The 125,000-nt window shown below is 38.6% G+C and overlaps 1 protein-coding gene across 1 annotated transcript; it reads right to left on the bottom strand.

Moving 5' to 3' along the window:
- Positions 1-25,890: 25,890 nt before the first annotated feature.
- On the bottom strand, positions 25,891-93,023 carry LOC122798821 (uncharacterized protein DDB_G0292642-like). The gene is made up of 4 exons (XM_044067945.1): positions 92,845-93,023; positions 88,704-88,804; positions 75,360-75,533; positions 25,891-26,965 (listed from the first exon to the last, which is right to left on the bottom strand). The coding sequence occupies exons 1-4, from the start codon at positions 92,930-92,932 to the stop codon at positions 26,435-26,437; spliced, it is 894 nt and encodes a 297-aa protein (XP_043923880.1). The 5' UTR covers positions 92,933-93,023; the 3' UTR covers positions 25,891-26,434.
- Positions 93,024-125,000: the final 31,977 nt, after the last annotated feature.

Raw genomic sequence — 125,000 nt, 5'->3', positions numbered from 1 at the left:
TTTGCTGGCTTTATTTTCTCTTGTTGTACATATTGTATCATTCTCCAACTTTGCTTTCCAAAATGTTTCATTGCTTGTCTGCAAATCTTTTAAGTCAGGAACATTTTTGGCAGTACACTGATGTGACATGTAGAATATAGCCTCATCACATGAATTCTGCAACAGCCGCTGCTTCATCCTCCTCCACAAAAGGCAATTCACACCAGCGAGTTTATTCTGCTTTTACATTTTAGTAGTTCCTTTATTTTTACCTCAGTAACTTTTGTTAGCTTAACTACCTGCTGCCAAAACTCCTGTTTCTGATTAGCCCAGTTTTTTGACTACAGAGGGAAATCTAGGGATATTATCACGTTACCTTTTTTCTTTAGTGAGTTTATGGGTAGGGGTCTCTCCTTCACTGTCTCCACACATCCATCCATCATTACTTTACTTTACTTACTTATTTAGTTACTTATTAAATTATTATATTTGTTTACCAGGGTGGTACACTTGCAGGCACAGTCTGGGTTAATAGGATCACATAAGAAATGAAAAAAACATATTTACAGATACAGGAAAATGTTATGAACATATTTACATGTAGAAAAATGCAAAAATATGCTAAACCGTTTAGGATAATGTGCATAAAACTAGTCTACAAACAAAAATGGAAAATCTGTACCACAGTCTGTACTTTTGGGAATAAGTTATAGCCTGCGCAAATGAGAAGATAACCAAAAGTGGAACAACAATGTGTATATGAGAGAGCACAACAATCTTACTAAGAAAGGTAAGAGTATATACAGGTATATGAAAAGCTATAAAGGGAATGAAGAAAGAGACATAGATAAGTAAGAATGCAACAGGGAAAAAATAGAAAAGGGGGAATTGTGAGAGAACAGATGAGGGGTGGAAGGATGAAGCTGAAGTATAATGGTGGGAAGCTACTGGGAATGGTACACATCGTGCACTTTATATCTTCCCTTTAAGTTTTTGCATTGACTTCTTTTGTTATCTTAATAACTGATGTTTATTGGTAAGACTCATTAATAAGCTTTTATAGCACACAGGTTCTTCAAATCCTTCAGGAAAAGTCAGATTTTAGTTCCCTTTGAAGTTTCTATACATATCTGCTTCTCTTTGTAAAGTCTAAACATTTTTTCACAATGTGTCAGGCTGTTACTGAAGGCTTATCCTCATTTGCTAGAGTTATGAATAAACCACAGAGTATCTAACTACACTCCCCCCCACAATACTGTCCACAGTGCCTTGAAATGATACTGTGTGTTAAATTACTTACTAAAGCTTAGGAATGTTGTACTTAACCCAAGTTCTGAATTTGTATGTGTGCTATTGGTTACCCCTTCTTCTACCCACTGACACAAATTACATCTGCCTTTCTCTTACACATTTTCTGTTTGCAGACATAAGATTCCTTAATACATGTGGCCATACTCCCAGAATCTTTCATTCCTTCCCATTCACCAACATTGTACATGTAGCTAACTTAGTGGCACAGAGACAATATGCTGATTTTACTACCCTAGCAGTTATGTTATCACATTCCGGGTGGCATTTTCATTATCAGCTCATTGTTTACATACACACATACATACATACAAATATTTCAAGCACAGGCATTAATGTCTTTTCAGGCTTGTTGGCTGTTGGTGAAGCACCCACCAAGAGGAGAAAATGCTGAGAGAAGAAAGGAGCCACTTTTGAGATTTTAAGTATTAAATTTGATTTCTGCATTAGTAACTGTATTTAGAGCACAACCTAGAGCTGTTTACTGAATTTCCTGTTTGCACTTATTTTTAAAATCGTTTTTTTCTCAAAACTTGCATTTTATCTGTCTTTGGCCTAGCACTCTTATGTGGGGTCATTTACTGCACTGTTATAACTTGTTGATACTTGTGAACCACTGCTATCTCTGAAAAAAACAAAAAAGTCTTGCTTTTTTCCCACTTTTCTGAGATTTAAAAAAAGTTCAGTTACAGGCTTGCTGTTCTTGAACTGTTTGTAAGTTTCTGTGAGGCCATTTTTTGCTTGGGCTAAAGGGAAGTCTCTCTGTTGATCAGTGGCAGTGAAAAACATTGAGCAGCCTGCCTGCCCCTGTGGGAGTGGTTACTGACTTGAAACTGTAGTTTTATTGGCCATTTTGGGTCAATTCCAAAACTCCTTCATCTTCCTCTCTTAAAACCCTCTTTTGCGCGGTTTTGCGCGTTTTTGTGCATAGCGCAATAGGGGACAGCGCCGCCTAATTGGGTTTAAACTATTCCTGGCTCCACAAAGTCTGCTCTTCACTTTTTCCCTTAGAACTGCTCTATCTCTCAATTTAAACACCATATTCTCATTCTAAGGCCCTTCACTGGTCCAATTAAGTAATCCTACAAGTTAGCACTATTAAACCAGAAGCACTACGTACTCTTATACTCTCTACAATTACCCTGTCCTCTACTGGTCCGTCTTAAATTCAGTTTCCCTATTGCTCTAGCATGTCCAAAGGTCAGTCAATGGTTTCCTCTCCAGTCCAGCTGGTGAATCTGGGAATTTTGAGGCAATGTTACAACTGTCTCATGTACATGGACAACCCTCTCCTCCTCCAAACAGGTTCAAATATATGTGAGAGATGTAACTATTTAGCCAAACTGGAGGTTGAGCTCTCTCATCTCAAAACTGGTGTAAACAGTCAGGAGGAAAAGGTAACCTCACACAACACAATTCCAGTATCACATAGTCCCACCACATCAGCGAACCAAACACATAAATACACAAAAACATACTCAGAGGCTCTAAATAAAAATCTACCTAAGCAACAGAGACCTCCAAAGCAGACATCCAAGCAAATGCTACCTCAAAACAAAACACACACAACACATAACCCACAAAGTCAGTGTGCCAAGCAGCCACAGCCCTTAAGGCTGAATAACACACCTGATACTCTTGTTATAGGTGACTCTATTGTCAGACACACTGACATCCCGCTCACCAGGCTGAATAAAGAGAAGGTCACGGTGAGCTGCCTGTCAGGTGCTAGGATCCGACACATAACGCAAGCACTTAGGTCACTCCAAAGCAAATACAAATATGACTCAGTCATTATACATGCTGGTGTGAATGACCTGAGACATACCTCCCTGGACTACATGAAAAGAGACATAGAGGAGCTCTCTGATCATGTAGCCCAGGCTGGTATGACCCTGACCATGAGCAGCATCTTACCCTCATCTAGAATGATGCCACAGTACAAAGACAAAATGATCGATTTTAACAATTGGCTAAAATTTTGGTGTCATTCAAAGGGGATCCAGTGTCTGTCAGCCTGGGATGACATGCTCGACAAGCCACGTTACTTCGCTAGGGATGGCTTGCACCTGTCACCACTGGGCTTTCGGGTATTGGCAAAGGCTCTTGCCACCCCCATAGTGCCTTTTTTAGGCAAGGCTCAAAAGTCAAACCCACCCCCATAGACAGCACAAGGAACAAGAAACTAAGAGTAATGCTGCTAAATGCCAGAAGGCTTAACCTCAAGATGCACACACTCGAAGCTCTCCTCAGTATGGAGAACATCGATATCTGTGCAGTGACAGAAACCTGGTTCAAGGCTCCAGAGAGCACCCCAGCACTACCAGGCTATACCTCATATCATGCTTTTCGGCTTCAAAACCCAGACCGAACCACAAAAGGAGGGGGAGTTTCCATATTTATCAAGGATATCCACACCTCCAGGTTACTGGCATTGCACGAAGTATCGGAGACCATCCATGTGCAACTAACAGTAGGCAAGACTGCTTTTTAGTTTATAGCATCCTACAGACCACCCTCTCATAGTCAGGAATCCCACTTGGCTTTCCTGAAAACATTGGAGAACATGAAGATCTCTCCGAACACCATTATATTGGGTGACTTCAACTACCCAAACATTGACTGGGAGCACTACTCAAGCCCCAGCACCTTAGCCCAAAGATTCCTGGAAATTATAAACTCAAATGCTATGGAACTACTAGTCACCACTCCCACAAGAGGGGACAACATACTAGACCTGATCATTACCAACATGGGGACTCTATGCTCCACAACAGAAGTACATCCCTCATTGGTAAGATCAGACCATAAATTAATTTCACTGGATGTCCACGTCCCGACCCCACCCCCAGCCCAGAAAACCACAGTGAAAAACTTCTCAAAAGCGAACTTCTCACTTCTCAAAACTGAAGTGGAATTCTTCAAGGCCCCAGGCCCGTGGAAACTACAGCCCAAACTGCAGAATCCTATATAAATGCATTCTACGGACATCTCCAGGAATGCATGGATCATGCTATCCCAAACAAAACCAAGACCCAATCATCCAAAGGCAGGTGTCCGGTCTGGTGGACCCCTGCCATAAATAAACTGTACAACAGAAGGTGGAAGCTACTATATGATAGAGCAAAATCCCTAATAGGGAAGGCATCTCTGATCAGTACTAGCAAAAAATTACGATCCCTCATAAAATCCTCCAAGGGCAGCTTCGAGAGAAAAATTGCACAGGACACCAAAGACATTCATAAGGCTTTTTTCAGTTATGTTAGAAACCTGGGATGCAACTCCCAGACTTGTTCTGAGTTGATTCTAAATGACAAAAAATACACTGAACCCACAGACATCGCCAATATCCTGGCAGACAGGTTCAGTGCAAACTTCTCCACCCCCTCCCCCCAAAAGAGCAAGTATCTATCCCAGCAGAGGGCTGCCTCCCAAACATCTCAGATGCTCAGGTGAAGGCTGCCCTCTCCAAAGCAAAAAACACTGCTTCCATGGGACTAGATGGTGTCCCAGGTTGCGTCCTACATGAACTCCTAGAGGAACTAATCCCTCAAATAAAACAGCTATACAATCTCAGCCTCACTACAGGATATGTGCCCACAGAATGGCGTACGGCAACAGTGGTCCCACTCCACAAAGTTGGAGCCTCTACGGACCCTGGACACTATCACCCCATAAGCCTGACTAGCTTAGTCTGCAAGGCTATGGAGAGGATCATCATGGAGCTCATAAACAAAGACATTGGGGACCTACAGACACTAGATCCTACCCAGTTCGGCTTTGTCATGGGCAGATCCTGCCTTTTGAACCTGGTTGACTTCTTTGAAACAGTCACCAAAGCCATAGATGAAGGGAAGGTAGTCCACACAGCCTCTCTGGACCTTGCAAAGGCATTTGACACAATACCCCACTCGGGCATCATAGATAAGCTATCCAGCTTAAATATAAACCCCTATGTCACAAGATGGGTCACAAACTGGCTCAAAGACAGAACCCACAGAGTGAGAGTTGCTGGAGCCATGTCAGACTCGAAACTGGTCACAAGTGGCATCCCACAGGGTTCTGTCCTGGGACCACTCTTGTTCGGTATATACCTTTCCAAGGTACAGGCAAACGTGGGAGGACTATGGCTCACCAAGTTCACCGATGACTGCAAACTGGGCGCCATAATCAACTCTCCAGCTGACACAAACATCCTTCAAAAAGGTCTCACAGAGACAGATAACTGGTGCCAGCACCATGGTTTAAAGCTAAATGCCAAAAAATGTATAGTCATATCCTTTGGCAAAAACAATGTGCCCACAAATTACCACATAGGTGGAAACCCATTAAGTACAGAGAAAGTTATTAGGGACCTGGGGACCCAAGTTGATAGCAATCTCTCCTTTGAAAACCACATTGCCAAAGTGGTTAGAAAGACCTTCTACATAGCCAACCTCATCATGAAGGGTTTCACATCTAGATCAAGAGAGGTAATCGTGCCCCTTTATTCATCCCTCATCAGGCCCATCATAGAATACAATGCCCCTTTTGGGATGTACCTTACCCAACACCTGCAGCAATTAGAAAGACCCCAAAAGTATCTCACCAAGAGGATCAAAGGTCTCAAACAGATGCCATATGCTGCTCGGTTAAAAAAACTCCAGCTCTACTCAGTTGCATACCACCTACTTCAAGGCGATCTATGCCTGACATACAAAGCTATGTCAAATCCAGAATTAATGGACATGCTCCATCTCAGTAACTCTAAATCCTTTAGAGCCACACGCTCGAGGGACTTGAACCTCAGCACAGAAATAAATAGAACTTGCTGGAGGGACAGGTTCATAACCCAGAGGCTCCCTTTGCTCTGGAATATAATTCCAGTTCATGTGAGGCAGAGCACCTCACTGAATCTCTTCAAGAGGAATCTTGATAAGTGGATGGGGGATCATAGGTTTGTCCCAGGGATTACTCCCGTGTCACTATTAGACAGAGGCACAGTAAACTAAACCTTTAAAAGGGCACAGTATACTCAAATCAAGGGGTGGCGTAAGCCATACAGAATCGGGCTAGGCTTATAATTGCCCCAGGGCAGATAGCCTGGTATGTACCTATGAACCTATGAACCTATGCCCTTCTAGCTTGCCAATATACCAAACAGTTGTCCCCATAATATGTGTCCAGGCTGTTCTTAAAAATATCTAAACTGCTAGAATATCTAGGAATTCTTATATCTGAGAACATAGATACTACCATGACCTTAAATTATAATAAAATCCAAAATTTAATTCAAAAACAAGTTAATAGCTGGAATAAATTAATGTTAAACTTGGAAGATAGGTTACAGTTAATAAAAATGATATTACTACCACAAATAAACTATATAGCATTAGCAATCCCTATTTTACCAGATAAAAAAGTTATAAAGACAATACAGAAACTTTTAATGGATTTTCTTTGGTATCCAAAAAGAATAGAATTGCATTCTCACATCATATTAGACCCTGGGACTTGGGAGGAATTAAATTTCCAGACATAGAAATGTATATTAAAGCTTCCATCATTAAACTTATACTAAATTGGGTAAATCCAAATTATTCATCCGCATGGAAAATTTCACATTTAACTTTCTTCTTAAATGAAAACAAAATATTAAAAATATGGATTTGGAGAATTATAACAACATATTTTGGCATGTTCTATGTCATAGCTTACAAAATAAAACAACAAAGCCCACTAATTTATCATATCTGAATAATATTTATAATCTATTTAGAAAATTTATAATTACAAATCCAGATATAAAATTATGGTTCGATCTCTTAATACCATTTAAAACATCAAAGAATTTTAAAGAAAAAATCCAAGAAAAAATACTCATTAATTGGGAATCCAAAAACTTTATTTACTGGTTTCAATGCTCAAATAATCACAGTACTTTAACCACCCAACAAGTAATAAATGAGTTTAGTATATCTGAAATAGACAGAACAGAACTTCAAAAAATACTACAATATGCAAGTGATTTATGTAGAATTATTAATGGTTCAAGCTTTAATACTACACCTAAGTTCATAAAATATATGCAAGAATTGATTTATGGAAATCATAATAAGCTAATTTCTATATCTAAATTATACAAAATTTTAATAGTGTATAAAACCAAAATAGGTCAAAATGTTGTGAACATTTTAACAAAGGACTTGACAATGAATCTATCATCTGAAGGTATAAATTACCTTTTGTTGTCAGTTAAGCTAACATCAAACTTCCAGATATGGAAAATCTTCACATGGAAATTTTTACATAGAGCCTTTTATACACCATATATAATAGCCAAATTTGACCCTGCCCAAAAGCCCACATGCTGGAGATGTACTGTAAACTGTACGGCAGATTGGATACATATATTTTATTAATGCATTAAAAAATTCTGGGAAGATATTAATAGATTTCTTCAAGCCATTTATAATGATAAATTTGTTCTAACAAAATCTTTAATTTTTTTGAATGTAGATGACTCAGTAACTATGATTAAAAGTGATCAATATCTTTTATGGTCTATTCTGGCTGTAGCCAGAAAATGTATAACAAGAAAATGGAAATCCACTGTTCCTCCAAGTTATGAAGACTTCATGTCTCTATTAAAGGAATCTGCACAGAAAGAAATAAAAGTCAAAGAAGAAAGAATTTTTCCCAGATGTTGGACAGACAATCCTTGGAATAAAATCTTAATACTTATAGACACATTACAAAAGGACAGAATTTCTTCTACAGGAAATTGAAATGTCATAAACTAAGATGAACTTATGTGAATATATGCCAGTAAAGGTTATACTAGTTCTATGAGATTATTCCTCTTTATAACCTTATTGGTTAATCCTTTTCATTGGACCACCTGTAAATATTGTACATATTGTTATAGTTATTAACTATTTTCTTTTATTTTGAATTGTAATTTAAAATTTACTGTATCATAATTTGTCTACAAGCAAAAAAAATAAAAATTATTTAGCAAAAAAATATATCTAAACTAGCACTTGTTTTAATGTAATTTGGTAGTCTGTGCCATGCATCGGCTACTTTGTCAGAGAAACACCTAGTACATGTCTCATGCCTATAGAATCTTCTACACAGGTTGTCTGATGATTTTCTAGTACTTTTTGATAACCCCAAACATTCCCAGAAGTAGTTGTCTCTAAATGCCGTATATACCTGAAAAAGATCTCCTCTTAGATATCTGTAAGAGACACTGTACTGGTTGAGATATTTTAAGCTTTTCATAATAACCTAAATTTTCACATCGATGGATACCCTTGGTATATCTCCACTGTACTCTCCACAGTTTACTCATGCTTGTTTTCTTATAGGGATTCCATATTGTTATTCCATACTTAAGTTTGGGTCTAATGTAACTAACAAACAATGGCTTCATTATTTTTGATTTCCTAGACTTTATAAATCTTTTTATACAACATATAGTTCGATAGCTCTCATTAATCAATTGGTTGATATGATTAGAAAAACTCATAGCTGAATCTATCCAGATACACAGGTCCTTAAATGAGTCTACAGTTTCAATCACGGTGTGCTGTATTAAATATTCACCTTTCAGTTTATGTCTCCCAAATCTCACATGCTTAGTTTTTGATGTATTTATCAGCATGTTATTTTTCTGTGTCCAAATGGTCAATTTAGTCAAGTTTTTTTGCAGACATGCCTTATCTGTAACACATGTAATCAGTTTACCCATTTTCAGGTCATCTGCATATAGACTGTAGAACACCTCAGATGAAAAAAGTTAGGTCTGAAAGATACAATCTAAACAAGTAAGGTCCTAGGACACAGCCCTGTATGACACCCTGACTGTAACTAAGGATTTCACTTGTCAAGTTGCTGTATGATACTTGCCACATCCTATATGTAAGCTATACAGCTATCCATCTTATCAAGAGTACATCAATACCTAGTTGTACTAATTTATTGATCAGTGTTTTGTGTATGACCCTGTCAAATGCTGTAGTTAAATCTACATAAATTACATCACAGCACAATTACTCATTCATAACTCTTATTATTTTGTTGTAGAGCATCATGTTACACGTGGTAATAGATCTATTTTCAACATATGCATACTGATAACCTATCCAGTTCTGACAATAACTTATCCAGTATTAACTTTGCCATTATTTTTCCACAAGAAGAAAGTAGACTTAAGGATCTATATGACTCTATGTTTCTCCTACGCCCCTTACTCTTAAACACAGGTATAATAAGAACAACTCCAATCTTGAGGAATATCCCCATATTTATATGTCCTAGTGAATAATAGATATAATGGTACTGTAAGTTCTTGCTGAAGTGTTCATGTCATTGTTATGAATTCCATCTCCTTCCTGTGCTTTGTTTGGCTCCAGTTTGTGCAGTTCATTTTTAAGTATAACCTAATTTGATTCCAGTATCTGGGGGTTACCTGGATGTCACTAGGACAACTTATCACCCCTTTTGTGGAGCCAAACTCTTTTGCATACATTTTGTAAATGTATCTATAATATGTTGTGTCTAAGAATAAATTTTAGAATCTGCACACAGTTTATCAATATGTGTGTCTTTACTCCTTCCGCATCTTATGTATCTATACAAAGATTTACTATTATGCTCAATATCATTATATAAATTTTATTCAAATTTTTCTTGATCTTGTCTCATACTATGCTTAATCTATTTGTCCAACTTATTTTAGTTTTCAAAGTTGTAGTTCAATCTCTCTTCCTTTTCTTATATTTTTTTGTCTCTCACTTTAATCAGATATCGTGTTCTAATGGAAATATATCCCCCTGGTGTTGTATGCCTAGAGCCCGATGTTAAACATTTTTTGACTTTTTGCAGTGGGGAGGGTGACCTAATGGTTAAGGTGTTTGCCTTACAAACACAAGGTGCAGGATTTGAATCTCACAAGGGATAATTGGCTAGGCTTAAAATGACTCGTAAGGGCAGTTAGTTTAGTACTAATCTATGAATCTATGAACAATTTCTCTTTCAAAACTTTCCACATTTCATCTGCAGTTTTTCCACTAAACACCTCACTCCAGTTAGTTTTACATAGTAACTGCTTGATTGGTTAGAAACCACATTTTAATAGGCTTAGCATTTATATTTTAAATTAGTAGCATTTTGGTTAAAAAAATTATACTTTTGTTAATCCGCTATTCTTTAAATTCATTGTTTCACACAAGTTTCTGTTTTAAAGAGAATCAGCAAAATAAAACACAACTCCAATTTTAAAAAAATTTTCATTAATATCTCTGATTTTGAATCATATTTTGGTCTTTTTTGTAAAATATGTAGTCAGACAAATCAGAGGGGATTGAGCATGTCTCTCAACTGTCCAAATTTTGCAGAATGGCTAGATTTTTCCTTCATGTTGTTGATCTATTCTTCATACAATTTGTGGTTTTCTGGCAATTCATTGAGGATTACAATAACTACATACTAACAGACATTTGAGTTTCAGACTTCATATCCTTCAGGAAATGCATGCTAATGTTAAACCTGGTATAAACCAATTTGAAAAGATTTGCATTTGGCTTTAATAAATAAGAGAAAACTAAAATGTTAGACTATCCTGCAATTATCACCGGTTATAAATGTGGATAATTATATCAAACTTTTTCCAATATAATACTTATAATCCAACAGAGGTTACTTATATTAATGTAATTTTTAAATGTGTTAAAAATTTTATGTACAGACATTTACATCTGGATAAACTGATAATATATATATATATATATATATATATATATATATATATATATATATATATATATATATAATTTCATTTTTGTGCATTTAAAGGTTTAATAGAAGGAGCTACTGTAGCTTTAATGAATAAATGGAAAAGCAGAGGCCTTATTGAAGGATATGACTTTCTCAGTTTATGTTAAAAGATTCTATTCTAGAAAGGTTAGTCTAATAAGGCATGATAATTGGATAATAGTTCAAGATATTAAACATTTTTTTCAGTCAAAGCTAGATGCAGCACTCACAATCAACTGATCTACCTAAATTTCTACAATATTTATGCAAAGCTATTTATGATAATAATAATGTTAATAATTATATTTTATCAGACTTATATAATCTTCCTTGAATATAAAATTGATTTAAATGATTAATTTTGGAATGTTTTTATATCAAGAGGAATATGATGTATTGGATAATTTAAATAGAAATTTGACTCTTGGCTCTCTAGCCAAAACATCTAAATCACCTTTTTGAAAAAAAAATATTATACATGGAAAGCAAGTCATACAGCTTTTTTCATCAAATAAATTAAACAAAATATCAAAGATAATAAATTTAAATGCTGGCAATATAATTCAGAAGAGAAACTGAACTGGGAACATTATATTTTGTTGCTCAAAATGCTCTGATGTTTGGAAAAAATTGAAGGTTTTATTCAAAGTATATGGTTATATAATTTTCATCTTTCTAAAATATGGTTCTTTATAATAATTATATTCCTCTAATGATTAAAAATGTCAGTATCCATTATTAATGATTGTTTTAGCTTCTGCTAGAAAATCTGTTACTAAGAAATAGTCATCAGCAGATCCACCAACTCTAGCTGATTGTCTAACAATATTAAGAATAATTCAAAATAAGGAAATTAAGTGAATTGAAGACTAGGGATAATTTACCAAATTTTACATTTTGATCCAAAGAATCAGATATTTTAACTAAATTAAAATACTGACAAAACTAATCTTAAGTCATTATTTTAAATAAATGAATTGTTTTTAATTTATTGATTTCTTTATTTTTACACTTTTATCAGTTGCTCTAAATTATACTTTATTTTATAATTTTGACAACTGCAGTTAGTACGTTCAGCACACTTTGTACATAGTTTAAATATTTATTTCACTTAGACTATATATTTATTTCATCTTTTAAAAAGAAGGTATAAGTGAATTTTAATTTATTGTAATGTTGTATTTTCAAACTACATTATATGCTGATTATTTGCTTGTGATATTTATAATGTTATATTTTATTAATTGTTATTGTTATCATATATTGAGTAAAGGATATGGATTACTGCTAAATCTGCTCTTCTAGCAATTTGGGCATAAAAGCACTCAACTGTCCCTGATTTTGAACCAAATTTTCATCTCTCTCTCTCTCTCTCTTTGTAAAATATGTGGTTTGGTAAATCAGTGAAGATTACAGCATATCTCTGAACTGCCCAGAATTTTGCAGTAGGCCCACATTATTCATCTCACTTTTCTTCTATCTTCTACTTCTCCTTTTGGCTTTTCCCAGTTAGGGGTCACCACAGCGGATCATCAGTCCGCACACAGGATTGGCAGTGAAGTTTTACAGTGTCGAGTTGCCAGCCCGGCGCCCAACCTTCCATAGAAGGCACACACACACTCACACCTAGGGCCAATTTAGAGTGTCCAATCCACCTACTGCATGTCTTTGGGATGTGGGAGGAAACCGGAGCACCCGGAGAAAACCCACGCGACCACAGGGAGGACATGCAAACTCCGCACAGAAGGCACCCCAGCCGAGGATCGAACTGGAGAACCTCTTGCTGTGAGGCGACAACGCTAACCGCTGCACCACCGTGGCTGCCCATCTCACTTTTCTTCTATCTATTCCTCATAATTTTTTTTCTGACAAATTATTGAGGACTAAAATAATTAATTATGACAGACATTTGAATTTCAGAATTCATATCCATCAGAAAATGCATGCTAATGCTAAACCATATATTTTAACAACATTCCAGCTTCATAAAAAAATATTTAAGAACTGTTCCTGAATCTGTACCTTTGTTCCTGCATTATTATCAACTTTGTCTAGATTTTTGAGCGAAGAAGCAGAGGTATGGATTACTGTCATCACTAAATAATTAAAAATATTTTATTTTCAGACTTAACAGCCATTAGACAAAATCATGTTAATGCAAAGCGTGTTATACATACAAATGTGATATCCGTCCCTGATTAATGAATCAAGAAACATTTTTGTTAAATTATAACTTATGACACAGGCTGTCATGCATTAATATAAATGGAAACAAGCCATGCTGACATATTTTCAGCTGCAAAACATTATATATCATGTATAATCTATCTAGTCATTGTCAGTCTACATTACAAAGTTAATTCGATTTCTTCCTTCTCTTAAACCTCATTCCTTCTAAAAAAAAATGATTCTGAATGTATTGTTCCCACAATTCCATTTTTGCTATGTAATTTGCTTCTACCTTTTCTAAAGATCCCACTCCCAGTTGTTTTATCTCTGTTACTATATTCACTGTTTTTAGTACATTTGGTTCTGTGTCCCTCATTATTTTTTTAACTTTCTCCTTGATTCTTTGGATGACTGAGGTTGCAGTGAGTTGCACACTGTATTCTGACAGTAGCTAATTGAGAAAATAAATAATTTCATGGCAGTAATGTATGTATTTGTTCATTTATCTGATCCCAACCAAACTCCTGAGGTGTGTGTGTGTGTGTGTGTGTGTGTGTGTGTGTGTGTGTGTGTGTGTGTGTGTGTGTGTGTGTGTGTGTACATATTCATTTACACTTGGGGTGTGTGCACATACTGCATATCTGGTCATATCTATGTGATGGCATAGATATTGTACCTGATTTTGCAGTATGCCTTTGATATTTTGCATCATATTTTTGTCTGTTCCTTATAAAGTTTGTTGTTTTTCTTGACAAATCAATGGGTATTATAGACTTAACTGAGAGAATTAGACAATACCATAATTAATATAACTAATAAATGTTCTATTCTCATTATTATGGTGTTGCAGGATTACTGTGATGTGTGTGAAGCAAACTGGAATACCTTAATTTGTGTATAGCTCCTGCTTCCATGGAACAAAACTAAAAAGCAATACTCAGTCATTATTTTTTATTTTAGACCTCCAAAGGGCACACAGAAATAACTATTAATGGTAGGTGTTAGACTGAGCTGTCTTTTGAAAGTAAATGATGTTCTTGCTGTTTGCTTAGCTTAAGCAGTCTCTATCTGGCTTTGCAGGACTAGTGTGCATTTATGTGATGTAAGATGGACTACTTAAATGGACATGTAAGATATGCACAGATACAGTAACTATAATTGTTGCGGCTGCCTGTGGAAGAAAATGGCTAGCTGCCTGTCATTGCTTGTCATTATTCTGGTCATACATGCTAATATGATTTGTGTTAAACAAGGTGAAATACATTACACGGTCATTCTCTTGTATTATAGTCAGACTTCTGAACTGTACACATATGTGGCTACAATTATTTGGTGGGGTATTCTGGATGAAAGAAATTGACCATCTTGTTATTTGATTCTTTTAAATAGTCAACCTTTAAAGAAATAAAACATAAAATGCATCACCAAACAACCAGACCATCAGTGCTTCTGGGGATTCCCACACCGCAAGGCTGGATAAATGGGTTTTGACATAGGTATAGTGGTGGTCTTTGCCCCAAAACCCCAACCTAGTCTAAAATTGGTCCTGCTCAGTGGGGTGCTTGTAACTTGACTGCAGCTTGTGTGAAGGAGTGGGTTTGATGTCATTATTTCTTAAATTTTCTTCCCAAACTTCAGAAGTATGCACAGGTCACTATAGCTTGTATTGGGCTAGGAAAGTGTGGTCATTATTTTTTTAGCTTTCACCATAAATTGTAGAGTTACAGAAGAAGGCTGTATCACTATAGCTTGTACAGGAGAAGAATACTGCCTTGGAACAAGCTTGTACAGGAGAAGAATACTACCTTGAAACAAAAGTTGCAGACATTATTGTGATCATTATTTTTTTTTTCAATTTCCTCAAAATCCAACATCAGCTGTGTATATAGGTGGCTACATTTTGAGGAAGAGTAAGGAAGCATGTCTGCGAACAATAGGTTAAAATATATCACATCCTATTTTTTTCTTTTTTTTTCCAGTTTCATTCTAGTCTGACATTAAGTTGATACACAGATGATTGCTGTCTTTTGGGGGAAAAATTAAGAAGGCATGAAATAGATATATGGTTTGATCACTAAAGAACAGGGTTGGTGTTTAATATCAAACAGATAGCTGAATGCGCAAAATATCAAGGGACTGTTTGATCATGAAATGTGAGTGGGACTGAAGGGGGTGAGTTTGTCAGTGTGTGTAGTAGTCAGGTTTAGGGTTAGGATTAGGTGGGGATAGGTTTTTTATGTTTGTGCTTGAGTGTGTATATACTTTAGGGTTAGGTAAGGGGATTGCTGCAGTGTACTTAGTGTATGTTTGTATGCATTGTTATGCCTCATGTAATGGCAGTGTTATGAGAAGGTTTTTCTTAAGTTAAGGTGTAGGTTTAGTGTTGAGAAAGGGGCAGGTTTGGGGTTAGGGTTAGCACCAATTACTAAGGTGGTACAGGGGTCAGAGCCCTACAGCCCTGCAGACTTAATAAATTAAAGTGCTAAACAAAGATATCATGCTTAAATACAGCGTTTTTAAAAGTATATCAGCCAACAGAGGACCAACAAAAGATACATTATATATATTACACAGGAGTAGATTTATGGTGATGGCAAATAACAGTTGTATGTGCTTAGACAGAACAATTTTATCACTATGACCTAGGTTATAAAAACTGATAACTCCTTTGCCATGGAAACCTTTATATGTCTATGAGGGAAGCATTGGGCTATACCACTCAGTCTCCGAGACTAAAATTAAATTACCTCAGACAGTGATGGTACCACCACCACAGAAGTATCATTTCATAATCAAGGATTCTATTGTGAGTCCAGTATGCATCAAACAAATAACACAGTATAAAACATCATATCTTAAGTATTGTCCTGACATTTGCTACCAAAGATCTCCAATTCAGGATGGTGCTGGTAAGTTGACACACACTGGTGCAAAATAGTAAATCCCGCTATGCAGCTCTGGAATAAATCAATCCTTTCTTATTCAAAGGTTATCCAAACAATTGCCACGTTCAAGCATCCAAATATGAATAGTGGACAAAAGGTAGAACTAAAACCAAACTGGACCAAACAGGGCCAGAAATTTATTAAAACATTAAGCAACACGGTACAAAAATACTGCTTTTCATCCTTTCACCATATAAAGTCTTCTTCAGACAAATGGTTCTACACAAGAAACCAGCCTGTGTTATAAAGGCAATTTCAAATTCAAATTGTGCCCCTCCCCTGGTACAATCCGAATGACCTCATTTCCTGATCACAAAGCATTTGTCATTTCCTCTTCCTAGTTATACACCCATTCAGTAGTATACACAATTCACTTGCAAGAACAAGAATAAGGTTAAAACATTAAAATTGAATAAGTAAAAGTGCAATGGGTAAAAATACACAAAAGTAAAACTCCATTTCAAGTATAAACTCACTAAACAGGTATGAATGATATGAACTACAAGAATAACAAGTCCCAACATACACATTTAAGCATTTGAACATTATGTCATTATGCAATACGGACGGGGGGGGGAGGGGGGTGGAAGGGGGAAGAAGGGTGGAATATTTGCAACATAATGATGACATAATGATGAGTAACTCTGCTTTCTGTTGACTTCTAACAGAATTTAGTACTATGATGTATGAGAACCAGTCAATCATGAAACAATGAGAAGTAAAACTTAAAATAAACATTTTGTGACAAAATATGCTAAAAATAAAATGGTGAAGTAGTAATATAAATGTCACAAGTATATATTATGTATGTATGTTGAACATTGAAAATTAAGTGCATATTCAAACATTATATGCTCTACCAAGTCTGCATGTATCACAATAAGTGTCAGAAGTAAAATAGCCTATCTATTCAATGCTTTCAATTTCAAAATACTAGAAATAGAATATTGCTCATTAAGCCCTGGTACTGAGCAGGCTCTTGTACGAAGTTGCCACAACAATTCTAGTCTCTCTGGAAGCAGGGGGGTTGGTCCCCCTCTATCATTGTGGACACATTCACCTATTACTCTAAAGCCAAAGGTATGATTCGAAAATGTCGCTGTGTGTCTAGCTAAAGCATTGGTCATGTTTCCAGTTTGCATGCTGTATAGGTGTTCGTATACCCTTTCCCTCAGTCTCCTCTCAGTTTTACCAATATAGAATGAGGAGCATGCTTTGCAAATAGCCACATATACCACATTCTTTGAATTACAATTGAATTTACCTTGGCTGATGTATTGCCTATTTCTCAGTGTAAAATCTTTGCCTATGTCCATGTGAGTACAATACCTACACATATTGCATTTATTCATGCCTAACATAGATGGCCTACAATTATTCATTTTGCTTGTTTGCAAGATGCTCTTTATATTTTCTCCCTTCCTGTATACTATTTTAACTCTATTTGGTAGTGCACTTGGGAGTCTCTCTTCATCTAATAAGAATTTCCAATTCTTATTAATAATGTCTGAAATTTTGTAAGCGTCCAGACTAAATGTTGTAATAAAACAAAAACTATTAATATCAGCATGTTCCTCCCTATTAAGTGGTTCACTTAACGTGTCACCTCCGTTAGTTGTACTACTTAAATTTTCTCCCAAAAGTGGTATGTATATATTTTTCATGCGTTTCAGTGATACTTCCCTTATAAGTGCATCCACCAAGGTAGGAGGATATTTCCTCCTCAGGAACATACCAAATTTGCTACCAAAGAGTAAGAGCACTATAACTAACTACAGCAAAAGACTTTTAATAAAAACATTTTCCTGGAGGTAAAAATCGACCAGTACTTCCACATATGGGAGGTTGGCATAGCAGTTAAGGTGTTCATCTTACAGACACAAGGTACAGGGTTTGATTCTCACATGGGGCTATTAGCTAGTCTTAAAATGCCCCACAAGGGCATTTAACCTAGTACTAATCTATGAGTCTATGAACCTTCTTTGGTATTTAAGCCCACAGTGGCAGTTAACCCAGTACTAACCTTTGAACCTTCTTTGGTATTTAAGCCCCATGTTTGAGAAGGTTTCTGCTTGTTGGAACCCAGATGAACCGATGTGGGCTGCCAGCCACAACTCTGAGCTGAGATACCAGATGACTAGAGGTTTCTGAGCTTCGCAAACATAAGTTGTCCATGTTTGCTTGATTATACTATTCACTGCACTTTTTATTGTGTTCTGCTTATTTAAAACTGTACTGTAAACTAAACTGTACTGTTTCTACTGCATTTGTCTGCCTTACTCACTGTTTGCAAAGCTTTTTTGCTATTTTCACTATTTGCAAAGTAATTGTTGCTACTTTTCACTATTTGCAAAGCATCTGTTTTGTTTGTTCTGATTTCCCGCCAAGCAGTGTTTTAAATAATGGATTTGTTCATAGGTTGATACTAGGCTATCGGTCCTAGGGCCTATACAAGCCTAGTCATAACAATTCCCTGGCTATTTCTTCCCACAGTATTTATCCTTGCTACTTTTCTGCTGTTTAAAACATTTTTTAGTGTCTCACTGCTGTTCTTCTGCTGCTTAAAACATCTTTTGTTTCCTGCCTAAATTACTGTAGCTAGTATCTGTAGCATAGTCCAGATATAGGTTTGCTGCATATGAGTCTGTTTGTAGTGGCTATTGTATTCCAAGCATATTTTCTAAGCCATCTTTGGTTGGAAGGGGCCCTTCTGCACCCTTGTGAGAGAAGTGTGCTGACTGGAACCTGTCTGGTGAAGGGTGATTGGTCTAGGGCTTGGAGTTATGCCGACCAGGAAAAGAAAAGAAAATAAGCAAATGACCTTCCAATAACTAACAAAGAAAGAGACAGCAGCTATATAGGACTAGAAAACCTTAACAAAAACATGATCATTAGGCCAAAAACAAAGGCTTAAGGAAAAAAATCCCTAACAGCATGCATGACAAGTCCTACAAGGCTGAAAATGACAAAGAAAACAAGAAAGAAGGAATGGCAAAACGTCTGACAGAAAGAAGAAAGACAAAAAAGAAACAAGACACCAAACAGTACTACAGGACATTAAAACCTAACAAAGTGCAAAATCTTACTAATATACAAACACTTACCCTAAAGAAACCAAACGGATAAACGTAAGAAAGGTACACTAAATCAAATGCAAATCAAATGCAAATAGTCCTGTAACACTGTGAAAACAGAACAAAAAAAAATGGCTGCAAGGAGAATAAAATGCAGGGAAGCCCAAAACAAAAAGGGGAACAATAGCTGGTAGAATATAATTCATAAAAAGCAAAAGAGGAGAGATATACACCTAAAACACAAAAAGCACTGAAAAAAACATGAGTGCAACATACTCGTCAAAAAAGATAAATCTTCTGTTGTGCAAAAAAGAAGAAACAAGAATGAGTAAGCAAATTACTCAACCCCCCACCCTTTATGCCATAATTCACAACTGCTGCAACAAATTAAAGACTGAAACAATCTTCCCAGCAAGTACCTCACTACAATGGGCAGCCCAAAGAAGGTGTAAAGCTGACACCAAAAGAAAATATGCCCTAGCAACAGCTGGTGTCTAGGCACAATAGTCCCCATATAGACATTTCTCAATAGGGAGAGGAAACATGTGGCACTGAATAGTGATGCTGTACACCCTCTCAAAAAACAGCCACCATGGGACACTGAAGAATAACATGCTCTGCTGTCTGTAAAACCTGACACCCATCATGCAGACACAACTGCAACCCCACAGGGTGAAAAACATAAAAAGATCTAACAGGCAGCTTATAAAGAGAGCAAAGCCACAAAACTTCATGGTAATGAGGAAACAAAGAATAAAGCTGCCTACACTGATTCAAACCTAACAACCTCCCAGGGGAATAATGTTGATACCCATTAATGGCATAGAAAATGGCCAATGAGAAGAATACCATTCTTTCCTAGAGGAAGGGAGGGAGTCTAAAGATACATGTCAAGCAAGCAGCAAAAACTGCACTTCCTGCAGCTTCCATGAAGAGACTTCTCCATGCATGCTTCCCAGCCAAACATGGCTGCCAAAACTGACCATACAATGTTGGGAACAAGCGGCCAAGCAAAAAAGATCTGCAGTCTCTAAATGCTGCAATAAAGGAAAAAGAAACAAAGTGTACCAAAAAAGGACAGGTTGCAGTAAACTAACACCACCAGAAGTAGGAGAATAATACAAAATACCCCATTCAAACAGGTGAATAGGAAGTGCCACCCAAAAAATGAAAGACCTCAGACAACAAGTGGGTGGACCAGGAACGTGGAACTAAAAAGACAGAAAAAACATACCCTAAAGTGCTCAAAAAGGCATCATTTAACAAATAAACCTTTTTTTGGAAAGAGAAAGGAAAAGGACTCCAGAAAGTCAAGTGCTGAACAACTTTACCAAGAAGGGCTTCACAAGACGCAAAGACATAAGAAAGAAAACCAAAAGGCACACCCAAGATAGAGATACCAGTGCTAGCAAAAGAAATATCCCTAACACAGGGAACTGTACCAAAACCACAGGATTTAGCAAAATTAAGATAAAGGCCCACTAATGAAACAGATACTGCAAATAAAGCTAAAGAACAGGAGAAGACTCTGCAACAGTAGTAACATTGTCTGCATAAAACAGAAAATGAAACACCAAACCTCCTGAACATTAAAAAAAAAGAAAAAGGAGAGAAGGAAAAGTGTGCTCTCACTTTAAAAAATACAGCATCCACCACCACAGTAAAAAGATAACTGCTCGGGGAACAACCTTGACACACACAATTCTTCCTGGCAACTTCAGCTCCCATCCAGCCATTGACCACTTGAATAATAACAGAAGCTGAATAAATGGAAGCAATACACTGAAGAAAAAGAGGACCAACTCCATAGGATCATAGGTTCATACTAGGCTATCTGCCCTAGGGCATTTATAAGCCTAGCCAGAATGTGTTTGGCTTTTGCCACCCATTTTAAATCTATTTTGCTATGCCCTTTTTCGAGGTTAGTATACTGTGCCTCTGTCTAACAGTGACACAGAAGTGATACCCGGGGTAAACCTACGATCTCCCATCCACTCATCAAGATTCCTCTTGAAGAGAGTCAATGAGGGACTCTGCCTAACCTGGACTGGGATTTTATTCCAGAGTGAAGGGAGCCTCTGGGTTATGAATCTGTCTCTCCAACATGTCCTATTTATTTCAGTGCTGAGGTTCAAGTCTCTCGAGTGCGTAGCTCGATGGGATTTGGATTTTCTGAGGTGCAGCATGTCCATTAATTCCGGGTTGGACATGGCTTTATACGTCAGGCACAGATTGCCTCTGAACAGGTGGTATGCCACTGAGTAGAGCTGGAGTTTCTTTAACCGGGCAGCATATGGCATCTGTTTGAGCCCTTTGACCCTCTTGGTGAGGTACTTTGGGGTCTTTCCAGTTGCTGCAGGTGTCTGGTAAGGTACATCCCAAAAGGGGCATTGTACTCAATTATGGGCCTGATGAGGGATGAGTAAAGAGGCACGATGACCTCCCCTGATCTAGATGTGAATCCCTTCATGATTAGGTGGGCTATATAAAATGTTTTCCTAACCGCTTTGGTCACATGGTTGTCAAATGAGAGATTGCTATCAACTTGGGTCCCCAGGTCCCTAATTACTTCTTCTGTACTTAATGGATTACCACCTATGTGGTAATTTGTGGGCACTTTGTTTTTGCCAAAGGGGATGACTATACACTTTTTGGCATTTAGCTTGAGACCATGGCTCTAGCACCAGTTGTCTGTTTCTATAAGGCCCGTTTGGAGGATGCTTGTGTCGGCTGGAGAGTCGATTATGGCACCCAGTTTGCAGTCATCTGCAAACTTGGTCAGCCACAGTCCTTCCGTGTTGGCCTGCACCTCCGAGAAATATATACCGAACAAGAGAGGTCATTTGTCTCAATCTCCCCTGGACTATATCCCATTAACACCCATCTATTTTTTAACTACAAACTAAGGTCTACTTATAAACTCTCTAACCCCTCTCTAACCTCCAATATCTACACAAACCTGAAAATATACAATATACAAACAAGGCAATCCAAACATCTCATCAGCATAATCCAACACCTAACAACCATACTTCTGTCATAGGTTCATAGGTTCATAGGTTCATACTAGGCTATCTGCCCTTGGGCATTTATAAGCCTAGCCAGAATGTGTTTGGCTTTCGCCACCCATTTTAAATTTATTTTGCTATGCCCTTTTTCGAGGTTAGTATACTGTGCCTCTGTCTAGCAGTGACACAGAAGTGATACCCGGGGTAAACCTACGATCTCCCATCCACTCATCAAGATTCCTCTTGAAGAGAGTCAATGAGGGACTCTGCCTAACCTGGACTGGGATTTTATTCCAGAGTGAAGGGAGCCTCTGGGTTATGAATCTGTCCCTCCAGCATGTCCTATTTATTTCAGTTCTGAGGTTAAAGTCTCTCGAGCGTGTAGCTCGATGGGATTTGGATTTTCTGAGGTGCAGCATGTCCATTAATTCCGGGTTGGACATGGCTTTGTACGTCAGGCACAGATTGCCTCTGAACAGGCGGTATGCCACTGAGTAGAGCTGGAGTTTCTTTAACCGGGCAGCATATGGCATCTGTTTGAGCCCTTTGATCCTCTTGCTGAGGTACTTTTGGGGTCTGCAGGTGTCTGGTAAGGTACATCCCAAAAGGGGCATTGTACTCAATTATGGGCCTGATGAGGGATGAGTAAAGAGGCACGATGACGTCCCCTGATCTAGATGTGAATCCCTTCATGATTAGGTGGGCTATATAAAAAGTTTTTCTAACCACTTTGGCCACGTGGTTGTCAAATGAGAGATTGCTATCAACTTGGGTCCCCAGGTCCCTAATTACTTCTTCTGTACTTAATGGATTACCACCTATGTGGTAATTTGTGGGCACTTTGTTTTTGCCAAAGGGATGACTATACACTTTTTGGCATTTAGCTTGAGGCCATGGCTCTGGCACCAGTTGTCTGTTTCTATGAGGCCCTTTTGGAGGATGCTTGTGTCAGCGGGAGAGTCGATTATGGCCCAGTTTGCAGTCATCTGAACTTGGTCAGCCACAGTCCTTATGTGTTGGCCTGTACCTCCGAGAAATATATACCGAACAAGAGAGGTCCCAGGACTGAGCCTTGTGAGACACCACTTGTAACTGGTTTGGAGTCTGACATGGCTCCAGCAATTCTAACCATGTGGGTTCTGTCCTTGAGCCAGTTTGCAATCCATCTGGTGACATAGGGGTTTATATTTAAGCTGGTGAGCTTATCTATAATGCCCGAGTGGGGTATTGTATCGAAGGCTTTTGCGAGGTCCAGGTAGGCTGTGTGGACCACCTTCCCCTTGTCAATGGCCTTGGTGACTGTTTCAAAGAAATCAACCAGGTTTAAGAGGCAGGATGAAGGGTCAAATGGTAAGGTTGTCAATACTTATTAGTGATAACCAAGTCTTGAAACAAGAGTTATACATACTGATAGGGATGTTTCTTGACAGAGATTATCCCTTGAAAATGTTGACCAAAATACGTAATGAGGTATTGAATAATAGGGATATTACTTTTCTGCCTATACTTAAGAGGAACAATATAGAATGTATGAGAACAGTTAATAACCATAGTATTTTAGATTCAAGGGTTTTGGTATTTAAATATAATAACCAAATAAATGTGATAGTGGATTCCATACATACAGCATGGGATCTATGTTTTAACTGTGATTTGAAGGGTACTCTAGGTTGTTCCCCTAAAGTAGTTTTCTCTAGGCGGAGAAATATCAAAGGGTTTTTATAACAACACAAGCCCGGATACATTCTTTCCAAAATGACTAGATGTGGGAAGTGTAGGTCTTGCAGATTCATCAATGATGGACCCTACGTAAGTGCCCCGAGTTCCATGTCCAGGTAGAGTTAACTGTGATACCCAAAGGGTGGTGTATTTAGCTACATGTACCAACTGTAGCGCATTTTATGTAGGTAAAACTATCCATAGGTTGAGAGACCAGATAGGTGAACACCTTAGGGCCATTAGAAATCAAGACCCCCATAATGCCCTATATATGCATAGTACAGTTTGTAGTAGTTTTAAGAGCTTTTTATTCTTTGCAATAGATAGGGTGTTATATAATGAATTGGGTGGTGATGAAAAATTAAAAGTGAAACTTTTGGAATATAAATGGCAGGTTATATTGAATGCTACAATGTCACCTGGATTAAATGATTTCTTTTCTACAGGACCAATTTTGAAACATCGAGCAATTAAAATTTAGATAGTATTTTTATATATTTTTTATTTTTAAACAAGTTTAAACTAATTGTTAATATTCAAAATATTAGAGTTTTATAAGTGTTAATTAGATTTGTATTTGTGGGGTGTTACTGTATTCTGTAGAGCTTTTTATATAGAAGAGTATTTGTAAGTGTTTTAGCTTTAAGATGATTGAATCCAAATTTATTTTTAATAGAATGATTAATTAATTGATAGGTGTATATAAGGATTTGATGAATAGCTACCATTCACTCTGATGATGCCACTGACTTATGGTGGAAGCGCTTAGTGTGTGGAGCAGCATTAAAGGCTTTGGATTTATCCTGTTGTCCATGGTTCATTTTTTTGTTTTTAAACTGGGAAACCTATTCCTGCCCTAACTCACTTGTGCAAAAGTTCCTTGACTTTGTTCATTCAAATGCCCTGGAAAAAATTGTTCAAACCCCAACAAGAAGCACAAACATACTAGATATGGTTCTCAGTAACATGACAAACAGATGCACCTTTGCACCATCATGACTGTCGGACCCTCATTAGTTAAATATGACCAAATGTACCAATGAAGTGGTAAGGGATCTGGGATCACAAGTAGACTGCAACCTTAACTTTGACCACCATGTGTCTGCTGTAGTAAGGAAGGCTTTCTATGTAGCACACTTGATTAGCAAAGGCATCACCTATAGAGCAAAGGAGGTTATAAGCCCTCTATAGTCATCAGGCCCATAACTGAGTATAACATCCCTTTTGGCATGTACCAAACAAAGCACCTGCAGCAATTGGAGAGACCTTAGGGGGTTTTAACAAAGAAGATCAAGGGCCTCTAGCAGTTACCTTGCACAGACCAACTAAAGTCCCTGTCATTATACTCTGTATCATATAAACTTCTTACTGTAGAATTATGCCTGGTTTACACAGCAATCTCTGACCCAAACCTTATGAATTTGATGCACATTCATAAATCAAACAGGATGAGAGCTACCCATCCCAGGGACCTAAACATGGTCTGTGACATGAATAAGATGTGCTGGAGGAGCAGCTTCATCTCCAGGTGGCTGCTGCATCTTTGGAACAGGCTGCCAATTCGTGTGAAGCAGAGCACCTCTATGACACTGTTCGAAAGGAAACTGGATGAGTGGATGGGGCACCATAACTTCTTACTGGGGATAGTACCCACATCCTTCCTGGACATGGGCAGTCATTACAAAATACAGTCATGTGTATTGACTACAGTATCTCTGTTATTTCATTGGGATGAAATGGCTAGGCTTGAATTTACCTTTGGTTTGATAGCCTAGTAACCTCCTATGATCCTATGTTAGTCCATTGTAGAAAAGAGATCTTGTCACCTACGATCAAACAAAGATGCCAAAATGTAATAATAAAACAAAAAAAAGTTATGGTTTTATAGTAGCTAGTCAAAGATACTGGATAAATTTAATTGTTGCTATTCATTTTCCATTTTTACATGTCATGACAAAAGTATACTTTTTTTTTATTTCCTAGTGCTGACACAAGTATTCAGAGGAACTGAAAGATTTGAATATGTCCGTCAGGCAGCCTGACTAAATGATAGAGAAATTATCATAGCATGGTTCTCTTTTACCTGCATAATCTTATATTATAAAAGTCAGTAACTACCTTCTATGCATGTCCATTAGGGTGGTACAGTTATTCAGTAGTTAGCATTGTCATCTCACACCAACAGGTTTGCCTGTTTGACTCTAGGCTCAAGTGCCTTCTGTGCTGAGTCTGCATATTCTCCCTGTGGTCAAGTGGATTTCCTCTGGATGATCCGGTTTCCTCCTATATTCCAAAGACATGCAGTAGGTAGATTGGATACTCTAAATTGGCACTAGGTGTGAGTGTGTGTGTGCACGAGTGTGTGGTATACCATCTGAGGAGGGTTGAGGGCCTGGCTAGCAACCTGACCCTGTAAAAAACATAACCACTATTAAAACAACAAGCACGTGTTAGGGCTCCTTTCCCGATCTGCTGAATTGTGTGGGAATGTAACCAAGGGAGGTGCACGTCTATTCCATGTAGGAATGGACGTTTGTTTTGGGGCTACTGGTTTAGCACAAGTTGTGAAATAGGAATTGGGTCTTGTTGCTTGACAAGCCCGAGTAGGTTCCAAACATGCAAAACAAAATTCGTTTTGGCATCGACTGCAGCGAACATTTTTACAACCCGTTTGGTTGTGTTCTATTAGCTGCCCACAGATTGGACAAGCCCGGATTGATGGACAATTTGTCACTGTTGTTCCTGGTAATTCTATAACTATACAATTCTTTAGTGTCTCCAGGTCTCTATTCTTGCATTCAGTATTTTCACATCGATCTGCTCGTGGCGCTGAGCCCTTCCATTCTTTTAGACATTGCCAGCAAAACTCAAAGGGTCTTCCCAACTGAGCTGTGCAGATCAAGCAGCAGACATTTAAATTGGTCAGATCCTTTCGTTCAACATAGCTGTGGCAGCTTGGGCACTGAAAAAAATAGAAATCTACTATTAAATGTACATAAAAGACACAAACTAGAATTTTATTATACACATTGTTTCTAGGTGTAAATATACAGAGTATCCATATTGTATATATTATAATGGCATTATTATTACTTCATTAAATAGGATTATTCATTTATTTATTTAGCATGTGAATGAATTAGACTAGTTGTTGTTGTTACACTACAACTAAATAAAAATAAACAAAACTGAGTCAAAAAGTATTTGGAAAAAACTTAAGATATATTACCTGCAAGAAAATAATGTTATAGCACTTATAGGTAATTCCACCACAAATGACAAATATTAACAGTTAATACAAGATGTGATATATTATTTTCGGTTATTGTACCAAGACATTTCCATCCAGTGACTTCACTAAGGTGTTTTCTTTTGGCTACAGAGTCCATAACTCCCATATAGACCAAGGAAGGAGTTTCAAGTGAAAGCACCTGTGAATGAAAAAGTCTTGGATGACCAAACAAAGGAATGGTGATATACATGATTTGAAAGCCTGGTTCTGGTTTTGAAGAAAATGTGTTATGGTGGTAAACAGTTATCTAGATTCTGCAGTATGTTGTTGGTTATGGTGCCCAAGACATTATCATACATAGGGAAACCACCCTGACTTCTGAAAAAGTAGTGCAGTGATGTCATCTTCTTTGTATGCAGGTCATAAATTTATGTATTTTACTGATTGTTCTTCAGCCTTTGCAAGTTACAGATAGAAGCAGTAGGTATGATGGGACATAGGGACACCATTGTAGGAAGCAGTAGTTATGATGGGATGTAGGGACACCATTGTAGGAATCAGTAGGTATGATGGGACATAGGGACACCATTGCAGGAATCAGTAGGTATGATGGGATGTAGGGACACCATTGTAGGAATCAGTGGGTAGGTATGATGGGACATAAGGACACCATTGTAAAAATCAGTAGGTATGATGGAACATAGGGATACCATTGTAGGAATCAGTAGGTATGATGGGACGCAAGGACACCATTGTAGGAATCAGTAGGAATTATGGGATGCAGGGGCACCATTGTAGGGATCAATATGTATAATGGAGTGTAGGGGCACCACAGTAGGAATCAGTAGGTATAATGGGACATAGGGAAACCATTGTAGGGATCAGTAGGTATAATGGGGTGTAGGGGCACCACAGTAGGAATCAGTAGGTATGATGGGACATAGGGAAACCATTGTAGGGATCATTAGGTATAATGGGATGTAGGAACACCATTATAGGAATAAGTAGATATGATGGGATATAGGCATGATGGGAAGTAGGGACACCATTGTAGGAATCAGTAGATATGATGGGATGTAGGGACACCATTGTAGAAATCAGTAGGTATGGTGGGAAGTAGGGACACCACTACAGGAATCAGTAGGTATTATGAGATGTAGGGACACCATTGTAGGAATCAGTAGGTATGATGGGATGTAGGGGTACCATTGTAGGAATCAGTAAGTATGATGGGATGTAGGTATGCCAGTGCAGGAAACAATAGTTAAGATAGAAATCAGGGATGCTATTATAGGAAGCAGTAGTTATGATGGGAAGTAGGGACATCAGTGTAGGAAGCAATAGTTATGATGTGAAGTCGGCACACTAGAGTAGGAAGTGGTAGTTTAATGAGAAGTAGACATGCCACTGTACTAGGAAGCAGTACTTATGGTAGGAAATAGGCACTCCAGTTTAGGAAGCAGGATCCATGATGGAAAGTAGGGATGTCAGTGTAGGAAGCAGTAATCATGGGACACCAGTACAGGAAACAGTAGTTATGATAGAATGTAGGTATGCCAGTATAGGAAGCATACTTTCAATTGCATATTTAAAGTAGGAATAACACCAGAGCTGTGTCTCTTGTGAGTCATACAGAAATAAAATTTTGTCTTGCTTTCCCACCCTTTTGCATTTGTGTTTTTAAACTTAACCATCTCTCTAGTTGCCCGTCCCTTATGTTAATTTGACCACGTATTTCCTTCCATCTCCTCTTTCATTGGCTATTGTCAGTAAGCACAAAATTATCATTTTGCAAAGTCACTCCCCTTCAGCCATTTAAATTTAGTGAACCTTCCAATGTATTCCACAGAGCCAGAATACTAAGTGCCCACCTCCTTACAATCTATATTGCCCTTTTAAAATTAGTGGCTCTCCACTTAAATGGCTAAAGCATGTATGACGCCCTCTTTCATATCTAACTGCTTTGTGCACACTGCATCTCTTAGGATACTAACCCATTTTCCCATCTTACCTTTAAAATCTGCAACATCTGGTTCAAGATCACCAATTATTTGAGAGACCACATTCTGCCTCTCAGTAATTATCTTGGAATTAGTGTTTCTATTTTTCTTCTGGTGAGAGAAGAAACATTGGGGCATTATTTCCTGGATACTGCTGATCACTAGAAAACCTGTTAACTGTCTCCATAGGTACCAACTTGGAATTTCTCCTTATGTTTTGCTCCTGTTGAGAGAAGAGCAGAGGGCATTGATTCCTGATGTTTTCTGATTGGGCAGGGAGTATCTGTGTGGGATCTTCCTGACTGATTTAGTTGTTGTTCAAAGCATCTACTAGGAAAAGGCTACATCCCTGCATCATCTGGGATAAGACTGTTGATCAACAAAGAGTCTCGGCTTGCTTCTCTGCATGCTACTGTTTTCCTTCTGGTGAAAGTAAAAGCCAAGGGGTATTGTATCTCAGCAGAATGAAGCTGTGATGAGAACACTAGTAGTAGCTAGATAGCAACCAGTTAGGTGAAGCCTAGCTGTTTATCATTCTTTTTTTTTTTTAAACAAGTTTATTGTTTTTAACATACAAAATAAATATCATAACAATTTTATACAAGCAATTACAATAGAAATAGTTATAACATTCAATAAAATAACCAAAGTATTTACAAAGACATCCACTACAAATCAAATCAATTGATTAAACTATAATGTCATGCTATTGAAACTAAGATTTTTTAACAGGTTTTGTAAAGTATCCCATATAATATAATAAGATGTTTTTCTAGTAGTTCTTGATTTTATTGTCATCAATTCCATATGACACACTTCAGTCATAACATTTTTAAATTCATTAAATGAAGGAGTGGTATCTGAAATCCAATTTCTGGTTATTATTTTTCTAGCCACTGCTAGAATAGACCATAATAAGGGAAGTTTAACTTTTTTAACACTTTTAGGAACAGGTGTGTTAAATAATATAAGTGATTTAGAAACAATGAAATTATCTGTGAAAAGGGCCTGCAAAAATCATTGATTAACTTCCAATATTCCTTCAATTTTATACAGTCATAAAACATATGTGCCCAATCAGCATTTATTTCTACATTACATCTTTTACATAAGTTGTCTTTATTATTTATTTTATTCATCATTAAAGGTGTATAGAAGGATCTATGTAAAAATTTCCAAGTAAAAAGTCTCCAATTAATGGAAGAAGTAGTTTTATAAGCAGATTCCAATATATATTGTTTATCTTGTTGTTTTGGTGATTCACCATTAATGGAAATGAAATAATTCCAATAGGTATCTGAACTGTAATGAGTTTCTTCTCTGATAATTTTATGTATGTATGAGAGCTTACCTTTATCAGAAACTCTATGTTGTAAATTTAATATCAAGTAATCAATCAGTATTGGAACAGATTCTTTAACTGTTAAAGACATGAAATCAATTGTATTAATAAGATGTTGTCTAAAAGTCTGAATTTCTAACCAACATGTTTCTCTCAAATCAAATTATTACTTTAAGAAGTCTAAATTTTTTACTTTATTATCAGACAGCAACTGATACCAATACTTTAGATCATTCTCTGTGACTAAAAGAGTTCTTTCAGAGGTGGTTGACAAAAGCATACCTTGTGTATACATTATAGGGAATAGAATAAAATTCCATTCTTTATACTTAGGATGCATGAATATAAAATTATGATAACTGATAATAATGTTTCATGGGTAACTAACTATATATTTTGGTGTAATGGATGAAGTACAAAATTCTTTTAGTAACCATAACATGGGGTTATTTACAATAATATTTTTATGTATTAAAGAGATTTTCATGAAGTGAATGCTAATTAGTTCCCAGTAATCTTTCCATCTTGCAACATATGACTGATCTATTAATAAAGTAATAACTTTTATAATAGAAGAGATAGTATATAAATTAAAGTCTGGAAATGAAATGCCCCCTTGAGACCAGCTATTAGTATGTTTCTTTAATGCAATCCTAGGTCTATTAGGTGCCCATAAGAAATTTAACATTAATGAGTTCAATTTCTTAATAATTATTTTTGTAGGTGGGAGTATTATTGATTGTATTAAGTATAATATCTTAGGAAATACTATCATTTTAATAATTGTGAGTCTCTCTTCCATGGTAAAAAACATATTGTTCCAGCTATTGAAAAGATTTTGTATATTAAGAAGACAGGTACTATAATTATTATGCATAATAGATGTGATATCTTTAGTTAATATTATACCCAAGTAAGTTATCTGACCTGAGTTGGGTATATATTTGTTAAAATCATTAATGAGTACATTTTTTCGTGTGTATATTGGTAATATTTTAGTTTTTTCTTCATTGAATATTAAACCAGAGATATTTTTTAAAATCCATCATTTTATCAAATAAGGACTGCATAGAAGAGTTAGATCCTGCTGATGTAATTAGAACATCGTCTGCAAAAAGTTGAATTTTAGATATTGTATTTTCATCTATATCAAATCCTTCTATATCAGTACTGTTTCTGATCAAATTAGCCCAAGGCTCCATTATTAAAGTAAATAATAGTGGAGAGAGTGGACACCCTTGTTTTGTACCTTTTAAAATGGGTATTTTTTGTGAGACATATGTTCCTATCTTAATGTAAGCCAATGCTCCTTTATATAGATGTTCAATTAGATTTACAAATGCATCTGAGAAGTTTGTGCACTTCAGTAAGATAAACAAGTAGTCCCAACTTACTGAATCAAATGCTGAACTTATATCGAGACTAATAAGTGTTAAGTCTTTTCCTATTTGCAAAATCAATTAACGTTAAAGTTCTCCTTATATTATCAAAAGTATTTCTATTTACAATAAAGCCTGTCTGGTCTATATCTATAATGCCTGGGATGATTGTCTTTAATCTATCAGCAAAAATACTCTAAACATTTTATAGTCAACATTAAGTAATGAAATAGGTCTATATGAAGTGCATCTGGTTGGGTCTTTATTGGGTTTTAAAATTGGTGAAATAAATGTGTATTGCCAAGATGGGGGAGTTGTTAACTCATTTTGGGCCAAAATAAAAACCTTATGTATTAATGAGTAAGTGCTTTTGGGAAGAATTTTATAGATCTCTGGTATAATGCCATCATTACCTGGTGCTTTGTTTGATTTAAGCTTGTTTATTTGTGTAATAACCTCTGTATATGAAATATTTTTATCCATTAGTTTAGTCTGGTGTTTATTAAGTTTTTTGTTCATGTTTGTAGTTATAAATTTCTTTATTTTATCTTTAGGCTCCATGTTAATGTTATTATGATTAATTTTGTGAAAGTGATTTCTAAATTCATCTAATATTGCTGGTAAACTAGAAACATTCTTCTTTTTCCTTGGAGAGAAAATTTCTTTGATATGATTTTGTTTATTCAACCTTTTTGTTTTATTTTTAAGTCTATGTAAGTATTTGGGACTTATTGAGTAAGACACAAACTTATATTTCTCTAATGTTATTTTAACTTTATGAGTTAAAATTTCTTTGTATTTCTCATTTAATTTATTTATTTCTTCAATGACTTTTTGTCCATAATATTTTCTTTATTATTATGTTTGTATGAGTCTAATTTGCTTTGAATATCTAGTAATTCCTTGTCCCAAGATTTCCTTTTATTATTATACCATCTGATACTTTGTCCATATAAATATGATTTTAAAGCATCCCAAACATAAACAATGGAGACTTCAGGTGTATTGTTTAAGTCTAAAAATGTTGCACTTCTGAAAGTATATACTCTTTATAGTCTTTTAGTTGAGTTAAGTATGCTGGTATCCTTTGATCTGAACATTGTAAGTATTTTTATCATAAACTCAAAGACAATTGAATTATGATCTGATATAGGACACAAAATGATTTTAGAATTAATTAAGTCTGTTACCATCTGGTTAGAAATAAAGACTCTATCTATTTTTGAAAAAGTTTTATATCTGTTAGAAAAAAAGTGTATGGTAATGATTTTGAATCTATCTGATTATTAATATCATTCAAATGATATAAATTAACAAAATCCTTTAAATGTTTTGCATTAGATGTAATTTTCCTTTTCCTATAGTAGTAGTATCTTTTCATGTAGGATACAATTAAAGTCACCTGCTAAAATAATATCTCCTATAGAAAATGATATGATCTTATTGAGATGGTGTTTCACTGTATTAATGCCAATTCCTGGTATCCAATATACATTGATTAATGTATATGTTTTTCCATTAATCTGTATTGTAACCATACAAAACATTCCTTTATCATCTTTATAAGACTTAATAGTTTTAGGTATGGGCATACTTTTATTCCATAAAATAGCCACTCCTCTTTTTTCTGAGTGTGTTCTGAACTAACCAAGACTGTATATTTATTAGTGGCTAATTTATCAATATCCTTTTTCAGGAGATGTGTTTCTTGAAGGAATACTAAGTTGGCCCTATGCAAATTAATGTATCTCATTAAACTTGCCCTTTTACATGGGTTATTCAGTCCATTAATGTTTAAAGAAATTCCTTTTAGAGAAATCATTTAGCTTTTATAGACATATAAAACATATAATCAGAATAACAATTAACAAAATAAGTGATATTATACCTCCTTTAGGTGTGCCATTAATTATAGCTGTATTTATTGAAAATCTTATGGGATTTTGTATAAGCTTAACTTTTATTTGTAGTGACAACGAGTTTATAAAATGTGTTGTTGATGTCAGAACTATATACAAACAGCTATAAACAGGTGAAAATAATATTAGGATTAAACATTGCACCCAGCCTGGAGTTAAGAACTCCAACTTTGAGTAGCACATACCACTCAAGTTATCCCCCCTATCCTAAGCAGCAGTACCTCAGCTGCCACCTTATCAATTCAATACTAACTATTATTAACTAAAGTTAACCTCATTTAATTAGATTATCTAGTAAGACAAAGCTAAACAATTTATAAATCAGCTTCATATAAACAAATAAGAACATTTAGAAATAGCTCATATTACTATGTACATCTATTTTGTATAATACACTCATAATCAAAATAGCATTCTAATAAACTTGATAATGGGAACCGAGAAGAGAGAGAGAGAAAGGAAGAGAGAGAGAAAAAAAAAGGGGCATATCTATATATTAGTTTATTAAAAGTTTGTAAAATAAGTTCTTATGTTCATTTGGATTCAACAACTTAGGCTATTATGGTTCAGACATTACATATATTAGGGTATTCCTACTTTTTGTCATAGAAATGCAGTTGTTTTAAAACTTTAAATTACTTGCACCAAAGCTTTCTTCTCATACTTATTATTGCCAGTTAAATAAAATATTTATACTCATACATATGTTTACAAATCATACTGCACAGCAATGTAAATTCCTAGTTATACATAAATCATTGTGAAGAAAGCCATCTGTATTTTATATATCTGAACTGCTGCTTTAAAATATGTCACATGACAGTTTCTTCTAAGATATAATCATAATGATACTTGTGCTTGTCAATTAGATAAGTCAAATGATTTATAACATTATATATGTTTAAATCATAAGTATTTATATACATTAATATGTTGCAGTCATGTAAGCTTTCAAAAACATGTGTATATATGTTTTACCTTCTATGCCTTCTAAAATATCTCACTTGTTTACTATGGCATACTGAATCATTCAAAATCATTATAACTTTCATATTTTATAAATTACATCTTAAATAAGTAAGTTGTTATAAAGAATAACTCACACTTAGATGTCATAAAATTCGTTTTTCATCACAAAGTCGCATTTACAGCAGTTCTACTTCCTGGAACAGTGTTCTTTATGAATCCGCGATGTGTCAGTGTGAAATCAGGGGTCAAAGTTCAAAATGACTGCATTCAGCTTCTCTGCGTGTATTCTGAGTGTTGAAGCTGTTAAAACAACTCGAGGACACTATTCATGAGGTAACCCACATCCCAAATTGTCTCCCTTAACATTCTGGTGGGAATTATAGTAAATGCAGGTGACTGACATTCATTTAGTAATACAAATGAAACTAAACAGTGCAAAACCTTTGCAAAGTATTTTACAAGTCATTACAGTCTCTATGACAGTGAAACCAAGCCTACAGTTATTTAACATATTATACAACTTATTTTTATATGCCCCATTTCATTTTCTCATACAAATCTTATTATATACATATATCAGTATTATCAGAAGCATATAACTGTACTTATAAGAGAAAAAGAGAGAGAAAAAAAAAAGAAAAGGAAGAGAGTAGAGAAAAAAAAAGAGAGAGAGAGAGAAGAAAGAAAAAAAGGAAGCTACAAAGAGTATCTACAAAGAAATATTACTTGCTGTTTGTATTAATAAAGATAAGCATGAAACATATTACTTACAACTATTTTAGTTCTAATTATTTGCAATTATATCATGACATATTATTTGTAATCATGTATAAACAATAAAGTCATGGTATAATATTTAGCAACAGTGTTTAAACAGCATATATAGTTTTAAAGAACTAATAAGTTATTATTTCACTTTTTCCATATTTTCATCATACTTCTCTCCTTGCCCTCCCCCACCCCTCACTAAATGCATAGTTTGAAAAGAATGCCATTATTTAAAATAAGAAGAGAAAGAAAATGTATGAAATTACTAACTTTAGGTCTCTTTATCACAAAGAGAAACAAGTTGATTGATAGCATGTTATTTGTTCCTCAGAGAGTTTGACTATGAAACAAAAACAGTTCTTTGCACACAGAAAAATAACTTTGAATAAATCTTTAAAATATTTGTGGCTTTCTGGAAATGCAGTAACTGTATTTGAAGAGATTAAGAGAGAAGGAAAAAAATATATAGAACATGTCATTTTGTTTTTTAGTCTTTTTTGCTTCTCTGAAGTCTTCAAAGAAGTTCCTGTTGCCATCCTCTTTAACGAAGGACTTGCCCATTCCATATCTTCTATTTTATCTAATATCTTATTTTTTTTAATATACAGCAAAGCAGAGTCCAAGTCTTCAAACATTCTAGGGCCATCAGGTAAAAAGATTTTTAGTTTGGCAGGAAATAAAAGGTAAGTTTTGAACTGTGCTTTCTTAAGCTCTCTTATTAATGGCAAAAACTTTTCTTTTAGTTATTACCAAGGAAGAATAGTCATTGTCAAAATGCACAGTTGCCTCATTAATTTTAATAGGTGCTTTAGCCCATGCAGATTTTAATACCATCTCCTTGTCATAACATGATAAAAATCTTACTATAACTGATCTAGGATACTTTTTGTTAGAGTTAAAATTAGATAAGGAACTATGGGCTCTTTCAATACCAAAAGAAAATGCTTCTGACAAGTCTAAAGTTTTGGGAAGCCAAGTATTTAAAAAGGAAGTAATGTTGTTACCTTCTATACTTTCTGGCAGTCCAAAAATCCTAATATTATTGTGTCTAGATCTGTTTTCCAGGTCATCAAGTTTGGATTGTAGATGTGTGTTCTGCTTCAGCAAAAACTCAATGTTAATTTCTTCTTCTTGGATTCTGTTCTCCATATCATTAACAGTCTCTTCTATGCCTGTAATCTGAGCCTTCTGTTGTTGCAAGTCTTGATGTAACAAATCCATTTGTTTTGTAGTTTTTTCTATGAAGTTATCAATTTTAGTATCCAGTTTGTCCATTTTGGTTGTTAGTTGCTGAATAGTAGATATCAGAGACTGAAGCTCTTTCTTGATGCTGGAATCCTGAGTGTTTGCCTTACTGGAACTCATTTTGAACAGAGGTGATGAAAGAGAAATTTCCAAGATGATTTCTGACAGGAAAATTATTGAAATTTTCTTTCTTTTTTAGATATTATTCAAGAAACTGATATTCCAAACATATTTAGAAAGAAAATTATTTCATTAGTTGATTTTTAAAGTAATTATTTCCTGTCAGTGCAGTTAAGTTGGTGGAGCTGAAGAAATCTGCTGCTATCCTGTGTTCATCCTTGGCCACGCCCCCCACTGTTTATCATTCTTGACAAGCTAATTCTTTATTTGTTTTCAGTATGTACAGCTTCATTAGCTGTTGTCTAAACTCAGAATATCTTCCTAAATTCTTCATCCTGAAATCATCAGGGACTACTTTAGTAGTTTCAACGCAAGTGTTTAGCACTGCCCTGTATATAGATGGGATAAATTCACTATTGTTGCACGATGCATACGAATAAGGTTCATTATGTGAAATTAAAGTATTCTATAGAAAGATAGACTTATTGTTGGACAACATGTTGTATCAGGCCCAGATTGATGAAAATGAATATTATTACATGAAGAATGAGCATCCCAGGGTGTCCAGTATTTTTGGGATACCAAAAATCCATAAGGGCCTAAGAAATCCAAAATTTAGGCCCAATGTGGATGGTAAAAGGTCAAAGACCTACTTCATTAGTAATTATTTAGACCAAAATATGCAAAAAAGTCTGGGCATTTTTAATTAAACTAGTAAGGACTTGTGGGAGTTTCTGAACAAATTAAATGGGATTGATTTAGTATCTGAGTTAATTCTGGTAACCATCGATGTTGTCAACTTTTCTTCTGTGATCCCACATGAGAAAGGTTTAAGCTGGCTTGAACAGCAGCTTAACAAAACTAGCATTGTCCATCAGGATGAGGTGAATAAATTTGTGGTATTAATGGAGGTTGTATTAAAGAACAACTATATATGTTTCGAAGGGCAATATTACAAACAAATAAAAGGTGTAGCAATATGGGCAGGTTGTGCCCCCATATTTGCCAACCTGATTATGTCCTATTGGGAACAGGAATATTTGATGAAACCCTCCTTTATGTCACATATTATGCATTACACTAGATTTCTGGACAATCTTTTCCTTGTTTGGAAGGGGATGGAGAAAGATTTGAATGAGTTCCTTGTGTGGATTAATGGAACTGTGCAATTTTTGAAATTCACACATGAATATAACAAGGAAAAGATTAATTACCTAGATGTGGAATTAAAATTGACCAGTTAAATAAGAAGTTTATTACCAAAATTCACAGAAAGAAGACTTTTTCCAGTTCCTATTTGGATTATGGTAGCTGGCACCCGCACCACCAAAAGAAGTCTGTTGTCAAAGGTCAGCTGGTGTGGGCTGCCAGAATGATGAGTTTGCATTATGATTTCCTGGTGGAAATAGAATTCATTATACAGATGTTTAGACAAAGGGGGTACCCTGAGAGTCTTTTAAATCAGGTCAGGGTTGAAGTGTTAAACAAACGTGAGCAAAGTATATATAGGCCTATTATAGGCAATGGATTTCTGGGACCTAATAGAAGGGTAGATAATGTAGTTAACCCTAGTTCAACCCTGATCATAACCTACAATGGGGTGGCTAGCACCATAATTGAGGTTATTAAAGCAAACTGGGAGATTTTGCAGTGTGATGGTAATATTGCACACAGGGTTGGGAGGACCCCTAGGTTTGTGTTTAGAAAGGACAGATCCCTAAAGAACATATTGGAAGGAAGGAAAAAGGATGGAAAAATTAATAGAAAAATTGGGAATTACAGGGTAATGCTTGTGTATATTGTTCCTTTATACTTGAGATAAAGGAAAAGGTCTGAGTTAATGGGAGGATTATTAACATCCATGGGCACTGCAATTGTAACAGCTGTAATATCATTTACATGGCTAAGTGTGAAAATTGTCCTATATTTTATATAGGTAAAACATCTAGGAAATTTAAAGTTAGGATCGGTGAGCACCTTGGTGACATTAGGCATTGCAGAATCACCATTGCCCTGTACAGGCATGTACAAGAACATCAGGGCTATCAATTTAAATGTTTGGTAGTTCAACATGGTCAAAGATGAGCAGGGATGTATATTGGATGTTCATTTGGATGTACTAGAACTGAGGTGGCAATTGTATTTTAATTCCTCTCAGTATCCAGGCATCACTGAAATGATAAGTATAGCCAGTATTTTGAAAATGGACCACATTTTACTCTAACTGAACTAATTTGTTACTGTGTATAATTCATTGTATATATATATATATATATATATATATATATATATATATAGAGAGAGAGAGAGAGAGATATATATATTTTTTATACAGTTTTAAGATAGTTTTAATGTTATTTTTAATAAGGAATTTTAAGTCTGTATATGAAACTTGATTATGGCAATTAATTGTAACAGTGTTGAATGGGTTTTTATTACCAATGTGGGTTTTCTGCTTTTAATTGATTTTCATTAAAGTTCTGATTGATTAAATGGGGAGGCTATATAAAAGGCTTGGTGTTGTGTGCGCATTTTTCTGATGAAGTCTCTTTAGTGGAGAGGAAAGCACTCAACTCGAATAAAGTGGTTGTCTCATTTGGATTTGTTTTTCTTCTTGCTGGCTTTTGGATTCAGTGCCCTGTATAAACACAGGCACCTTGAGCTGACATTTGTCCTGTAAAATCACCCTTGAAATTTCACCAATACCTAGTTTCACACAGGGAAACTAATTTATAGTGACAAGCATTATCCCCAGAATTGCAAACATGATACTCCTGACATTACTTCATATTCTCACAACTGTCTAATCAATAAAAAAGGTCTTGTTGTCATGGATATGAACTTTCCCATTCTCTCTATTACCAACTTAATGGATATGGGCATCGTTAGGCAATCAAGAAATTGCCTAATGTTTACTGACAACCAATTAATTCTCAAACAAATTGATAGGGTATGTGAGAGATGTACTTACACTATGTCACTGGAGCCAAATTGCTCATATAAAAGCACCTCTGATGTCAATCAGGTTGTCAGAAGTACACATGCTGCACCCATCACACACAGTACAAAGCAGACACACAGACCCACACATGATGAGGCACATAAATGTAACTTTCTTAAACCCCACATACCTCCTGCATGAAGTACACATAGCAAGTACCCTAAGCCTCCCCAAATGCAAAACAACACTCACATCAGCATGTGCAACCACATCTCATGGAGCCTTTACCTATAAGCCCATAAGGCAAGCCACATCACAATCTAACATTCTGGTCATTAGAGACTCCATTGTGAGACACACTGATGCCTCTCTGATCAGGCTGACTAAGGAGAAAGTCGCGGTCAGTTGGTTATCAGGGGCCAGGATCAATCACATTATGCAAGGACTCAAATCATTAGACCACCAGTACCAGTATGACTTAGTCATAGTCCATGTGGGTGTAAATGACCTGAGACATACCTCTCTAGACTATATCAAGAGAGAGACATCATGAAGCTGTCCAAATATGTGTCCCATGCTGGTATGAGCCTAGCTTTGAACTGCATGTTGCCTTCTCCAAGACAATATGAAGAGAAGATGACTGACTTTAATAATTAGCTTAATTTCTGGTGTCATTATAAGGAGATCCATTATTTCTCAGCATAGATGGAGATGGTCAACAGACCTCACTGCGTTGCCAGGGATGGTCTCTGGGCTTTTGAATATTAGCTAAAACATTGACCTTCGTCATACTGCCTTTTTCGACAATACCAAACTAAAAGTACATCTGGCATAGCTAATCAAAACCAAGAAATCTAAAGCGGTTACTGTTCACGGTGCCTTGATTTATTTCAAAAATAAATATACCTTGTGGTTGGTCAAACAAGATGATGCACTTGAGCTTCCCCATGTTCAAATCAACAATAGGAAAATCCCATTCCATTTCCTTGCAAGCTATAGGTTCCTCTCTATGACCCAGGAAACCTATAACATGCAGTGGATATAAAAAGTTTACACACCCCTATTAAAATGCCAGATTTTTGTGATACAAAAAAATGAGGCCACAATAAATAAATAATTTCAAAACTTTTCCCACCTTTAATGTGACCTAGAATATAAGTAACTTCAAAACTTTACTAAAAGCACACCTAAAAACATGCGGGCTATGCCCTTGCAACTCCCACTCTAATATCACCCACCCCATCCAACCACTACCTTTCTTTCCACTCCACTAACTACCTTGATTATAGCAAGCTCAGATGCTCATAAGCCTAGTACTTATACAGCAGGAACTTCTTATTTTAACATTTGTTAATGTCCGTTATGTACTTCACAGGTAAAGATTCTAGTTGTCTACTGATGTACTATGTTCTTCATCTGTAAATATGTTGTAAGTAATTGCTATGCAAATTGTTAATCACTATGTGATCTAATGTAACTACTGTCTGTTTATTTTAACTGTGGAGCTTTTCTCCCCGGGCCTCCACTGAAAATGGACCTACGTCCAGTCGGACACTCCCGGTCAACAAATATAAATAAATAAATAAATAAATAAATAAATAAATAAATAAAGTAGGAAACTAGTACAGAAAAGAGTAAAATCCCAAGAAGGGAAGACATCCATGATCAGTATCAGCAAGAAACTACGATCCCTCATAAAATCATCCAAGGCGAGCTTCGAAAGAAAAATTGCCAAGGACTCCAAAAATAACCACAAGGTATTCTTTAGCTATGTCAAGAATCTAAGTGGCAATGCTCAGACCTGCTCAGAGTTAGTGCAGAATGGCACAAAATACACTGAACCAATCAATATCGCCAATATCCTCTCAGACAGGTTCAGTGCAAACTTCACCCCCCCACCCCCAAAAGGGCCCATAACCATACCAGAAGAATATAGAGCCCCTGAAATCACAGACACTCAGGTTAAAACAGCCCTCTCCAAAGCCAAAAATACAGCATCAATGGGACTGGACAGTGTCCCAGGCTGCATCCTACATGAGCTTTAGGACAAACTTACCCCTCACCAAAACATACTGTTCAAATTCAGCCTCTCCACAGGCTACGTACCCATAGATGGGCACACAGCAATGGCTATTCTGCTCCACAAAGATGGAGCCACAACAGACCCCAGGAACTATTGCCTGACTAGCTTAGTCTCCAAGGCTATGGAGCGCATCATCATGGAACTCATTAACAGAGACATTGAGAACCTCCAAACACTGGCCCCTACCCAGTTTGGCTTTGTTAAGGGCAGATCATGCCTCCTAAACCTGGTGGACTTCTTTGAGACAGTTACCAAGGCTATAGATGAGGGAAAGGTGGTACACACAGCCTACCTAGACCTCACAAAGGCCTTCGACACCATTCCCCATTCTGGTATTATAGACAAGCTCACCAGCCTGAACATAAACCCCTACATCACAAGATGGGTTGCCAACTGGCTCATGGACAGAACCCACATGGTGAGAGTTGTGGGAGCTAGGTCTGACTCTAAACCAGTTACACTTGGCCTTCCCCAGGGCTCAGTCCTAGGACCTCTCCCCTTTGGCATATACTTCTCAGAAGTACAGGCAAGCACAGGAGGACTATAGCTGACCAAGTTCACAGATGACTGCAAACTAGGGGCTATAATTGACTCTCCAGATGACACAGACATCCTCCAAAAGGGTCTCACTGAAACAGATACCTGGTGTCAAAATCATGGCCTTAAGCTAAATGCCAAAAAGTAATAACAAAAAAGCCAATTCCTCCAGCAGAGACAATAATTCCAGTAGCGAAAATGTAAAAGAAGTTCTTTATTCCACACGTTACCAGGTGTACAAAAACCAAACCAAAAGTGCGCTTGTCATCTTTTGGTTTGGTTTTTGTACACCTGGTAACGTGTGGAATAAAGAACTTCTTTTACATTTTCGCTACTGGAATTATTGTCCCTGCTGGAGGAATTGGCTTTTTTTGTTATTGGTTTTTTGCGTTGTGGCTTTTTTCTTGTAAATGCCAAAAAGTGCCATAGTCATCCCCTTTGGAAAAAACATAGTACCCACAAACTACCACATAGGTGGTAGTCCCCTAAATATGGAAGATGTAATAAGGGATCTGGGGACCCAAGTAGATAGTAATCTCTCCTTTGATAAACACATTGCCAAAGTGGTTAGAAAATCCTTCTATGTGGCCCACCTAATTATAAAAGGGTTCACATCCAGATCAAAAGAGGTCATTGTGCCCCTCTACTCAGCACTCATTAGACCCATCATAGAGTACAATGCCCCATTTGGGATGTACCTTACAAGACACCTGCAACAGCTGGAAAGACCACAGAAGTACCTCACCAAGAGGATCACTGGCCTCAAACAGATGCTCTATGCAGCTCGACTGAAGAAACTCCAGCTGTACTCGGTTGCATACTGCCTACTCAGAGGTGATTTCTGCCTGACATACAAGGCCATGTCCAACCCAGAATTGATGGACATGCTCCACCTAAAAAAAAAAAACATATTCACTCGAGCCACACACTCTAGGGATCTAAACCTCACCACAACAATAAATAGGAGGTGCTGGAGGGATAGATTCCTGTCCCAGAGACTTCCCATGCATGGGAATAAGATTCCAATCTACATTAGGCAGAGCTCCTCGCTAACACTCTTCAAGAGAAACCTTGATGAGTGGATGGGAAACAGAAAGTTTACCCCGGAGATCACTTCAGTGGCTCTGCTGGACAGAGGCACAGGGAACTAATCTAAGGGGGCAGCGAAAGCCAACACATTCTAGCTAGGCTTATAAATGCCTTCTGGCAGATAGCCTACTACCTGCCTATGAACCTATGAACCTTTAACCTTTACAATTCAATTGAAAAAAAAAAACAAATCTGTCAGGGGAAAAATATAAAAACTAAAAAACATACAATAATCTGGTTTCATAAGTGTGCACACTCTTAAACTAATACTTTGTTGAAGCACATTTTGATTTAATTGTAGCATTCTGTGCACACTTATGCAACCAGCTTACTGTACGTTTTTTATTTTTATATATTTTTCCCTTATTTTTTCCCCTAACAGATTTGTTTTGTTTTTTTTTCAATTGAATTCTACAGGTTATAGGTCACATTAAAGGTGGGAAAAGTTTTGAAATGATTTATTGTGGTATCATTTTTTTATATCACAAAAACCTGGCATTTTAACAGGGGTGTGTAAACTTTTGATATCCACTGTATATTTAAGCTTACTGGGAACACTTACCATCCAATTAAATAATGCAAACTCATTGGACCAGTTTGCAAACATACATATAAAAAATAAAAAACTAACAAATGCTTTATATAGACATTGTATGACCAACCCCACACATTTTTGTTTTGATTTTTTATAATACAGCAAGTCAAAAAGGAAATCAGAGGGAATGTTACTGATGACCATCTAAATGAGCAGGAATTAAAATGGCAGTTAAGGTTAAATGCCATAAGTCCCCCTGGGTTAAATGATGGGCGTTCTATTACATCTGTTTTAAAGTTGAAAAGTTATGTTACTTGAGTTTTTAAAGGGTTAAAAAAGTTTTTATGGAGACGTGATTTTTATTCAACATGAGATTGGTTGTCATGTATTTAAATAATGGTGACTGTTTCATTATAATTGTTCTGATGAAGTTTCTCGCAAGGAAACAAGAGCGCTAAACTTTGGTGTTATTAAAAACTTTTTGTTCCAGTACCTGAGTGGATTACATTTGTCTGGTTTGTCAGCAATTACTAAATTGTTCGACAAGTCTTTTAGAACCTTGCACTTTTTGTTTCTTGATCTGGATCTACAGTATGTATGTAAATAATCTTCATGTATAGAATTTCTAAAACTCTCCTGCCCTTTCATATTTAGCCAATTGATACCCATTATTAATCCTTCCCTTACCACCAAAAAAGGCTCATTAATCATGGTATAGTTAAGTATCAGGGAATTTATTGGGAGGAATGTGCATGTGTGTAAGGCTGCAAGTGTGAGTCTATGTGTGAGAGTGTTTCAGCCTGGGAGGTGACAGTAGTGAAGCTAAGTTATCGGGTAGGGTAGTTTTGTGTGTGTGTGTGTGTGTGTGTGTGTGTGTGTGTGTGTGTGTGTGTGTGTGTGTGTGTGTGTGTGTGTGTGTGTGTGTGTAGGTTTGGGAAGTGGGGGAAATGCTAGGTGCTAGGGATGAGCTGAAACATGTGTTAACAGCACATAGAGTCAGAGGGGAACACTAGACATCAGGCATACTCTATAGATTGTGCCTTTATGGTTCTTACAAAACAAATGGGCTGAGGGGATCACTAGATACCAGGGATAACTCTAACCATTGTACCTCAACAGCACTTACAAAAGACATGGGCTGGGGACATCAGACATCTGGGACACTCTTTCCTCACTGCAGCTAATGTGTCTCTGAATCGCAAAATATTGTATTGTGGAAACAATCAGTCCCTTTTTACCACAGCTCTTACTGCAGGAAGTAGGGTTACTTCTGAATCCCTGGGAATGTATTAAGAAGAAAATTAGTGGGGGAAGATTAATTACTTTGGAAACAAAGAATAACATTCTTCAGTCATTACGTAATTATTTAATTCTCTTTTTTACCAGTTCCAAATACATATAAACCCTTTACCTTTTCTGGCAGACATTAGGTATGCTGTGATATATCTATATTATAATCGTTTTTCCTGCTTTTACCTTCTCTGTTAAAAAAAATGAACATTTCAAATACTTTATAACTTATGTAAAGGATTTTAATAATCTTGTTAAAACTCAGTAATATATATTAAATAGATGTCACTTTCTTTACTGGAGTGTTAGACTTTAAACATTTTTATGATGAATAAGTTGGTCCTCTCATCTGACTCTATGAGACTTGACATAATTTGGAAATGACAACAAATACATTTAAGAAAGGACTATTTTGCTGAATATTTGTTCTTATTTCGAGTCATTATGACATTCCAAACATACTGTGAGGAATAAGTGTGATCTGAAGACATACTATGATTACATAAGTGCTATGGGACAGGTTTTGTTAAATACATTTTTCACCCTCCTGCTGTTCCTCCTCTCTCCTCTTTTCCACCTTCCTTGCTACTACCTGCTCGGTGGATTTAGTTCTTACACATACTATTTAATCTTTCATTTAAACTTAACCTATTATTTAATCTTAAACTTAAACTTATAGAGTCAAAGATCTGGCAGACACATGGAAAATGACTATGTCCCTAATTTTCAGAGTACGTATTAAAAAAATCAAAATATAGAGAAAAACAGCAAGAGGTGGTTTAATGCTCCTCAAAATTCATTAAAATGTAGGTATATAAAACATATATCTATATATATATATATATATATATATATATATATATATATATATATATATATATATAAGGCTAATAATTTGAAGCAATAACAATTGAAAGCATTTTTAAGTAATGGATCTACACAAACAACAAGCCAAAAAGGAAATGAATGTCTTGCAGCTGCAACATGTGCAGATTTACATGAATTTCTAGTTACAACAAGCATAATGGTCAAAACCCCAAACATCGTTAAAACTTTTTTTAACTCTTACTGAACGTCAGCATATGTGATTCATCATGAACAAAATATCCTGTCATTCTAGAGTTGAAGGTTCAGACAGGTACCCAAAACTCACCACAATCTGAAAGCAGTTACCAAAACATACCACATTCTGAAAGCAGTCACCAAAACAGTCCACTATCTAAGAGCTGTAACCAAAACATACCACCATTTGAAAGCTGTAACCAAAGCATACCACAGTCTGAAAGCAGCATCCAAAACATACCACAATCTGAAAGCAGTAACCAAAGCATACCACAGCCTGAAAGCAGTAACCAAAACATACCACATTCTGAAAGCAGTTACAGCAGAAGATGTGTGTTTAAAGCATCACTCCTGCTTTTGTTGGTGAACAAAAGAGGGAATGGCATGACCATCATAATAAGACAAAACCTGATGGACTATCAGCGTTGGATATGTGGTTGATGGCAGCACTTTTCCAACGTGAGCAGCTAACTCTCCATGTCTGATATGTGCCCCATGATGAACAGCTATTTCTACTGTATCAGTAGCTCAACAGGTAGCATACTCACCTTTGCTTCAAGAAGATTGGAAGTCCTCGGTTCTATTCTTAAACCAGGTAGATGATACTGACATTGCAGTGCAGCATGGCGGTGTGTGTGTGTGTGTGTGGGGGGGGGGGTGCTGTACTTCAGAGTGTCCCTTCCTTCACATGAAATGCTAAACTGAGGTCCCACCTGCCTCAGCTAGTGGTAGCTTAGGTAGAATTAAAACATATCATGGTATTTATTGGAAAGAAGAGCAGGGGAATTTCCCTGGTCCCCTGACTAAATTACCCCAGTCAGCATGAATACCACCTTGCATCTCTACTGAAAAAGAGGACATGGAACTAACTCAGTCAACAAAGAATAAATAACAATAAAAAATACTGCTGGTATATGCCCTTATGGATAAGAGGGAGAAGTATTCATAAGACATGCTGTTTGGCTGTCAGATGAACACTGCCTCAGAGGAGGATGTTGAACTGCAGCCATACTTTATCACGACACATTCTGACTGGGTATCTGCTCTACTGCCTTTTGAATCACCAATGACAACTGTGAATGCTGTATTGTGCAAATCAAACTTGTGGAGAACCACTGTCATCAAGCACTGATGTTGCACTTTTCCACACTATTGTGCAATCATGGAGTTAGTGTATATAAGATGGTGTGTTCAGGTCTCCCCAGAGCTTTAATTTCTGCTGGCAGTGGTTTTCAGGGGAATGATTCATACAAACAGCACTTGCAGTAAGTGTCATAAGTGATTCTACTACAGTTGTAGCTCTATGATTCTCAATTGCAAATCTTTGTGGATGAGTGGTCTGCCTCTCCCAATCCTGTGGGGCAGGGTACAGGCACTTGAACTGAGCCTAAAATACTCCATGCACCTAGCATACCAATTTCAGGTCAAACAACTGCTGGTATTAGGCTACTTAATTCCATCCAAGATACATGATGCCTTCAAGAAGATGGATAAGTGTAACACCAATGTGTCCATCTTTAAGTACCACTAACTTAGAGGCAACTATGTTTCATAGCATCTTTAGAGTGTTTGTAAATGCTGTGGGAGGAAGTGCATTATACAGCCATTCTGTGACTAAACATTTTAGACTGTACATGTCCTCATGTGGCAGGCCTGACACATACACAAACATTGTTGGAAAGGTGGCAAAGGTAACTGTGGCCACTGCTGAGGAGCTGTGCCATGATCTTCCCAAAGTTGCTCATGGTTATTCAAGGAGAGCAGGACAGTGTGGGCATTCTACATGAGCCACTGGATCAGAGCCCACCACCACTGCCCAGGAAGCTCCACCAAAAGCATTAGAAAATCTTGACATTTTAGTGTCCTGCTGTGGATTGTACAGCTGTGTGAATTACATCAAAACTATGACACATCACCTTCACATATAGTCAACCTATATGCACTACTGATTGTGGCCCTCTCCCTTCTGCCTGCTGCTGTCTGCTTGTTGTACCCATTTGTAGTAATATGATGTTTTATTCCATGGACTGTATATGCACATTACCCCAACTGTGTTTGCTGCAGTGGCCATCCTTGGACATTTTCTTCTAGTTGTGATTCATGACCTCTGCTGTTAGCAAATCCTTCTCCTACCCCTGCATAATACTGCAGATATTCGCAGTGCATCTGTATGGACTGCTGTGGATAATATAACTGACCATGGCATCTTTGTGGACTACTGTGGACCACTGTTGAACTTGCTGCAGTGGGAATCTGTGTGGAATGTATGGACTTTACCACCACCCCACTAAATATTTCTGTGTTGCTTACTGTGAAGTATACATACTTGCATATGGACACGGATGTGGATTTGTGAATCTGGTGATCATGTTGTATTGTTTGTGCACTCTGCTCATAAAAAGATGCTGCAGCCTGCTGGTGATTATTAAGCTTTGTTTCTACTTGCTTCACCTGGTTTTGGGAGGTGGGTGTGTCTCACATAAAGTAAGTGACCTCCCTTTCTTTAGTCTGCAATGCGGTCTGCAGCTGTGCTTGGAGAGGCTGGATGTTCTGCACATTAATGTTGTTTGTATACACATTCTTGGTGGTTGCTGATGTTTACTGTACTCATTGTTAGTGGGGTTGCTGCTTCCTGCATGTCTTGCTTTGCGGGTAAACAAAGAATCATTCATCTGGGAGTCCACATTGTTTGTAGTGCTGGGGCAGGTGCTGTTTGTTTTCTCTTGCCACACTATGTTGTACTGTCAACTGTTGTGCTTCACAAATTCTAAGAGAGAGAAAGTGTGTGTGTGTGTGTGTGTGTGTGTGTGTGTGTGTGTGTGTGTGTGTGTGTGTGTGTGTGTGCATATGCTATGGATCATTCAAGTTACCATTCTGTGCAGTTTCCTTAGTCACTGTTGCACTTTGTGCTTTCTGTAGGCTTCTTGTTATTTTCATGTTTGTTTTGCTGCATGCTGAGTTTTCGGCTATGGATGGTTCATTCACTATGGTTCACTACCTGATATCTGTGGGCTTCTTGTTATTTTCATGTTTGTTTTGCTGCCTGAGTTTTCAGCTATGGGTGGTTAATTCACTGTGGTTACTGTAGTTCACTACCTGGCACTCCTTTCTCTTACTCCTCTTTGTAGACTAAATCTCATCTGGTTCTTGCATTGTTTTGCCATGGCTACTGGCTGATGTGCTGCTGCCTGTGGTCTTATGCATTCATCTCTTTTCTGTGGATGCACAGCATTTTCCTTTTGTTGGTGATGTTTGTGCTCTTTTTGCTTCAGCACAACGTTACCTTCACTGCAGAATGAAACAGGTTGTGGCTACTGCATAGTGTATGGCTGTTTTGCCCATTTAACATACATGGTTCATAGGGTAAGCCTGTTTTGACTAAGGATGAAATTTCTTTAATTAATGTAGGTTACAATCTTCTCACTTGCAGTATTAGTGGCCATCAGAAGGCATTAGATGCTAAAACCTTTTGCCGTAAGGTGAATGTTAAACTATTGTTCAAGGAAGGAAGATTTCTGATATTTCTGAGAATGGCATTTCTACCTTTAGATTTGAACCTTATTTTTGTTCAGCTGTCTAGTCATCTTTTCATTGTTATTTCTTTATAGGAGTGTTAATTTATAATAATGTTGCTGTTTTCTGCATGAATGTTTTGTCCCTCTGAACCCTAACTTATGTCTGCTAAACCAAAGCATAACCCTGCTGCTGCCCTTAACCCAAACCCAACACATTACCTTACCAAAAAGCTTTTCTCTAATAGTGCCACCATAGAAGAAACATAAACAGATGCAATAAAGCATATGCATCTGTTTCCACTGTAACATTTTGGATTCAGTAAGTGGCTCTACATGGTGTGTAGAGCCGCACAAACAAAGTAAACACCGTGGTGTGCTAATTACAGCATAAGCAGCTGAATTGTATGCTAATCAATCAATCAATCCATGATGGAGGAGCTATTCAACAAACTGTAAAGCAACCACATAGACTCAGTGCTGTTTTTTCCCTGAAAATTCCAAAACCTATTGGAATACAGCCTCAGAAAGGAGTCTACACAGAAACAATGTTAGGGGCTATTGCTTTAATTCATGCGTATGTGCAACAGGCTGAAGTCTATGCTGCTGCTGCTGCTAACAGACCATGGCCAAGAAGGAGAAGAGTTTTCAGACCTCATTTATCTTATCACAATCTACATGACATGGACATTGTAGAGCACTACAGGGTGGATAGAGACATATTACAGGAACTCTGGAACCTCTGTCATCTTCAACTCAGAGCCAGAACAAACTGAGGAAAGTCCATACCAGTGGAGACAAAGGTATGTGTAGCACTTAACATTTTAGCTACAGGAACATTTCAGAGACCAAAATGGGACACACTGGGGGTGTCACAAGCATCAGCATCCAAGATCCTTCATCAATTTCTGAATGCTTTGCTCCAACATGCCAGTGACCACATATATTTACCCCATATTCCTGTGGACAGGGTCATAAATATGCAGGAGTTCAACCCTGTAGCACACTACCCTGAAGTACTGGGTGCCATAGATTGCACACATATAGAAATTAAGGCACCACTCAGGGAACAGGTAAGATTCTACATAAATAGAAAGGGCTTCTGATCTATTAACTGCCAAGTCATGTGTAATGCCAACGGAATCATCTTGAACATGTGCGCTGGCAACCCAGGTAGTTACCATGACTCACATATTTGACACACCTCCCAAATGTCTCAGATGTTCAGTGGGGGGATATCCCACTCAGTCATTTACTGGCAGATGCAGGTTATGCACTAGAACCATGGCTGATGATACCCATCAGAAATGCACATACACACACACACACACACACACACACACACACACACACACACACACACACACACACACACAAACACACACACACCTGCTGAAGAATGCCATAATGAGGCACATGCTCAAACCAGAAATATCACAGAACATCTGTTTGGGCTGCTGAAGTCATGTCTCCAGTGCCTGCATACATCTGGGGGAGCCCTGCACTACAATCTATTTACATGTACTTAAATATTCACTGTATGTGCCATGCTACACAACATCATCCTAAGAAAACAGCTTCAGCAGGAACAACAAGGGGAAGGGGCACATATCTCACCACCAATGGCAAGGTCCCCACAGCCACATGCAGGTGAGGAGTCAGAGGGGGGGAACCAGCAGCTGCTGTGGGTGTAGGCAGACATAGGTGTGCTCAATATGCCCTCACATTGGATAAAGGGCAATGCATAGCACACTCACTCACCACCTAAGGGGCTAAAACATTCTTCCTACCTATGTGTATATAGTAACACTGATGCCAAATGTAATGCCTGTGTACTCCTAGCATCAGACAGAGTCAGCCCTGAAGTAAAACTATTGCAACTGCTGGATTTACAAGGTAAGTGTTGAACCTGGAGTGTAATGTTACAAATGAATGACATATCCTTGCATGCTGTTACCTGGTAATGTAAGCAAGTAAAAGGTAGGTGATTTGTACAGAGATGACTTAACATGTGACAGTAGAGGCTTATGTGACTTGAATATATGTCCATTATCAAGTAGTAGGTCTCAGGCAACAAACATTCACACAATCATACCTCTCAGAAGTACTGATGGGTCACCAAACGTCCTCAGTTTAGCAACACACGTTTGCACTGCAAAATCATTAAAGAGAGAAATTAGAAAGTAAAGAGACACATTTCAGTTTCAGACTTCACAACCCTCACAAGATCATTAACAATACTGATGCAAAAATGTTGGATGCTATCAAATGTCTAACTTTCTAAGACCAATATAAGTCAAAGGTGTAATCACCAAATCAACATCACAAATGCAGACATACTAAGAACTAAGTCAACTATGTACCCTGAGACATAAATGTTATGTATCTCTGAATCCAAAAGGAAGAAAACAGGGATATGACACAGTTATCATCACCTGCACAGGGTGTTGTGGGGAGGGGGGGGGGGGCAGGAAGCCTAGGCTGACACAAAAGGTCAGTGAGTGTATGTAAGAAAGAGAAGCAGCCAGACATTTGAATAAAGTAAAAGATGGCCAGTGAGACAAAATGAGCTTTAAGCTTCATGGCTGAACCATGTAACTGTTGTGTCTGTATGGGTCCTCCAGGTTAAATTGGTGTGTGAGTGACTGCATGAGCACAGCCAAGCTCTGTGCTAGCTCTACATCTTGGTATGTCAGACAGGTGTGAGCCATGCATGGTAGTGGTGGTAGTTCATCACTGTCATACCCAACCACAAGAACTGGCTCTGTCAGGAGTTGCAATGGCATGTCTACACCCATGGTCAGATGCACTGCTGCTACCTGAATGTGACTAATATCTGCTGAAGGAGATCCCCATATGAGGATGCCCATGACCATGACCCCATGGCCTACCATATCTGTGTATGGACATCTCAACCACTGATGGAGCAGTGGAAGTAGTGCCACTATAGGAGTGTGATAAGATATGGCCATGTTGGTCAACAGTAGATGATGTGGCTGACCTACACCCATGAGGATGCCCCCCCCCCCCTCCCAGCAGATGTTCCATTACAGACTCTGTCCATTCCAATTTGTCATTCATCCAATACATTTAATCGGCAACACTGTGGAGGCAGTCATGCATGTTAGCCTGTGCCAAATCTACAACCCTAAGCATCCACTCTGAAAGACCTATGGGAACATGCCTGTGCCTCCATGATGACCCTAAACATATGTTGAGTGGCACAGGAAGACACACCTGGATCAGGTGGAGGGCGCACAGCAAGCCTCCTCCAACCACCCCTAACAACCCTTCTGCATGACACCTCACCCATACATTGGCTACAGCCAGAGTCAAGAGACACTGAAGTCACAGTAACCACACTTTCCTGATCAAGTGTCTCACCCTCCACCTATACAACATCTGAGGGCTCACTGAAATGGATTTGAATAGGCCTACTGCCACTGGCTGATGGAATTACAGGGGATGGCTGAATGTCAACCCCAATGTCAGATTCAACCTCTGCACCCCGCAACTGAGCCTCTGTTTAGCCACCATCATCAGATTCTGCCAATACTCTGACATCAGGTGGTAAGAGTCCTACACTTCTAATGCCAGAATCACCTGTGATAACAAGCAACAAACATAGGAAAAAATGAATAGCTACATGACTATAGTCAAATATATGTTAACAACTAGCAATGACGCCACTACTGCAGACAGTACAACAATACACACAACAGTCCTCAAACCTACATCACACATATGGATAAAAGTTATGTATTCTTTGAACTGCTCATCACCATTGACAAACAAGATATTTGGCTTACCATGTGCAGTTGATGCTATGGCTCCCATGGACAATGGTCCTGGAAGATGTTAAGCAAATGTTAAGGACAACACAATCACAAGTAATAGTTACATAAGGGATAAAACATATTGCACTTTACATATCCATTAACTATACTTTCAACAAGAACTTGGATGACAAGTCCAACCTAAACCCACGTGTAATCAATCATAATGTGTTGTTAACTGTAGAAATCTATAATCCCCCCCTACAAATTTATTGTTAAACAAAACTAATGTATTGCTGTAAACATTTTACTATACAAGAGTATTCAAGAATTCAGATACATAAGCCTACCTAGAAGCTCCTCCTGGGACATACTTGCTGTCCCTGAAACAGTAGGACCACTGTCAAGGACATGCTGTTCTGCACTTTCCTGGGAGCTGTGTGGATCCCTGACAGTGGACATGAACTCTACATTTGCTGTTAGTGGTGGCTCTGTAGCAGTCCCCCTCCTGGTACCCATCCGATCAAGGACCACTGCAGCTGCTCTCCTCCATGCAGATGAGATCATGTCAGTGGCCCTATGCCGCACCTGATCATATGTCCTACTGTGGCTGCCTACTGCATTCACATCAGCAACTCTCTACTGACAAATCTGCATTCTACCCAACATATCTCCAAGTTACCTCTCTCAAGCAGAAAGGCACCAATTTGCCTAAAAGCTTCCACAATGACCGGATTCTCAGGGTCACCGAAGGGAGGTTTTCAGGGATTGAGCAGCCTGGGTGCCATAGTCCTAGCTGACCTAAAACACAACAGAAGGATAATACACATAAGTATCACATAACTACAAAAATACTGTTTCCAGATAAAACAGAAAAGATAGCATTTCACTATTACCCACTGGAGAAACATAACACAGTCAAGATATTTGAAAAATAAACAACAGGAATTATGTGGTTGTAACATATTACATTCAAACACAAGGCAAGGTTGGATGCAAAACAAAGAGAGTAACAATACCAACCTATCCTTGTTTCTGCCAAAAACATAAGTGCAGCTTTGGTCCCCCACCCCCAAAAGTACAGGCAAATGACACATTTTGCTAACAATCAGTGAAATGCTAAAAATGCTATCAATGAACTGTCCCTGAAACATGTCTACAGATTTAACACAGAACATTCCATTTTAAGCTATTGCTAATCATGTATACCTGTGAAATGCCCTGATGAACATGTTTATGCCATCAGTACACTTCTAAGTAATGCATACCGATAAAAGTAACATTTAGTAATTAATATACTGTATAATATTAAACAGATTTTCTTAATGACATTTCAACATATGTAGTATGTAGCTGAACAATGCAAGCATACCTTCTGAAGGTCATTTGCCTTCTGTACAGATATATCCCAAAGTAACAGCTTCCTCTGTGTTCACATAAACAAGCCTCCTCACCTTCAGATTCCCTAGGTACATTGTTCCCTTTGTATGGTGTAGATTCAGAGCCATGAGCATGGTGAAAATGCAAGTGAGGTGTGAACTCATTAGAACTGCTGAATCCCAAATACTTAGCTCTGTGTAGGAGATGTAAACACAGTGAAGGTACTCTCTCAGTGTTTGTTGCTAATGGATTGCAGCTGTGAATGATTACTGGTAGGGAGCGAGAGATAGAAAACACAAGAACAATGCAGACTCCCCTGCCTCCAGTGGATGTGTCAAATCGGGTACATGTCAGTACATCGACAAGTTAGAAGATCGACAGCCACTTCACCGACACATGAAATAATCGACACTGCAAATCACGGACATTTAACAGGTAAGAAGTTTAAATTTCGCTAATCATGCCTACCATGTTTTAGTAAGTGTGGCAGTGTTATGCATGTGTGGTAGGCATGATTAGCGAAATTTAAACTTCTTACCTGTTAAATGTCCGTGATTTGCGGTGTCGATTATTTCATGTGTCGGTGAAGTGGCTGTCGATCTTCTAACTTGTCGATGTACTGACATGTACCCGTCAGATCAGCTTTACAAAGTGTAGAAGTAATTTTATCAAGGTTGGAAATGTAAGTAAGCAGCACACAATTCACAAGTTCTGCTCATTAACACCCAACCACCCCTTCATTTGTTGACAACTCTATATTTTGGCCATTTAATATCCTCACACATTTTAAGGACAATGATATGAACAAAATGTAAGGACCTCACCAAAGGTCTGCTATACACACCTCATAGTCCAAATAAAATAAATAAAATGTTGCAGACCAGCACTGTGTTCCAAAATTTAATTTACATGCTAGACATCCATAAAAACACAAAACCAATGGATAAAATCAACGAATAAAATTCCAGGAAGCTTCAGTAAAAACAACTGTCAAATCCTTAGCACTTTCGGGTAATAACCCTTCTTCAGATAATCCTACTCTACTCACGAGAAAATATTTAAACTATCTTGAATCCAATCATCTCTAATAATGTACCTGCCTATTTCTTTTAAGGTGGGTCTCATAGGGACTGCCTGAGTTGTTGACTCATAGAGCACCGGGGCTCAATGAGGCAGTCCCTATGAGACCTGCCTTAAAAAATAGGCTGGTACGTTATTGGAGATGATTGTATACAAGATAGTTTAAATATTTTCCCCTGAGTAGAGTAGGATTATCTGAAGAAGGGTTAGTACCCGAAAACGCTAAGGGTATGACAATTATTTTTACTGAAGCTTCCTGGAATGTTATTTGTTGATTTTATCCATTGGTTCTGTGTTTTTATGGATGTCTGTCATGTAAATTACATTTTGGAAGACAGTGGTGGTCTGCAATGTTTTATTTATTTTATAAGGACAATGATATAGAATGCATTTCAGACTGTATGTCTCAGATTTCTGGTCAGATAAGACAAGAATGAAGAACAAATACAGTGAGGTAAGACAGAGCTGCATTTTGCAAGCAACAGTGGTCATAAATGGTTGTCTGATCACTCAGTGCACCACATCCAAGATTAATACATGTACAAATAACTGTATTTTGGTTTGTTAGTAGTGTGCGTGATGTTGCAGTTGGTTGTATGCAGAATGCTTTCAGTTCCCTGCTGCAAAGCGGTTTGTGTGGCAAAGAGGGATAAGGAACTCTTACTGTGTTCACAAGGTTCATTGAACTGAATCCAAATCCAAAACTATCTAAAAGTATTTCATGTGTGCTAGCAAACATTCTGTAGTGTTTATTTCATAGATTGCTTTTTTATTTCATCTTATTTTCCTTTTATTTATTTATTTATTTGCTTATTTGGCAGTGTTTGCATGGTATATTGCTTAGTGCAAACAATGGAAATGGAAAAAATGAATGTCAGGTTTGAATGTGCTTGTCTCATTTGTGTGACGCTTAGCCGTGTACAAACCAGGACTAGTGGCCCACACAGGAAGCAGACATAACACCTTCAGTGTAAAGGTCAAAAACAATGCATTGTTGCAATTTTTGCCTTTCTATCATGCAACACTGCTAAGTGAAATTGTGTGGCAGTTAGCAAGGTTCCCCAACACCTGCAGTCATCAAACATCTGCAGACAGGACACAGACAGGCAGTAACTGAAAATGTATACATTCACTTAATTCTGTTGGGCACTGCACAAACATGCTAAGCAGCATTGTACGTCGGTTAACACAGAGAACTTAAGAATGAGTAGAAAATTATGGAACTGTCATGTAACAACCCAAAAGTAAATGTGTCCAGTCATGACATTTATGCCCCCAGTGCATGTCTGCAAACTTAACTCACTTAACAGTTACCTTCCAATTTTCAATACCTATTTCCAAGCTACAAGAGCAAACACCCCTCAAATTAAGGCCAAGTGTCAGATTAACCTTCCAATTTAAAAAAATGTATTTCTGACCTGCTTGGTACTGTTGCTCTCCATTAACATCACACAAACATGACTGGCATTGTTGCTTGGGGTTGCATACTACCAGTAAACACAATAACAGGAATTGGTGGGAAATCATTAGTTGTCATTGCTCTAGTTCAGGTGTTAGACATGTCTGGAATTACAGATGAAGGTGCCCAATTTACGGCAGAGAAGTGGGGCATTTAGGAGTTCAGGATATTTATTGAACTTCTGGTAAAACTTCACAGCCAAAGGCTTCTGTTGGGGGACTATTCTGGCTCCCAGTACAAGTCTGAGTCTTGGGGTAGTTTGGCTCAGGCTGCACCCAGTGTTACTGGCATCCTACATACTGGATAACAGTGTAGACATCACTTTAATGACCTACAGTGGCACAAAAGGGATACCCTCAACTAGTGGTTAACTGAATTTCAAACTGCTGACATCCCACAGCCGTGTAGATACGATAATAAGAGATTATTTGTAATACATAGAAAACTAAATATAAGCAAGACTGGTATGCATAAAGCTCTTCTGTTCTTTTCTGTTCTTTTTGGAGCTAATGCTGAAAAATTATTTAATAGACAGGCTCATGCTGATTGAATGGAGAGACTGAGGGAAGCAAGTGGTATGTATGCAACACAAGAGAATTATTATTGCAGCTTTAAAAGTTAAAGATAGATTTTGGGGGATTCTGTATAGTATTGTAGCAATTTGAGCTTGCATATCCTAATTGTAAAAGCAAGTATGCACGCATTAATCTGTAGCATAAACCAACTTTAGGAGTCAAGTACAAGACTGTAGTCAGAGGTTGTGGGTTCAAGTACCACTGGTAACAACTATACAATAGTGTATTTCTTTAATAATATTACATAAAAGTAAACTCTATACAAGTGTCATAAATGCCCTGCTGTTAACCGTAATTTGTATAATTGGACTAAGCATATGTGAAATATATGCGCATTTCAAGGATTTCTTTCAGCAATCTGCAGTTATAGAGTGTAGTTTTTAGGATGCATACTTAAATGTAGTACTTCTGATAAAATAGTTGTATAATTGCGTTAATGCAGTGTATGTCACCCATGATGGTACTAATTTTCTCTCTCTCTTTTTTTTTCCTCATCCCAACCCTTATTTCTTTATTTTCTACTATGTCTGGTCAAAATGTCTCCATGTCATCCATCTGTACCAAATCCATCAACTCACCCTGCAAACTATCGATCCATAAGCTTAACCAGACTTATTTGCAAGGCTATTGAAAGAAAATCATTATGGACCTTATCTACAAGGACATAAGCGACATTCAAAACTCTTGAACTGACCAGGTTTGGTTTTGTCAGGGGTAGGTGTTGCTTATTAAACCTAGTGTACTTCTTGAGAATGTCACCAAAGTCCTGGATGAGAGAAAAACAGGACATACTGCCTATCTTGATTTAGCCAAGGCCTTTAGACATAATCCCCATTCAGGTATCATAGAGAAACTCTCACATCTGTGGATTAACCCATACATTACTAGATAGGTAGCCAAATGGCTCACCGACAGAATACACACTGTCAAAGTTGGGGAGTCCACCTCCATCAGCAGACCAGTTACCAGTGGGGTACCACAATGTTCTGTGCTGGGCCCTTTACTGTTTGGCAACTATTTCTCTGACGTCCAGACAAAGGTAGATGGCCTGTAGCTTACCAAGTTTGCTGATGACTGTAAAGTGGGTGCAGTCATATAGAGTCTTCCAACTTTGTTAACATATTACAGAAAGGGCTGACACAGACAAATTATTGGTGCCAAACTCATGGACTGAAACTTAACCAAAAAATGCCTCATCGTCCCCTTTAGCAAAGAAGTATCCCCTACTAATTATGATATTGATAGCACCCCTCTAAGCTCAAACTCAGTGGTGTGACACTTGGAAACACAGGTTGATAGTAATCTAAACTTCAATCACCATGTGTCCTTAGTGGTAAGAAAAGCATTCTACATCACACATATCATAAATAAGGGTATCACATCCAAGACCAGGGATGTCATAGCTCTGCTGAACTCTACCCTTATCACACTACTAATTGAGTACAATGCTCCATTCTGCACGGACCTCACCAGACACCTGCAGCAAGTGAAGAGACCACAGAAGTTTCTGACCAAGAGAATCCAGGGCCTCCAAAACATGGCATACATGGAAAGACTGAAAGTCTTGTCAAAGTACCATACAGGCTACTGAGATATGACCTGTGCCTGGCCTATAGAGCAGACTGGGACCATGCCCTCATAGAAATGCTGGACATCTGCAAATCAAATAAGACAAGAATAACTTGCTCCAGGGATCTCATTCTAGCTGTTGACATAGACAGAACATTCTGGAGAGACAGCTCTATCTTCCAACAATTGCCATTCCTCTGGAATAGGCTCCCACCCCATGTGAAGCAGAGCTCCTCAAGACCATATTCAATAGCTACCTTGGCAATTGGATGGCTGTCCATAAAGTCACCCCAGGAGTGGCACCTATGTCCCTCATGGACAGTGGCAGTTGGTGCTGATCACTCTGCTATTAATGACAGTATAACTATAATCAATAAGAGTATTTGGGTTTTTACATGGTTAGGCTTGTAATGGTTATAGAGCAATTAGCCTAGTAACCTCCTGTGAACCTATGAACCTATGCAGGCATACCAACATCTTCTATTTTCTGCAGGGGGACTATTCTGGCTCCCAGTACAAATCTGAGGCTTGGGGTAGTTTGGCTCAGGCTGTACCCAGTGTCACTGGCATCCCACACACTGGATAACAGTGTAGACATCACTTTAATGACCTACAGAGGCACTAAAGAGATACTCACAACTGCGGGTTAACTGAATTTCAAACTGCTGACATCCCACAGCTGTGTAGATATGATAACAAGAGAGTATTTGTAATACATAGAAAACAAAATATAAGCAAGACTTTTATGCATAATGCTCTTCTGTTCCTTTCTGTTCTTTCTGGAGCTAATGCTGAAAAAGAATTTAATAGACAGGCTAATGCTGACTGAATGGAGAGACTGAGGGAAGCAAGTGGTATGTATGCAACACAAGATAATTATTATTGCAGCTTTAAAAGTTAAAGATAGATTTTTGGGGATTTTTTTATAGCATTGTAGCAAATTGAGCATGCATATCCTAACTGTAAAAGCAAGTATGCATGCATTAGTCTGTAGCACAAACCAACTTTAGGAGTCAAGTGCAAGACTGTAGTCAGAGATTGTGGGTTCAAATACCATGGGTAACAACTATACAATACTGTATTTCTTTAATAATATTACATAAAAGTAAACTCTATACAAGTGGCATAAATGCCCTGCTGTTAACCATAATTTGTATAACTGGACTAAGCATATGTGTAATATATACACATTTGAAGGATTACTTTCAGCAATCTGCAGTTATAGAGTGTAGTTGTTAGGATGCATACATAAATGTAGTACTTCAGATAAAATGGTTGTTTAATTGCGTTAATGCATTGTATGTCACGTATGATGGTAGTAATTTTCTCTCTCTTTTTGTTTTTCTCTCATCCCAGCCCTTATTTCTTTATTTTCTACTATGGGTTGTCAAAGTCTCTCCACGTTATCCATCTGTATCAAATCACTAAATGCTTCACAGCATAGAGAGGTAAGCCATCCTCAGTAGATCAGCCAGCCCCTGCTCCACCGGCTCCAGCACAGATACCCAGCATGTCTGGGACCCAACCTGGTAACACTGCCTCAGCTGCCCCTGCACTACCTGCATCATCAGGTAGTAGTGCTCCACAGATGGTGCTGGGGTACACTTCAAGAGCAGAAGCAGTGGTGAAGGTGAGGATTTCATCACCTGCCAAGAGATGCCAGGATTGGTGTGTAAAGTTGTGCACCCTACCATTGGTGTACACCTATGCTGGGTGGAGAAGCTTCTCTCCCTCATGGTACATATGAGAAGACAACATCAAGCATTCCAGCTGCCAGTGGAGTAAGGGGACAGTGATGGCAGTCCAGTAGATGAGGACTAGAGTCTTACTGTCTGCATGTTTGATGGGCATGAGCCTGTGTTGTCCCCTCCCTCACCCCACTCATGGTGTCCCCCAAACTTTTGTGTACCTCACCATTCCTGTCCCTTGTCTTGTTTGTTTGCATTTGCTTCCTTACCTGACCCAGAAATACCTACATACCTACACTCAGTGTTCCTCTCTTACTGAATTAAAAAAAAAATGGGCACCTGTCCCACAAAAAATATTATTCCATATACAGCTATCCATTTCACACGTGTCTTCTTGACACACTTGATTTGGTTCAGTTGGCTATACAACATGATTATGTTGTTGTCACCCCTCTTCCTGGAGGTGACTGTCCAAATTCAGCTAACATTCTGCACATATTTTCAGTTTTCACTGTTGAAGAAATGGACAGCTATGGTTCTTTCCTACCTGCTTCCTGCACATTCCTGTATTGCTTTCCCCTTTTCTTATTTCCCCTGTTTTCTCCCCATTACACCACTTTCCTATCTACCCCATTTAACACCTATAATCTGGTCAAAAAACAGAATCACACACAACAAACATAAGTACCATACAAAGCAATGGATGTCTTCACTTTTTGGCCTCTGTGTTTGAGTGGTGAGCGGCTCTACAATGCTACAGTTACCTCCATGCAATGCCACTTAACACCAGTGTACTATGCCAACACACAGCAACACATGTGCTATAAAGAATTAGTGTCATTGCATAATCATGGATATGAACCCAGTATCATCCGGGCTCAAAAAGAAATGTGTCAATGCATTTACTCCTCCTGCCACAGGGTCAGCTAAGCAACAGGTGTGTTTCATATAATCAATAGTAACTCTCAGAATTTTAACAATGAGGCTCATGTTTGCACACTGCTTAACTATGCACAAACAGGGAAAGTAATGGAAATGCATACTTCGCATGTACAAATACTTTGCCAACCATCATGCCAACCTGCTGCTCACTGCTGCGGTATGCAAAGTCACTATTAGCATGCATTACTGCTGTTTATTGTCCATTTACTCTTCATGCCATGAAATTACATTTGTAAATATAACAAACTGAAGGCCACATCTAACAATATGTCCAAGTCTACAACTAGCAATGCCTCATTCTCTTTCTCCCCAGTTCCTACAGCCACTATAAATAACTACTACTGAAACTAAAACCTACTACACTTTCCATAGATAACTTACCTAGTGAGTACCTCAAACTTGCAGCTGAATCTATAGTCTTCCCAGTATCAATGCTTATAAATAGATCCATTCTCAAAAACAAGGTCCCTCAACTTTGGAAAATTTCCCATGTAATCCCACCTCATAAAGGGGGACCTTCCACAAAACTGACAAAATATCGGCCAATGGCTATTTTTTCACCTCTTTCTAAGCTACTCAAAAGGTGTATTCATCTCCAGGTAATGACATTCTTACTAACAAATAACCTTCTCACAAACACTCAGCATGGAGTTCACCAATCGCATAGTACCACTACAGCTCTCTTATCCTTCACTAATACCATAAACCATCACAGGAATAACAACAACTTTGTATCTGCCATCTTTCTAGACCTACCAAAAGCTTTTGATATGGTCTCCCATTCCAAACTAATAGATTTAATAACTGAACTATCTTTCTCACCATCTGCCACAGCATGGTTTCATAACTATTTATATGGCCATCAGCAATCTGTTCTATGGCAGAGTGACCTATCTCCACACCTTCCTTTATCCATTGGTGTCCCACAAGGATCTATCTTGGGCCCTGTCCTTTTCTCCCTCTTTACAATAATTTACACACAGCTACTCCACATAGTTCTACAATACACTATGCAGATGATTCAACATGTATCTGTCCTGCCACTTCTCTATCAACTCTTCATTCTCAAACACAGGAATCTTTCACTTCTGTTGAAACATGGTTAGCCAATGCCCATCTAATCCTGAACCCAAACAAAACTAAATTATTACTCTTCCAACCTAACAAGACATCTATCTCATGCCCAACATTTAACATAATAGCCAAAGACAATACTGTGATCTTCCTGATAACCCATACAAAGCTTCTTGGAGTAGAAATAGACTATGCTCTAAAATTTGACTTGCATGTCTCCCTAACTATAAAAAAGTCTATAAGAAATTGGAAGTCTTTATAGGCACAAAAAGTTCCTGACCAAAATGGCCAAAATTACATAAGCACAAAGCCATCTGGTGTCCACTCTACTATATGCCTTTCCAATTTTAACTAATCTTAGGAAAACTGACTTATCTAAGCTAAAAGCATTTTATAATAAAATTGCTAAGTTTGCATCTGACTGCCCATATGGAATACATCATTGTACAGCTTTAAGGGTACTAGACTGGCTTGAGCTTCCCAACATTATTCTTTACAACCAACTCTCTCTAACTCACAAAATTGTAACACAAACAACTAGAACCCATGCACTACAAAATCTCATCCTTCCTTACAGTTCAAGCAGACCACTTCGCTCTAACAAGAACTTACTGTCTCCAAAGCCAACAACACTGCAGGAGAATCTTTATTTTCCAGTTATATATCTCATATATGGAACTTCCTTCCTAACTCCATGCTCTCAATCTCATCCACTAACCACTTTAAGCAATCACTTAAAGTTTATCTAAAAAATAAGTGGCTACGTTCCTATACTAACTCCTCATGAGTGCTCTGATACATCACAGTACACCAAAAACATATCCAACATCTCCCCCGGTGTTTAATCCTTTGTTCCTACAGACCTGTAAAAATGTTTGTTCTGAAGGAGTCTTGTTGAGATGTAAGCATTGAATAAAGCTTTTTATACGCTAAAGTATTCCACTTTTCAGACTTCAATGACCATCAGTACCATTGTTTGCAGTTTTTTCATGTTTTTTTTGGCTTTGGTTTCACATTTCATTAATTTTAATCCTACCAACCTGTCTTAACCTTATATCTTGATATAATTCATACCTACAAATAGTACTAGCTATGTTCAAAGTGTAGGTTTTATTGTCAAGATGTAACAAATTTGTATGTTCTTATGTATACTACATTTTGTTTACTTTATACTTTATTGATTATTGTAATGTGTGCATGAAATTTTATTGTTACTCGTGGAGCTTTTCTCCCCAGGCCTCTGCTGAAAAAGGACCTGTGTCCAGTCAGACTTTCCCTGGTAAACAAATGTTAAATAAATAAATAAATAAGCAAAATGTCACATATTTACAATGCAGCCATGTGTTACCTCCCCTCATGAACTACAACCCTGGTCTCTCAGTACTTGTTCACAAATATATCAACTACACTACATAAAGTAATAACAACTGTTGCATGATATGCAATGCACATTAATATGGCAACATGCAGAACTAGAACTATCTTCACAGTTGAGCATGCCTACACATCCATCAACTGATCCTGCAAACTATCGATCCATAAGCCTAACGAGCCTTATTTGCAAGGTAATGGAAAAGATCATCATGAACCTTATCTACAAGGACATAGATGACCTTCAAAACTCATGAGCTGACCAAGTTTGTTTTTTTTTCAGGGGTAGATGTTGCTTATTAAACCTAGTGTACTTCCTTGAGAATGTCACCAAAGTCCTGGATGAGAGAAAAACAGGACACCAAATGCGTGATAAGAGATCTTAGGACCCAGGTGGACAGTAGTCTCTCCTGTGATAGTCCCATTGCCACAGTAGTCAGGAAGTCCTTCTACATGGCACACCTCATCATAAAAGAGTTCTCATCCAGGAAAAAAGAGGTCATTGTTCCCCTTTACTCGACACTCATTAGACCCATTATAAAGTACAACGCCCTATTTTGGAATATACCTTACAAGATATCTGCAGCAGTTTCAAAGGCCACAGAAGTACCTCACAAAGAGGATTATTGGCCTCAAACAAATGCCCTACACTGACCGCCTCAAAAAACTCCAGCTTTACTACGTAGCATATCGCCTACTCTGAGGTGATCTCTGCCTAACATATAAAGCTATGTCAAACGCAGAGCTGTTGGACATGCTACACCTAAAGAAATCCCAATTCCTCCGAGCTACATGCTCTAGGGACCTAAACCTTGTCACCACAATAAACAGGACATGCTGGAGGGATAGATTCCTGTCCCAGAGACTTCCCATACTCTGGAACAGGCTATGTCAAGCAAAGTCTTTCATTAGCACTCTTCAAGAAAAATCTTGATGAGTGGATGGGAAATAGGAAATACACCCCGGGGATCACTTCTGTGTCTCTGCTCAACAGTGGCACAGGAAAATAACTTTCTTGGGTGGCGTAATCCAGGGAACCTCGCTGGCTAGGCTTATGTAGGCCCTTGGGCCGATAGTCTAGTACCTACCTATAAACCTATGAACCTATGAACCTATGAACATACTGCCTATCTTGATTTAGCCAAGGCCTTTGACATAATCCCCATTCATGTATCATAGAGAAATGCTCCCATCTGTGGATTAACCGTATATTACTAGACAGGTAGCCAAATGGCTCACCGACAGAATACACACTGTCAAAGTTGGGGAGTCCACCTCCACCAGTAGACCAGTTACCAGTGAAGTACCACAAAGTTCTGTGCGGGGCCCTCTACTGTTTGGCAACTATTTCTCTGATGTCCAGGAAACATAAACAGCCTGTGGATTACTGAGTTTGTTGAAGACTGTAAAGTGGGTGCAATCATATAGAGTCTTCCAACTATGTTAACATATTACAGAAAGGGCTGACACAGACAAATGATTGGTGCCAAACTCATGGACTGAAACTTAACCCAAAAAATGCCTCATTGTCCTTGTTGGCAAAGAGGTAGCCCCTACTAATTATGATATAGATAGCACCCCTCTAAGCTCAAACTCAGTGGTGTGACACTTGGAAACACAGGTTGATAGTAATCTAAACTTCGATCACCATGTGTCCATGGTGGTAAGAAAAGCATTCTGCATTGCGCACATCATAAATAAGGACATCACATCTAAGACCAGGGATGTCATAGCTCCACTGAACTCTACCCTTATCAGACTAAAAATTGAGTACAATGCTCCATTCTGTATGGACCTCACCAGACACCTGCAGCAAGTGAAGAGAACACAGAAGTTTCTGACCAAGATAATCCAGGGTTTCCAAAACATGGCATACTTGGAAAGACTGAAAGCCTTGTTACTGTACTCAGTATCATACATGCTACTGAAAGATGACCTGTGCCTGGCCTACAGAGCAGTCTGGGACCCTGCCCTCATGGAAATGCTGAACATCTGCAAATCAAATGGGACAAGAATAACTTTCTCCAGGGATCTCATCCTAGCTTTTGACATAAACAGAACATTCTGGAGTGACAGATATATCTCCGAGCAATTTCAGTTCCTCTGGAATAGGATCCCACCCCATGTGAAGCAGAGCTCCTCATGACCCTACTCAAGAGCAACCTTGGCAACTGGATGGCTGACTATAAATTTGCTCACAAGGGTGGCACCTATGTCCCTCATGGACAGTGGCAGTTGGTGCTGATCACTCTGTTATCAATGACAGTCTAACTATGATCAATAAGATTATTTGGGTTTTTACATGGCTAGGCTGTAAAGGTCATAGGGCCATTAGCCTAGTGATCTCTGGTGAACCTATGAACCTATGCAGACATCCCAACATCTTCTCTCCAACATCCACTGCTGATGGCATCCACTATAAGTTGTCTTGCAGCCTTGTAAAAGTTAGACTTCTGCTGTGGCATTTGTAAAAAGTACTGTGTTCTGCACTCTGTGTACTTAGATAGGTATGGGGCTCTGTTCTCACTTCAGTCAACTGTAGGTGTGGGTGTGGGAGTATATGTGTGTGCTCTGTCTAGCCAGAAGAACATAAGTGTGTATCCTACAGTTACCACTCCAATCCCATGGATTGACAGTATTTTGACAGTTGCACATGCCTACACATCTATTTCATGCAGGTCACCCAACATCTTCTCTCCAACATCCTATCCACTATAAGTTGTCCTGCAGCCTTGTAAAACTTATACTTATGCTCTGATACTTGCATAACATACTGAGCTCTGTAATCTGTGTACTTAGGTAGGGGGTTCTGTCTCACTGCAGTCTACTAGTGTGTGTGTGTGTGTGTGTGTGTGTGTGTGTGTGTGTGTGTGTGTGTGTGTGTGTGTGTGTGTGTGTGTGTGTGTGAATGTTTGTGCACTTGCTTGACATTAGAGAGAGCCTTAAACACCAGCATGTGGGACACTGTTATTCCGATTTTCTCCTCACTAGACACTGCTGATGTCATCAGCAATATCTGATTTGTGGATGTACACTATTCCCACCAGGTCAGGGTCAGAGACTCACCTGGATGCATCAGCAATATCTGATTTGTGGATGTGCACTATTCCCACCAGGTCAGGGTCAGAGACTCACCTGAAGGTCAAGCAGAAGTCACCTCATCCTATATGATACAGATTACGGTGACATTGCTTTCAGTCTATCCACATACGTCATGGCATTGTTTGTAGGCCCTGTGTTTTCTTGTTGAGAAACCCCAGTGGTGTCCAGCTGCTGCATGTGTCTGATGAGGTACATGCAAAAGGGAGCATTATACTCTATTAGTGTTCTGATGAGATTTGATCTGAATATGATAGCTTGACTTATGATGTGCACTACATAGGCTTTCAATACCAGTATGGACACTTGGTGGTTGAAATTCTGAGTTTCTGCTTTGCGGGAGTGTTGTTAATGATGTATTTAGCAGAGAATTCCTCTTAGCAAAAGGACAAAATAAAGACCCATTTTTGTATTTATTTGTAGAAAGTGTGACTTTGTAACCAATCATTTATCTGTGTTAGCCCCTCTTGTAGTATTTTATCATCATTGGTGGACTCAGTGATTGCACCCAATATGCAAGAATCAGCAAATGTGGTAAGCCAAAGGCTGTATACTTTAGCATAAACTGTTGAAAAATAAATTCCCAAGAGTAAAGGGCCAAGCACAGATCTCTGGGGTACACCAATGATGACAGCTCTACTGGTACAGGTTGATTTACCAACTTTCATAATATGTGTTCTGTCCATGAGCCAATTGGTTACCTATCTAGTGACATAAGGATTAATCCCCAGCTGGGAGATTTTCTCAATGATACCTGCATTGGGGATGGTGTCCAAACCCTAGGCCAAAACAAGATAGGCAGTATGCACTGTCTTCCCTTCATCCAGGCCTATCACAAGAAACCAATGCACTGTGACAACATCACAGATTGCCTATAGTGTGACTCAGCAAATACGCCTTCCTGACACAGTTGAAGACACACTTCCACACACCCTCCACATAGATTATGTTCCTGTACAAGAATGTACATCAACATGCATCCATCTGAGTTGGGGGTCGACAACACCCAATTCATGCATGTATAGACATATCCCAACTCTCCTCAACTGTGAGATAGGCCAACATGTCATCAGGGACCTTTTCTAAATAGACACTACTAATATCCCAGCTGTGTGCAACAGACCTGTGTGAGTTGTTAATGCTACAGCCATGTATGTTACATCTGTTAGATGTCCTCAAAGAGATCATCAATGGCATGCATGATGACAACACTTATCATCCATCTGAACTTGACAAGCCCAAGGCAATTGACACAAATCCAGACTGAGGAATTCACTCAACACTGTCAGGTGTGGCCATAAACACAGATATCACCAAGTTGGTAGACCACTGTATCACATCTGTGGCATCTAAATATGTTGAGATTTGTGATGTGGCCTATATCTCAGGTCCAGTGATCAGGTCCATACATCAGGGCTGTCTGCCAGGCCCTTTTCTGTCCATTATTTAAGTCTGAGATATCATGAATGACATACACATCCTGTGCCCAAACAGCTGTCTGAAGGACTACAGATTGTGGGCAATCACTGAGTCCAATTGTAATATTAGTATAATACAGACAGTATCGACACATACCAAAGATTGCTGCCACAGGCATAACAATACCTGCAATGAAACAAATACATGGAGGGATTTGTTACATCATGAAAACAAACCATACCTCTCAATTGTACAGATTTCCACAGGATGTCCAGATTTTTGCCTTATATGTTTGGTCCGTTTTGCATAAAATTATGTCTGTCTGGCAAATTAGTGACAAATCATTAAAGACTGAAGTTAGAAAATAATGACAGAAATTTAAGTTTTAGACTTCATACCCTTCAGAACATTCATGCTAATGCAAAACCTGTTATTCTATCAACTTTCTAACTTTGTAAGATAAATATTTCCAAACTGTCCCTATTTGTACAACTTTTTTATGGCTTTGTCCAGATTCCTTACTCTAAGCGGTTGAGAAGTATGAAACAAACATGCAACCCAAGGATAGTGTAGACATCATACCCTATAATCAGGTCAATAGGTATGTGACCTGTGTCCTGGAGTAGATGGTATGTGGAACATCCACCAACATGTGGCCACAGTGCTGACTACTCCCTTGTATGTAACACAACTACTGAGTATGTGAAGGACATCCACATCACAGGCAATAAAACCTCCATAATTTACAGCCTTCTTCAGACCAATAACTGAGTACAATGCACCCTTCTTCATGTATCTCCCTGCACATCTTCCAGTGATGTGTAACTGAAGTGTACCACCTTTGCCACAGTGACCTGTCACAGATCTTATTGGCCATACCTAGGTATTCTTTTTGTTGCATAAACGTTATTGTCTGATGGTGCAGAATCCCCATCAAGTTGTTACACCAGATACATGTGTGATACCTGTTTCGGTGATGCACACAGTACATACGTAGCTGTCTGACAACATTAATGGCAGGGGTAACATTCCTGATGGTATGGATTGTGCCATGTGCCAGAGGCATGGAATTACTGGTGGCATTATTCTGATATCTATTATTGAGGTTCTCAGACTTTTATGCAGACCAGTGTGCCAGGTAATTCCCTAATAACATAAGTTTGTGCTGTTTTATGGAGCTTGATTTGGAATTTAGTAGCAAAACATGACTGGGTAAGGTGTTGCAAATATATAGGGTTACAGATCTAATGTTTTTATAGTATTTTCAATGTTTTCAATGTTTTTACATTTCGAAGTTTTGTATGTCATGCTTTTGAACTTACGATATAGTGAAATGTTGACTTTGCCATCTCTATATTTAGTATATCGACATTACGGTTGTTTGATTATATAAAGTAGGTAGATCCATGTGTGTGTGTGTGTGTGTGTGTGTGTGTGTGTGTGTGTGTGTGTATAAATATATATATATATATATATATATATATATATATATACAGGTTCGGATCTAGGATGTTTGCTCGAATAAGCAAACGTCTGAATCCATAACAACCGAACACACTTTAACGAAAGCGCTTTTATCGAAAAAAACACTACATTAACATTTTAGCAGGGGGGCTTCACCCCCCAACATCCCCCATTTGGGGGGCTGTGCCCCCCACACCTCCCTACTTTAATATTCTCCTTCCGAGACTGCACTACAGTGGGAAAAAGGGAATTTTCCCTTACCTGCACCATAGTACAGCCTCGACAACAGGCATACTTATGCGAAAGTGCTTCTTCGGTGAAAAGCACTTTCACGTAAGTATGCCTGGCCATTTGGGTTTTGGACATTTGCTTATTTGAACAAATGTCCGGAACCCATTGGTTCATAGGTTCATAGGTGTGTACTGACTAATGGCCCTGGGGCCTTTACAAGCCTAGCCATAGGATTGCCCTGGCATAGTGCCACCTGACCTTAGTTCCCAGTGCCTCTGTCGAGTAGAGCCACTGGTGTCATCCCCAGGGTGCATTTTCTTTTTCCCATCCACTCATCAAGATTTCTCTTGAAGAGGGTCAGCGAGGTGTTCTGCTTGACATGTATGGGAAGTCTGTTCCATAGCATGGGCAGTCTCTGTGTTATGAACCTGTCCCTCCAGCATATCCTGTTAATTGTGGTAATGAGTTTGAGGTCTCTGGAGCGTGTGGTGTGGAGGGATTGAGATTTCTTTAAATGTAGCATTTCTAACAGAGCTGGGTCACACATGACTTTGTAAGTCAAGCACAGATCACCTCTAAGTAGACGATATGAGACAGAGAATTTTGTAGAGTTGGAGGTTTTTGAGACTGTCCATATAGGACAAGTATTTAAGTCCTAGGATCCTCTTTATGGGGTACTTTTGTGGCCTCTCCAGTTGTTGCAGGTGTGTAGTGAGGTACATGCCAAATGGGGCATTGTACTCGATGAATGGCTTAATGAGGGAAGAGTATAGGGAGACAATGACCACTTTCTTCCTGGATGCAAAACCCTTAGTAATAAGATGTGCCACACAGAAGGGCTTTCTGACCACAGTGGTAATGTGGTGATCAAAAGAGAGGTTGCTGTCAACCTGTGTTCCCAGATCTCTTATAACGTCTTCTGTGTTCAGTGGACTACAATCAATGTAGTAATTCATGGGAACCAGGTTTTTCCCAAAGGGGATGATGACATATTTTTTGGTGTTGAGCTTAAGGCCATGGTTCTGACACCAGTCATTGGTCACAGTGAGGCCATTCTGTAGGATGTCAACATCACTTGGGGATTTAATAATAGCTCCCAACTTGCAATCGTCTGCAAATTTTGTCAGCCAGAGTCCCTTCGTGTTGGCCTGGACTTCAGAGAAGTAGATATTAAACAGGAAAGGACCCAGGAGTGACCCCTATGGGACTCCAAAAGTGACTAATCAGCAGTCTGACTTGGAGTCAGCTACTTTCACACTGTGAGTTCTGTCTGTGAACCAGTTTGCAACCCACCTAGTGATATAGGGGTTGATGCCAAGCTTAGTGAGTTTTTCTATGATTCCTGAGTGGGGAATGGTAACAAAAGCTTTGGCCAGATCAAGGCAGGCTGTATGAACCACCCTGCCTTCATCTACAGCTCTGGTGACTGACTCAAAGAAGTCAACCAAGTTGAGCAGGCATGATCTACCCTTCACAAAACCAAACTATGTGGGATCCAGAGTTTGGAGATTCCCTATATCCTTGTTTACTCTGTAGTTCATGTAGAAAGCAACCAGGGATATTGCCAGGTCTCATAGAAGCTGTATTCTTGGTCTTGGACAGTGCTGTTTTAACCTGTGCAGCAGTAATACTGGGTGCCTGCCAATCTATTGGAATTCTGATTGGTCCTTTGTGGGGAAGAGGGGGGTAAAGTTGGCACTGAATCTGTCAGCCAGTATACTGGCAATATTTGTTGGCTTGGTAGAGGAGGTACCATTGTGCAGTAGCTCAAAGCAAATCTGGGTATTGTCGTAGATATATATATATATATATATATATATATATGTATATATACAGTATACACATACATACACAAACACACATACATACATACATGGCTCTACCTCGACCCATTGAAATTATATTTTATTGAAAGGTAATTTGGCGAGCTGAATTTCGTGAAAGTGCATTTTTGCCAAAATGCACTGTCTTGAAAAGGCAACTCAGCGAATAGCAATGGGGGCTGTTGCTTAGATCGCAGTACAGTGGGGATAAGGGTATATTCCCTTTTCCCCACTGTAGTGTAATCTTGGAGTGAGAATATAAAAGTAGGGGGGTGGGGGTGCAGGGGGGGCTTGCCCCCCTTCATATGTATGGTTAGTGTTGTGTTTTTTTTATTTTGTTTGTTATTTTTTTTTTTCGGTTAAGTTGTTTTATGCAAAAGTGCATTTCGGTAAATGCATTTTCATGAAAAACAGCTCATGTTATTATGTTTCAGTAAAATGTAATTTTGATCGGTCAAAGTAAAGCCACATACATATATATTTCTCACCAATCAAACTGAAGATACATCAGATCTCACTCAATCAGCAACTTCAAATTTATAATTTTTAATGTCAAGCACTAAAAAATGAAAATCACGTGACTGTAGAAGGAAATCAAATGACTGACTTTTCCAGACTGTTGGCAATACCTAAATAAATAAAAGCCTGTCACTACCACAGAATCAAATTTATATGAACAGTAGTGCTGCAACGGAAAGGGGTTTTCATAAAGTAATGTGCAGGTCTTCAAACCCCCTGCTCCACTTTACTCTTCTGTGCTAACCCTAACCTGCCCGTAACCCTAATGTTACACATTACCTGATGAAAACCCCTTTCCTTAGCAACACCAATAAACATCACACTTGGACACACACTAAGACATTACACAAATGCAAAACACTAAAAATATCATCGTACTTGACCCTTATTTTAACCATATCCTGTAACTACTCGTACAAACACCCCAACCCACTTACTTTCACACACATACCCATCGATGATACTGACTTTAGCAGTCTCACATTTGACATACCTAGCATTCAATGTAAAACTGAAAAGTTATATTAGTCAAACAAATGATGTTTGACTGATCTAACTGCAACCCTATATCTATCTATATATACATACATGCATACACATGCCAAGAGGTATATATATTAACACATAAATTTTGTAAATATGATGCTTTTCATCTTACAGTTCGGTACTACTTATGCATATCCAATAAGCTATCCCATGTTCAACATTTAAGTGAACAACAATGTTTTGCTGATTGCTCTTATAAGCAGCTCTTGTAGTTGTTGGTTGAGAATCTTACAGTGAATACTTCTGAAGTCACATGCTTTCACTGCACTAAGTATCCATCTTCTAATGCATGTCAGTTACAGAACAGTGCATCTGTCATGTACCATGTGCTAATGTCAGTTACATATCAGAGCGCGTATCATGTACCATGTGCTAATGGCAGTTACATATCAGTGCGCGTATCATGTACCATGTGCTAATGTCAGTTACATATCAGTGCACGTATCATGTACCATGTGCTAATGTCAGTTACAGAACAGTGCACCTATCATTTACCATGTGCTAATGTCAGTTGCATATCAGTGCGGGTATCATGTACCATGTGCTAATGGCAGGTACATATCAGTGCGCATATCATGTACTATGTGCTAATGTCAGTTACAGAACAGAGCACTTATCATGTACCATGTGCTAATGTCAGTTACATATCAGTGCGCATATCATGTACCATGTGCTAATGTCAGTTACAGAACAGTGTACCTATCATGTACCATGTGCTAATATCAGTTACAGAACAGTGCACCTATCATGTACCATGTGCTAATGTCAGTTACATATCAGTGCACGTATCATGTACCACGTGCTAATGCATGTCAAATACAGTACAGTGCACTTATCATGTACCATGTGCTCTATTTCCTGTATCTGTAAATGTGCTATGTATGATGTTCTGTAAGTAGCTTCACCATGTGGCACAGGTCGCAACTGAAAAAGATTTTGTGACCAACTCAACTGTCTACTTCACAGGCTACCAAACATTAAATCAATAACTTAACAAATTAAATTAAATAGATCTGGTATGTTTGATCAGGTCACTTTTAACAAACCACATCCTGTAAACTGTTACACTGAAACTCAAATCTACTAGCTTGTTTCATATGAGGGCAAGGTTTTTCCCATGCTCCATCTTATAACTAACTGTAATGCCATACAATCTTGGGGTGAGTTGTAATATTTTTATTTTTCAAGCCCATTTGATGGTACAGATTCATAGCAGGATGGACCACTGAAAAGTGTCCTAATTAAACAAATAAAATATTCCATGACTGTTGGTGGATTATTTCACCCTTCTCCTTAATTACTGCACAGAAATCATTACCGATTTAAATTCACAGTATTCAGCTGCAGCCAAAGCAGCAAGACGCTCTTCAAAGTCCTGTTGTTCCTCGTCTGTCAGAACTGCCAGTTTCCTAACTTCTTGGTATGGCCACTCCTTTCCACATTTCTCATTTGTCCCATCTTTTACTGCAGGGCAGTGAAACTTATAGTGATTCTGAAAGAGAAAACAACATAAATATTGACAGTAGAATGCAGTTAGATTTTAAATACCTGTACTTTTTTAAAGTTAAAGAGCTTATTAAAAGTCTTCCACATCTCAAGGATGCATTTATTCACTTTTAGTAGCATCCCATCTTTTAAATTTGGATTAATTTAATTTATAAAAGAATGTTCCTACCGACTTTGGAAATTACGATCAAGTTCAATTAGTTAATGGGAAACAGCAGCAACCCATGAATGAGTATTCTGAACATGCGTATGTATGTACACATGATTTTCATATATACGGATATATGTGTGCACAGGTACAATAAACTATGTATTCCACAACATCCACTATTTAAAAATATGTAACTGAAATCAGATTGTACAGCACACAATTCCAATACTAACAAACCAAACCAATCTGTGCAATCAAATCCAAACAGACCAGGAGCCATACCATCTCGTACTATTCAAGGTTTGTTGAACAACCATGGAAAAATAGTTTAACACCAAATTAAAAAAATACACCATTTTCATCTTGTATTCCCAAAGACTTCATCAGAATTAATTACATATCTCCCCTCACTTTAAATACTTCCATTATTAAATAATTAATTAGATACTTAAAGAAACATGAATTATTTAAAAACATAGTCCAATTAGATGTCCTATATGCCTGAAAAAGATAAGATATCCCACCTGAATTTACTACCATTGAAATTAATGAAGAATATAAAAAGTTAAAAGAGCTGAGAAAGTTTTCTTTTTGTACATCTATATTTAATTAAATTATGTTGGAATTAAATTAGCTAGGAACTGTATTCATAAAATAAAAATAAAAACAAAGCTTCCAGATTATTTAAAACACATTCACAATAAAAATGTTTTACACTTAAGTTATAGACAAGTGATAAATTTAAATATGAAAAAATAAACATTAACAATATATAAAAATATATAAATATCAGGCCAGAATTGGATTCATGAACGTCCACATTTAAGTGTACACTAAGCATACACTGTTCTGAGTGACTAGACAACACAAGTGTAACTCCCATCTAAGTTTAGTTTTCCTACTTCTTTTCTTGCAGCCTTAAATACTGAGAGGAATTCATAAATGGTACCATAATGTATGGGCTACATCACACAACAAAATGTGGTAGGGATGTTCTTGAATACAGATCATGTACACTTAGTATAGGCATTCATTAATCTAGCCCATAATGTAAAATGAATTATAAATATAAAATACAAAATATTTATACTCTGTCCAGGGTAAAAAAAAAAAAAAAAAACATTTTAAATCTGTAAAATGGTAATGTCACCATTAAAGTTTCTATGCCCTTAATTTAAAAACAGGAATTATGGATACACTATCATTTAATCCTGGGGGGAGGGGGTGCTGTGGCATTCAATTTCAGCAACAAAAATAATTCTTTATATTTCAGTTTAGTCTCCTAACAGCTCTATCCCCAGTGTGTGTGTGTGTGTGTGTGTGTGTGTGTGTGTGGGGGGGGGGGGGGGGGCAATTTAAATTCTGTTAATTATTTCTGATTTAAAATCTTTACAGCCTTTACACACTTCAGAATGTTTATATAATGCATTGGTGGCACATTTGATTTTAATGTCATATTTGTGTTAATTTATTTTTCTTCTTAATTCTTCCTCTGTCTTCTCTACATAAAAAACTGGAGCATGTTTCACATTTTGCAATATATATATATATATATATATATATATATATATATATATGTATATGTATATATATATATATATATATATATATATATATATATATATATATCTCCCCTTTGGAAAAACAATTACCATTTTAATGCTATTTTCATAACTATTCCATAATCTTCTTTTACAGATTCTCCTTCGTAAATGTCACAGCAGCAACTACAATCCCTACATTTTCTGGTTCCTTTGTGAATACTATTTTTGTTGTTGTTATTACCAGAATTCTTTTCTGATAGGATTCTTAAACTACAAACACTTTTGTATACAAAATGTGGTTGATCTGCTACCTCTTCCAAAACAGTAGGATTAATGTTGAAAATATTCCAATTAATTCTTTAAATTTTCTTAACCATACTGAAACCTGTAGAGTTTTGTAGAACCACAGAATTCTAAAAATTGATATTAGTTAATGTTTTACTTACATCCCTAGATGATATTTCATCTAACCCTAAATAAGTGTTTAGTACCACAATTACTAGTGACCTCATTCATAATATCCAAAACTAGACCCTATCAAAAAACATGCTGGTCAGTTTTTCCACTTCTGAATGCAACATCTCTGAAGATGAAACCATGTAGCCTACGATTTTTTTCTCATATTTTTTTATTTCTTCCTTATAGATTTATAGTTTTCTGGTAAATTATTGAAGATTGAGATCAGTAAACGATGTACACTGAGTTTTAGACTTTATGTCCTTCAGAAACTGAATGATAAAGCAAAACATTTTATTCTAGGAGCTGTATAAATTTGTAGGAATGATATGCAAAATTTGTCCCTGATTTTTTGGCCTTTTTGCCCCATTAGGGTTGCCACCTTTTCATCCCCCATTTCCTGACAAATAAGCCACACCCCCTATGGAATGAAAACATTCCCTTTACCTTAGGGGATATACACCTCTTTTAGCAAGCCACACCCAGAAGCACCAGTTTTTAAATGCCATACACACTGACTACATGGACAGCCTTAGATGATATGAAGCCATAGATGCAATGTCCCACAGCACTCCCTGCTTTCTACTGTCAACCTGTGGTGACCTCAGTTTGCTCCTGTCTTCCTCCCATTCTTGCCTCCTCATACTATCTGGAATACTTTTTTTTTTGTTTTACTAAACATTCTCTTACTTGTCTGCTTTTTCCTATATCTACTCAACACATCTTAAATGGCCAAGACTATACTGTAATAAGTATCTACGAAAGAGTTTAATTAAGCTGGGAATTTGGGGACCACAAGGCCACCAGAATTTGTTAGGTTCTAAATGTTCCAAGGTGAATTTGAGATTTTTCCACAACAGGTGATTCAGTGATGGCCTGAACGAAAATCAGGACTTAGGAAAGTATTTTTTTCAAGGAAGAAATGAGCTATGTACAAGGCTTAATGTTCAAGAATGCTGACACAGTAGTTACCAATAAACTAAGTAGCAGTTATCCACAAACTGAAAGAAAATGCTTGTGAGGGCACATAAATCATATTTTGGATGACTGCCTTTCTCTCTCTCTCCCCCCTCCCTCCAGAAAGGGGATCAGTTTATGTCTACCCTTTGGTGTTACTCTGGAATGGAAGTGAAAGGACAAATAGTCATATTTCAAGTTGCTCCTGTCATACATCACACAGTGTGCTGCCTTGGACCCAACTACAAAAGGCAGAAAGTTCTCTGTACCCATTTGAAGTCAAACAATAAAGTGAAAGAACAAACAGAGCAGAATAATATATTTCAACCTACTGCTATCAGCTGTATGTATACAACATACCTTCTTTCTCCTACACCTATTTGAAAGCCATATGTATTTATTTATTTTACATTTGTTAACTGGGCTAGTCTAACTGAATATATGTCCATTTTCAGTAGAGGCCTGGGGAGAAAAGCTCCAATAGTAGCACAAAGCATTTATAGAAAAAAACAGTCTTAACACTAAGCAAATGAAAGGACACAAAGAAGTAGACAGTAAGTAGTAATAACACAACGAAGAACATTACACTAAGATATTGTCATACAGGATAAAACAGTATTTTACAATATGATACATGAGATAATTTACAGTAAATTAAAAATATATATATTCACAAAGTAAGTTAATTTGGAGAGGGAGTAAGCAGCATAGTTTTAGTAAAAAAAGTGGGAATATAGAGATAAAAGTAGTCAAAGTAGAGGATTAATCAGGGTTGCAACAGGGGTATAACCAATATGTTTTGAAGTGTCTTTTGAGCTTTTGTTTAGAGGGGTAGGGAAGAAAGTAAAGTTAGTTCACTAGGTAGAAGGTTCCAGTTTTTCCCAGCAGTGCTAGAAAACAGAGAATCCCCTGCCAAGTTGTTGGACTTGTTTATGCTAGCTAGAAGTTTGCTAGAAGAGCGTAGGGAATTTAGATTTTTGTAGGGAATTATGAGGTTAGTGAGTATAGGAGTATTGTTATGTTGATATAATCTTATGGGTGATGGTGAGTTGGGAAAATTGCAGCTGGTTTTGTAGTTCAAGCCAGCCTAGCTGCTGTAGATTCTGACAGTGGTGGGTTCTAAAGGGATTCCCAATGGAAAATCTGGCAATGTTATTGTAGGAATTAGCTAATTTGAGAAGATTATTTTTTTTAGGTTAGTATATATGGGTGAGGCGTAAAGAAAAGTGGAGATTAAATGGGAGTGGGCAATAGTGGTTCTAGCTGTTGGAGTTAGGAAGGATTTGATTCTATATAAAGAGCCCATTTTTCTGTTTACTGTTTTTATATTGTTGTTTATATGGCTATCAAAATTGAGGTTATTGTCTATTGTAATTCCTAAAAGTTTGGTGGTAGAGTTGGGGATATGAGGGTGCCATTACTGGATATGACTGAGAAATTCATAGGGGAGGATTTACTGGTAGGTGTAAAGAGTAGGAGCTTAGTTTTTTGGCATTCAAGAGGAGGCAACATTTCAAGAACCATGTCTCTACTGTATTAAATACCTTTTGAGTCAGAGATTGCAGTTCTGCTGAGGAGTTGGCTGAACAGATGAGAGTAGAGTCGTCTGCATATTGTAATATAGGTAGCCTGAGGGATTGCTACGTATAGGTTGCTGATGAAAAGTGAGAAAAGGAGAGGTCCTGGAATGGAGCCCTGAGGGATTCCTAGGGTGACTGACAGGTGGGATGACAGATTGTTCTCCCACAGCACTGTCTGTTGCTTATTGCTGAGGTAGGACTTGAACCATTGAACAGCCTGAGTGTCAAGAGAAAGGGATTTGAGAATATTTATAAGCAGGGGATGGTTTACCATATCGAAAGCTTTTGAGAGATAGATGAAGAGCGCTGATGAGAGGATGTTTTTATTATGGTTTCTATTAATGGAGTTGGTGAAGGATAAGAGGGCAGTAGTGGTACTGTGGAATGGCCTAAAGCCATATTGGCAGTTAGCTAGTATGTTGTGTTGCATTAGATGGTCTAATAGCCAATGTGAATACATTTTTCCATAACTTTTGCTAAGGGTGATAGAAGAGCTATAGGCTGGTAGTTAGAATATTCATTTGAGTTACCACCTTTGTGTAGGGGGTAATGTGGGAGATTTTCCAGATGTCTGGGATGGTTCCCTCAATAATGGTTTTGTTTACAAGGATGGATATAGGATAGGTTACTGCTTTGGCTGCTGTTTGCAGGTATTCAAATGGTAACTGGTCAGCAGAAGGAGTACAAGGCTTAAGTTTTTGGATAAGTTTGTAGATGAAGGTGGTAGAGATGGGTTGTAGTTGGAATGTTGGAAGAGAGCTAGGAATGGAGGTAGCAAGGCTTGAGTTATCTGGGGACAGCTGACTGACTAGAGATTGTATGGTCTCTGTGAAAAAGGTATTAAATGCATTAGCAGTTTGATGGGTGGTATTATGATTAGCCCCTATAGGGGTTGGTGTACTGGAGTGCCCTGGATGAAGGGTTCTGTTGATACTTGCCCAGAACTTTTGTGGAATATATTGGTGGGTTTGTTGTAGTTTACAGTAGAAGTTCTTTTTGTCTGTGAGTATAGCTTTTTTGTAATATTTCTCAATTGTCTAAAGGTTTGTTGCTCTGAGATATTTTTGGTAGCTCTCCACTTAGTCCAAGATTTGTTTCTCAGCAAAATTTTTTGTCAGGTTTCTTTTGAGAGCCAAGGGGCTGGTTTGGACCTCATTCTAATCAAACGTTTAGGTGCGTACTGGTCAAGGATAGTTAAGACTTTAGAGTTAACATATTTAACAGCCTTTTCTAGTGGGAGTGTTTTTAGAGGGTTCCAGTCATAAGCACTAAGTTCACTTTGGAATAGTACTGGGATAAAGTGTTTGTTGGACTGTGAAATTCTATATGTGGGGGAGTTGGAAATATCATTCTTTTGCCTCGTAATGTAAATCAATGTGTGATCACTTACATCATCAGGTAAAGTTCCTACTTTATACGTTTGGTGATGTTTGTTAGTAAGAATCCAGTCTAAGGTGTTCGATTTTTTGTTAGGTTTATAGGTTCATAGGTTCATACTAGGCTATCTGCCCTAGGGCATTTATAAGCCTAGCCAGAATGTGTTTGGCTTTCGCCACCCAATTTAAATGAATTTTGTGAGTACAAAACAGTCTTATCATACTCACGGTAAAGGCACATGCTATCCAGTCAATTAAAAACACAAAGAACAATTGAACTTATTAAGAGTAGCAGACTATCAGCATAAGAATGTTAAGCTAACAAGGGTATTAAGCTGAAACAGGCTGGTCCATATGTTGTTAAGTCAAAGATAAAGAGCTTAGCAGAGAGTGAGGCCACAAGCTCAAAATAGCTAATCACAATCTGGCTAGAAATACATAAACAGTTTACTGCTTTATTCAAACATGTATTAAATAGTGCAATGAAGGTAGTTCAGGTGCACTAAGCTTATTTCCTTAACTAAACTCAAAACAGAATCAGATAACTTAAGGTATAAAGTTTCATTCTAGTTCAACACATGCTCACACATCATTGCAGGACAAGGTTATCAAACTTTAAATCAACTGAAACATTTACACATAGCATATAAAACAGTCATACAATTTCCACATACTTAGTAGGTCATAACTTAAATGCAGAAACTAGGGATGGCTAGATGTACTGCTGGCCATGCAACAAACTATTCTGTTTTTGTATTCTGTATTTACATCTAATTTCAAATGGTGAAAGTGGAAGAAATAACTGTTATAGTAGTTCATTCCAAGTTGTTCTGACATAATACACTGGCCTTAGACAAGCTATAGTAACCCTCATCTCTAAGGTGTGATTTTGAGGAAAATTAAAGAAATAATGACCACTCTGTCCCTACCCAACATACAAGCCAAACAGTCTTTCTGTGTACCATCTCTAAAGTTTGACTGCATGGAACATTAAAGTAATAATGATCACAGTATCCCCGGACCCCACACAAACTATAGTGATCTCTGTGCCCAACTCTGAGTGGGATTAGTTTTAGACTAGGTGTGGCCAACAACAGAGGACCCTAATAAAGCCACCTATACAGACAGGAATTATGGTTTCCAGAAGCTCTGAGTGTTCTGGGATGCATTCTGTGTTGTATTTATTTTACTACCCAGAAGGTTTATGTATGCATCCACCAATACACACATACACACACACACACACACACACACACACACACACACACACACACACACACACACACACACACACACACACACACACTAACCCTGATAAACCAGTGTTATCACAATATTTTCATACACAGAATATCAATCCACCTACAGCACAGTTTGGGGGCATTTGAAGACTCCAGAGCACTTGAATTGAAGTGGAGCCACAGTCACGAACTCAGACAGGGTGGTAAGCACTGTGAGATGACAATACTACTTGCTGTGCCACTGGGTTTACTATTAAAATGCGGAAAATCAAAAGTAAAATAGGTAATAACAACTTACAAAATTTTGGAAATGGTAACACAGAATCGACATTTGAAAACCAGAAATTCCAATGTCGAAAGCTTGTGTTACCAGTGTGTGCGGTGCTAATGTTTAACTGTGATAAAAGTGAAATAAATTATAGCCATCTTGTTTCTTTTATATGCACATACATGCACTTTGATCCCACTAACACACACACACACACACACACACACACACACACACACACACACACACACACACACACACTCACTAACCCAGACAAAGCAGTGCTTTCACAATATATTCACACACAGAATATCAATCCACCTACAGCACAGTTTGGGGGCATTTGAAGACTCCAGAGCACCTGAATAAAACCCATACAAACACATGGAAGTCACAGTCAAGAACTCAGATAGGGTGGTAAGCATGTGAGATGACAATACTACTTGCTGTGCCACTGGGTTTACTATTAAAATGCGGAAAATCAAAAGTAAAATAGGTAATAACGACTTACAAAATTTCAGAAATGGTAAAACAGAATCAACATTTGAAAAGCAGAAATTCCAATGTCAAAAGTCTGTGTTACCAATAATTTTTTTGCAGGGGGGAAAGCCGCCCTGCACCCCGCATGTGGAGAGCTACATCCTCCACACCCCCTGCATATTATATCTATTCCAACTCCAAGATAGCGCTACAGTGAATAAAGGGTACATTTCCTGAACCCCACTGTTGTGTGATCTGTTATCAGAACATCGATTCCACATTAATGAATGCACATTAACATTTGCTAATGTGGATTCAAACATTTTCCAGAGCGGCATTACAAAAACTTGAAAACAGCCTTTAAACCGTCCCAGCTTTATATAAGTGGGATATAAATTTTGATAGTAAACCATGCCACTGTACCAATGATGTGTTCCTTTCCTTCACATCTAGTCTGGACCACCAAAGATTACCACTTATTGTGTGCAGTGCTAATGTTTAACTGTGATAAAAGTGAAATAAATTATAGCCAACTTGTTTCTTTTATATACACATACATGCACTTTAATCCCACTAACAAACACACACACACACACACACACACACACACACACACACACACACACACACACACACACACACACACACACACACAAGCATAAGCCACAGCAATCTTTGTTTTCACACATTTGAATGCAGATAAGAAATACAAGTGAAACAGTAAACATTTTAAGAAACATACTTCATTATAGCTCTCAGCTATCCCTAATTTTGGCTCAAATTTATCTCTATCCCTCTTAATCCGTCCTAAAGACTTTTGGAGAAAAGGTGATGAATTACACTTTATGGTAACAATTAGTTATAGATTTATTTTACTCCAGAAAATGTATATGAATTCACATTCTATTATTCTTTCTGTGTCACAAGTATAGTATTAATATTTTAAAAGTGTCCCTGATTATTTTTGGATTTGTTCCTGATTCTGATGAGATTTGTCCCTAGTACACTGAGAGCTATGTACCTCACAAATTTGTTAGCTGTGATAATTATTCAAACTGTCTTACAAGTACTCACCTTAACTGGATTTCCTGGCAGAGACCCTAATTTCCTGACTGTCAGGACAATTTCCTGACAGGCGGCAACCCTACCCCCCTTTATATTTGTCATTGTTCAGATTTCATGCACTTAGAATTTGAGAGGCATGAGGAGTGGAGATAAAAGGAACAGAGGAGTGAGGGGTGTAGGCAGAGCAGTTGGAGTAGTTTGATCTACTAGATAGTACTGCTAGGGTGGTCTTGCACCAAAGTATATTCAGAAATGAGAGAATTTACATTATGCTGTGAACAAAATACATATTTTCCATAAGAAAAGTGCTCTTCCTTTCCCTGTGTTTGGCTAAAGTCAGCAGAACACAGACAAAAAGAGACTACAGTAGAGAGTCGATTATCTGAACTAATTGGGACCTAGGGTAGTTCGGATAATCAAATTGTTAGGATAATCAAACATGTAATTGAACCGTATAAAAAAAGTTCTAACGTCTTGTTTTTTTTTCTGCATGCAATAATAATACACTTTTCAAACATTCAGTGATTCCAATGGACAATAAAGAATATTTTTCACACACGAGTTGGTTACAGGCTCAAAAAATATGTTCAAGGAAATACATATAATGTTTACATAGTCAGACTTTATGATTTTCCCTACCAGAAAACTTTGGAAGGCTGGTTTTGATAATTGATGTTTCTGATAATTGACATTTGGATAATCAACTCTCTATTGTAACTTGTAAATTAAATTAAATTTCATGCACCTTTAAGGTGACAAAAATGTCATTTTGGCAGTAGGCAGCACTTATCTTATATTGATTTATATCTGTGAATGAAGATTCAGAGATTTATTGACAGAATTCCTGGTTTAGACTACAACTTGGCTGAGTGAGCAGTTAATTGATATATGGGTTTTTTTGGAGGGGAGTTTGGGGAGCAAGAAAGGACCTAAACCTCATGGGGGTCTACTTTACATGGTTGACTTTTCACAAAGTCGACTTTCATATGGCCGAGACCATACGATCAGCTTTCGGAAATCCAACCATGTAAAATAAACACATAAAACACAACAAACACTTAACCCTAAAACTGTTAGCAGAAATTTTCCCATTCTGCATTATACAGAGATAGCGGTCCCCCATGGTCGGCTTTTCAAAAGTCGATCATATGGTCTCGGCCATTTGAAAGTCGACTTTGTGAAAAGTCGACCATGTGAAGGGGACCCACCACACAATCAGTATATTACTGGCATTAGAAATGGATTACTAGAAATAGGAAGGGCCACATTTTTTTACCATTTTGCTAAGCATTCCTCTTAAAGATCGACCTTGTGTGCAAAATAAAGGTAGACATGAGATGGTGCTGTATACATGGGCCATCTCTTCTAATTTTATAGGCATGGCCTATATCATTTTTCTCTTTCACTCTCTCTCTCTCATTTGGTCTACCAGTGGTTGAAATAAGATTGAGACAATAATGTCACTAATGTAGCAAGTGACATTATCTTCCCTTTCAGTAAGAGCAATGTTACTGCTAACTACCACATCAATTGCAACACCCTAAGTATGTACTCAGTGGTGAGAGACCTGGGCACACAGGGTGACAGCAATTTTACCTTTGATCAAGATGTCTCCACAGTGGCGAGAAGGGCATTCTATAATGCTCATCTCATAAGTAAGGGCATTGCCTCCAGAAAAAAAGAAGTTATAATGTCCCTGTACTCTTCCCTCCTCAGGCCAATAATTAAGTACAATGCCCCCTTTGGTATGTACCTTTCCAAGCACTTGCAACAATTGGAGAAACAACAAAGGTTCCTCACAAGGAAAATTCAAGGTCTTCAGCATCTATCCTATGTGGATTGTCTGAAATAATTGTCACTTTATTCTGTTTCATACACACTAGTCAGAGGCAATCTCTGCCTTGCATACAAGGCAATCTCTGACCCTGCTTTATTGGAAATGCTGCATATCCACAAGTCAAATGATGCACAGGTTACTCACTCTAAAGACCTTAACCTGGTATGTGATATTAATAGAACCTGCTGGAAGGATAGAATTTTCTCCCAGAGGTTACCATACTTTTGGAACAGACACCTACTTCATTCAAACAGAACACCTCATTGGCCCTCTTCAAACACAATCTGGATGATTGGATGGGTAACTGTAAAAGATGTAACACAGATATTGTTCTTCTAAGAAAAGGTGATGAGATAAAAATCTACTCAAAGAAACAGGTTAATATGTCAATTTCTTTAGGCAGACCTGCCTATTGAAGGCAAACATGTTCATCTGACCTTCATTGCCATTAAGCAACAGTTATAAATAATATTTTCAAAAGGATATTTAAATATCAAAAAGAAGTAATGATAAGTCACAATCTTGAAAATAAAGGAGCTTTACTTCTGGTGAAAAGGGATTCTTTGCCCAGCTGGACTATACAGGTTAACAAATATAACAAATAAAACATGTTTGTTTGCCTTTGTATATAGAATAACACAACATATTTTTTCAATGTTTAACAACAGCAACATTCCTACTTGTGCAATTTGCACATGAAGACAAAGTGATGCACCAAATAGCCAAGACCCACCCTGTACAGCAAGTTAAAGTGATGCACCCATGAACCACAGTGTACAGCATGTTAAAGTGATGCACCAAATACCGAAGAATGACAGTGTACAGCATTAAAGTGATGCACCAAATACCCAAGAACCACAGTGTACAGCATGTTAAAGTGATGCACCAAATACCGAAGAATGACAGTGTACAGCATTAAAGTGATGCACCAAATACCCAAGAACCACAGTGTACAGCATGTTAAAGTGATGCACCAAATACCGAAGAATGACAGTGTACAGCATTAAAGTGATGCACCAAATACCCAAGAACCACAGTGTACAGCATGTTAAAGAGACACACCAAATACCCAACACCCAGCGTATACAGCATGTTAAGAGCAAAATGAATTTAGATGACAAAACTGCTTTGCTTAATCAGAGACTCTTTCTGATAGTCTCTGATTAAGCAACTTCACTCATAAGCAACTTCGCTCATATAACTCCAAGTATGTAAATATTGTAAATATTACAGTATCTCTATTGTCAGCACAGCAACTTTCTTTTTATTTACCTTTTTAACTATAACATATGCATGCCAACTGCCCACCTTCTAATGTAAAATAACAATTGAAACCTTAAATCCTTCTACTTCTCAGTTGATCATACTGTGCTGAATGGAAATACCTGTAACCTGCTCTGCTATTATCTGTTTACTAAGTTTTTTTATATGTACAATTTATGCAATGCATTTTCCCCGACTATGATTTTATACTTGTACTTTTACCTTTAACATTTTGTAACCAGTATTGTATTGTATTGTATTTGCTTGTGGAGCTTTTCTCCCCGGGTCTCCACTGAAAATGGGCACGTTCTGGCCCAGTGGACTTCCCCGGTAATCAAACTGAAATAAATAAATAAATATGAGTAAATACTAAAGTGATCTTCAACGCTTATCAGATTTAGAGTGTAGCTTGAAGAAGGAATGAACAAAGATCCTAGTAAAAATAAAACCTAACTTGGCAAGGATGTTTCTGCAGGGATGAGCCACTGTTAGAATAGTTTATAGCTGCACAGAAACAACTATGACTAACTCCATAGGTCTTTGGATAACATCAAGAGGTGTGTTGTATTACAAAAACATGTTTCTTTTTCTGAGTAACTATCTGCCAGCATTATATCTAGCAAAGCTTAAACCCACTGCATTATGATAATCATATTACAGAGTATGTCATGATCTTCTTCTTTCGGCTTTTTCCAGGTTAGAAGTCACCACAGCAGATCACTTGTCCGCTCATGATTGGCAGTGGAATTTTGCGTTGTCAAGTTGCCAGCCCAATGTCCAGCCTTTCACAGAAGGCACACACACACACGCACTCACACCTAGGGCCAATGGAGTATGTCATGATATGTTACAATATTCTGAAGAATTATGATACCGAATCCTGACTGATGTCACTGCACAACATAATTTCAGAAAACTGCTGTATGCAGCGGACGTACCTGGTCTATAAGGCTTCTGCACCAAGCTGTTAATGAATTGGGATCAACTGCATGCCCGCAAGACATTTCTGCCCGTAAAATATTTGGATCAACATCATCTCCTGTAAAAGTGAAAGACAAGCAATTTGTAAAATATAATGTTTCTGTGTGGCCACATTTTTCCTCATTTTTTGAAGAAATGTTAATATTTCAACAGAACTACATATGAGTATGCTATAAAACAATTATTTTCTCTGGTGAAGGCAATACCACATTAAACTGTTTTTTTCTCAGACTAAAAAATTAATACCAGCAATTTACGTCTACAATATAAGGAACATGTCGAGCATCTGTATAGTACAATATAGTTAAGAAAAAGGCTTGTGACAATTTAATAAGTTGTCTAAGACTGAAGTTAACACAAAATCCTAGAAGCATCATTGTACACTACTGAAACATCTTCAGTGTTATAGACAGAAAACAAACTTAAATCTCCTCATGTATTGTTCTGTGATAAAACTTTACAACTCCCCTGCCCTATAACAAGTAATAATCTTCAGTGGTACGTTACAAACCGAAATTCAAACAGATCTGCTGTTGCACAGGAGAGTAAAATCTCTACATAATATTAAGAGCTTCCTGTTTGAAGGTCAGCTGTTACAGTGTACACTCTTTAATGTCTTTACTTTTTCCTTACTATCTAGTCAGAAGTCTTGAAATACCACTCATATCAAATGCAGAAATTAAATACAGGTTTGCATTACATTTAAAATTCTTTGGTACTCTTACATTTTTCAGATCTCTATTATTGCACCTGAAGTTTTAAGGTAGTACATCCAGTCTCACCTAATAGATAAACGGTTACTACAAGGCACTGTCCTCGGGTCATTACTGTTTAACCTCTTATTAGCATACTCAAGTTTTTGTCTGTCCCACATTAATAAATTACTGTATGTTTTTGATATGCTAAGTTGGGCCTCAAACCAATCAGACAGTGAAATTACATGTAAATTAACAAATAACCTTGTATTTTTATATAACCACATGAAAAAAATGAAGATGTGGTGTCAGTTTTAGCAAAATGAGAGCATTGCTCTTAAAAACAGTATACATCTAAACTTCTCAGTATGCTGAAAAACTGTGAGAGCATGGGTGAACCAAGCGGTGCACTGCAATAATCAGTGCATAGAGTTAAGCACCAGATGTGACCTGCGTGGCTGGAGTTCATCTCTGCACGACAGCTTGCTCTGCACTACATAGTTTACTCTGCTCTGCTATTTGGGGATTCATAGTCATGCTGAGTCACACTGGAGCAAAGTCTTACAAAGGATGAATTACTGAACTGGTACATTTATACACTTCCCTGTTGAGCTCTGCACCTATAAATCAGCACAAGTCCTGACAATAACAGACCACGTACAGACACCCCACCACCACCACCACACAGACCCACATGCTGATCATAATCCTGCCTGCTAGATAGCACAGTCATTCAGAGGTAAGTGTTACTACCGCACAACTCTTGGTTCCCCAGTTAGAGTTCTGGATGAGGTACCTCTTACATGTAATCTGTATGTGCTCCTTCTGTTTATCTGGGGTTTTGCTGGTGCTCCAGTTTCATCCCACATCACAAAGACATGCTATTAGGTGAACTGACTATACTCTGATTTGCTCATAAGTATGTGTTAGTGTGGGTGTAGATGTGCCATGAGTGGGTATGTGAGTGCATATGTCCTGTAACACACTATTGTCCTGTCCTGATTTGTATCTCTGCCTTATGCCCAATGTTTAAAAGAACAGACCCTGTCTGCCCCATGACAGGAAATAGGATTAAGTTAGTACTTGGGAATGACTGAATGAATAAATACATCACTGTACCACAGGCACATCATCAAATATATTAACATTAAGCATTGCAACAGACAGCCATAAACACTGCAATAAACCTTTAACATTGTTTTTGAAAAAATAAAAATTTAGAGAAATACTAAAAAAAAAAAACATTAATTTGGAATAACTGCTTTGTGTATTTCACAGTGGCAGGTAGCTGCATGCCAGCTATCAGTAGGCATAACAGAGGAAGCCATTTTATATAGATCACTAGTTGATTGTAGAACACATACATACATACTTCCATACACACAGCTCACATACCTAGGAGCAATTTGAATACCACCAGTTCACCTACTTACATGACTTTAACATGTAGAAAGAAATTGAAGAGTGCGGCAAAAGTCATTTGGACAAGGGGAGGAAGTACAGACTTTCTGCAGAACACTTCACACCCAGGAAGCAGAACAGAGAAACAAGTCCTGTGAGGCAGCCACACTAAGTACTACAGCTCTGTAAAATTTTCATTTTAATCTCAAATACTTAGATTGGTGGTTCAGTAAATTCTCTGCACATAAACAGATCCATTGTGGTAAGGAACAAATGTGAACACATCTATGAGTCCTGAAATTCAGAGACTGACTACCCAAAAGATTGTTCTTAGCCATTTCTCAAAATATTCAATTTTTTTCTGAGGTATGACAGTCTTGCACTTAGTATATATAAGTTTGGGGATATGTGGGGGTGCAAAAAGAAGTTTTAAGGAGAAGAGTGATTTTCAAAATTTGCTCTTCTCCTGTGTTTTCAGTCTTTTTCTTCTTTCGGCTTTTTGGCACTTGGCATTTCAAGTAAAGACATTTCAGTAGGAAGCCTTTTTTATACTCAGTATGTATAAATGTGAAGACATATAGTGAACAGACAGCGGGAATATAACAATTAGTGATAACATAGGGCACGGGCTGCAGTTAACAGCAGACTACAAATGCCACATAGTAATGTATAGATGCCATGATGTCTGGCTGTTTAGTTTAGAGGATTAAGGCTACACTCTACTAGTGAGCTTTATGCTGTAGTCCAGGCTTTGAATCCCTCATTCTGTATTTGTCTGCTACATGACTGAGCAAGTTTATGAACCAAATGGTGCACCTAGGATGCCCCAGAAAAGAGACAATTTGGTTTAGTGATTTTACCTGATTAAAACATAAAAATGGTGCAAAACATTTTTATATGCAAGCATGATAAAAGTACAGTATTAGATGGCTTTGCAATTGGAAAACTACAATTCTTCTCTCAGATGCAGTTCTTATGTGGTGATCCCTTGCATTAATAACATCAAATGTAGACTCTGGCATAGATATAAGCACCCTCTCTTTTTGATATGCTGTGCTTAACAGCTGAGTACGATGGTGTCACTGACAAACTAAGTGATGTAAAGACTGTAGAGAATACAGAAACAGTGAACTAGAGAACAGACTAAATTAAGAGAATATGTGCATATTTTCAGTGTCCAGCTTTGGCATATTCATTTCCTTCACCCCATTGTTTTATATCAGCATTCCTGCATGTAAACTCTGGGGGAAAAAGACAAAAAAAATGACAGCATTGGAAGGCTGCATTCATGAAATAACCCACATTTATGCAGCTATCTATTTAAGAACTTCACTCTTTTCATATTATGTATATCTTTAGATAACAATCACACTGTCTATCTGTCATATCCGCCCCATGCCAATGTCCAGTATAACTTCACCACAAGCATATGTTTCTTTTTCCTTTACAGGATTTTCTGTAAGCAAATGATACTAGAGTGAGATGACAAATGAGTTAATAGAGTAGTACTAGGCTAACTGCCCTTGTGGGCCATTTTAAGCTTAACCAATTATTCCATGTGAGACTCAAACTCTGCACTTTGTGTATTCAAGGTAAGCATCTTAACCATCATCTAAACTTCAGTTTAAGAAATTGCAATTATTAAAATCTATCTGTAAGTGTACATCTTAATCTGTAAGCCTTCAGACTGCCAGTACAGCAAATGTTTTCACTTTTGTGTAACACTGAGCAGCAGTTGTTAACTTGAGTAAGATTTCACTTCTTAAACAACTGGTTTTGTCTTTGAGACACTATTTAATAGCACAGGCTAATTATAACAAATAATAAATCACAATCCTTTGTCACACTCATTCAGTTGAAAAAATTTAGTTAATACCATAAGCAAACTTTGAAGTTCACCATTGTAGGTTTTCCATGTGGTGCTACCTGTTCTAAGGACAACGTTAAGTTTTATAAACATGCAATTCAGCTAGCCTTAACAGTGAAGAATGAACATAAATACCTGTTATTTCATCCTTTTTTTTCACATATTTCAGGGATATGTCACTTGGATCATATCGTTTCTCTGGTATATTTTGTAACGTGGTCATATTTTCTGAATTTGCAGCTGAACTGACTTAGTACAGTAATTACCTTCTCTGTGCAGTGGGGACACAAGCTTATTTATTATCAGCTACAAAAAAATATGGGTGTGACTGAAGCGCAGTTTACCAGAAACTGAAACTGAAAGCATAAACCAAAAAAAACAAAAAAACTCGGGATTGCAACATGTGTCTTCTTCATGTGGGGATATTACTGCAATTTGTAATGTTCAACAAGTAATGTGAAACACTTTCTTTAGTTTGAAATGGGAACATTGTTTAAGCAAAACAAATTGACTTCTGCTAAGTAAGAATATTTTCTGCTTTGCAATTTTATTTTTTAAGTAACCACTTAACCCAGAATCTTGACCGCTTCACAGTGTCGACCCATATGATTGACACATTTTAGTCGACATTGTCATCGAAAACATCACATGATATCCATATAAGAGCTGGTGTACATCAAACTCCTATACGACATATCACGTTTTTGCAGGGGGGTGGGGGGCTGCGCCCCATCACCCCCCCCCCCCCGCTAATAATATATTTCAATTCTGACATCGCACTACAGTGGGGATATGGATGAATTTCCATTCCCCACTGTACCACAATATCTGTACAGTTTGTCAAACACACTTATGTGACTCCACTACTGCATTCACATAAGTGTGTTCGACTACCCCATACACTTCACAGTGTGTGAACGACAATCTGATTTTCGGCAGCATACATGCCCACAGCTTGTCATTCACACAATTGATAGTAAACCATATAAATGTATGTATATATATATATATATATATATATATATATATATATATATATATCTACACACACACACACACACACACACACACACACACACATATATATATAAACACACACACACACACACACACACACACACACACACACACACACACACACACACATGGGTCTACTTCACTTGACTGAAATCTCAGTCGACTAAATTTAATTTGACTGAGACCACAATACCTAAATTTCAAAATTCTGAAAACTCATTTGACTGAGTTTCATTATGCTTAAGCTTACAATGCTGAATTTCAAAATACTGAATTTTAAGCCATAGACATAATGTGTGTTTCCCTTCACCAGTGACTCGCTTGTGATAAAAACACATTACTGTAACTTAAAGAGCCGACTGTCAGAATACCAATAGTAGTGTAGATAGTACTGTTGTAGTCTTTGTAAATGTGGGTATGTCTACTTACATTTTTATGGGAAGTATCTAAAGTAATATGGCGGACGTTTCGTGCGCTCCTGGCAGTAGTGGCAGTGGGTACAATATGCCCTTTTTCCCACTGTAGTGCGATCCTACATATATATATATATATATATATATATATATATATATATATATATATATAGTTGGGGTGCAGTCCCCCACATAGTTTGGTTTTATATCGTCCAGTTTCTATCAAAATGGTAAGTAAATAGTTTCTAAGTTTTGGAAAGAGTTAGCCGTTGTTGTTGGAAGTGTGCATGCCTATGGCTTAAAATTCAGTATTTTGAAATTCAACATTGTTAGCTTTTGATATAATGAGACTCAGTCAAATGAGTTTTCAGTATTTTGAAATGTACATATTGTGGTCTCAGTCAAATGAAATTCAGTATTTTGAGATTTCAGCTAAGTGAAGTGGACCCAAATATATATATATAAATATATATATATATATATATATATATATATATATATATATATATATATATATAAAGGCTTAGAATCAAAATGTCGAGGTAGATAACCTTGACAGTTAGATGGATGAACACGGAGTGGCAGAGAGGCAAAACTGCGAACACAATTCCTGTCAACTCTGAAACGTCAATAGGGAGATTGTGTTTGCAGTTTGGTATGTTGGTGTTTTGAAGGGCATCGCACTGCAGTAGGGATCGGGAAAATTACCCTTTCCCTCACTGTAGTGCAATATTGGAGTTAGAATATATAAATAGCAGATGGTATGTGGGGGTGCAGGTTGCCCCCTTGCAAAATGATAGGACATTTTCTGCCTCATAGTGGATGTTTTTTTCAGGATGGTGAGTGTTCAAATGTCAATTCTTTCCTTTGAAGGAATCGACATTCTAAGCAATTGCCGTAATTCTTTTTCATTGTTACGGGTCAGGGATGTGAATGGTCAAGGTAAGTCACCTCGACTTTTTGATGTAAGAAATTTAAAGAAAAAACTTACCTTTTTTGCTATTATGATGAATGTACTTAAGTTGTCATTTTTTTTCTAATTTATGCTGGCAACAAAGGCACTATGGTACCTTAACAGTCTTTGTAACAGTTACTACACAAGAAAGGTATATCTTGTACGTTATAAAAACACAACAGGACAGAATAATAGACATTATTGTGAAAATTAATAAGAAATCAAAGGATGGCTTATACTAACAGTTCCACTATGAAACATAAGAACAATACCAGGTAAGTAGGGAGTCCATAAGCTGTCTACTTACCTGTACTTTATTTAAACTTAAAATTTATTGCCACCCTTTTTAAACTCTTGAAAGTGCTCACCACAGGGCCATACATGATCATTTCTATCTTCAGAAAATGTTTATATTATTGGTGTGTGTGTGTGTGTGTGTGTGTGTGTGTGTGTGTGTGTGTGTGTGTGTGTGTGTGTGTGTGTGTGTGTGTATGTGTTCATCCACAGCCCTGTACTAATTAATACTGGCACCATCCCTAGACTTTCCTACTTTTATTCTTTTTATATACTCTCTTAACGGGTACCTAAACTAAGCCTAGCAGTTGAGTTTAAAGGTTAAGTGCCTGTTTCTTATAGTCCAGAGGTGCAAGGTTTGATTCTCTCAGACTCCATTGTCTGTGTGATTCTGAACAAGTCATTTATCCAGGCACTGCTCCTGGGTTGAGTGTGAAAAGGTTCTATGGCGATCACTGTGTCACCTCAGAAAACAAGTCTGGGATAGCACTAACATCAGCTTAAAATTCATGCATTTATTTTTTTGTATTTGTTGACCACTATGATCAGACTGGGCCATACAAAACCATTTTCAGCAGAGACCCAAGGAGAAAAGGTCCATTAGTAAATATGCATTTTATAAAGATTATTAGTTTTACAAATGGGTTTCTTATTATTAATAAAAATACATATATAACACTATTATATACATTGTTTATATGCACAAGGGATAGCAGAATGTCATACATTATGAGATATCCAGATACAATTTTCAAACATACATTGTAGGATATGCAGATACAATGTTTATAAGCACACATATGTAGGTACAGTTTTCACAAGCATATTGTGGGGCAACCAGGAGGAAATTTTCATGAGTATGTACAAATCATGAACTAAAAGCCATATGGCAGAGTTTAAGAATTGAGACTTGAAAGATGAGAGGTAGAAGGACTTAGATTGCATGTTCCAGTCAGGGGGTAGGAGACAGATAGTCTGTCTCAGGGATAGTGAGAGCAAAAGGCTTTGAGAAAGTTTGGTTTGGATTCCGTTAGTTTTAGTTTTACAGGTAAGTTGTTCCATAGTAATACTTCTGCATGATGGTACAGAGACTTGCCAAGTGAAATACATGTTTTAAAGACAAAGGACAGCACTTTTTTATTGTGATCACAAATGTCTGTGGGGTTTCTACTGTTGCATTAAGGTAGCTATGGATGGACACTTATTGCATTAGGTTTATAGGTAAGTACTAGGCTAGCAGCCCTTATGGACCATTTTAAGCCTAGCCAGATTCTCTCAAAGATGAGAATCAATACCTTAACCATTATACCAACCCCCTATATTAGGAATAAACCCCTTTTAACTGTGAGTATATAGGGAGTGTGGGAAGTGCTAACCACTGTAGCTGTATAAGGCTACATAGTGGAAGGTTCTTGAGAGAAGAGCAGTGGTGAATCTGGCCATTTTGTTACAGCACTGGGTGAGCCCATTTATTTGAGTTGTTTGGAGATTAGTAAATATGGGTGAGGTATATGTTAGAGTTGTTAGGTGATAAGCAGTGACAGTTAATATATGGCTAAAATCTGTTAGAAAGTTTTAGGTACTATATAGATAAGTCTTTTTTATGGTGTGTTTGATGTGTATGCCAAAGATTACTTCATTAGCAATTGTGATCATCAGCAGTTTATCACGTAGGAAGGTATCTATTTCTAAATATTCAGATGAAATTATATTACATGTAGGAGCAGTCATGTGCCTGGGATGGAAGAGCCTGCCTTTACTTTTTTGGGGGGGTGGTAGGTTATTTTAAATTGTGGGATTGCAGTGAAATTTCAGCTGAATTGTATGCATTTTACATAAGTTTTTGCAGCGCATACATGGTGGTAGTTGCGCATATGACAATAGTACAGGGGGGCTGGGTCCTGTGGTGGTGAGGTGGTTGGAGCCAAATGGGGCGAGTCTACAACTGCTGAAGCAATGCCTCTGGTGGATGAAGCTGCCTGTTCATAACTTGCTTCACAACTTCTTAAAAGAGGTGCTGAAGCCCCTTATTAGTGAGACTTGCCAGGCTGCCACATGCCAAGATGCATACAGGTCAGGTGCCACTACCCCAACCCAATGGGGATATCCCTGTACTGGCAAAGGGTTAATGTTCACTAACCTGGGAGGTACACTGTTGGGCTGCTCTACAGGGTTTACGATCAGTAAAAAATGAACAGAAAGAGGAGAGAAAGAAAATAAAAAAGGATAATAAAGATAATTAATACAAGAAAAAGAGAGGAAAAGAAGGGGGAGAGAGGAAAGTGAAAATAAAATAAATTACACATCATTCACTTTTTTACTTTAAAACAATTTTATTTTTAGAATTTCTACTGAAGTAAAACAGAATGTAGGCTTTAATAATGGTGTTTCAACAGTGTTATTTAATAATATCTAGTTGCTATTTTCGTCATACTATTTGCATTAGTATTCATTAAATTCATTAAAAAGAAGTATTTTATGTCAATTTTTATATAGGTTTTATAAATATATAATACAGTAATATATTTGTTTGGAATTATTGCTTCCATGAATTTGATGGATTGTATTCAATTTGATTTTTCAGGCTAAACTTCTTTAAGAACTGTGGTTTAAAAATGTAACCTCTTTATTTTGTCTAATTAATTCTGGTATATATATATATATATATATATATATATATATATATACATTAAAGATCTATATCTATATATAAATATATATTGGGGGTGTGGGGGACATAACCCCCCAAATAGTTTGGGTATATATTGTCTTATAGAAAGAGTTATTAATTTGACTTGTAAGTATCTATGTCTATGGCCCCCACACACCTCCTTACTATATATACTAACTCCAGGATCGCACTACAGTGGGGAACAGGGCATATACCTTTCAGCGAAATGAGTTTCAGTCAAATGAGTTTTCAGTGAAGTGAGCTTTCAGTGAATTGTGCAGAGGCAGATGAGTTTCAGTGAAATGAGTTTTAGTGAAGTGTGTTTTCAATGAAATGAAGAAGAGCCATATATATATATGTGTGTGTGTGTGTGTGTGTGTGTGTGTGTGTGTGTGTGTGTGTGTGTGTGTGTGTGTGTGTATATATATAAATATATATATATATATATGTGTGTATATATGTGTGTGTGTGTATATATATATATATATATATATATATATATATATATATGGGTCTAGGTTAGAAGATCGACAGCCGACATCACCGACAACGGATTAGCGGGCGCCAGATGATCGACACTCGGAAGACCGACGCTACGGATGAACATGCCGACGCCAGGGATAGTGAGTTGGAAAGAAGGCTGTGTGAGTATGCGTGGTGACGGACGTTAGGTGCGAGTAAGGTAAGTGTGGATAGTGACAGTCTGTGGGGATAGGGGTGGGTTAAGTGAGTTAGGGTTAGGCTGGTTAGGTAAGTGTGCGGTAGTGGTATGTTTTGGGTTAGGGGTTAAGTGAGTTAGGTTAGGGCGGTTATGTAAGTGTCTTGTAGTGGTATTTTTGGGTTAGGCGGGTTAAGTGAGTTAGGGTTAGGGCTGGTTATGTAAGTGTGCGGTAGTGGTATTTTTGGGTTAGGGGTGGGTTAAGTGAGTTAGGGTTAGGCGCAGGTTAGCTGAGTGTGCGATAGTGACGGACCTTAGGGTAAGGGCTTGGGTTAGGGTTGTACATAGTTGTGTGTGTGAGGTTTAGTGTGGGTTTGTGAGGAGTTTGGTGTGCTTGTGTTCTGTGTGTGGTTTTTGGATAAGGGGATGTGTTTTGTTAGTTGATTGTTGTTATTGTGGTGTGTGCAGTGTATGGGGTTTCGTGTTTGTGGACCGTCGGTTACTTGTTTGTCGGGCATGTGAGGTGTCGTGTTTATGGTTTGTCGATAATGTGGTGTCGATGTTTCTGTTGTCGGTGAATGTGGCTGTCGATCTTATGACCTATATCCATATATATGTGTGTGTGTGTGTGTGTGTGTGTGTGTGTGTGTGTGTGTGTGTGTGTGTGTGTGTGTATATATATATATATATATATATATATAGATGTATGTGTGTGTGTGTGTATATACATATATATATATATATATATATATATATATATATATATATTTAAATTTGGTTCTGATGAAGTCAATATATTTAGATTGGCCAAAAGTATTTAACTCATTTCTCAGATTTTATGTTGTATTTGTTATTGAAACAGTGTTTTAATCAGACTTGGGTCCTACTTTTTTCCATTCCACACTACTCTTTGGTTCTTTGTTGGTTTTCTGGTGGTGAAGAACACCTGGCCTGGTTTTAGTAATGTATGTAGGCATACATGGGAAGACTGATATGGGAAATTCTTCCATGTACTCGGGAAGAATAATATGGGATGAAATTATATGAGAAGTGCTTAAGCATACTTGGGGTGATGTACCCTCTATGGGCACGGAGCCTGAATCCTCACCACTGACACTGGTGAGGGACATTCACTTGGAACAAAAATAGATAAACACAGTATTCCCAGATGCACTTCTCTGTATCAAGCACAATTTCCTTTAAGAGCACACAGGGTACGCACTCCGTCCAGGGTATAGATTTTTCTCTCTGTCTCCCTCCAGGTCCCCAGTAAGACTCCCCGCTAGCACAGCTGTAGAGATGAGTCCTCAGCCGAGTGTCCAAGAAAAGTCATCTAGCAGTCTCTCTGTGAAACCAGTGCTTTGTGTCCCTGCACACACACACACACACACACACACACACACACACACACACACACACACACACACACACACACACACTCACACACACACACACACACACACACACACACACACACACACACACACACACACACACACACACACACACACACACACACACACACCTGGGAAAGGCTGGCACTAATTTACTAACTATACCCCCTTCTGCAGAGACTATAAGGTAGTTACTGCCACTAGACACTCCAAAGCCAGCTACTCTAAGGCTCTTACAAGGGTACCCAAGTATACTGTGTGAAATTAATATTAGTACAAATTGTTGTGTTTTGAGCAGTGCAGTAAGGCATTCAGGAGTAACTACAGAGTAACCAGATATGAGTACTCTCAAAGTTTAAAATATTCTCTTAAGAACCAGCCAAAATGAAAAGTTTAAATATAGTTAATAATAAATGAACATGAAAAACGAATAATCTATTTACACTAAACACCAGAGTTTCAGCACAGGAAATATTAAAATAACACAGATGGACGCACACAGATAGAGAAAAAACAGTACTTAACTAATCTCACTATATTTTCCTGACTGATCTAAAGAATTACTATTCCCTGGTCACTTACTAGAGCAAGGCAAGATGAAGTGGGTGAGAGATCCTTCTATGTTAGGTTCCAAAATCAGAATGCCTTGAGACTTCAGTCTCATCTACTATTAAAATATCATTACGGACCTGTCTTACAGAATGACATCACACACATCTGGTCATATGCCTTCTGGTTCCCATACTCCTCCTTAGCTAAAAGCTGCCAGGATTTAGCACATATGTGTCAATAATATCCACACATAGAGCTTGATAGGTTTACTACCAAAACTTGAAAACTGCATTGGTCGACCAGCATGTGGTCGACTTGCAGTTTCCAAATCGGTAGAATGTCAAACCAAAAACGACTGACTACACTACAGCAAACTGGTAGTGTAGGTCAATAATTTGGGTTCAACAGAGTGCAGGGAGATAGTGGTTCAGTGAGGAACAGGGAATTACCCCATTTCCTCACTGTAGTCCGATGTCGGAGTTGGTATATTTAATGTGCAGGGGGGCACATGGGGGCATAAACCCCCTGCAAAATAGTACAATTAGCGTACCATAGACCATTGAGTGTAACAGTACGTTAATGTGCATAGCAAAGGTGAGTGACATCGCCTACTGCTATGTCGACCTTGTCAAGCCAGGAATATTGGGTTTGTCATTTCCGACATTCTGCCTTTTATACATGTCAGAAATTTACATTTTCCATCGATATTATGGCCACTCGATTAATGCATTTTCAAGAATGTGATAGTAAACCACTTTGCTAATATCTGTTGCAGTTTCTGGGAATCAAAAAACAATTTTCAAATTTCTACCCTTCCAGAGTAGCAATTAGTTCACTGCTTAAGACAATACGGAAAGCTTTCTAGTACTTATTTTCCCAGACATTTTGTCTCTGGTTGCAATCAGAACTGTAAGATGCAATCTTTATGACATAACTTAAGTAATTTAATTTCTTACTATTTTTCAAAGTTATCCAGACAGAGATTAACCTCTTTTCTTCCAGTATTCTCTGTTAAAACATGTACATTTAATCAGTTACAATACAGTCAGGACCCACTTTTGGTATATTTTTAACACAAGCAGCTTTACAAATCAGTATGATATAATTGTAGCAATTATTGTAGCACACAAAAGTGCTACCAGCGCTAAACGTTCTACAAAGAAACAGCTCCAGTACTTATTATTAATGCCCACCCCTCCAGGTATGTCTAAATGTCAGTTCGCTGTGCTTTCTCCTATTAACCTGGTGAACTTGGGCATCCTAAGGCAATGTAGCAACTGTCTTATGTACATTGACAACCCTATCCTCTTAACTCCCAACACTCAAACTTGTGAGAAATGCACTTGTATATCCAAATTGGAAGCCACGCACACTACAGCCAAGACCGGCATAGCTGGTCAAGAGGAGAAGGTCAGCACTTGCACCACACCCCATAGAACACATAGCCCGCCAGAACGCACACCAGCACTGCCTTCACATAAAAACGAAAACCACACATCCACCTTCACAGAGGCTCTCAATAAATATCTACCCAAACAGCAGAGACCTCCAAGGCAGAAACGCACTTGACCACCACAACACAACACTAATCACAAGACACATAACTCTCATAAACAGTGTGCCACAAAATCAAAGCCCTTAAGGCAAAACAGCATGCCCAACACACTAGTCATACGTGACTCAATAGTAAGGCACACTGATGTCCCACTCACTAGGTTGAATAAGGAGAAAGTAACAGTCAGCTGCCTGTCAGGCACCAGGATCCTCCACATAACACACACACTCAGGTCCCTCAACAACATGTACAAATATGACTCTCTCATTGTACATATGGGTGAGAATGACCTGAGATGTACCTCCCTGGACAACATGAAAAGAGATATGGAGGAATTCTCAGATTATGTAGCCCAGGCGGTTATGACCCTAGCCCTGAGCAGCATCCTACCATCACCCAGAATGATACCACAGTACAAGCAGAAAATGATTAATTTCAACAATTGGCTAAGTTTCTGGTGTCATTCTAAGGGGATCCAGTCTCTGTCTGCCTGGGATGACATGACTGAAAGACCTCTACGCTTTGCCAGAGATGGCCTGCATCTGTCACCCCTGGGTTCCAGATACTGGCCAAGGTCTTGCCATTCCTATAGTGCCTTTTTTAGACAGTGTTCCAAAGACCATATTATCACCATAACAGCTGCAAACAAATGCAATCTGAGGGTCATACTGCTCAAAGCTAGAAGTATAAATCTCAAAATGTACTCGCTCAAAGCACTCCTTAAAATGGAGAACATTGACATTTGTGCTGTAACAGAGACCTGGTTCAAGGCAGCAGAAAGCACCCCTGCACTACCAGGCTATAACTCATTCCGCACCTTTCTGCCCCAGAACTTGGACCAAAGCTCCAAAGGCGGTGGTGTTTCCATATTCATAAAGGATGCACACACCTCCAGACGGGTAGCCCACCATAACACATCTGAGACACTTCAGGTGCAGCTAACATTGAGTAAGCCAGTGATTCAGGTCATAGCCTGCTTTAGGTCCCCAACTATGTCCCAAGACTCACACTCCACATTCCTAAGCACCCTGGAGACTATTAGGGTCCAACCTAACACTCTCATACTGGGCAACTTCAACTACCCCTCCATTAACTGGTAAAACTGCTCATGTACCAGTACACTTGCCCAACAGTTCCTGGAATTCATTATTTCCAATGCCCTGGACCAGCTTGTTCTTACCCCCACTAGAAGTAGGAACATCCTTGACCTGGTCATTGCTAACATGGGGTACCATTGCTCTACACCATTAGTCAACTCCTCCCTGGTTAGATCTGACCACAAACTAATCACCTTAGAAATCCACATCCCACCCACCCACCCCCACCCCACCCCCGCAAAGCTAACCACCATGAAAAACTTCTCCAAAGCTAACTTTGGGCTCCTAAAAACAGAGGTGGCTAACTTCACAGCACCCATGCAAATGGAGAATAGTTGCATGACCGCTGAATCATACACCAATGCACTGTACAAACATGTACACAAATGCATGGATCTCGCCATACCCAATATAACCATGACGCTCTCCTCCAAAAAAAGGAAGCCAATCTGGTGGTCCCCTGCCATAAACAAACTCTACAACAGAAGGAGGAAACTGATGCAGAATAAGGTGAAGTCCCAAGACTGGAAAAACTCCCTTATCAGCCTCAACAATAAGCTGAGATCCCTCATCAAATCCTCTAAAGCTAGCTATGAAAACAGAATTCCAGGAGATAGTAAAGACAACCACAAGGCCTTCTATAGTTATGTAAAGAATTTGCACGGCAATACCCAGATTTGCTCTGAGCTACTGCACAATGGTACTTCCTATACTGAGCCAACAGATATTGCCAATATACTGGCTGACAGATTTAGTGCCAACTTTACCCCTCTTCCCCGCCAAAAGACCAATCACAATACCAGTAGATTATCAGGCACCCAGTATTACTGCTGCACAGGTTAAAACAGCAATGTCCAAGCCCAAGAATACAGCTTCTATGGGTCATGACAATATCCCTGGCTGTGTTCTATTGTACATGAACTACAGAGTGAACTGGCACCTTACCTGTGCACCCTGTTCAATCACAGCCTCACCTCAGGCTTTGTCCCTACTGAGTGGAGTACTGCTACAGTCATTCCTCTCCACAAAGGAGGAGTGACTACAGACCCTGGGAACTATCGCCCCATTAGTCTGATGAGTCTGATAGGCAAAGCTATGGAATGCATCATCATGGACCTAATAAACAAGGATATAGGGAATCTCCAAACTCTGGGTCCTACACAGTTTGGTTTTGTAAAGGGTAGATCATGCCTGCTCAACTTGGTTGACTTCTTTGAGCCAGTCACCAGAGTTGTGGATAAAGGCAAGGTGTTTCATACAGCCTACCTTGATCTGAACATTGCCTTTGATACCATTCCACACTCAGGAATCATAGAAAAACTCACTAAGCTAAGTATCAACCCCTATATCACTTGGTGGGATGCACACTGGCTCACAGACAGAACTCACAGTGTGAAAGTAGCTGACTCCAAGTCAGACTGCCAACCAGTCACAAGTGGAATCCCACAGGATTCGGTCCTGGACCTCTCCTGTATGGTATCTACTTCTCTGAAGTCCAGGCCAACACGAAGGGACTCTGACAAAGTTTGCAGATGATTGCAAGTTGGGAGCTATTACTAACTCCCCAAGTGATGTTGACATCCTACAGAAAGACCTCACAGAGACCAATGACTGGTATCAGAACTATGGCCTTAAGACCAATGCCATAAAATTTGTCTTCATCCCCCTTGGGAATAACCCGGTTCCCTTGAATTACCACATTGATGGTAGTCCACTGAACACAGAAGGCATTATAACAGATCTGGGAACACAGGTTGACAGCAACCTCTCTTTTGACCACCACATTGCCACAGTGGTCAGAAAGTCCTTCTTTGTGGCACATCTCATTACTAAAGGTTTTGCATCCAGGAAGAAAGATGTCATTGTCTCCCTTCACTCTTCCTCATTAAGCCAATAATCGAGTACAATGCCGCATTTGGCATGTACCTCACTAGACACCTGCAACAACTGGCGAGGCCACAAAAGTACCTCACAAAGAGGATCCTAGGCCTTAAACACTTGTCTTGTATGGACAGACTCAAAAAACTCCAACTATTCTCTGTATCATATCACCTACATAGAGGCGATCTCTGCTTGACTTACAAAGCCATGTCTGACCCAGCACTGTTAGAAATGTTACATCTAAAGAAATCTCAATCCCTCCGCACCACACTCTCCAGAGACCACAACCTCATTACCACAAACAAAAGAACATGCTGGAGGGACAGGTTCATAACCCAGAGACTACCCATGTTATGGAATAGACTTCCCATACATGTCAAGCAGAGCACCTCATTGGCTCTCTTCAAGAGAAATCTTGATGAGTGGATGGGAAATAGAAAATTCACCCCAGGGATCACTCCAGTGGCTCTGCTTGAAAGAGGCACTAGGAACTAAGGTCGGGTGGCATGATGCCAGGGCAATCCTATGGGCTAGGCTTGTAAAGGCTCCAGGGCCATTAGCCTAGTACACACCCATGAACCTATGAACCTATGACATATAATTCTTTACAAAATTCCAGCTAGCTGTGCTGGCATATGTTACACACCCACTGCCTTACTTCTCCTGGCATAGCTGCCAATACCTCACATTGTCACATCTCCCTCCCCTTTGAAGACTCAAGCTAGTTTTTCAAGTGACCATTGATAAACATTGTTTGAGAGGAATGAGCCTTTCTGGGAATACATTAATCCATACCTGTCTTGACAGCTCATCTGCATTGGCATTGCTGACCCCACTATGGTGCTTCATTGTCGTATCATATGCCTGCAATCCCAGGCTCCACATTAGTAACTTGGTATTTTGTTGGCTGGCTCAATATAGCCATAGATCTCCCTCAGACTCCTTCTGCCTCCTCCTGCAAATACTCAGCACAAGAACCTTCCTATCATGGTAAAGTTTCATCATGTTAACATGGTACATTTTGTGCCCCTACCTCCTGCCTAGACATTCCACCGTGTAGTTAACATCATTGACCTTCCTTATTACCTTGTAGGGTCCCTACTATTGTGTCTGACAGGAATGAGAACCATAGCCTGTTGTCTCACAGCATAGTCTCAGAATCGAGCACTCTTGTCATACCATATCTTTTTTCTGTTGTTGGCCTCCTGCCTGGTTCTCCTGGGCCAAGCTCATGAGCTCTCTAAGCCCTGTCCTGAGGTTTAAAACATATGCCACAATAGACTCCTTGTGAGATTCACATTCACCCTCCCACTTATCATGAATCAAATCTAAAGGCCCTGTAAGCCTATCCCATAGAGTAACTCAAAGGGTGAAAAACCTGTGGATTCCTGGGGTACCTCTCCATATGCAAACAGCAGGTAGAGCAAATATTTGTCCCATTCTCTCTTAAATTGGTCTGCAAATGCCCATAACATGGTCTTTAGTGTAGAGCTTCACCTCTCCACAAGACCATTAGTCTGGGGGTGGTAGGGGTAGTTTTTAAGTGCTTTACCACACAGCACTCTCACAGACAAGCAGACATGAAATTGGCATCTCTGTCAGCCAGTATTTCTCTTGAGAAATCTACCCTGCTGAAAATTTCTAACAAAGCATTTGCCACATTCTCTGCCTCGACAGAGGACAGAGCCACCACCTCAGGGTATCTAGTAGCATAATTTATTACCACCATAGTATAATTCTTCCCCGTGGAACTTGAGGTACTCAGAAGCCCCACAACATTCATAGCCACCCTCTGAAATGTCTCCTCAATTACTGGCAAAGGCATCAAATGAGCCTTGACCTTGTCTCCTGCCTTACCTACTTTCTGGCAGTGCTCACAGGTCCTGCAGTCGCTGTTACATTTCTTGCAATCCCAAGCCAATAAAAGTTCTGCATAATGCATCTCTTAATATGCTTTATGCCCATATAACCTGCAAAAGGAAGATATGGGTTATGGCTAGGATGGCCAGATGTTAGGCTCTGGGCACTACCAACTACTGTATTACATAACCCTCTAGCCCTCCCTCAGGGGTCCACTCTCTATACACAACCCTTTGTTTCAGTATACACACTCCCCTTTTCCTTGAGAATCAAGTGCCTTTCTAGTTACCTCCCTCAAGCCTCTTAATGTAGGGTCCAAGAGCTGAGCCTATCTCATCTCTATCATTGTGACCCTTCCCAGCTCCCTTTCCATAGGAAGCCTGGTATGCTCTGACAGCAGTGCCTCACTGTTAGCCTGGATACTACCACATACGTCCGTCCTTGCACTCACTCTGTCCAAGGGAACATTAATAACTCCCAGCATCTGTGGCTCTCCTTCAGACATACTGCTATGGGGTAGCTCTCTCCCTGAAATAATCACCTCACCAGCCCTGGCTTCAGGTGTGGCATCTGTCTGGGTCTTCCCCTGGCTACCAGACCCACATGCCTGTCTCGAAGACTGACCATGTGTAACTCCATGCACACAAGGTACTGCATTATCAAAATCATTCCCTATTGTCAAATAAATGATTAAAAATCAGATTGTAAAATTATTAGGCTTTTTAAAATGACAGTCAACACACAGGAGATTCAGATGCAAAAGTTTACTAGTGTACACCAGGAGGCAAAAGACCATACAATACAAGTATAGAATTTTGTCTGGCATGATACAGGAAATACTCTTTATTATATACACTATACATTCAAGCTGTGCCCACCTTGCTGACGTGGTCAGTCACAGGACACCTACATCACTATAGTCTACAATATTTTATTTATAAGAAAGTGCTGAGGTTATACTTTTTAAAAGTTTTTTCATGAGAATAATACAGCCTTGCAAAGCACCTGGTCAGTTATAATGTCTTCCTGTAAATGTTATTTTTTTAAGGTTTTAGTCCTACTCGAATACAATAGTCAGTTTAGTCTTGTAATACGCTTTTTTGTTCTTCTCGCAACATTAATATTAGCAGCTGTGCTGATAATATTTACAAGGCCAACTATCTCAGAGGAAGGAAGAAAAGATTTAATGCCTTATACATTTATTTTCCTGACCCAGCAGATAATCATTAGTGAAAAACATAAGCTTGCTGAGCTGGCTACTGCCAGGGTCAGAGTTTAATCACACTGCAGCTCCAAAGCTTCAAGCAATTACATGTAAGATCATTCTTACTGCCATATTGTAAAATAGAATAAAATGCATTACATACTATTTGCTTTTAAACTAGCACTTTATATATGTTCAAATACATATTTTTCTAACACCTATCAAAACATCTGCAGGGATATCCTCAAACATACCTACTTGTTTACTTCTTTTTCTATGCTCCCAGTGAAGGTGAACCCTGACCAAAGGCATTTGGAATGGTGTCCCTCCCAAAGCTCTGACTAAAGTAGACTGGCCAAGCAAGTACTAACCCTCTTTACACTCTGTAGGCTTCACAATAGTTATATCAGAGGCTGTGTCTCTCTTAACAGTGGCCTGTTTTCCATCCATTAAGATTGGATATAACCTCTGGTGATACTTGGTACCCCTGTTGTCTCCAGATGACTTATCACTTGCATACTGTTATTGTCAATTGCTGGCTCCCCCACCTTTTTTCCCCACCTTGCTTCAGTGGACATCTGAATGATACATGGCCCCACTGGTTACATTTAATCCTTGATCCTGGCCGTGTACCTCAGCTAATGGTTTCCCCTGTTACTGGTGAACTTTGTTGGGGTGGTTTAGGCTGCCCACCATGGGTTCCCCATATCCATGTGCAGCACTGGGTATCCTCTTCCTGTGCAGTGATGCCCTGCTTCCTAAGAAGAGAGGCCCTTTTCCCCCAGATCATCTGCAGAGTTGCACTCCTGGTCAGCCAACCATATTTTCATGTCCTCAGGCAATGTGCTAAGGGTTGTTGTCTCACCAAAAGGTCTTTCAGTCCTTCAAAAGTGGGTGAGTGGATGTCAAGTCACCACTGCCTTGTGTCTATGGTCACAAAACTTTTTTTCTGTAAGTTTCAGGTGTTAACTTAAAGCATTCTAGTAAACAATATTTGACTTTATCATAATTTAAGCAATCAATATCAGACAATTTAGAAACAGTGGTTAAAGCTTTACCGTGGAGTAAGTGGTCAAGAATCATTCCCAGAACCCTTGGTCAACATTATACTATTTACATACTCTTTCAAATATATGAATAATACTATCAAAATTATCACCCTCTGTAAATTGTAGAAGAATTTTACTGATTTTTTTTGCTTCTGGGGTTCAGTTATTCCCTTCCCCATTACCTCCATGACCCTGGCGAAGAGCAGCATCTCCCTCTCATGTTGAATCTGCTTCTCATTTTCTTTGACCTCCAAATTCCGCAGTCTGTCCTTTTCTTCAGCCTCCAAACACCACAGCCTCTCTGCTGATTCTAATTCTAAATGTCTGTCCTCCAGTTCAATTCTCTTTAACTCCAGATGGATTTTAAGTTCTCTGAGGAAAAGCTGAACTATCCTGTTTCTGAGGGGTGCACATCCCCACCACCAAACTGGCTGCTGGTCTGACCTTTGACTAAGGCTGAAATGATTTTTTATTTAGTCAGGTTGGCATGCACCAGTCCATGGCTTCACACACTTTGGCCAACTGGTTCTTTGTCAGCTTGCCATAATCCTCTGCTGACATCTTTGCCTCCTTCCCTGACTAAACTAACAAAATATAAATAAAACTGTTATGAAATGAAACTTTGAATGTTTACCTTGTGGCTGCTGACAATACATGCAGCTTCAGTGACAACTGCCTAGAGGTTACAGAAGTTCAATTAAAATCCCATCACTGCTCATCAATATCTCTGGGCCAGTAACCAAGAAGCCTAAATCCTCACCACTGACACTGATAAGGGACATTCACTTGGAACAAAAATAAATATACACAGTATTCCCAGATGAAGCTCTCTGCATCAAGAACAATTTCCCTTAAGAGCACACAAGGCACACACTCAGTCCGGGGTCTGGATTTCTCTCTGTCTACCTCCAGGTCCCCATTAAGACTCCCCACTGGCACAGCTATAGATATGAGTACTCAGCCAAGTATCCAAGCCAAGTCTTCTACCAGTGTTTCTGTGAAACCAGTGCTTTGTGTCCCTGCTCCAAGCAGCTGACACACATATCCTTTGAGATTTGATTTTCACACACACACACACACACACACACACACACACACACACACACACACACACACACACACACACACACACACACACATACACACACACACACATCTGGGAAAGGCCGACACTGATTTAATAGCTATACCCCCTTCTGCCCAGACTATAAGGTAGTTACTGCCACCAGACACTCCAAAGCCAGCTACTCTAAGGCTCTTACAAGGGTATCCAATTATACTGAGTAAAATTAGTATTAGTACAACTGGTAGTGTTTTGAACAATGCACTAAGGCATTCAGGAGTGGCCACTGAGTCACCAAATAGATATGAGTACTCTCAAGGGTTAAAATATTCTCTAAATGACCAGCCAAAATGAAAAGTTTAAATATATTGAATAAATAATAAACAAACATGAAAATACGGAATATCTATTTACAATAAACACCAGAGTTTCAATCACAAGAACTATTAAAACAGTACAGATGAATAGATTCACAGAGATACAGAAAAACAGTACTTAACTAATATTACTACAATTTCCTGACTGATCTAAAGAATTACTATTCCCTGGTCACTTATTAGAGCAAGGCAAGATGAAGTGGGTGAGAGATCCTTCTATGTCAGGTTCCAGAAACAGAGTGCCTTGAAACTTCAGTCTCATCTAGTATTAATATATCATTACAGAGCTGGCTTACAGAATGACATCACAAACATCTGGTCATATGACTTCTGGTTTCCATACTACCTCTTTGGCTAAAAGCTGCCAGGATTTAGCACATATGTGCCAATAATACCCACAAATAGAGTGTTGCTAAGATCTGTTGCAGCTTCTGAGAATCATAAAACAATTTCAAACTTCTACCCTTCCTGAGTAGCATTTTGTTCACTGCTAAAGACAATACAGAAGGCTTTCTAGTACATATTTCCAACGTATTTTGTCTCTGCCTGCAGTCAGAACTGTGATGCAATCTTTATGGCCTAATGTAAATAATTTAATTTCTTACTATTTTTCAAAGTTAGCTGGAATGAGATCAACCACTTTTCTTCCAGTATCTTCTGTTAAAACATATACATTTAATCAGTTACAATACAGTCAGGACCCACTGTTGGTACAGTTTTAATATAAGCAGCTTCACAAATGCATTCTTTAACACAGGCATCTGTACAAATAAGTATGATATACACATGACATATAATTCTTTACAAATTTCCAACTAGCTGTGCTGGCATATGTTACACATCCACTGCCCTACTTCTCCTGATACAGCTGTCAATACTTCACATCATCACACTTAGGGTGAAATGACATTGGAAATTCTTACACAAACTTGAGAAGAATAGGTGTACTGCTATCAAGTTGTGATGGGGTTTACATTTGGCCATCTACTATACTAACATAAATGATAACTATGTCATATTTATTCCTAGTATACATTTGTTTGTAATATTGTGCCAAAACCACCCTTTATAAAAATGTACATGTAATAAAATCAGTTAAAGACTTCATTTAGACATTGACATATCTTATAAATTTGTTTGCAGTAATGTTCTGAAAATAATGTAGGCCTTTGGTTACCATCCTTTATAAATATTTGTGAAATAAATACTACATGACACTTTTACAAAGGGAATCCAGATACAAAGATTTGTCACAGCTTCTCTTGCAGAAAGTTAAAACATTGTTTGCCTAGCAGCAAACATCTCATGACACAGTGAGGGCTCGAACACTGCCATAGAGAGTCAGCTAGAAATGGACAAGAGACCTCCAGGCCATACCTGATGATTCCAGCCCTATATGCAAATGGCAGAGAGAAGGGATAATACCATGATTGCACTGATATGTAGCATGTAGGCACACCAAGCATCTATGGCCTCTTCCATTCATACACTAGTTAGGACCTACCAGACTCAAGCAAGAGTCACTCTTTGAAGGAGAAGAGGATGGGGTACTCTACAAACATTTGAGGCAGATTGCATGAGAGTACAAGTACTTCTCAAGAAAGTACTGTAATTCTTTGTGGGGGAAGAAGCAGAACATATTTTATACAGGCCTTTTTAGCATCATCGACATTTGGCAGAATCTCTCATTTCAGGTCACGGTCCCACAGCACAGGTGTATGCAGGATCCCCTGGATCAAGTAGCTCATGACATTGGACCAACTCACCATCCAGCTCTGATGACAGCCCCTCTTCAAACTCACTTGCACCATCACTTAGCCTATATTTAGGAGATGTATATGAAAATTTCACCTTGATTTACTCTGACTCATGTGACATTTCTGTGACTTACAATTTGACCTACACAAACAGAGGTCAATATTTAACTTGAAGAGGAATCTCTTATTAAAAAAGGGGGGCTTTGGGCATTGTAACTGTATGCATTTCATTCCTGTAATGGTGCTGCTTAAAACCTCATGGAACTGTGGAAGAAAGCCATGTGCCATAACATAAGATTGCAGTGACTGGCACCATTAATGCTCAACACTTTGATATAGTTACAGCTGCAGTTATCTACATCTTAAATATTAGTAATCTGCAAGTTTTCAAGGAAACACTAATAAGACATTTACAGATTAAAAAGAGTATTCTGTCAAGTAAACAAATACTGTTGGCAGTCCACCCTTACAATTGCACAGATGATGGCATTTTCTGCCAGAAATTATTATGTATGACAAAATAAAATAATCTGATGTGCAGCATCACAACAGACAACATAGCTCAAACTGAGAAAAGATTGCATGATATACCAACAACAATGTATTCATTCAATTGCAAGGTGTGAACTCATGTTAAATGCTGAATTAACGCTTTTTACTAATTGTACAACTTTAGGACATTCAGTGTGTGCATAGTGAGGGAGACCACCTGATTAGAATTTAATGTGAAAAACTGTTAAAAATGTGTTTAATAGTTATATTGTGCTTCACAGATAAAATGTGACAGTAGACCATGCAACAGACAACATAGCCTACAGATAGCACTGCATGCATTAGTTATAGTCTACAAAGAAATGCTAACCTGAATGTCATGGTCCATAGTTCTGGACTCAACACCACCTCTTTACGTGCTCAGTCATATAGGTTCATAGGTTCATAGGTTTATACTAGGCTATCTGCCCTAAGGCGTTTATAAGCCTAGCCCAAATTTTTGTGGCTTACGCCACCCCTTATATGAAAAAATACTGTGCCCATTAGTTTGTTGTGCCTCTGTCCAGCAGTGACACAGAGATGATTCCCGGGATAAACCTATGATCTCCCATCCACAGGTCAAGATTTCTCTTGAACAGAGCCAGCGAGGTGCTCTGCCTCACATGGACCGGGATTTTATTCCACAGCATAGGGAGTCTCTGAGTGATAAATCTATCCCTCCAGCACATCCTATTTATATCCGTGCTAAGGTTTAAGTCGCCTGCTCTAGTGGTTTTGGTGGATTTGGATTTTTTGAGGTGGAGCATGTCCATTAATTCCGGGTTGGACATGGCCTTGTATGTCAGGCACATGTCACCTCTGAGCAGACGGTATGCAACTGAATAGAGCTGGAGTTTCTTCAATCTGGCAGCATATGACAGATTTTGGAGTCCCTTTATCCTTTTGGTGAGGAACTTTTGGGGTCTCTCCAATTGCTGCAGATGTCGGGTGAGATACATCCCGAATGGGGCATTGTACTCGATCATTGGTCTGATAAGTGAAGAGTACAGGGGAACAATGACCTCACTAGATCTGGATGTGAATCCCTTCATGATCAGGTGGGCAATGTAGAAGGTCTTCCTAACCACTTTAGCAACGTGAGTGTCAAAAGAAAGGCCACTGTCAACCTGGGTCCCCAGGTCCCTGATAACCTCTTCTGTGCTTAGTGGATTGCCACCTATATGGTAGCTTGGGGTTACCTTGTTTTTCCTGAAGGGTATGACTATACATTTTTTGGCGTTTAACTTCAGGCCATGACTCTGGCACCAGCTATCTGTTTCCGTGAGTCCCTTCTGAAGGATATCCATGTCTGATGCACTTTCCACTATGGCACCCAGTTTGCAGTCGTCTGCAAACTTTGTCAGCCAAAGTCCTCCCATGTTGGTCTGTACTTCTGAGAAGTAGATGCCGAACAATAGGGGGCCAAGGACCGAGCCCTGTGGGACACCACTTGTGACCGGCTTGGAGTATGACATAGCGCCAGCAACTCTAACCCTGTGGGTTCTGTCCTTAAGCCAGTTTGCAACCCATCTTGTAACATATGGGTTTACATTTAAGCTGGTAAGTTTTTCTACAATACCCGAGTGGGTATTGTGTCGAAAACCTTTGCAAGGTCAAGGTAGGCTGTATGGACTGCCTTTCCCTCATCAATGGCCTTGGTGACTGTTTTGAAGAAGTCAACCAAGTTCAAAAGGCATGATCTGCCCTTGACGAAGCCAAACTGGGTCGGGTCCAATGTCTGCAAGTCCCCTATATCTTTGTTTATGAGCTCCATTATGATCCTCTCCATAGCTTTGCAGACTAGACTTGTTAAGCTTATGGGGCGGTAATTACCAGGGTCCGTAGAGGCACCGCCTTTGTGGAGTGGGACCACAGTTGCCGTACGCCACTCCTTGGGCACGTATCCTGTGGTAAGGCTGAGATTAAACAGCTGCCTTATGTGTGGGTTTAATTCCTCATTTAGCTTGTGTAGCACACAGCTGGGGACACCATCTGGTCCCATTGATGCTGTGTTTTTAGCTTTAGAGAGAGCAGCTTTCACCTGCACATTTGAGATGTCTGGGAGGCTACACTCTGCTGGGATAGTTATCTCTCCTTTAGGGGGGGGAGAGGGGAGTGAAGTTTGCACTGAACCTGTCTGCCAGTATGTTGGCAATGTCTGTGGGTTGAGTGATTTTTGTATCATTTTGGACTAATTCTGAGCATATCTGGGAGTTTCCACCCAGGTTCCTAACATAGCTGAAAAAGGCCTTATGATTGTCCTTTGAATCCATGGCAATTTTTCTCTCAAAATTGGCCTTAGTTGATTTTATGAGTGCTCGTATTGTTTTACTAATAATGATCAGGGGTGACTTCCCTTTTATGGATTTTGTTCTATCATGTAATAGCTTTCTCCTCTTATTGTAAAGTTTGTTAATGGCTGGGGTCCACCAGACTGGACGTTTGCCCTTTGTGGAAAGAGTCTTGGTTTTATTTGGGATTGCCTGATCCATGCAGTCCTGGAGGTGTTCAGAGAAGGCATTTGTAAGGGCTTCCGCAGCTTGGGTTGTGGTTTCCACTGGCTCAGGGGCCTTGAAGGATACCACACCAGTCTTGAGTAGTGTGAAGTTTGCTTTAGAGAAGTTCTTCACTGTGGTCTTTTGTTTGGGGTGGGGTGGGATGTGGATTTCCAGTGAGATTAGTTTATGATCAGATCTCACCAATGAGGGATATACTTCCGGTGTGGAGCATTTTGTCCCCATGTTTGTGATAATGAGATCTAGTATATTTTCTCCTCTCATGGGAACAGTGACTAGCTGTTCCATGGCATTTGAATTTATGAACTCCAGGAACCGTTGGGCTAGAAAGTTAGGGCTTGAGTAATGTTCCCAGTCTATATTCGGGTAGTTGAAGTCACCCAATATGATGGTGTTTGGAGATACATTTATACCCTCCAGTGTCTTCAGGAAGGCTGTGTGGGGTTCCTGAGTTTGAGAGGGTGGCCTGTAGCATGCTACAATTTGTAGAGCAGTTTTGCCTATGGTTAGTTGCACCTGGATGGTTTCCGTAGCTTTGTGCGTTGCCACCAACCTGGAGGTGTGGGTATCCTTTATGAATATGGATACACCCTCCTTTTGTGGTGTGGTCCGGGTTTTGGGGCCGGAACGCATGATATGAGGTAAAACCTAATATTGCTGGGGTGCTCTCAGGAGCCTTGAACCAGGTTTCAGTTACAGCACAGACATCAATGTTCTCCATACTGAGAAGGGCCTCGAGTGCGTGCATTTTGAGATTTAGACTTCTGGCATTGAGCAGCATCACCCTCAGTTTCTTCCCATTTTTGTTTTCTAGGGTGGTAGGTTTAGAATTTGAGCCTTGCCTAAAAAAGGCACTATGGGGGTAGCAAGAGCCTTAGCCAATATCCGGAATCCCAGGGGTGACAGGTGCAAGCCGTCCCTTGCGAAGCAGCGTGGCTTGTCAAGCATGTCATCCCAGGCAGACAGACATTGGATCCCCTTTGAATGACACCAGACATTAAGCCAATTGTTAAAGCTGATCATCTTGTCTCTATATTGTGGCATCATTCTTGGTGAAGGAAGGATACTGCTCATGGTCAGGGTCATACCTGCCTGGGCTACATAATCAGAGAGCTCCTCTATGTCTCTTTCATGTAGTCCAGGGAGGTGCGTCTCAGGTCGTTCACACCAGCATGGACAATGACTGTGTCATATTTGTACTTGCCGTGGAGTGACCAGAGTGCTTGTGTTATGTGGCGGATTCTAGCACCCGATAGGCAGCTTACTGTGACCCTCTCCTTGTTCAGCCTGGTGAGTGGGACGTCAGTGTGTCTGACTATGGAGTCACCTATGACAAGTATGTTTGGTGTTGTATTTGGCCTTAAGGGCTGTGACTGCTTTGCACACTGCTTTTGTGGTTTATGTGTTGCTTGTGGGGTGTCTTGAGGTAGCAGTTGTTTGGGTGTCTGCTTTGGAGGCCTCTGCTGTTTAGGTAAATTTTACTCAGAGCCTCCAGTATGTCTTTGTGTGTTTATGTGTTTGATTCAGTGGTGTGGTAGCATTATGTGAGGCTGATTTTGTGGTGTGTGTAGTTGCCTTATCCTCCTGTCTGGTCTTGCCAGTCCTGAGTTGAGAGAGCTCAGTCTCCAGTTTGGCTAAATAGCTGCATCTCTCGCAAGTATTTGTGTTATGTGGGAGGAGGAGAGGGTTGTCTGTGTTCATGAGGCAGTTATAACATTGCCTCAAGATTCCCAGATTCACCAGCTGGACCGGAGAGGAGATTGACAACTGACCTTTGGACATGCTAGAATAATATTGGGAATTCCTTAATAATTGAAAACAAGGGCCAGTGGGGAGTGAGGGTGTAGTGCTTTTAATTTTTAGTGCTGACTTATATAATTGCTTTAGTGAGCAAGTGCCAGGTAACTTGAGTGCAATGTGTTACAAGTAACTAAATGCAAAAATGACAAACAGTAACTTTCTTTCAAGTGAAACAAGGATCTAGTACAGTAAGCAATGCAGATATCACTAGTGATCCACAGAAGCGTTGAGAAGCCGCGTATTAGGTGGAATTAGCTTCCAGGGAAATAACAAGCAAACAAACAACAAGCATATGAACAAAGCTAGATTCAGCAGGCCTGGATCTAGTCTATGCTAGAGCAAACAAGGTGTACCAATTTCAGTAAGATACAGTTCAAATATTCAGGCACTATAAACCTTTAACCAGAAATTCCCAGCTCAGAAGGGCAGAGTCCAGCCTCTTCTCCCACAAGAGTGCAGACCACGAACCTTTTTAATGTAAAATAACTGGCCTGAAGCCCAAGTGCCTAAACCAGAACTAATACCCTTGGACACTGGGCTCTCAATCAGCAGTTCCCAACTTAGACGGATGAAAGCTACCTGTCCTGCCACCACAGTGCTTGCCACAAACCTTCCTAATGTAAAACAACTGGTCTGAAGCCCAAGTGCTTAATCCAAAAGACTTAGAATGATAGCTACACTTTAATCAAGTTACAACCAAGCAGTAATAAATACAATTGAATACTTTAGAGAATGTCTGGATTAGTGCTCAAGTTACACAAACAAAGCTAGATCCAGCAGGCCCGAATCCAATCTATGCCACAGCAAACAAGGCGCACCAACTTCGGTAAGAAGCAGTTCAGATATGCATGCACTATAAGCCTTTAACCAGAAATTCCCAGTTCAGAAGGGCAGAGTCCAGCCTCTCCTCCCACAAGAGTGCAGACCACGAACCCTCTTAATGTAAAATAACTGGCTTGAAAGCCCAAGTGCTTAAACCAGAATTAATACACTTTTAGAATAACAGACAATGAGCCCTCAATCAGCAGTTCCCAACCTAGAAGGATATAAGCTACCTGTTCTGCCACAACAGTGCAGACCACAAACCCTCTCAGTGCAAAACAACTGGTCCGAAGCCCAAGTGTTTAAACCAAAAGGCTTAGAATGAGTTACACCAAGCAGTAATAAATACAATTGAGTATTTTTAAGATGATGCAAAAGTAAAATGAAGTAGGTAGAAACACAAATATTGAGCCTGCTGTATGGGGTCACTTACTATAGCCATCTGGTCACAATTAGTGGTAGTAGGACTGGAACTGGGAACTGCAGTGACAGCATTATTCACTTCACCACCAGACCAGCACATGAACATGTGCAGAATGCAATATGCAGTAAACATCTTGCATTCAGCATCTGGTTCATACTGAAGGGCAACCCCCAGACTCATCCTGTCACTTAAAATAACTCTTCAGGAGGCCAAAGGGCCTCTCAATGACAATATGTGCCAAGAATTAGGCTGCATTAAAGTTGTCTTCTGCTGTTTCACTTGGATTTCTCACTGGTGTTATGAGATTGCCATACCTCTCAACCTCTTAGAGAAAAAAATCTGGATAAAGACATAAATAATGGGGGGACAAAGCCCCAAAAATATGGAACTTTTTTTTAAATATTGATCTTACAACCTTAGATAGTTGATAAAACAATAGGCTTTGCATTAGAATGAATTTTCTGAAGGATATGAAGTTTGAAACTCAAATACCTGTCATTATATCCTGACCAGTCCTCAATGGTTTATCAATGATTTCCCAGAAAACTTAAATTTTATGAGGGATAAAACAAAAATATGTGGCAAAAATCTGGACATTCTATGAAAATCTGGATAGTTGAAAGCTATGCCGATTGCTCTAGCAGATATCCAGTATTAAAAAGAGAGAGAGAGAAAGAGAGAAGGGATATAAACAAACAAAATGTGATTTAGTTTTCAGCAACACATTTTATCATGAATAATACTTAAATAAAATAGAAGAAAAGAAAAAATATTTTCCCCTTACCAGCAATATGACTACTGGGCATCCTACCATACAGAAAGATGTAGTAGAGTGAGCCAGTGATGTGCCAGATATGGGAATAATGTGCACTTCCAGGGTGCTGAGCAGAGACATTGATGATGCACCTCCATGCACCATATACTACTTGGCAATTGATGGAATGGTAGCCCTGCCTATTGCAGAACCTCTCATCCTGTGGACTAGGAGTCCTAATTCCAACATGGGTGCAATCTATTGCAGGGAATACCTCAGGGAAATATGTTATTTCATAAAATGAAAGCATAGTCCTGGCTTGGTCCTGAGGTGACACCAGGATATTGTTCTACTTATCCAAACATGCCAAGAGTACATCCATGAAATGATACAGTATCCTCAAGGCAGAAGTCTCTGAGATACCCACTGTGCCCCCAGTGTGCCTCTGGAAGGTCTTCATGGCAAATATAGTGAGGGCTAGACATGCCTTAGTATCCATAGGGATAGGATGTCCACACATTCCTCCAGTACCCCTATAGGGGTTATACATGCTCACTAATCATCATCATCATCATCATCCCCTTTTTCCAATTTTTCTACATGGGGTCAGGATGTCGTGTCAACTGTTGCATTCTCTCTCTATTCAAAGCCGCTCTCCTATCTTTAGACTATCAAAGGTCTTCTCTCACACAATCCATTCACCTTTTTGCTAGATACCCTCGTTTCCTCTTGCATTCTTCCTATCTGTCCCAAATCTTCTTCACCAGACTGCCTTCTGCTTTTCTGCACATGTGCCCAAACCACCCTATGTACTAGAAAGATTTCTGAAATATATAAAAACTTTGAACTGCTAGGGACTGTTCTGTGTGTTGGCGGAAAGAGTTAAACAAGAAATTTAAAGAAAAACTTACCTTTTGTGCTGTTATGATGAATGTACTTAAGCTATCTTTTTTTTTTTTAATTTTTGCTGGCAACAAAGGCATTATGCGGCCTTAACAGTTTTTTGTAACAGTTACTATGCAAGAAAGATATATCTTACATGTTATAAAAACACAACAGGACAGAATAATCTACTCTGCCCAAATTATTGGGAAAAAATAACTTTTAATAAGAAATCAAAGGATGGATTATACTAACATTTCCATTATGAAACATAGGAAAATTAGGTTCCCTATTACAAGACCGAAGACGCATCCTTTTGAATGCGTCTTGGTCGAACTCAAAAGCCTGAAACGGCAAAATATCGAAGCGGCTTTTAAGTGAATTTTTTCCCTGGGAAAGAATTTGCTTGGCCGCTTCGTTACTTTGCCGTTTTCGTCACTGTAGTGCGGTCTCGGAGTTGGTATATTTACATAGGGGGAGTGTGGGGGGTGAAGCCCCCCACTTAATTTAATATTTAAAGTATTTTATTTATTTATTTTGTTGGAACAGTGATTTTTTTCCCTAGAAAAAAAAAAATCAATGTTCTGACAGTTCGAAATTGTAAGCTTTCTCTTACATAGGGTCGATTAATCACCATTCGCTTTTTTAAGCGTTGAAAAATACTAGGCAAATAGTCACAGGGAGGCCATAAAATGCCTACTTACCTGTACCTTAAATTAGATACACTTAAAATGTATTGTCACCCTTTCTGAACTCTTAAAAGTGCTCACCACCCAAGTCAAAAAGGGTCATACATGATCATTTCTATCTTCAGAAAATGTTTATATATATTAGGGGTGTGACAAAGATGAGGACTGTGTAGCTGCAGATTTTATCAGCTCCACTAAGGCAATTTCTTAACTCTGGAATTTCTGATTTCAGTCTTAAAAAAATAAATTTTTGATATGAAATTTGCTAAAGGCTAACTTCTTCTTCATTTATATCCAAAAGATATTGAAAGAAGGCAGATTTTCCAGTTAAAAAATTACTTGGAAATATTCTTATCTACAGAAAACAGAACCAAGAGCTTCTCTAAGACTAACAGTCAAGATACAATGCTCAGATGGTCCCAGGATTTTTGAAGATCTAGACTCTGCTGTAATCCACGTCAAGTCTCATAAAATCCTAGAAAAAAATAGAAGACATGGAATGGGCAAGTCTTTTTCTTAAAAAGAATGGCATCTGGCACTTCGTGGAAATCATCTGACAAACAAAAAAAGACTTAAAAACAAGTGACTTTTTTCTCTCTTGATTTTGCTGTTCTAATTGCTTATTGCCCAATATTAAACTCTAAAAGGACTTTTCTGATTTTATGCTATCTCACAAGGTAAGCCTAATTCCTATTACCTTAGATTGAGAAAGTATATCTTGTTTGCTAATTCAATATTAGCAACGGAGAGAAAAAAGAAAAAAAAGTGGGTGAAAAAAGAAAACAATATATACAATAAACAGGGAAAGATGCACATTCAATACATTGTCTAATGTTTAATGGAGCATTTAATTTTTAATGGGGCACAACATTCTATTGCTGTGCAGTCATTTATTGGTAGACTAATGTTCATATGAAAGTAAGACAATGTTGCATTTATCTGCTTATGGAGTATTTCAGTTATAATAATTAGTTGTTTCTCTTCTGCAACTTTAAATGTGCTGTGTGGGCTTTGATGCTGGGGAAAGAAAAAGGTACTGTACAGTCTTTTGGGTTTATTGTTCTCTCAACTATATTGCTGTATTGACAGTGCGGCAGTTGCAGGCTGTGCTGTTGTGCTTGTGCATACTGGCATCTTTTAAACAAGCTAGAGGATTCATACATCAGAAAACATAAAAGAAAATACTTAACTCATGATGTGAAGTTGTTAATCTTGCCGATTATTCTCACTGATGGGTTGGAGCCGATCCTTGGCTCTGACACGGCTGATAGCAAGCTCAAGGTTTGCCAGTAGCTCGAGACCAGCCCCTTATCCCACCCTGCACTGCTAGAATTACCTCAGATCTAGTCTGCCACGGCAAGAGAGATCTTGGTGATCCAGATAGCTCGGACCATTTTAGAAACAGAATTAAAAGCAAGTTTTTAAAAAGTTTTCCTTTTTGATATATTTATGTAGTGTGTGTTAGTTCCATTATTTTTAGATAGTTTAAATTGTTTTAAATTAGGGACTTGTTGGCTTTTTAGTTTATGTGGGCCTTTAGCCCCTTTTCCTACTATTAATCCCTTTAGTAGTTAGTTTTTTTTCTGTGGGACTCTTAGTCCCATATTTGTATTATATTTTTATTTATATATATATTACTGTTGTAGATAGTGCCTGGGTTGGGCTTAGTTGTTTGTGAATCTATTTACTGTTTTTCTCTCAGTATGTCAGAGGATAGGGAGAAATCCCATCCCAAATCAAGTTTTAAAAAATGTCCAGATTGTGGGCAGAAAATGTCCATCACTGATGGACATATTCAATGTGTCTACTGCTTGGGGGCCAAGCACCTCCAAGACACCTGTAGTATTTGTCACTCCTTCTCTTCAAGAGTCCTCTTGGAGAGAAGGAGGAAACTTATAGACAGAGGATTGCTACAGCAATCTTTTTCAGAGGTTTTGAATAGCCATGAAGGTGCTAGTATGTCTTCCAAATCTTCAAAATCCAAGTCTTCAGATAAGGTATCTAAAAAGGCTAAAATTTCAGAAGGAGGGTCATCGGTTCCATAGTCATCGGAGCTGAGTGTACCTTTGATTCGGAGTCAGCGCTCAGTATTGGAGCTGGTCTCCAAAGTTCCTTCTTCACCTCTGCTCCAGTCAACACCTTCGGTGCATTCAGCTAAGTCTTCAGTCAGCCTTTCAGATTTGGACATGGATCGGCTAGTGCAGAAGCTTTTACAGGCACCAGGACTTGCCAAATTGTTGTCGGCCCCGACCAGCTTGTCGGTGCCGAAGACCATGGAACCGAACTTGTCTACTTCTCCTCCAAGCCGTACTGGACTCTCGGAGCTGAGGGAAGTTGAACCGATGGTGGTCAGACCCTTGGAGCTGATATCCACTCCGGGTTATCAGCTCCATCTACTCAGATGTCCTCGGCGCCAACCGAGGGCTCTAGGAGCCGATGCTCTCCAGATGGGTCTGGGGAGGATAGTCACACAGACTTGGTGCTGATTCTCTCTCTCGGGCTTCAGCTCAGATGAGCTTGGCTCCTACCTCAGGCTCAGAGCCCAGGGTTTCGGTGTGGGAAGTTTGGACGGGACTCTCGGGTCCGTCCACTCCTCCTCGTCAGAGCCATGGTTCCTTCGATGCTATGAGGAGAGTTTTGTCTCCAAGGACAACATCAGCATTGGTTCAGCTTTCCCTCTCCCCTCAAGCTCCTGTGTCTACTTCTGCATCTACCGACCCCTCTAAGCGTAGAGACCCTGAGCCTCAAGTACCCCCACAGGGTGTCCCCTGCTCTTCTGAGACCTCCCCAGACCCCCCCACTGAGGAGGTACTCAGAAAGAGACAGTGCAAAAGGAGGCACTTAGACTCCCCACAGGAGTGTTTGACATCTGACACAGACTTAGATGAGTCAGAAAGCTCCCCCTGGTCCCTCTCTGAGGATATCTATTTTGCAGAGATACTAGAGATCCTTAGTCAGTGGGGTGACTGGCAGTCCAAGACCCCTACTGAGGATGAGTCTGTGCTCTTGAAGGCTTTTGGGTCTCAACCTTATGATGAGCTCATGGATCTGATCTCTCATAAGGCGTGGGAGTCACCGGAGGCCATGGAACCTGTCCCTCGTAGACCCAATAAATTCATATCTGTCCCAGTCGATAAAACTTTTTTGACAAAAGAAGTGCCTGTGGATGCCATGGTGGTGGCTGCAGCCACCAAAAAGGAAGTATCTGAGACATCCTCTTCTATCCATCCCCCTAACAAGAGATTCTGGAGTTATGGATAGATATGGGAAGCGCATGTTTAGTTCAGCGACTTTTTCTCTGAGATCACTGAACTACTTGACCCATTTTACAAGACTACAGAGAGATCTCCTGAAAGAGCTAGGAGATACTCTCCAGGGTACAGTAGCTGCAGGAGTGGCCGACAAAGTCAAAGCCCATCTCAATATTGGGATTTACCAGAATTGAGACAGGATCTACAAGGGGATCCGCAGCAGACACAGGGGACATGCGTGTCTGTAATTCAGGGATTTATCAGGATTGAGATTGGATCTACAAGGGGATCAGCAGCAGACACAGACGACATTTTAGTCTGTAATACTGGGATTTATCAGGATTGAGATGGGATCCACAAGGGGATCAGCAGCAGATAGAGGGGACGTACATGTCTGTAAAACAGGGATTTAACAGGATTGACATAGGATCTACAAGGGGATCAGCAGCAGACAGAGGGGACATACGTGACTGAAATACAGGGATTTATCAGGATTAACATATGATCTACAAGGGGATCAGCAGCAGACAGAGGGAACATACGTGTCTGTAATACAGGGATTTATCAGGATTGACATAGGATCTACAAGGGGATCAGCAGCAGACAGAGGGGACATACGTGTCTGTAATACAGGGATTTATCAGGATTGACATAGGATCTACAAGGGGATCAGCAGCAGGCAGAGGGGACATACGTTTCTGTAATACATGGGCTTATCAGCATTGAAAAAGGATCTACAATGGGATCAGCAGCAGATAGAGGGGACATACGTTTCTGTAATACAGGGATTTATCAGGATTGACATAGGACCTACAAGGGGATCAA

This window comes from Protopterus annectens, chromosome 3.part1, assembly GCF_019279795.1.
Source record: "Protopterus annectens isolate FY-2018-M chromosome 3.part1, PAN1.0, whole genome shotgun sequence".
In the NCBI taxonomy this organism is placed as follows: domain Eukaryota; kingdom Metazoa; phylum Chordata; order Ceratodontiformes; family Protopteridae; genus Protopterus; species Protopterus annectens.
This window is presented reverse-complemented; position numbering and strand designations above follow the sequence as displayed.

Coding starts and splice junctions, on each gene's coding strand:
- LOC122798821 (XM_044067945.1), bottom strand. CDS start 92,932: ATGACCACGTTACAAAATATACCAGAGAAACGATATGATCCAAGTGAC. Junction 88,805..92,844: donor AAAAAAGGATGAAATAACAG/GTATTTATGTTC, acceptor TCACTTTTACAG/GAGATGATGTTGATCCAAAT. Junction 75,534..88,703: donor GCAGAAGCCTTATAGACCAG/GTACGTCCGCTG, acceptor TTTCTCTTTCAG/AATCACTATAAGTTTCACTG.